The 140,151-nt window shown below is 47.7% G+C and overlaps 6 protein-coding genes and 1 pseudogene across 18 annotated transcripts in view; 4 read left to right on the forward strand and 3 right to left on the reverse strand.

Moving 5' to 3' along the window:
- Positions 1-2,478: 2,478 nt before the first annotated feature.
- CASQ1 (calsequestrin 1) lies at positions 2,479-10,309 on the forward strand. Its single transcript, XM_021681912.1, has 11 exons — positions 2,479-2,742; positions 4,380-4,464; positions 5,291-5,391; positions 5,589-5,700; positions 6,036-6,109; positions 6,450-6,580; positions 7,445-7,490; positions 7,906-7,960; positions 8,182-8,282; positions 9,074-9,148; positions 10,169-10,309. The coding sequence occupies exons 1-11, from the start codon at positions 2,482-2,484 to the stop codon at positions 10,307-10,309; spliced, it is 1,182 nt and encodes a 393-aa protein (XP_021537587.1). The 5' UTR covers positions 2,479-2,481.
- A 3,265-nt stretch (positions 10,310-13,574) lies between these two features.
- Positions 13,575-22,812, forward strand: PEA15 (proliferation and apoptosis adaptor protein 15). The gene is made up of 4 exons (XM_021681911.2): positions 13,575-13,700; positions 19,269-19,442; positions 20,496-20,651; positions 20,797-22,812. Exons 2-4 carry the CDS (start codon positions 19,271-19,273, stop codon positions 20,859-20,861), a joined length of 393 nt encoding a protein of 130 aa, XP_021537586.1. The 5' UTR covers positions 13,575-13,700; positions 19,269-19,270; the 3' UTR covers positions 20,862-22,812.
- A 336-nt stretch (positions 22,813-23,148) lies between these two features.
- On the reverse strand, positions 23,149-63,455 carry DCAF8 (DDB1 and CUL4 associated factor 8). 7 transcript variants are annotated; one of them, XM_021682063.1, is made up of 14 exons: positions 63,144-63,455; positions 62,195-62,267; positions 49,641-49,715; positions 46,366-47,036; positions 45,287-45,427; positions 44,162-44,256; positions 39,747-39,857; positions 32,724-32,796; positions 32,192-32,249; positions 31,569-31,676; positions 30,052-30,182; positions 26,339-26,458; positions 25,778-25,894; positions 23,149-25,069 (listed from the first exon to the last, which is right to left on the reverse strand). In XM_021682063.1, the coding sequence occupies exons 3-14, from the start codon at positions 49,687-49,689 to the stop codon at positions 24,953-24,955; spliced, it is 1,791 nt and encodes a 596-aa protein (XP_021537738.1). In that variant the 5' UTR covers positions 49,690-49,715; positions 62,195-62,267; positions 63,144-63,455; the 3' UTR covers positions 23,149-24,952. The 7 variants fall into 7 exon arrangements, with proteins under 7 accessions (XP_021537738.1, XP_021537739.1, XP_021537737.1 ...); XM_021682064.1 differs by having other exon boundaries at positions 63,314-63,433; XM_021682062.2 differs by having other exon boundaries at positions 62,990-63,305.
- Positions 36,349-36,720, forward strand: LOC110573531 (annotated as a pseudogene).
- A 12,023-nt stretch (positions 63,456-75,478) lies between the features above and the next one.
- PEX19 (peroxisomal biogenesis factor 19) lies at positions 75,479-81,789 on the reverse strand. Of its 2 annotated transcripts, none has more exons than XM_021681910.1 (8): positions 81,697-81,789; positions 80,176-80,285; positions 79,598-79,763; positions 79,082-79,167; positions 78,244-78,405; positions 77,283-77,459; positions 77,007-77,051; positions 75,479-76,843 (listed from the first exon to the last, which is right to left on the reverse strand). In XM_021681910.1, the coding sequence occupies exons 1-8, from the start codon at positions 81,764-81,766 to the stop codon at positions 76,760-76,762; spliced, it is 900 nt and encodes a 299-aa protein (XP_021537585.1). In that variant the 5' UTR covers positions 81,767-81,789; the 3' UTR covers positions 75,479-76,759. The 2 variants fall into 2 exon arrangements, with proteins under 2 accessions (XP_021537585.1, XP_044772216.1); XM_044916281.1 differs by having other exon boundaries at positions 77,007-77,045; positions 81,697-81,772.
- Positions 81,790-85,002: 3,213 nt separating this feature from the next.
- COPA (COPI coat complex subunit alpha) lies at positions 85,003-128,564 on the reverse strand. Of its 4 annotated transcripts, none has more exons than XM_021682060.1 (33): positions 128,424-128,564; positions 125,194-125,307; positions 124,942-125,015; positions 120,826-120,906; positions 116,750-116,826; positions 115,917-116,026; positions 109,967-110,076; positions 108,523-108,622; positions 107,376-107,511; positions 106,820-106,902; positions 104,198-104,348; positions 103,178-103,244; positions 102,189-102,264; positions 100,243-100,325; positions 99,443-99,582; positions 98,810-98,895; positions 98,556-98,694; positions 94,048-94,210; positions 93,800-93,946; positions 92,672-92,861; positions 92,454-92,549; positions 91,011-91,099; positions 90,692-90,815; positions 89,556-89,645; positions 89,268-89,377; positions 88,796-88,873; positions 88,557-88,625; positions 87,861-87,997; positions 87,432-87,618; positions 87,235-87,345; positions 86,750-86,911; positions 85,920-86,114; positions 85,003-85,655 (listed from the first exon to the last, which is right to left on the reverse strand). In XM_021682060.1, the coding sequence occupies exons 1-33, from the start codon at positions 128,461-128,463 to the stop codon at positions 85,596-85,598; spliced, it is 3,675 nt and encodes a 1,224-aa protein (XP_021537735.1). In that variant the 5' UTR covers positions 128,464-128,564; the 3' UTR covers positions 85,003-85,595. The 4 variants fall into 4 exon arrangements, with proteins under 4 accessions (XP_021537735.1, XP_044771819.1, XP_044771820.1 ...); XM_044915884.1 differs by having other exon boundaries at positions 98,556-98,721; XM_044915885.1 differs by lacking the exon at positions 128,424-128,564 and having other exon boundaries at positions 86,750-86,878; positions 125,194-125,859.
- A 57-nt stretch (positions 128,565-128,621) lies between these two features.
- Positions 128,622-140,151, forward strand: part of NCSTN (nicastrin) — a 15,188-nt gene continuing 3,658 nt past the window's right edge. For 2 of the 3 annotated variants that reach the window (XM_021681909.1, XM_044916282.1), the window contains exons 1-11: positions 128,622-128,771; positions 129,992-130,096; positions 134,509-134,632; positions 135,145-135,266; positions 135,685-135,830; positions 136,565-136,715; positions 136,993-137,102; positions 137,360-137,512; positions 138,190-138,294; positions 138,471-138,548; positions 139,484-139,656. In XM_021681909.1, coding sequence (XP_021537584.1) covers positions 128,687-128,771; positions 129,992-130,096; positions 134,509-134,632; positions 135,145-135,266; positions 135,685-135,830; positions 136,565-136,715; positions 136,993-137,102; positions 137,360-137,512; positions 138,190-138,294; positions 138,471-138,548; positions 139,484-139,656 — 1,352 coding nt within the window. In that variant the 5' untranslated portion in view covers positions 128,622-128,686. The remainder of the gene's footprint in view (positions 128,772-129,991; positions 130,097-134,508; positions 134,633-135,144; positions 135,267-135,684; positions 135,831-136,564; positions 136,716-136,992; positions 137,103-137,359; positions 137,513-138,189; positions 138,295-138,470; positions 138,549-139,483; positions 139,657-140,151) is intronic. The other variant, XM_044916283.1, reaches the window with a different exon arrangement.

Here is a 140,151-nt window from a genome sequence, read left to right on the forward strand (position 1 = left end):
TTACGCCCTTAACCACTTACGGCCCAGTCCCGCAATGAGGGCTGCGCCGAAAACACCCAACTACAAAACTACAAAACCGAAACCGGAACAATAGGGTCGTGAGCAGGGGGAGGTCCGTGGATGGCTCTGGAGGATGAGAGGCAGTGGGTTCTGTAAGGTGTAGCCAGCCACTCGGCCCTGCATCAGGCTCCTCCTAAGGTCCCTTCCACCCGTTGCCTTCCCTCCTCCAACAGCAGGTCCCCTAGGGACAGGGCTATATCAGTCTGGGGTCCTTCCCCTGCTGCTGACACAGCTGAACCAGGCCTGGAAGATGGAGGGGCCAGGGCGTGGGGACTGAGTGGGGACGGGAAGCGCCGAGGGGCCAGCTCCTCGGGTTTCAGTAGCAGGAGCTTCGGGTGTCTGGTGGGTTAAAAATACAGAGGCCCCAACTCAGAGTCATTTGATACCGGCTGCTGAGGCCTATTAAGTCCAAGGGCCCGAAGGCAGGGGTCCAGAGGGAAGGGACAGAATAGAAATTAGGGAGCAAAGCAGCAGGGAGAGTGGGGTGGGGAGCAGGAGGGTGCAGCTGCTGGGATGGACTGGGTGGGACTGGGGGGCCCAGGTCACCATTTAGCCCCATCTCACACCCTTTGGGGTGTGGAGGGGCAGGTCCAATGTTCCAGAGTTTCCCCCTCCCCCGGAGTTCAGCAGAAGTTGGAAATCCACGCCCTCCCTCCTGCAGGCCTTCCGTCTGGCCGTGGGGCTGTGGGCCGCTCAGTCACTCTCCTGGGAGCCCGGGAGATGTGTTCCGAGGCCCCTTTAGCTCCAGCCGGCCCTGCTCAGGTTAGCTCTGGCCTCTCTTGCTCCATGGACAGCTGTCTCTCTTGGACCCCCTCCTGCCACGTTCTTGAGATTTTCCGTGGCCTTCCTTGCTTGGCGGTGCAAGGCCCACCCCACAGGAGGGGGAAAATTTATCCCTCTAACACAATTTCATGCCCCTGCCTGGGTGCAAAATAAACCCCGTCTCTCCAAAATCAGAGACAGCTCAGAGTGAGGATGGAGCGCTTTGATCTAACCTCTCCCATGGGCTCCCCTGTGCCTCAGTTTACCTGTGCCTGGTAAGAACGCTGGAGGGCCATGAGGAGGGTCCTCCCTTCCTAGGTACCCAGAGCTGAACTCATCCACAGCCCTCACCCCAGGATGGGGCCCAGGAAGTTAGAGCCCCTCCCCCCCACTCCACCTGGGCTCTCAAGTGCACAGAACCAATCAACATCCTCAGCTCTGGTGCAGGGCCCACCTCTTCAGGTTTTCCCTGAGTTAACTTCTCCCCTGGCCTTTATACCTGATCCTCTTGGTCAGAATGCACTGCGGCAACTCTCCTTCCTTACAGTCATCCAGCCTGGGGGACCCTCCCTCCCCACTGTGCCCTAGAGAACCGAGTCCCCTCTGATCCGAGTACCGAGCACAAGCAGGAAGCAGAAGCTGCAGGACTTTCCCCTTCCCGTGGAGAGAAACCCCAAATCACATTTCTGCAGAGTGGATGTGGGCCAGCGCTTCTTGCCCCACGCCCCGTCCTTCCCCTGCTCCCGACTTAGGGTGTTGAGTGAAGCACAGGAAAGTGGCTGGGGCTGAGCCAGGTCACCCGTCCTGGCTGAGGCTCCATCTTTTATTCTGAGAATGACATCATCCTTGGTCCTTGTTCTTGAAAGGGAAGTGCAGGGGGTCTCTTCCTGCAGCCCGGGTGCTTTTTACCACCTTCTCCTCCGCTGGATGGAGGAAACAGGCCACATCCAGAGGACAGTCCCAGGTTTTAGGCATTTGTGCCCCCTCTGTCCTGTCGTAGGAATTGAATCTCTGACCCAGAATGCCTCCTCTCCACCACCATTTCCCTGGGTCTGAGTACCCTTGCCCTCCCTGGACTCTCCCTAACGACCCCATGCCTCCCCTCCCCCAGCCCAGCTCATTTACCTCCGACTCATCTGGTCTTATTTTTAGCTCAGGCTTTTTCCTTTCTTAATATGGCGATGAGCTTTCCGGGCCAGCGTGGGGACTGTGCTGAGGAACCCTGGCCGTCCGTAGGGGAAGGCAGCGGGGGAGGGGCTCCCGGAGCCAGGGGGCGAGGGGGAGGAGGAGGGAGGGTCTCGGCCCTCTGGAGCTGTCCTGGCCTCAGAAGGTTATCCTCTCTCCTGCCAACCCCAGACACATATTTAGGTGGAGCCAGGTGGGGGCCCCGCGGTGCCAATTTCAGGGACAGCTCCGGTTCCCTCCCCACCCCCTGCTCCTATCCCTCCTCCTGACCCTTTCACTCTTGGCTCTGTCGGCAGTTTGTCCGGGACCCAGCAGTATCCTCTGTCCACTGCTCCGGGCCATTCCCCACCCCACCCCCCTGTGAGCCCCTCACTCAGGGTTCAGGACCCAGGGCCCCGCCCGACCCCAGCTACCCTCAGGGACCTGAGAGCCGAGCCTGACCCCGTTCCCTGCACCGCACGCACCGCCGACAGGATGGGGGCCAGCGCGGGGCCTGGGCTGCGGCCGGCACTGTTCTTCCTGCTGGTGCTAGGGACACCCAGGTTGGGGGTGCAGGGGGAGGACGGGCTGGAATTCCCTCAGTATGACGGTGTGGACCGTGTGGTCAATGTCAACGCCAAGAACTACAAGCATGTGTTCAAGAAGTATGAGGTGCTGGCACTGCTCTACCACGAGCCCCCCGAGGATGACAAGGCCTCACAAAGACAGTTTGAGATGGAAGAGCTGATCCTGGAGGTGAGTCTGGGGTCCACCGGCCCACAGAGCACAGTGGCCTCTCCCGGCCACCCCTAGCCCACAGCCGCATGCAGACTTGGGGGGACTCGGGGCCTCGCGGTGTGCGGCCTCAGGCCCATGGGAAGGTGACTTGGGACCCCAAAGTCCCACCACAGGTAGGCACGTTTAGGAGGGAGGGGCTGCAGGGAGACCCCTCCTCCATGGCCGGGACTGAGGTGTCCTTGGAAGAGGAGCACAAAAAGGAGAAGGGCTGTACTTCGGTCAGAGGAGGGGGCTGGACCTGCACGACGCCCCCCATCTACTCTCCTGGCCAGAACATGCCCCCTCTCTCCACACACAGCAGGCCTGCACCCCAAGTTGAACTAAAGGGTATGCATTTTAAAGGCTACCGACATCTTATTCGCATGGTATGTTTCTCCCACCGAAAGTTTAACAGAGACCACCGTGGCGCCCTCCAGCCTCAGTCCCTCTCTCCCTAATTCTCCATCTGCCCCTATTGGGTCAGGCCAGATGCCCTGATTGGAAAATTCTTGCAATTGGAGGAGGCCTCAGAATGCCTTCCCCAGCTTCTCTCTGTGGGAAGGTTCTCCTCGCCTCCAAGCCGACTTACAACAAGAGAAAGGCCCTGTGTTTGGGGGTGACTGGGAGATGCGGTCCCACACGCTCTCTAGCCGGACGCGTTCGTGTTCCGGCCCAAGCTTGTGCAGCCCGTTCTCCAGCCCGGCAGGACAGCGAGGCCCCAGCCTGCCTATAGGAAGGACCAGAGGCTCCCGTTTCTGTGGGCCCCTGTGGTTGCCGGAACCTGCCATCTATTAATGCACTGAGTATTTTTATCCTGAGTGCTCAGCATCTCGGCCCATCCACCTGCCAGCAGCCTCCCCGTTCTCCTGAGAATCCGGGCGCCTGTGTGTGTTAGGCAGGGTGAGGCTGCAAGCCCGCGGCAGAGGGCACCAGGGCGGAGTCCAGCCGGGAGGCTGAAGGGGGCAGGGACCTGCAGAAGTGACTGTCCACAGCCTGAGAAAGGAAGGGCTGGGGGACACAGGGGAAGTCTGGTCTCGGTGAGGAGAGCCCCGCCTGGGTCTCCTCTCGTGCCTGCTGGAGTCTCTGTCTCTGAAGGTGACAAGTGGTGGCCCCAGTGACCTCTACCCTCAGCTCTCTGGCTTCTGCTACTCCTTGGTGACATAACCAGGCCCCCCACACACACACCCTCCTGCCCTCCAAAATGCTCCCCAGTGGGGGTCACTCAGAAGAACCCCAGGGACTTCTAATGCCACCCCACACTGAGCATGGCCTTTAATGACGATGGCAAGCAGGGCTCAGCCCCGAAGCAGAAAGGGCCTCAGTCACTCTGAAGCCAGACTCCCCAGCACCCCTCGGGAACCGGGAAGTATCCCGCGCCGGCCTTCGGAGCAACATCAGAAGCACGCTGTGCACGAGTAATACGTGTCGGGGGGCTGAAACCAAACTACAGCCCAAAAGGGTGGGCTTGCAGGGAAATGGAGCTACCTGGAGCCTTGCGCGGTGCCCAGGGCAACTCTTATCTTCCCCACATCCCAAATGACCCCCCTGGGAATCGTGAGATGGGCACGGGGTGACTAAAAATCCCAGAGCTGATTTTAACCTTATACTCCCTCCAGTTAGCGGCCCAAGTCCTCGAAGACAAGGGTGTTGGCTTCGGGCTGGTGGACTCTGAGAAGGACGCAGCTGTAGCCAAGAAACTAGGTAAGGGGAGGGGTGGGGAAGGGGCGCGTAGTAGTGTGGGCCCGGGGAGGCCCAGGTGTGGGGGCTTCTGGGATGGGGGAGGCCCAGGCCAGGATTTGGAGGGTAGCCCTTGTACAGGGCAGGGGCCCCACCAGGCCTAATGTGGCAGCGGGGAGAAAAGACTGACCTGGGGACGGGTATGGCAGGGGTTCCGGCATCTCCTTCACTCCTCAGAGAGACCCAGGCTCCAATCCTAGAAAGAGGTGGGGGTGGCCCTCTTCATACTTACGTACAAACCAGGGCCAGGCGCTGGAGGAACGGGGCAGTCAGGGAACACCGGCAGGGCAGGAGAGGCCTCTCCGGCCAGAGCCTGGGGGAGCTGGGGGGGCCAGGGTTACGGCACCAGCCACCAGGGAGCACCACAGGCCTGAACCGGACTCCGGATGTGGCTAGGGAGGGCGGTCACTAATGAAGTCATCTGGTCAGTAATAGCAGCAGGTTATAGGGCTGGACCGGGAGTGAGCGGCTGGAGTCCTCGGAGCAGGGAAAGGAGGCTCTGTCTCTCGTTATGGCGAGCAGAGAAAGGGAGACATCTTGCTAGAGTCTCTGTCTCCCTATGTCCCCCCGACACCCCCGCTTAGCCCGCCTTCTCCTGGAGAGCCCCGGGGCCCGGCGGGCTGCCTGGGCTAGACCCACAGGCGCGGCGCCCAGGGCTGCAGGGGCCTGAAGGGAGGTGGGCGGGGTAGGGGCGAAGGAGAGGTGAGGGCGTGGGGTCCAGGGGCATTGGGATGGGCCCTGGACCTGTGGGCGGCCTGGCCTCCGGGCTCACCTCCGGCTCGCTCCCTAGGCCTCACGGAAGAGGACAGCATCTACGTGTTCAAGGGAGATGAAGTCATTGAGTATGACGGCGAGCTTTCTGCGGACACCCTGGTGGAGTTTCTACTGGATGTGAGGATCCTCCTGGACCTAATGGCCTTGCTTTAAGACTTCACACCCATCCCCAGCCAAGTCCAGCCTTGCACGCGCGCGCGCACACACACGTGCACACAGGCAACAGACAGCCCCTCCCGCCCCTCCTCCCAGCCCTGCCGCCCTCATCCCTCCCCCTGCTCCTTCGAGTGAGGTGAGAACACACTCTCCTCCAGGTCCTAGAGGACCCTGTGGAATTGATTGAAGGCGAACGCGAACTGCAGGCATTTGAGAACATCGAGGATGAGATCAAACTCATTGGCTACTTCAAGAGCAAAGATTCAGAGCGTGGGTAACCCCCAGATGCCCCTGTCCCTCCTTGGACCCCCGTTTTACCCGTCTCCCTAACCCCCACTCCACCCACTGTCTCCACATCTCTACAACCGACCCCCTGGCATGGTCAACTCTCTCGCTGCTCTGACTTCCCTGCACTTGGGGCTCCCAGACGGGGACCCCCAGCACCCTAACTTCCTCCACTAAAGTTTTGCTGCTCTCAGAGGACTAGGGGGTGGGTCTCAGAAGGAACCCCTCTGGCCAAAGGAGACTCAGGGAGAGACAGAGAGGCCATGGCTCCCCGGCAGACCCTGGCTCTCCCAGAGACTGACTCCGCATTACTCCCTCAGATTACAAGGCCTTCGAGGATGCGGCAGAGGAGTTTCACCCCTACATCCCCTTCTTCGCCACCTTCGACAGCAAGGTTCTCCTCCCTGTGGCCATATGGGGTCCCCCTAGCTCCCTGCAGCTGCCCTCCAGACCTCTCTCCCAGAATTGATGGGGGACCTGGTCCCTTGCCTCACACGACACCCCCCACCCCACCTCAGGCCTCTTTCTCTTGCCCCAAAGATTTTAGATCCTTTAACCCACCCCTCTCAGGTTCAACCAAAGCCCAGAGACGTCAAGGCACTTGTCCACTGTCACAGGGGCAGTGACAAGGGCCCAGGCTGTCTGGCTTCCTTCCTAAGACCTGCTAGTGGTGATACGGCCTCTCCCCATGACCCGCATCCCCTGCTCCCCTCCCCCTGCCCCCTCCCCCAAAGGTGGCAAAGAAGCTGACCCTGAAGCTGAATGAGATCGATTTCTATGAGGCCTTCATGGAAGAGCCTGTGACCATCCCAGACAAGCCCAACAGTGAAGAGGAGATTGTCAGCTTCGTGGAGGAGCACAGGAGGTGGGCAGCGGGGGCAAGCCTGAGCCGGGGAGTGCCTCCTCGGGCCAGAACACCCATGCGCCCCATGCTCGAGAGGGGCTGGGGGATCCCAGCCCGCCAGGAAGCTGGTCTGGCTGGCAGGTGAAGGCCCTTCTGGGTATGACTGCTCACTCGCACACAGACCAGGTTCTGCCAGGTGCTTCCATCTCTATTACTGTTTTTAATTCTCTCAACAAGCTCAAGTACTGAGGTCCCACCAGTAGGAAGTGTCAGAACGGGATCCTGACCGGCATTTTTGGTTGAGGAGAGAGCTACCAGTGTTTGGCGGGAGGGGGGGTGTGGGCGGAGAAGCAGGGATGCTGCTAACCTCCTACAGGGCACACAGGATGGCCCCCCACAACCGAGAATTCTCCAGCCAGAGGTGGAGAGACCCTGCCCGCACTCACACACGATTCTCCTCCTCCGTGGCACTCCACAGCTGGGAGCGTCCCCTGGTGTCCGTGGAGACACCACCAACCTTGCCCTCTCCCGCTAGATCATGGCCCCCTTTGTCAGGGAGGGCCAGTCGGCTTCGCTCAACAATGCCCCCACACAGCGCCTCGCCCAGTGCCTAGAACTTCTCAGACTCAGTTGTACTGAATGAATGAGGGGATGCCCAGATATCGCGTTCTTACCTTTCTCCCAAAGACTCTCTTCCAGGCCACGGGCCCACCCGCTGCCCTCCCACCTGCTTTAACCAGGCGGTGACCTGGGCCTGGAGCCCAGAGCTTAGACTTTGCCAGATGGCTTTTCTCTAGCCTACAAGCTGTCTGTGCCCTAGGCTTGACCCAGAGCTCTCTGGGGGTGCATCCTTCTCGCCCGCTGAGTCCTGACTGTCTCTTCTAGGTCCACCCTGAGGAAGCTGAAGCCTGAGAGTATGTATGAGACGTGGGTGAGTGTCCCCCCACCCCCGGACAGGGCCGGGTCCCCGGGGCGGGGCGTGGGTGGCTGAAGACGCAAGTCCTGGAAACTTCCCGCCCTGCTGAGCTCCGTGCCTGGCCTGTAGGAAAGACCATGCACCAGCAAAGTTTGGAGGCTGTAGCTCTGAAGAACATGCCAGGAATTAGGAGACACACAGACACTGACAAAGATGACAGGGAGGGAGATCTGGGGCTAAAGAGTTTGCTAGAGGAGGTGCGGGGTCCCTGGAGGGGAAACCGAGCCATCCGTGTCACCTGGGAAAGGGCTGCCGCCACAAGAACGTACCTGATCCGGAAGCTGGAGTTCCACGAAATTCCGGGAAGATGTAGGGTGTGTGTGGCTCCCTAACTTCAGGAAGCATAGCTAAGCCCCGCTGCCCCCAATAGGAGGACGACATGGATGGAATTCACATCGTGGCCTTCGCGGAGGAAGCTGATCCTGGTGAGGGAGGGATGCAGGTTTGGGTGGGGGGTGCCCGTGACGGGGAGACAGAGGTGCTTGTGAGAATGCAGGCTTCAGTGGGAGGCGTTCCTGGGAGTGCAGTGACCCAGGGGTGAGACACCAGCGACGATGGGAGGTGGGGAGCGCCCAGGACTCCTGCTGTGGCTGCGTCCCTTTCTTCCCTGTCCCACCTAACACTTCTTACTCGTGTTCCCTCCAAGATGGCTATGAGTTCTTGGAGACACTCAAGGCCGTGGCCCAAGATAACACAGAAAACCCTGATCTCAGCATCATCTGGATCGACCCTGACGACTTCCCCCTGGTGAGAGGCAGGGCTCTCCAAAGGCAGGGCCTGATGCGGTGGCCCTTTCTGAGAGGAGCTTCTTTCAGAGTTCCTGCCCCAACTCCCGGCCCGAGGACCTTGGGAGGTTACGTCTGGTGTTCAAGGGCCCCGTGGGCACGGAGGGCACCCTGAGAAGGGGGCACAGGATGGGAAGTAAATCGCACGGAACACAACACACACAATGCCCAAAGCAGAGACGCAGCAGGGAGTTCATGTTCCCAGGGCTGACTCCGTCTACAAAAAAACAGAGTGGGGGGGGGGCAGGTGGGCACATGAGCCCTGCAGGTGGGTCTACGCAATCATAGACTGAGAGCACGGAGAGTCCATGCCTCAGGGGACAGTTTCGTTCCCAGCTGGATCCCCAACACCTCACGCTCGTTGTTGAAAGAGCAACAGAATGAGGAGATACGTGAGGAACACTGACAATGACCAGGGACGACGACCTTAGTTTACAGGTGCAGAAGCTGAGGGTCACTGAGAAGTGACCTGCCCAAAGTCACAGGTCACGCAGTAGCAGAGCTAGGATCAGAACACGGGTTCCTACCCGTGTTTTCCTGGGGAAAGAAGGGCCAGTGTCTTCAGCTGACCATCCCAATACTTTCATTTTGGGATTTTTACCTGCAACTGCTTACCTCTACCCCTTCCCTTCAGGCCCCCATCGTGGGTTCACAGTGACCTTCCTCTGCCCCTGGGCTGACCCTCTACACTCCCCCTCCTGGACGCACGCGTTCCTAGACGCTGTTACGTTACCGTGTGTGGTCTCTCTGCAGCTGGTGCCATACTGGGAGAAGACATTTGACATCGACCTGACAGCCCCGCAAATAGGAGTGGTCAATGTTACCGATGTGAGTTTCCTTCCCGCACGCCCCGCTGGCCCCAGCTCTGCTTCCCAGCCCCACCAGCTCTCCCTGCTCGGCTGCCCGCCCCCCCGCCCCCACCCCAGGGTCAGACGCGCCCAGTCTCAGGGCTGGGCAGAGGGAGAGGCTCGGCCCACAGCACACACACCGCAGCTGGCTCCTCATCCCTCAAGGCCCGGTCCGCATCCTCTCCAGATCTCCCATGTGGAGTCAGGCCCCCTCCTTGGCGCCCCCAGAGCCCATTTGGCGTTGCGAACGGGACTTCAGCTCGGCTAGCCCTGCGTCCTGCTTGCCTCTCTGGCAGACTCAGCTCTTTGAGGGCAGAAATCGCACTCACACACGCAGGTGCTTCGGCCACGTCTGTGCCGGTGAAGGGAATAAGCCACAGTCTTTGCGTTCATACTGTTCTCAGTGCGGCTGGGGACGCAGGTATTCTGTTAACGACACTGCCAGATCTTATAAACTCGATCATAAAGAGACACATAAAATGCTAGGAAGCCACAGAAATCAAAGCAAATTCTGCTGAAGAGAATCAGAGAGAAGGGTTTCAAGGGAGTGGAACTGAAAGTGGGGACCGCACGGCCTGGAGCAGTCCGGACGCGCGCAGTTGATGACCAGTCGTTTCCAGACCGCTGGAAAAGTTAGTGCGGAAGGTCAAAAGTAGGAAAATGAGTATCAGGTTCTGGAAAAGGCAAGTCGTTTTTTATGCTTGCGAGACTAGAGACTTCTGCGGTCGGTGCTGGAAAAGCAGGTTATGAGAAGCTGAAGGGTGGCTGGCGTGACTCTCTGGCCACCGGCGGTTTCCCATCAAAGGCCAACCCAGCCATCCCTGTTCCCCCGTCACGGCTCCCACCTAGACCCTCCCCTGGACAGCGTCCCTGGCCCATGACAGGTGAAGGGAAGGGAAGGAGGACAGAGGGAAGGACAGAGGGAGCCCCGCGAGCGGGAGGACAGGTCTGAAGACCTGAGTCGGGCTAAGCTCCGGTCCCTGTGTGTGCTTCACCCCAGGCGGACAGCGTGTGGATGGAGATGGACGACGAGGAGGACCTGCCTTCCACAGAGGAGCTGGAGGACTGGCTGGAGGATGTGCTGGAGGGCGAGATCAACACAGAGGACGATGATGAGGAAGAGGACGAGGACGATGACTAGTCACTATGGCCGCCGCCTCCCAGCCCGCCCGCTCTCCACGTGCTCCCTCCCGTCCCCCATCCCTCCCTGGGCTCCTCCGGGAACACTGGGTCATCCTCCACCATAGGGAGGCCATATGCTGAGTGCTGAGACCCACTCGTCCCCACATGCCAGCCCAGCCGCCTCAGCCGGCTGTGTCCTGTCCCTCGGCGGCCCTGTTCCTACGATTTGTTTCCTCCACTGCCCGTGGTTCTTTTCTCCTCTGTTCCCTCCACCTGCACACACAGTTCCCCACACTCTCAAATCCTACATCCTTCTGGCGGCCCCGATCCCTGGCCAGGAGGAAGGGTGGGCCCTGCGTCTGGGGCGCGCTCTCTCTCTCTCTCTCTCTGCAATCTCTTGTTAATGTATTTGGGTCAAATATCGAGAGGCCTCAATAAAGGATCTGGGGCAGCATGAGCAAGTGTCTGCTGCTGAGGTCTCACCCCCCACGGCAGCGGGGGAGGCAGCCTGAGGATGGGGGCTGGGGGGGCCTTGTTAGGGCACTGTGATGGGGGGGCTCCCTCCAGGCAGTTACCCCAGAGAAGAGTGAACTATTTATCTGCTGCCAGTCCATAAGCTCTCCCCGCACACGTGGTGTTTGTCCGGCCCCACTGGTAGGTTCTGGGAGAACCGGGGAGTGCTGATTAGCCTCACTGGGAAGTCAAGACAAGCAACTAAACAATTGAAGACGAACACAAAGCAATACGTAATTAAGTGATTATGTGCTGCTTGATAGCACCCTCCCTGCAGCTGTTCTTTGAACCATCAGGACTGAACCCAAATATCACTTTCTTGGTGAGGCCTTCCCAGAGGTGGCCCACGGCGGTTCCCTCCTCTGGGGTCACGCTGCACCCTCTCCACCTCCAATCCAGTACTTCTCGGCTACCCTCCACCTGTAGCTACACGTCCATCTTCCCCAAGGGACTGCAGGCCCCTTGAAGGCAGGAGCCCAGGCTTCTCCTCTGTGCCCCCAGGGCCTGGTGCACAAAACGTGGCCCCTAACAAATGCCTGTTAACAGGAGGAACAAACGAACAGAAAGGGTCAGGAGAGAGAGGCCACATGTGCTCTGGTGGCTTCAAGAAGTGAGCACTTTCTAGGCCTTCAGTGAAGAACGGGGTTTGACGGGCCGAAGGGGACAGGGAAGGGATGTTTCAGTCAGTGGAGAGCATCAAAAGCACAGGTGGAATGTGGGTGTCATATTGGGGGTGCTGAAGAGAGGAGAGGGACAAGAAGAGACCCTCAAGTGGCGGCCATGAGGATGGAGGGGCATCACAGGGTGTAGAGGGGTTTGAATTTAATCCTGGGGCTGGGAGGAAGGGCAGTGATGAGCGGGATGGGCAGAGGGCGGGGAGGATGGAGATAGCAGGTGTATGTGGTGGGGGAGGGGCGACTCTCACTGTCAGAGCCCATCAGAAGTTGGGACAGCCTGAGCGGTGGCCTTGGGATGGAGAGAAGACACAGAGTTTTATATACCAGCGCCCCCCACCCTGAGCCCGGACCTGGGCTGCCCAGGTTCCTGGCAGGAAGGGCCTGCACTCTCCCCAGCACAGCCCAGGCCGGTGTTCGGGCCAGGGTGTCGGACGTCGTCGTGTGGGGAAGCCAAGGAACTGACCGCACCCGGAACTCAGAGGGGACGGTTGTCATGGGTCAGGTATGAAGGTGCTGCCGAGAGAGAAGGGGACTCCTAGGTGCAGGAGGCCTGAGGTGACATACGTCACCCTCCAGAGACAAACCAAGGAAGTGCTCCTGGAGGAGGCAGAAGAGCGTAGAGCAGAAACCAACGTGTGACCATTCGGTACTTGGTCTGATACGGGGGTGGGCCCTGGGCTCACACAGTACTAACGGGGGGTGGGGGTGGGGGTGGGGGTGGGGCGGGCGGGGCTGACAGTCTAGCATGGGTCAGCGGAAGGCCCCAGACTAAACAGTCGCCCCTACGTTTCCAGCGCCCACCCAAGCCAGTCCTTAGACACTTAGGATTTCCAAGTCTCCGGAGAGCCCTGTCGGGTGGGCAGCAGCATCCCCATCTCAGCGCAGGGCCCCTGACAGTCAGAGGCTTTGACCTGCCCGGGGAAAGGGGCGGAGCCAGCGTGAAGCCCCTGCACCCTGGGCGGGAAGACGGGCGCCTGTCACCGTACAGAAGTCATTCCGTTTCTCTGAGTCTTGCAGATGGGCCTGTGACCTGGCTTTTGGTCCCACGACACAGAGCAAACGAGACAGACACACGGCAGAGGATGAGGTGGTTTTGCTCCCAGAGGGGGTCACAGGAGAGGTTGCTGAAGAGAAGGGGAAGCGGCAGGAGTCTGAGCCTCTTTGGGCGCAGTGTAGACCAAGAAAGGAGGGGCTCACCTGAGGCTTCGTGACGGGGTGTCTGCCCGGCCAGCACTGAGGGGAGGCCAGGGCCTTCCTGGCGTGCCACCGGATGCAGCTCGGACCTCTTCCCAGGGCCCGACTCTGCCACAGGGGAGGCAAGGGCCCTCAGGCGGGAGCCGGGGTGCAGACAGACGCTTCCCCACTTCTTCCTTCCCTCTTTCAGTCTGGCTGAGAATCTGGGGGAGGAAAGTCCCTGGGGTGGAGAGGAAGTGAGAGCTGCCATGCCAGGCCTGGGCAGAGAGGCAGAGCGAGGAGACAGCTAAGTGTGGCTTTGCAAGACGTCTATATTTGCATGCTGAGCTCACTTCTGCTCTCTTCCTCCCCAGAAAATAAAATTACATCATGGTGGGGGGAAGGCAGGAGGGCGGTATATTTGGGAAAGGTGAGAGGAACCCAACAGGCCATCACCCCGAGGCCGAGGAGAGAGAGGAGAGCGGATCTGGGCTCCAGGTCAAGGCAAGGAGGCCCCACGTGGCTTCCCGCCGGCATCCCTACGTCCACCCCGCCCTCCAGTGTGGATGAGTCCGAGCGGTCCTCCGGCCCTTCGCTACCGGTCCCCTGACCCAGAAGGGGAGGAAAGAGGTTTTTCCCAACACAAGTCAGCCAGCTAAGAGGATCAGAGGCCCAAGGCCCTCCAAAGGCCTAAACCCTCACTCCCCTGTGCTCCCCAGGGTCCCAGCTTTGGTGGTCACCGAAAGGTGGCCAGGACAGGAGCGGGGTCCCGCAGCCCGGGGGTGGCGGGGGGAGACTCCGGCAGCGGCCCTCGGCAGCCCACCCGCGAGCCTTCCAGAACCCCCGCCCCCCACCCCGCCCCGCCCCCGGCGCTGACGTCACCGGCCGGCCGGGCGGGGCGCGCGCGGGGTTCGGGCTCGGGCTCGGCGGGCGGAAGCGGCGGCGGCGGCGGCGGCAGGAGCGGCGGGAGCCGAGGAGGAGGCTCCGGACGCTGCCCCAGGAACCGGGACGCCGGAGAGCCGCACCCTGAGCGCTCAGCCCGAGGAGGTGAGAGGCGGGCCGGGGGGTGGGGGGCGGGCAGGCTCGGGGCCGGGCCGCGTCGGGGCGGCGAGCCGGGGCCGGAGGGGGCGTCCGCTGACCGGGGTGCGTGTGGCCCGGCCCGGGGTCTCGGCGGGAGCCCGCTTCCCGCGCGGCCGGCTCGGCCAGGCTCCCCTCCCCTCCCCCGCCCCGCCGCGGCCCGCGGGCCAGGGCGGGGATCGGCGGGCGCGGGCCGGGGGCCGGGGCGGGGGGTGGCCAGGAGCTGGGCGTGGAGAGAGGGAGCCGACGTAAAAGCCCCGATTAATTGCATACACTCCATGTCGGAACTGACAGGGACACACACACCTACAAGAGACACGCCAGCACACACGGTGACACACACCCATGTGACTCTTACACACATCGCTTCGCATACAGCAAATCACAACCGTCCCCGCACTACACATCCCCCTCCCCCCACTGCCTCCATGTGCCTCCTGGAGGCACATCTGTCCGCAGGACAGCTGAGTGGCGGCCCTGTCCCCGCCGCCACCCTGACTGTCTGGGCAGATTCTCCCAGCCCCGGACTTCTGGCTGCCCGTCTCTCCAACAGGAGAGCTGGGAGGAAATCCTGCTCTCACTCCAGGACGGGGACACAGGACCCGGAGTGACGGAGCCTGCCCGCTGCTCTGAAGCTGGCGGAGTGGGGAGGTCAGGGCTGCTGGGGGCCTCTCTCGCTGGGTCCACTGAGAGCCTCGGGTGCTGGGAGTGGCTGGTTTCTGCGGCCCAGAGTGGCCAAGGGACGGAGGAGGGGGTGGTAGAAAAGGAGAGGGAGAAAAAGAATGAGTATGAGTCAGCCAAGGATGGAGCCCAAGTCGGAGAGAGAGAGAATGAGGGGAATGTGTGCGAGGGACAGCGACAGAGTCGGGAACGGGAGGAAGCGACACGGAGATGGTCAGAGGAGTGGGAAGAGGTCTGGGGGCTGGGCTGCACTGGCTCAGAGAGCGGCCGGCGGGGGTGAAAGCACGATGGGGTGAGACCGTGGGGAGTTCGGGAAACATGCTGAATCCGTGGGTTTTGTTTCTCGATGAGTCTGGCCCCCGGGCTGTCAGAGCGATTAGCTTTAATTGCTCTTCCCTTTGTGGCTAAGCACTCCATTGGGGAAATTGCCAGAGATGCCCCGGTTGCCTACTTCCTCACTTTCCTGACACCTGTGCCCGTCCTGTGTGCACGTAGCGTCATGCATGAAGAGGGCCACGGAGTCCCGTCCTGCCAGGCCATACCTTCACACAGACCCTCACGCCCACCAACCAACTCAGGCCCCTCCCCACCAAAGTGATGATCCCTTTACAGCAGGGAAGCTCACTCCTTCCTAATCGCTCAGTGGCCCTCGGTGTTCACATGGGGACACTGAATCACAGGCCCCAGAAGCCGTTGGCATTCAGGGCTGCCACCAAGTGAGATAGGATGAAAGCCCACCGACGGAAAAGGAGGAAGAGAGAGACTGGAGGGAGGGGGTGGATGAGGGGGAGAGATGGGAAGGAAACAAACAGGAGGAGGAGAGGCCCCACCAGCTGAGTGGTGAGCCCACTCGCCAGCAGGCAGCCCTCCCTCTCTGCCCTGCCTGACCCAGTGCCAGGATCTCCCGACGCCCCCACCTTGGGTCCATCTTTCTCCTCTTAGACTAAGCGCTGAAGGCTCAGCACCGTCTCTGTGCCCAGGGCCAACCCATCCTTCTTCTTGGACTGAGCTGAACATTTTGAGGCCCAGGTATCCTGCCTCCCCTCATTACCAGGCTGGCTGAGTCTTAGAGCCTCCTTCCTTTGTTAGAGAATAAAGACACTCCCTGCCCCCCACCCAAAGCTGAATGGAAGCTAAGAGAAGAAGTCAGCTGAGTGTGATATTAAGGGAATAATTAGGGACAAACTAGAGGACTGCTTGAACTTGGGGCCCAGGTAGAATTTAAAATGGGCACCCTGTGTTCTCCCCACCCACTCCTCTGCCTCTCCTTGATCACCGTCCCACCCCAGAACCCAGGCAGCATGACCCCTCCTGCCCGTGCTGGGGCTTCCAGGTGCGCGCACCTGCCGTGGGCTGGGCCTCCCCTCAGCCGCAAGCAGAGGGGAGGGGTGCGTGGAGGGGCAGTGGCTCCTAATCCTCAGGGGAGAGGGGATGGTCAGGATGCACAGCAGGTCTGTGGTGCTCCCTCCTCCTGCACAGGTGGTTGTCCCGTTCGGGCTAGGCCTCTCGGAGGGCCCTGGGGTCTGCTCCTTCCTCCCCCAGTGCCCATGGACCACCCGTCTTGCTCCCAGCTCCTACCCCCAAAGACCAGCCTGTGAGATCCTGACCTGCCCCTCTTCCCCAGCATCCTCAGCTGGTTCCACCTTTGTCAGGGCCCCACCTGGGGCCAGCTAGGAAGGAAGGAAGGAAGGAAGGTGTGAGGAAGCAGTGAGCAGAGCACAGAATGATCCGGGAGGGAAGGGGACTGACTTCCTGGCAGCCTCAGCTCCGGTCCCGGTTCCTGCCCTGGTATCCTGTCCCAAGAATGGCCTCCGCCCAGGCTGCCTGGTGTGTTCCCTGGGCAGCCTCGCACCGCTCCAGAGATCAGGAAGACTTTTCTGGGCTATGAGGGGAGGAGACTTCTTCATGGGCCAGAAGGAATTCTGAATCTCCGGGAGGAAAGGGACAGGGAGGGTGAAGGAGCCAAGCTCCACCACAACCACACCACCCCAGGGACGATGATTGATCGGTGAGACTCAAGAGCCGCCGCATAAGGAGATTCCACTTCCTTGTACCCCAAAATGCCCCAAGGAACTGGCCTTGCCCTGCAGCCACACCCAGGCCTGGGGAGCAGGATCCCTCCAGGGAGGGAGCAGCCAGGCTGCCTTGCCCCCGCTTCCTCAGGGGGCCCTACTCCACCGCTTCTGTCCCTTCTTACTCGCTCCCCATACCCCTCCCATCCAGTGGTGTCATTGTCCTGACCGGTGGGGGGGTGGCACCCAGAACTGAGGTTGCCATGGTAACCGCAGAGTCCCGGGCCCTCCCCCCAGGATCTCCTTTGCAGCCTCCTTCCCTTTCCCAGCCCCAGCCCTCCCTCGTTCTGCAGGGTCTCCTCACCCTTCCCCTTTTCTCTGGATGTGAGCCTGTGATTACAGACCTTCCACATGCTTTCACTGCTTCACACACACACACACACACACACACACACACACACACACGGAGCACGTACTCGCACCACCACACGTCCAGTGCTGGCACGTACACATCCATGCCCAGAACATGCACACGCCCGCACAGATGCTCACCACTGCCTCTTCCCCATACCTGTGCCCACACCCAGGACGCAGCATCCACGCGCACAGCGCTGGCGACATTCCCACCCCCCGGTCCTCTTGGGGGCCTCCTTGCGTGGGCCTCATGCTCTCAGAAAGCTCCTACGCACCGCCCCCCAGCCTTTGTGGGTGGCTCACTCACACAGATTAATCCCCCCCACCCCCCCAAGTCTGTGTTTTAGATTCAGAGCCCTAAACCTTAACTCCTTCCAGGAGATACACACACACATACTTTCCTTCCCCAGGATCTAGTTACAATCTCTTCTTCCACGTGAAAACAGGACAGGATGACTCCTAATGCTGTCCCATTTTCCAGCTGAGGGCTTGGTCCCAGGTCTCCTCCCAGGGGCAGGGTCTTCTTGGGGGCAGCCTGCTACCCCTTCCTTTTAAGCTCTCCCCACCCCCCCATTAATTCCTCCTGCCTGGACCCCCTCCCCATCACACCCCTTTCCTGTCCCGGGATTATCAGTGGGGTGGGGGCTGGGCTCTAGAGCCTGCTGCCGTGACCTAGATTTCAAGGCATTGACGGTTCCTGGTGCTGACAGTCCGAGAGCATTGTTCCTGGCCGAGGCTGGCAGGGCCACCGCTGGGCCCTTCTGTCTGCTTGCACCTGGGTGTGCAAGTGAGCGTGCCTGGGAGTGCCTGCTTCTTGTGGGGGTCCTGCTGGCCCTGCTGCCTGGCCCATTGTGTGTGTCACGGTGCCTGCCACCAAGGGAGGCTTGTTTGTTCTGGCCCAAATAGGGGGCTGGAATGGGGACTTCTGGGTCCATGCCTCCCTTACGATGCCATGCCTCTCTGCCTCAGTTTCTCTGCATCTAGACCAGATGCCCCCTGCTCTCTGCTGCATTCCCAGCCCACTGTTGGGGTGATTTGTGGGCAGTCTCAGCCAAGTACAAGGTCATCTAGCCCCTTGCCCCGGCCCTTGGTCTAGCCACACAGCTTACGATATAATGTACTTTTTAAAATGCTTTACTTTTCTAATTATAAAAAAATATTTCTTCATTGTGCGGGGGGGAGCCCCTTTTAAACTTACTACTAGAGCTTTACATTTTATCTCATCCAGAAAGTTCATCCTAAGGTTTGACCTTCCTTCTTCCTTAGACACACTTTCTACCTGGTGAGTGCAAGGAGGGCCTTGAATGTTCTCTCCCTTCCCACCCGAAGACCTCCACGAGAGAGGGACGGGCTGGAGGCCCGTGAGGCCCAGCCTCACCCAGCCCCCTGTGGAGGCCGTCCCGAAGGTAGTGCCAGCCAGACGGTGACGGTGACGCAAGCAGGAGCGGCAGCCCCTCTCCTGCCCCCCTCCCAGAGCTGCATCTAAACCCCTTCCCCTGCCACCCAGCCAGCCTGGGAACTGGGCAGGGGGCCAGAGCCGGCCGCTTGGTATTCTTGGGCGCGGGGGCTGTGGGCGCAGCACAAAGGCTAGGAGAGGGGGCTGCGTGGAGGCCCAGCGTCAATCAAGGGAGAAACCAGGCTCCGCAGAGGTGGGGGGGGGGGGGGCTCACTGCTTCCCCTCCCCGCCCACCGGAGCCCTAAGGACTGAATACAGGGGGGCACGGAGGGGCCAGGGGACCATTAGACCAAGCACCCAGGCATTTTTCCAAAATGAGTCATTAGTGAGGTGGTGGGGAGTTGGGAGTGAGGGTCCCCTTTGCTTCTGGGTTCGAATGGAAGCTAGAACACACGAGCTCCAACCTTCCAACCCCCTCCGGCCCCTTCTGAGCCGCTCACTGTCATAGCCAGGCAGCCTCTGCCTGATGCTTGTTTTGGAGTCTTTTTCTTTCTTTCTTTCTTTCTTTCTTTCTTTTCTTTCTTTCTCTTTCTTTCTTTCTTTCTTTCTTTTCTGACAGGGGGAGGGGCTGCAGGTGGGTGGGGCGATTCTGGGGGGCCTTGGAGGCAGCGGGTGAGAGAGTCTGGAGCAGGTTGCTATGGTAACCGCCTCCTCAGTCAGGGGAGCTGTTGCCAGGGTTACTGTTGGGGAGGGGGGTGAGGAGAAAAAGATGGGGGTAAGGAGGTGTGACTTGTCACTCTAGGCTGTAGCCTGGCCCCTAGCTTCTGCGTTTCTTCCTTTCTCCTCCCACCGCCCTGAGGCCTTCCTTTCCCCCCCTCCAGCCCGGCCCTCGCCAGCCTCCCTGCTGGCCTCCGCCCTGCCTCACCGCCCCCCCCACTCCCGCCCGGCAGAGTGGAGGTGCTGGTGGGAGGTGCCAGTGAGTAAACCCTACCGGCACCTCCAGCTCAGCAGCCTCTTTGTTCCTCCCAACCCCAGTCATGGCCGAGTACGGGACCCTCCTCCAGGACCTGACCAACAACATCACCCTTGAAGATCTGGAGCAGCTCAAGTCGGCCTGCAAGGAGGACATCCCCAGTGAGAAGAGCGAGGAGATCACTACTGGCAGTGCCTGGTTCAGCTTCCTGGAGAGCCACAACAAGCTGGACAAAGGTGGGGGGCGGGCGGGTCCCCAGCCTCTCGGGCCCAGTCCGTTCAGCAAAGGGAAGCACACTGAGAGCAGCGGTCCTCACAGCCAACACGGTGCCCGGGCACCACTGTGTTACTGTGAGACGCGAGAGCATCGGTCTGTCACAGGACACTAAAATACGAGTTAAAAGTGATCGAAGTAAAACCACACGTTCTAACATTCTCCCATCCACGGCCAGAGACCGCTGCGCTGGGACAGGCTTGGGGCGGGGAGTTGGTCTATTAAGATGGCCCTGAAAGGCAAGTGGATTTCAAAGGCAGGGTCCAAAGGAGGGCACACTTGGCAAAGGACCAGAGTCACACAGGCAGGAGCGTCCAGTGTGTCCGGCAGAGCAAGGGAGCCCGCTTAGCTTGCCTGGGGGCCGAGTAAGTTTAGAAGTGGCTGGAAAGGTACGTTAAGGCTGTGCCATGGAGGGTCTTGAGGGCTGGGGTGTGAGCAGACGGGGTGAGCCGCCAGAGGGCCCTGGGGGTGAGCAGGGAGGGAGGCTGAGGTGGACACGGTCCCATTAGGAGGCACCTGCAGTAGTCCGAGGGGAGGAGCCGCGGAGGAAGGACTGAGGGCGTCCACGGTCTCCTAGAACTGGCCCAGCTGCGGAGCGCGTCCTTCTGGCCACACGCGTGCTTTGTCTAGAGACTGCACCCCTCCAGTCCCGCACGTGCTAGCAGGAAATTCTGACGCTGACTTGGAGAAAGAGTGGAAGGGACACAGGGTGGGTGTAGGGTATCAGGAAGGCCAATTCATTTTTCTGTTCTCCCCTGCCCACAACATGGGACCTTCTATTTAGCCTGAATCCCTCCTCCTCACTCCCGAAGTTGGGAACTTCACTGACCAACCACCTGCTCTTCCTGGGAACAGCCCTCTGTATTGTTGGTGTCTTAGCTTTCCGGTCCTGCTCAGGAGCTCCTTCTCTTCCTGTGCTGCCCCTTCCGATAACCAGGTTCCAGAAGCCCGGTCTGGTAGGGCAGGGGAAGCCGGCCTCTACAGCCTGGCTGACCCTGTTTCCTGCCTTCCTCCAGACAACCTCTCCTACATTGAGCACATCTTTGAGATCTCCCGCCGCCCTGACCTACTCACCATGGTGGTGGACTACAGAACCCGTGTTCTGAAGATCTCGGAGGAGGATGAGCTGGACACCAAGCTAACCCGTATCCCCAGTGCCAAGAAGTACAAAGGTAGGAGCCCGTGTCTCTAACACGCACCTCTGCCCCCTCCCGTGGGTGATCCTTGGAGTGCGTGGGTTTGGGGCAAATGGAAGCGGACGTGGTGGGCCTGTCTCCCATGCCTTCCGTCCCTGGCACCTCCCTTTTTGCCCCCCAGACATTATCCGGCAGCCCTCTGAGGAAGAGATCATCAAATTGGCTCCGCCACCGAAGAAAGCCTGAGCGAGGGGGAGGAGAGGAGGAAGGTTGGACCTTCAGTGGACCACTCCCTTCCCCCAGCCTCCAGGGGAGGGGCAAGGGCAACCCCCCCAGTCTACCCACTTACTAACCTGGTCCTAACCCCCTTACTGTGCGCGTGTGTGTGCGTGTGCGCACGCTCTGGCTGTCTGTCTATATGTCTAGCTCATCTAGTTCCTCCTCCTTGTGAGGGGATGGGGGTCAGGCTGGGGGGGGGGGGCTTCGTTTCCCCACTTTAGGGGGAGGTGGGGGCTATTTCTATGCAAATAGAAATGGGCACATTCCTCCTACTGCCCTTTCCTCTATGGCTAAAGTGTGGGAGCAGAAAGGACCTGTATTTTCCTACACTGAGGAGCCAAGCTAGAGGGAAAGCATGGGGCGAGGTGGGTGCATCTAGTGAAAAGCAGTGGGAGGGAAGGTGGTCACCCAACCCCCACCTGGAAGGGGCAAAGAAAAGCCAGAGTTCCACGTCTGTACCCCGTGCTGGATCGGCGGAGGGATCCTTTCTAGATGTTCCTCGGGTTGGAGGGCCTGGGCCCCAGCAGGTCCCTTTTTGCTCCCCTCCCATGGGCCTAGGATGGGTATGAGCCAGGGATCTAATGAGAGAGGACCACAGGATCCTTCCCTGGTCCCAAAGTACAAACTTCATGAGCACCCAGCTAGATACTAGAGTCCCCTCACCCCCAAGAGCCCATGCTGGGAGCAGGCCCCACTGCACCAGACATGGGGATGTAGACAGAGTGGGGTCCTCTTTGCCACTCCCTTTATTCCTATTCAGACTGTTGCACACACGGACTCCAAACCTAGGGAGGCTGAGGAGTGAGCTCCTTAGGTCTTAGCTCCAACCCTGCCCCACCCACAGGGTCCCAGCGTGGTTACTACAGGTGACCTTCCCTCTCTGGGGTCTAGAGCACCCCGAGCAGGAAAGAAAGGAAGAAGCTAATTAGAGCCTTTTCCTTTGCACTGACTGCCCCCCCCCACCCAGTTCAGTCCAGGAGGGGACTTTGCTAGCCCGTCTCCCTTGATATCCTGGCGTGTTGGGCTCGTGAATGCCTCCTAGCCACATCGCTAGACCCCAGCCTCCTTCCTGTGCCCAGATGCTCTCCCCACCCTGACCGTGCTAACTGTGTGTACATATAGATCTACATATATGTATATTAAACCCGCACTGCCATGTCTGCCCTTTCCTGTGGTGTCTAGCATTAACTTATTGTCTAGGCCAGGGTGGGGGTGGGAGGGGAACGCCACGGCCAAGGGAGTGCCAGTCAAGTTGCTACACAGTCAAAATGAAAATTAAACTTTAAATTCACACGCCATCTCAAGAGACTAGAGAAAGTTGAAGTTCAGAGCTTGTACGATGTGGGAGCAAAACGTAAGTGGGAGGAGAGGACTGGCTGTTGGAAGAGGGAAGAAGCCAGACTGGCCGGAGAGCAGCTTGTCCTCCCCGCCCGGCCCGGCCCCGCCGGCCCCTCTGGCCACTGCTGCGGACACCTGCCTTAACACGTCCACCTGGAGTACTCCACAGTTCTGCCTTAAAGGACCTCCCCCCGTTCACCCAGCCCTGTCTGGCTTCTCCCTCAAGGACAGAGAGATACTTGTCGAATTGGGAGAGGGGGAACTGAGCATGAACTGTCCTTCCAGTCAGGATTTATGTGATGTGAGAGAGTGTGTGAGAGAGAAAGGGAAGAAATAGGAGCCTTCTCTGAAGAGAGAGGGTGAGTTGGGAGGAGGGAGACAGGGTCATTCTCAGCAGAGTCTAGTAGTATCTCTGTAAGGCAAAATCATCTAAAAAGACTAACCGCCCTCCCACCCCCGTACGGCTGTGAGATTGTCCCTATCGTAATGCTCCTCTGTCTGCAGTGTGCACGGCCTTGTTCTAACCCTGGAATAAAGGTGACTGACTGTAATGTATCTGATTCTAGAATTTCTGTGAAGGATTTGGGAGCCTTTGACTGGGAAGGGAGGGTGAATACCCCCACATCCCTCACTGCAGCCCGGAACGGAGGCCAGGGAAACGTTTAGCCCTCGTGGTGCCCTTCCCTCCCCGGTCCCCTAAGTGGCCCTGAGCTATGGGGCTGCCCTACGCACACGAGTCTCCAGCTGGAGCCTGCGCCTGCACACACAGCTATCCCAGACCAGACCGCCCCAAACTGCAGTTAAGGACAGGGCCAGGCACCTACGCTGGCACGAACAGAACTGGCCCATGAGGAACAAACGGGCCACACACAACAGCAGTCAGAAAGAAAAAAAAAAAAAAAAAGCTTTACTGAGAGAAAATGCACAACAAATTCCAGAGTGCACGGGTTTCAGGCCACTCCGTCACCCCACCAGCCGTGGGAACGCAGACCACTCAGTCACCACACGTCCCCTACCTCAGGCGGGACGTGCAGCAGCTCACATCTGGTCTGACAGTTGCTAAGAAAAAGGCCAGCAGGAAGGAGTGTCTGGGAATTCCATCCTTTCTCTGTTCCCTTCCTTCCTGGCCTGTTCTAGTAGAATCAGACTGCCCCAGGGTGCAGAATTCCTGGTTGGGGGCGCAAAGAAATAGCAGCACAAGCAATAGGGCAAGAATTCAACTAGGCCTTTCATATCCGTGACCAGTGATGGTAGATGGGTGTCCAAGCCCCAGCCATCTTTATCCTTAAACGATGTGTCCCTCAATCACAAGGTATCAAGAGGCGGACAAGCTGTAATGGCCAAGCCAGGAGGGCTTTCTCTACTACACTCTTGCACTAAGAATGGAGCGGCTGGGGTGAGGTGGGTGGCTTAAAGAATCAAGCAGCTAATGCTAAGAGTGAACGTGTCCTCTGTCACATACAGTATGAGGAGAGAGAGTCTGCAGTGGCAGAACCCTTCCTGAAGTCCGAGTTCAGTCAAGTTTTAAAGATGGGCCAGCCTCTGGTTAGGAGAGCCATCCTGGGAACCCCCACAAGACAGAAGGAGAGGTAGGAGATCTGAGGCAAAGAACTGAAAGGAATCTTCCTGTTTTCCCAACCCCGAAACCGCGGCAGGAGGCAGGGAAGGGCAGAACTGAGGATCCTTCTGTTCTTGAGCCTCCAAAAACTGAAGGAGTTTGCCCCGATCTCCAATGGCCACACACACAGGGTGGGCTGAACCCAGTGTGACCACAACATTATTACTTCCGCGCTCTCCTTTCAGTCCCTTTATTGTAGTCATAGAGAATATATAGGTATTTAAAACTGACAATAATTTTATCGTGATACATCCAAGTTTGACTTGCTTTTTAATATATTTATAGATATAAAATTAGGCCTCTAACAGTGACAGGGCAAGGAGATTGCTGCCACCAAACAACTTTTTTTAAAAGTAACAGAAGAGGTAACACATCCTTCCTATTCTTCCTCCACTTCTGCCCCTCCTCCCACCCCCCCAGCCTCCCTCACCAGACCTAGTTAGGGGTGATGGGATTAAGAGAAGAACGTGAAGGACACATCATCAAGTGTGAAACACTGTGGGAAGTACAAAGGATGAATGGGTGGGAAAGAAAGTCAAGAGTGTGGCATGGTTAGGGGCTCTAAGGACTTCCCAGAAAAAAACAAGATCCTGGGTTGGGGTTGTTCAGGGGGAAAAAAAAAACCAATGCAACTGTCACAGACTTTTAAAAAATAAAGAAGAAAAAGGCCAAAAACCTAAACCAAAGAGAGAGTGGCACTTCTACCACCCCCACTCTGGCCCATTGGTACTGAACAGCCAGTTATCCCCACCCCCCCACCCAAGAAACAAGGGAGATTAAAGAAAAGGAAACCCCATTCCCTACCCCAAACCAGTTAACAAAATAGGCTCCCCCCTCCCAAAAAACAAGGCTTTGGGGAGAGGCCATTTCTGCTGAGCCCTGTGCACCTCTCCATGGAGCTCATCCCGGGGCTTGGCTCCCATTCTTAGCTACTCCGCAGGTTCACTCCCCCTCTGGTCTGTCTCCTGGGATGTCTTTCTTTTTTATCTAAAGCAAAAGTCCAAAGTGCGTGTCTGCTGAATGTAAGGGCCTGGGACAGGAAAGGGCTGTCCAGGCAGGATCGGGTTGGCAGCCCCAGCCCGCCCCTCCTGGGTATGAGGCCTCAGGACGGCATGCACTGCACCCGGTCGGGGCCCTCCTCCTCGTCCGATGTGTCTGAGGAGCTGGGAGACTCATCGGAGTCTGCGTCTGTGGCCCCAACCCCAGGTTCTCGCCAGCGCTGTAGAATGGGAAAGGCTTGTTAGTAATTTCCCTGGAACGAGGACAAGCCTGTTAGGTCTTAACTCTAATTCAGATGCTCTAGGCCAGGGTCAGCAGAATTTTTCTTAAAGGGCCAGATAATAACTATTTCAGAGTCATGGGCCATAACCCTGTTGCGACTATTCAACTCTGCTGCTGCAGAATGAAAGCAGCCACAGAAAACATAAATGAATGGGTATGGTTGTATTCCAATAAAACTTTATTTGCAAAAAGCAGGCAGCATGCCAACTGCCAGAGTTTGCTAACCCCTGCCCTAGGCCTCTTCTGGCACAAGGAAAAAAAGGTCACCCTATTCTCATCCAAGTCCTGACCGGGCCCGACCCTGCTTAGCTTCCGAGACCAGACGAGATGCGCTGCCATCACGCTGCTAGGGCCATAGGCAGGTCACCCTATTCTCAACTCCTTCCCCACCCTCATGCTCTGCCTTCACTTATGAAGACAGCACTCTTGTGCGTGGCGATGGGGAACAGAAAGCAGACACCGCCCATTTTGCCCGATGGTTCTTCTAAGGCTACATCAGGGCTCTGAAGGGGATGGAAGAGAATGGATCGGACACCCCACCAAAACCACCTGATCTCTTTCTAAAGTAGCGAGGAAGCGTGCACTGGAATGTTTCACCCTCGAGAGCGTCACTGCCCTTGGGAGCTCACCTCCTACGTCAGCTTACCCGGTGGTGGCGTCTCTGTCTCAGGTGATGCATGAGGAACCAGAGCATGTGACTATCGAACAGGTCGGTGTGGTGCAAGCTATCTTCATCCCGCTCCCGTTTGTTCTTCTTTATCACCTGGAACCAAACAGGGTTGTAGGGTTGGGGGTTGGGGGTGGGTAATGAACAGGAACCCTGGACCTGATCAGAAAAGACTGGCTTTCTATCCCAGTGAAAACTTCTTTTAGGAACTGTTAACCTGAAGGGGAGCTAGATTACATCAAGAAAGTATGAGCCAGGTTTATCCACTGAGAAGCCTGGGAAGCTCTAAAATAGAATGATTCTTCCTCAAGACACCGCACCCCCACTCCACAGTGAACTAGAGGCACTCCGCAGCTGCCCCTGAACCCCTGCGTTGGGACTACTCCCCGAGCAGCAGTCCCAGCAATGGCGTGGGGGGGGGGGGGGGGAGGCGGGGGCGGTGTTAGAGCAGTGCCTTTAAAGAACTGGGCAGGCGGCTATTCCTTCCCGTGACAACGAAGACTCAAAATGTAACGTGGACATCTGCAGTCAGCTACTCACGTCCTTCAGCCCTGTCAGCTCGGTGGAAGTTTCAGCTGTGGGTGCCCAGATCTTGACATCATGGTCGAGGCCACTGGTTGCCAGTACAGGCAGGTGAGGGTGGGGCTCGAGACAGTTTACCTGGTCAGGAAGAAAGGAAAGCACAAGCTCAGGGGTGTATGGGAATAGGGCTTAAAAAACCACTACTCACCTTGAGCCAAACACAGTCCTCAATCAGAGCTGAGGCAGCTGCTGGAAGGCAGGCCCAACCATCATGAGCGTAGGCCAAGGGCCCTGGGGGTGGAAGAAACACTGGACACAGACTGGGTATAAGACCAGGCCCATCTCTCATTTCCTAAGTATAGGTAGGGGTGGCCTCACCCTAGACACAGCCCTAGGGGTGGGCGGGTGACTGGCCAAGCTTACTGCTGGCTTCACAAAAAGGCAGTGAGGTCCGGATGACCTCATCCACTCCGGATTCCACAGCTCCAACTTGCCCAAGGCTGGGGGAAAACAAAACAAAACAAAACAAAACAAAACAAAACAAAAACCTCTCCGTGGCTTTCACCAAATGGCAAATAAATTTTTAAAAATGAAGAAAGCAACAGCTGCCGCAGAACCCCCAGAAAAGAGTCCAGGGACAATTACATTCCCTTGGCGCTGTGGACTCAAACTGGAGGGAGGCACAGGCTGGGAAGAGGCGGAGCTGGGGAGTGAGCAGGTAGTGGAGGCTCAGGTATGCTTGTGAACCCTGCGCGCCCCAGGGTACAGCACCCTGCTGTCTGCCCCGAAAGCCCAACAGGCTCAGCTAAAGGGTGGCACAGTGTAGGGCGATAGCTTCCGCAGGCACCCACGGTGTCCGTATCAGCCACCTCTGGGTATAGTCACTGAGCAGGAGAAAGGTTCTCCCGCAGACAGGCAGGCCTTCTGGCTTAGGCAGCTTCCTTCTGTCTGGAGGCACCCATGCCCCCTGCTGTCTGACTTGGAAACATCAGCCTTCCAAATGGTAGGGCAGGGCAGGGGCAGGGCAGGGGCAGGGCAGGCAGCTCCCATGCTAATAAAGCATTTTCGGGCTTTCAGTCAGATGAGGAATAGATAGGAAAAGCACCCGGAAGGAAGAGGGTGTGGTCCTAGCCGCTCCTCACCCGCCCCCCCATCCCATCCCATCCCGCCTTGCAGCTGCCCTGTAGGCCAAAAAAACAACCGCTGGCAAAAAGCCTCTTTTATCTTTTACTTCTCTCTGGACCAGGCTCTTCTGCCTGGCCTGCACGCGCAGAGGGAGCAGCTGAGGGGAAACTGGGGGCAGCATGGAAAATAAAACTGACCCACAGACTTCCAATCTTCTTTGTTCTTCCATTTTATAAGTAAATAAAAATGCTCCAGAAAAGACTGAAGCTAAAGCCTGAGCCTAAGAATAAAGCAGAAACCCCATTTCTCTTCTCCTTTTCTCACTCCCCATGTCAGCTCATCGCAAAGTTTACACTGGGGCTCTCTTAGGCAGTGTGGAAGTTTCCGGCATCTGCAGCAGGAGTAGGCACTAGACAGGGACTCCACTGCCTGAGAATATGATCAAAAGATACGTGACAACTTACACATACAAACCTGAACTCATTCATCCACCTCCTGGTAAGCCTTCGCTAACCCCTCTATTCTGACCTAGCTCTCCTTGAGCATGTCAGTAAAATCAGAAAGCACAGAGAAGAAATTCCTTGGGACTTAAGACTAAGGGCAAAGCCAAGGGAAAGAGGAGTTAAGAGTCAGTAGCACACAGTACCTGGGTTGGAGCCCGCCGGGGGAGCCGACAGAGAGCTTCTGGGCCAGGTCTGAACGCCAGGACTTACCCTGTCAGTAACAAGCGTGAGCAGAGCCAAGAGCTCCAGCCTTAAGAGGACTGGCCTGGGGGACACAGGGATAGGAAGGGGCAGCGAAGTGCTCTGGGAGACTAAGGACTGTCCTCTGATGTCATCCCCCACCCCTGTCCCTGAATGGGAACAAAGAAAGGACTAGAGTCTGAGCCAAAACCAGAGTCGAGAGACCTAGGCAAGGCAGATGAGAATTTCTAAGATGCCTTCTGGTTCTAATATATTCTACTTTATGATGAGCTGCTCTGAATCTGCTCTTGCGGCTGGTGCCTGGATGACCCACTGCAGGGAAGTTAGGACCAAACAACAGAGGGGTCAAGTGGGGACACACAGATCATCAAGCTCACACAGGGGCAAGCACAAGCCGGGAACCTTGTTTCAGGGTACAGTCTCTCTATCTCTTGTTCTAGTTTCTCACTCTTGTGACCACTCAATCCAGGCTTGGAGCCCACCCATCGCAAGCAGGTGCCCTCCCCACCTGAGCACCTAGATGCATCACCAGACTCTGATTCTGGCTGAGGTGAAAGCAAACTGGCCTGCAGAGTGGTCTGGGAGAATGGACAAGTGCTGGCCTGGGGGAGGGCATTCAGCCCTGCGTCTCTCTGGAACAGAACGCAAGACAGTTTATGATCTAGAAAGGATTCACTGGCCCCTTCTGACTTCCTTTTGACTATACGCCTACTGCAGAATTCTCATGGAGACTCCAGTGTTTTAGTTTGTTCCCTGCAGATGACAGAAGAGGACCTACGGGAGAGTAGGACACGAAGCAGGCTACAGGGAGATACACCTTCAGGCTCGGGACCCCTCTCGTTCAGGCCGCAGAAGCCTCGGATCTGTACTGGCCCCAAGTCCCAAAAATTTAGACAAAACCAGAAAACAGTCTGAAGTAACTTCACACTAGGACAAGAAACACACAAGGAAAGGGAGCCTGATTGCAGGGAACCATTTTAAATTCCACCAGCACTCTCAGGATGAGCCTCATGAAGAGATGGCTGGACTCTCTGCACCCCCCAAAGCTTAGAAGGAATGGAACTGAAGAGAAACCAAGCTGTCTCAGCCACTCCCTAGGGGCCCTTCACCAGACTGCCTAAGGAAATCGGTACAAGGCAGTCTCCCACACTGCCTCTTTCAGATCTTCTGCAGTCCAAAAAACTTACAGTAGGAAGCCACTCAACTCCCTTCCTAACTCTGGGTCTCAAAAAAGAAAAAAATACATGGTTAGCTAGATGCACTGTAGAAGCTGACCACGCTTCACTCCCCAACTCAGGATCCTCAGGCTTCTTTTTGGCCCTGCCTCTGTGCAGGCGGTCTAGAATTCAAAGGACAGGTGGTCTGTGATAGGATCACAGCCTGCATAGCAGGCTGCTCAGTCATTATTTTAAAAAAATAAATAAAAATTTTAAAAAATTAAAATATTTTGCCACGTTTGCTCTGTCCCTATTAGCTCCTTCTAGCTTGTATCCGCTGACCCAGGATCTCTACAAGATCACTACTTGGCTACCCTACGGGATGAGGCACAAGGCACGGAGCGGAGGCCCCTCTGGCACACTGCAGGATGGAGCGCCCTCAACTCCAATGCTTTTCTTTTAGAAAAGGTGCCTGCCTAGAGATCCCTCATTCAGGCCAGAGGTTTTTCCCAAGATCCCTTTCTCTCCTCACTAAACCATGCCTTAGAGAGGGAGAAGACAGAAAAAGGAAGCCAGGATTCCACCCAAACCTCAGCAGCCCCAGACTCTACCGCCGTTACTGTCCTGGCTAGACCCCAGAGATGCGGCACCATGCTGCCCTGGTGCGAGAACTGTGTGGCCCTGCTCGCACCTACCTTACCGGCGAGAGAGCAGCGAGCCAGCCAGCTGAACGCAGCGTACTCACCACGCCTCCCTTGTCCCCCTCCATGAACTGAACGATCTGGCAGGATGCCTTCTCCCAGAGGAAGATGTGCCCGCAGTCACTGCCGCTCACCACAAACTCACTCTTGGGGCCATAGAAATTGACGCCTTTTACTGAAATGATAAATGAGGGAAGAGACCACATGAGAGTTGGCATCAGGCCTGTATATATTTACCTCATAGGGACTTTAGTTATTCACAAACTCTAAGTCAGCTAAGAGCCAAAGAATGCCTTTCATTTCCACAAAACAAATCAAGGGACTGTGTGTATATAACAGACAGACCAAGAATCATGTCAGTCCCAGAGACTGTTTCTAGGCCCCCAAAGAGCTCCACGGGGCCGAGGGGCTGTAGTCCCTCAGCAGCAGCCTCAGTCTCACTGGTCTCCGCCCTATAGAGCACCGAGAACTGTGGAGCACTTCTGGCCTCAGGGATGCCTTACTAGTCCCAGCCTGAACCACCCCAGCCCTGCCCACTCCTAGGCAGCCCTCTCCTACGCCCGAGGATCACCCTAGGTGTACTCCCTTAGTACCACCTTGTCTGCTTCCTGGGCCATCCGTCAGCTGGCCTGAGAATGAGGGAGGTCTAGGCCACAACTGCCTGTCAGAAGCATCTGAACCGTGCTTGCTACCAAGACTGAATGACACGGCTCCGCTCCCTGGAATTACTAAGAGAAGCTGGGTGTCCCAGAGACTCTGTGCAGTTCCATGGCCGTCATGGGACTGCACTCAGTTTCTGTCCGCCTGTGGACTAAGTTCCAAGCACCGGTTCTCCTGCTCACCTCACCAGCTCAGAAGAGAAAGGACAAGTCACTGCTCTCTCCAAGTCAAAATTATGACAGATACCTGTTAGGAGCGGTGTCGACAACAAAGAGCAGTGGCCACCCCAACTTTTCTGTACATTAGAGTCACACAGGGAGCTTTTAAAAGACCTCTATCAAGCTGTACCCCATCCCAATTAAATCAGAATGTCTGGGGGTAGAAGCCAGGCTTTAAAGATCGGCAGGTGACTCCGCGGTGCAGCCAAGCGCAGGAACCACACCCAGAACACACACGGCCAGTCTTCGCCGCAGACTGGGCAGGAGGCGCTCACACCACGCCTCCTCCTCTGCCTCATTCAAAACCTCCTCTGCCCTAGAGCTAGCAGCTCACTTCCCGCCCCCCCGCCCCGATTTCAGGCAATTCAGTACCCCAGACTGAGGAGGGCTTTCCCAGATTCCCTAACAAGCCCGCTAAGCCTGAAGTTACCCGAAATCTTAAGAAAAACACAGTCACTCAAGTCTCCTTATGCCCAAATGAGGTCACATCGCTGCGGTGAGAGAGGCTCCAGGTGCCCTGCGCTCGAGCACAGCAGGCCTGTGAAAGCTCCAGCCCAAGGAGGAACATACTCTCACTGCTCCGACAGGCTGCCCTGTCCTTTAGGTCGTTCTGATCTGTACAGCCTGAATGAAATGCTGCCGTTCCCCAGGCCAACAGACAGCAACGAGAAAGACTGGCTCACCTGTGGCATTATTCCTGTGGCCCTTATATCGCTTCACATACTGGGCCCCATCGCTGTGAGAGGAGTTGAAGAGGTAAATGTCTTCGTCATTGTAGCTGGCCAGGAGCTCTGCCAAGAACAAGCACACAGCAGTGAAGGCAAAGGCTGAAAAAGAGCCGGGACCAGGAGCTGGGGGCTGGGGTGCAGCTTCTTGCCAGTGGTGCCCCCTCCGAATACCCAGGTAGAGCACCCATCTCACTCAGCTGGAGCTGCAGGCAGATCGGGCGTCCAGGGTAGACTAAGAACACACTGCCAACCCAGGGGTAGCAGAATGCTCAGGAAGATCACACCCATTAACTCAAGAGCGAGCCAGACGCATAAGCACCTGCTCAGGCACGGAGCCTGGGCTTCAGGGCAGGCCCTGCCAAATCTCATCGGCAGCATTCTGCAAGTGGCGCCTGGCATCTCCAAGGGTCCTCTGCTGCGTCCTCCCGCTCTGTGCTCACCGTCAGCAGCTACTCCCCAGCCGCTCCGCTTGGAGCTGGAGCACAGCGGTGAGCACTGGAGGCGCGTGCCTCGCGGGCTCAGCAGCTCCCCAGACGGAGGGGGCGTGCCAGCCTAGCAGCTGGGCCCTGCGCACGTACCTGTGCCGTCGTGGCTGTACACGAGACAGGTGATGTTTGCTTTGGACTCACTGTTCACCTGCAATAAGGAGCAGATACCGACTGATGCCCCACCCCCCCACCTGTTACACCACCTTCAGGAAACAGGTTCTCCTTCACACTCCCCACTATCTTCTCCCAGAGGGTGAGAGAGAGACAGAGACAGAGACAGGAATACAACCAGTGCGATGTGGCCAGCTCAGGGGAGAGGGCTTTCTGCTGGTGCTTTTCCGCGTACTAGCCACGTGACACACACTCTCATCTCCTTGGGCCTCACCATCACGGGGCAAGGCAATGATCTTTACCTCTCTACACTCTGTCAATAAGAAAACCTAGGCTAACGGAGGTGAAGTGACTGCCCAAGAGCACAAAGCTGGTAAGTGGTGGAGCCGGGATTCAAATCCAGGGAACTGACTCGAAAGTCCAAGCTCCTCCCACCAGGCCAACACTTTTGGGGGCAGCCTTGGAGTTGAGTCAGGAAAGCTGGGAACCACTGGCCCCTCATGAATCTTACCAGGTGATGAGGACAGAATTTCTTGAGCACTCCATTGTTCTCGTTCTCATCAATTTTCCTCTGGTCGTAAATCCTATAATGGAAGAAACAATAGAATGTTAAAACTTACAAACGGGGCGTCTGGGTGGCTCAGTGGTTAAACATCTGCCTCCAGCTCAGGTCATGATCCCGGGGTCCTGGGACTGGGTCCCACATCAGGCTCCCTGTTCAGCGGGGAGCCTGCTTGTCCCTCTCCCACTCTTCCTACTTGTGTTCTCTCTCTGTCAAATAAATAAATAAAATCTTAAAACAAACCAAAACAACAACTTACAAAGTGACCCCTTGAACTGCAAAGTAGTGGCAAGAACAGCAGTCAGCTGGATGTCAGGACAGATAAAGGACATCATCACCCCACTAAGATTCTGGCTCCCGCTCTTCCCTGAAGGCCCTCCTTCTCCCAGCCCTTTCTGAATCCTGACTCTTATCCAGACACTCCCCAGTTCAAGCAGTAATCCTAAATCACATTAACCTGAAAGGCCTTCTCTCTCCTCTCAGTTTTGAATCGCTTACTACTTATTTCTACTGAAAACTCCCCAGCAGCCTTTATTGCTACAGAGGCCCCGCTCCTAGAAGTCCGTGGGTCTTCAAGCCTCTCTTGGCCTCTGACTTGGCCTGGTCTCCCTCTCGCTCCTCACAGTGACGATTACAAACCCCCCCAGGATCTCCTCAAGACTTCTCTCCTGCCTTTATTCCCATCCAACCAGTGTCCCCTTTCCTCATCTCTGCGATCCAAACTCTGACCATTCCTTCCGACACCTAGGACAGATGTCATCAGCCGGGTATCCTGCCAGGTGCTGGACACACAGGAGCAACAAGCCACCGCCTGTGTGCTTCCTCCCCATAGCTGCTCTTTCCACTCCTCCGAGGACCTCTTTCCGTGAGTCCTCAACCTCTTCCTCGTGCCTATCTGCCCATTTCCTAAACCCTCCTCTGCCGACTTCCCACTACTGCTCTTTCTGTCCTTCCCTCTCGTAGTCAAATTACTGAAAAGAGCAATCTGCATTTAGTGTTTTCACTTCATATCCTGTTCCCTTCTCAATCCATTCCAATCTAGCTTTGGCCCTCAACCCACCAGTGAGACTTCCCTGGCTCAAGTCACCAGTGGCCTGACAGCCTCCACCCACAGTCTACTCTTCAGGCCTCTCTCTCTCCTCTTGACATCGTTCACTACGCCTTCCCTAAAACCGCTGCCTTCCTTGATGGTCAACCACCCCTTCATGGTGTTCATGAGCTTGTCTGTCTTTAGCTCTTAAATGCTGATATTCCCCGGAGGTTTGGTCTGAAGTTCTCCTCTGACTGTACGTAGGCAAACTATGGCCTACAGGGAGGTTTTGCCTAGATTATTTGTAGTATCCTTCTAACTGACTTCCTTGCTCATGCTGTCCCCAGAATTATTCTAAAATGCAACATTTTATGTAAATTCCCTGCTTAAAATCTCTTCAGTGATTCTGTATTTTCTACTAAATAAAGTCCAAACTCCTTAGTAGGACTCTCCATCTCTTCTCAAAGATCCTATATGTGATACAAGAACAAACAAAACAAAAAAGCAAGGCTTCCTTGAACACACCGTGTCACAGCTGGGGTTTCTACCTCTACACACACCGGCCCCTCTACCTGAAATGAAATACTCATTTCCCATTTTGAGTATTTCCTCTGTGAGAAAGAACAGAATGGGAGAAATGGTTTCTCCCATGTTTAAGGAGTCTGATTGGAGTTCAAATACTAACTCTGCTACTTAGTAGTCTGCTACTGAGTAGCTGAGTAATCCTGGGTGTTTTCTTAATATTTTCAATCCTTAATATACGCCTTTCTCCAAAACACTCCTTAAAGGCAAAGTCTGTCTAGTCAAGTGTGTGTCTAGCACATAGGAGATGCTCAGTAAACGCTGGATGAATAGATGAATGAATCAATACATGTTTGTATTCTCCACAACTTCTTGCTTAATATCCTGCATTAAGAGAATTATCTGGAAATCTTTACTAAATGAACCCCCAAAAACGAAAAGACAAACAGGAGACTGCTGTACTGCCAATTACTCCTCCTCAGCAAACACAGCATCTGATAATCTGATGTTTTTCCTCTAAACAAAATCTAAATCAACAGCTCTTAAATGTCACTAAGCCATCATAAACTTTGTAAGTCAGCAAGTTAGTAAAACATATTTAAGTATTCGATATTTTTGGTGTATGGACCATTCAGTGTTCGTCAGTATCTAAGGCTCTCTGCCCTTCCTCTTTATGAGCAAATCCTTAACTTCTTTCCCCTTTCTTCCATAATTATTTAAGAAGAACCTACTATATTCTAGATAGGACGCTAGACCAGGGGTTGGCAAGTTTGATCTTAAATGGCAAGATAGTAAATATCTTAAGCTGGCAGGCCATGTTGTCCCTGTCACAACTACCGAACTCTGCCATAGTAGCATGAAAGCAGCCTTGGATAATATGTAAATGAAAGACAATGGCTGTGTTTCAATAAAACTTTATTTATAAAAAAACGGGCAGTGCAGGAGCATCCGCGTGGCTCAGTTAAGCATCTGACTTTGGCTTAGATCATGATCTCAGGGTTCTGGGATGGAGCCCAGCATCAGGCTTCCTGCTCAGCTGGGAGTCTGCGAGTCCTCTCCCCTTACCCCTGCCCCAGCTCCTGCTCTTTCTCTCTCAAATAAATAAAATCTTAAAAACAAAACAAACAAAACAGGCAGTACAGTTGGCCAGCTCCTGGGCTGGACAGTGCTGATACAAAGATGAATACAATTTTTTCCCCTATTTTCTTTTTTTTTTTTTTTTTTTAAAGATTTTATTTATTTATTTATTGGAGAGCGAGCGAGAGAGAAACAGCACGAGAGAGGAGAGAGTCAGAGGGAGAAGCAGGCTCCCCGCCGAGCAGGGAGCCCGATGCGGGACTCGATCCAGGGACTCCAGGATCATGACCTGAGCCGAAGGCAGCCGCTTAACCGACCGAGCCACCCAGGCGCCCTTCCCCTATTTTCTGAGCATAGGACAGGACCTTGACATTTAAAAAAAATTTTTTTTGGGGGGGGTGCGTCTGGGTGGCTCAGTCGTTAAGCGTCTGCCTTCAGCTCAGGTCATGATCTCAGGGTCCTGGGACTGAGCCCCGCATCTGGCTCCCTGCTCGGCGGAAAGCCTGCTTTTCTCCCTCTCCCACTCCCCCTGCTTGTGTTCCCTTTCTGTCTCCACTGTCTCACTGTCTCCACTGGCGTGGAACATCTTTTTATATATTTATTTGCGATCTATATACGCTCTTCAGTGAGGTGTCTGTTAAGTCTCTGACCCATTTTTTATCGGGCTGTTTTCTTGTTGAGTTTTAAGAGTTCTTCATATATTTTAGATAACAGTCTTGTATCAGATATGTCTTTTGCAAATATTTAATCCCAACCTGTGGTTTGTCTTCTAATTCTCTCGGACAGTGTCTTTCAGAGAGCACAAGTTTTTCATTTTAACGAAGTGTACCTTATCAACTATTTCACAAATCATGTCTTTGTTACTGTATCTAAGAAGGCATCACCACTTTTTATTCAACATCTGAGCAAGGCTGCAGGTGCGGCCGCTGCTCTCCAAGCTTCACAATGCCTCCCAAGGATGACAAGAAGAAAGATGCCGGAAAGTCGGCCAAAAAAGACAAAGACCCAGTGAACAAATCTGGGGGCAAGGCCAAAAAGAAGTGGTCCAAAGGCAAAGTTTGGGACAAGCTCAGTAACCTGGTCTTGTTTGACAAAGCGACATAAGACTAACTCTATAAGGAAGTTCCCAACTATAAGCTTTTAACTCTAGCTGTTGTCTCTGAGAGACTGAAGATTTGAGGTCCTCTGGCCAGGGCAGCCCTTCAGGAGCTCCTTAGTGAAGTACTTATTAAACCGGTTTCAAAGCACAGAGCTCAAGTAACTTACACCAGAAACACCAAGGGTAGAGATGCCCTAGCTGCTAGTGAAGCTGCATGAACACAGCCCACCAACTGTACATTTTGGAAAATAAAAATTTATTAAATCAAAAATAAAAAGGCATCACCATACCCAAGGTCATCCAGGTTTTCTCCTATGTGATCTTCTAGAGGTTTTATTGTTTGGGGTTTTACTTTTAGGTCTGTGACCATCTGAGTTAGTTTTAGTAAAGGGTATAAGGTCTGTCTAGATTCCTTTCACATGTGGATGCCCAGCTGTTCCAGCACCATTTGTTGAAGATATTATCTCTGCTCCACTGTATTGCCTTTATACCTCTGTCAAAGATAAGTTGACTATATTTACGTGTGTCTGTTTAGGGCTCTCTATTCTATTCCACTCATCTATTTGTCTATTCTTCTGCCAATACTACACCATCTCCATGACTGTAGCTTTACGGGACGTCTTGAAGTTGGGTAGCATCAGTCCGCCAACTTTGTTATTCCCCTTTAATACTGTGTTGGCTTTTATGGATCTCTTGCCTCTCTATATAAACTTTAAAATCAGTTTATCAATATCCATAAAATAACTTGCTGGGATTTTTACTGGAATTGCACTGAATCAACAGATCAAGTTGGGAAGAAGTTGACATCTTCACAATATTGATTCTTCCTATGCCCTTCACACACTTTAAATCAAATAAAGAGTGGTTTTAGCACTGTCTCAACACCCTTATGGCATCTCCACAGGCCTCCAGGTACCGTACTACCTTGTTACCTTAAGCCTCTCTCTTCCTTCCTCACCTCCTCTCCCCCCACCACCCCACCTGCCCTTCATCTAGTGTTCTCTCAGTGTTGCTGATATCAGCCTAAGACAGAAAAGCAAAGGGACTATTTATTATTTATGAGCCAGGGCCTATACCAAATCCTTTACCGATAAATTTACATGTCAACCAACCACCACAGGATTCATTCATCTGATACAGTCTCCTTTTCTTCACTCTTGTCAATTCGTAAACCAACCCAAATAGGATTTAGTAGTAGGCACCCCACACCTCCATCACCTCTACTTGTCTACTTTCTCCTTTCTTCCCCCACCCTTTTTTTCGGTTATAGGCCAAAAAGCAAGTCTCTCTAGGCTTCCTTTAAATGCTTCTTCACAATACTAAACCAAAATTCAGTATTCATGATGCAAAGGCCTTCAGGATGAGTAAGCGATTTCTCTATATTCCCTTGAAGGAATTCCTTCAGGCTAGAAATGAAAGCTAATGGTACTAGGGTATAAAATATTCACCAAAAATATTTTCAAATTTGTACCGGAAGGCGAGCTCTTTAGGTTCTTTCAAAGAAATAATCGGAAAGGGGAAATCCCAAGACACTCAACTGGCTGAATTGAAGAGATGCCAGAGAAACTGAATGAGCCTAATGTCAGAGAAGATCTAGGGTGCTCAAAGGGCCATCTGCTTGCACAGGGTCAGTGTGCCTCAAAATCTACACATGCCAAGTGAATAGCTTACATCTGCTGAAAATCTGCAATGTACAAAGGGACAGAGGATATTGAGCTGATAAGAGACAGAATATCTAAGTATTCTTCCATGTGCTAAAATGTTAAAACTGACTTCCAGCCTTAGTCTAACCCTGGCCAACGTATCAGCTTTGGATTAAGGCATTATCAACTGCAGTTCATGATAAAGCCAACTGTTGCAGTCTCCTCCAAACATCAAGGACCTAGTGGCTGAATTATCTACAGATACAGACTTTTCAAGCCATCCAGAGCTCTAAGGAGGAAATCCAAACTAGGAATTTCAGTAAATGCTCCATTTGGAGGAGGCAGCACCTGACAGCTACAACCCTTTTTGATCAACAGCTTCTTATTAAAACAAAAAAACAAAAAAACTACTACACATTTGCCATTGGGTGAATAAAGGACAGGAATTTGGAAAGCAAGGGAAACAGGAAAATAGACAGGCACAAAGTTGTCTAATTCTCTTGTGGCAGGATTCTTGAACAAGGGAAGGTCATCTCTCATGTATTTCTAAAAACTTACTCTATCCCCATGATACTTACCAGTGAAATTAATTTCAGAATACAATTATAAAAAAATACTCTTATTTTAAAAGGAAGATAATGCTTTTCACCCCTCAATCAGGAAAGCAAAAAGTCATTCATTTTTCTAGTGATGCTCTCCCTCCTCCTTTTCAAACTGATGATCCCTCAGCAAAGGGGGATGGTATAATCACAGAAACAGAGCTCAAATAAGCCACCTGGGTAGGGAGGGGATACAGTTTGTGACTAAGAGCCAGAAGGAAACTAAGTGATACACATGGGGATTGAACCTCTGAACTCTTGTTTTCCTTAGGATATGCCTCAATAGCCAGTGTTACAATAAACGTTCCCAGTAACAAAGATATCACTACAGAGAAAGAAAACTGGTTCATGACAGTGGGAGTCAAAAACTCAGAGTTCACACTGAGTACTCCCACTCAAATCATTTCTGTATCTGAAACCAGCATTCAAAATTTCTAGTACACTTTAATTTATATACAAAAAACAGTGGAAAATATTTACTAATACATCAATTGCTAGCAAACCTGGATTTATGTCTTAGCTGCTATGTGGGGACCTTGGTCACAATTCATCAAACTTCTTTAAAACGTGACAATCTCAGGTGCCTGGGTGGCTCAGTCAGTTAAGCATCTGCCTTTGGCTCAGGTCATGATCCCAGGGTCCTGGGATCGAGCCCGGCGTTAGGCTCCTTGCTCAGTAGGAAGTCTGCTTCTCCCTCTGCCCCCTCCCCTACCCCATGCTCTCTCTCGTTCTCTCTCTCAAAAAAAAAAAATCTTAAAAAAAAAAAAAAAAAAAACCAACTTGACACTCTCTATAATAAGTTAAGCTATCCCTCAGGGATTGTTACTGTTACATCAGGGAACAGAATGCTCAGAAGAAGCTTAAACTCTTTGGAAGATGGTAAAAAATTCAAGATGGTGGTTAATGGATTCCGAGGCCATTCACACTGTTCCACAAAGGATAGCTGCTGGTACCCAATGCATCAGTCTCAAACTCTCAAAGACACAAAAGAGCCAGACTCACCTTACAAACTGATCTCGTCCACCCACTGCAAACTGGTGGGTATTGGCAGGATTCACATAGATCGTATACAGTCCCACTTTCTTCTCCTTCTCTTTTGTCACCACCAGTTTCCTTTAAGAGTAGAAAAGTGTAAAAGTTATATTCTCTAAAAGACCCAGATGGTCATGGCAAGAGAGAGCACAGAGAGTAATGCAGACACAGCTAGTAAGACCAGATTCTCAATGAGAAAGAAAGAAAAAAGTGGTTTTGTTTGTTTTGAACACTGGAACAAGAAAAAGACAAAAATCACCTCCACGTATATTTAATAAATGCTACCTTGGGGAGGGAAAAACAAACGTGTAGTGAAGTCATTTTATGGTATTCCTCAAGACGTGTAAATTAAAGTATGTAAAAATATTGCTCCTCAGGTAGTGTCAGTTTAGTTGGAGTCCAACATGATGATAACCTATCATTAAACAGACGATACCACCCACATCTTCCCATATTATATAAATACATTCTCCCAATCATCTGGGAGCAGGGAAAAAGAGGAGGATGAATCATAAAAACAGTGGCCAGAAAAGCCCTTAAGGTTAGAATCTACCTCCCAGGGGTGCCTGGGTGGCTCGTTAAGCCTGCCTCTCCCTGTCCCACTCCCCCTGCTTATGTTCCCTCTCTCGCTGTGTCTGTCTCTGTCAAATAAATAAATAAAATCTTAAAAAAAAAAAAAAAGATCTTTATTTGAGAGCGAGAGAGAGAAGGCAAAAGCAGGGGAGAGGGGCACGGGGAGATGGGAGAAGCAGTCTCCCCACTGAGCAGGGAGCCCAACTCAGAGCTCGATCCCAGGTCCCTGGGATCATGACCCGTGCCGAAGGCAGACACTTAACTGACTGAGCCACCCAGGCACCCCTCAAATAAATAAAATCTTAAAAAAAAAAAAAAAAAAAGAATCTACCTCTCAGATTCCACAAAGTGTCACAACCCAGCTCTAAAAATGCACACTTAAGAATGACAAGCCACATCTCTAGCACAGGGACAGTTCAAAGGAAAGCAGCATTCTTCCTTTATCTGAAGCAAGTTAGGAGAGGAGATTCTTATGAAGACAGCTGTCTCTAAAGCTGGAAAGTCACCTCTAAATTACTCTTCTGGTTGTACCACAAAAAAGGGCGATCCTTAAGAGGGCATTGGGGTCCTGAGGAAAACCCTATAAAATTTTAGAGTTTTAGCCAGAAGATTCTGGCTAAATATCTGTCCCATCTTAAGGGTGGCACTATGAATACTCTTCCCAAATCTAAGTGTCCAGCCAGTCAAATATGATATCATAGAGATTAGTAAATTTACAGGAAAGGAAAGACAGGGAAGGAAAGGGCTGGGTTCTAGCTTTTGTTTTTAATTCTAAGGTTTTGCTCATTCTGTTGTTATGGAAACTGAAAGAAATATAACCATGACAACGAGTTTCTTTGTAAAGAAATGTAAAATCATTTCATCCTCTCTGCATGGTCAAAGTCCCTCCAGCCTAGAACTGCTCTAAGCAAATGGAGAGATTTTACTTGATTTTAAAATCTCTGTAGCTTTCCATTGAAACAGTATATGGGGGTGCCTGCATGGCTCAGTCAGTTAAGCATCTGCCTTTAGCTCAGGTCATGATCCCAGGGTCCTGGGACCGAGCCTGCATAGGGCTCCCTGCTCAGCGGGGAGCCTGCCTCTCCCTCTCCCTCTGCCCCTCCTGCCCCACTTGTGTGCTTGAGCGCTCTCTCTCTCTTAAATAAATAATAAAATCTTTAAAAAAGAAACAGTGCATGAAGATCATTAAAAATGAATGTCATTAGGGAAAACACACACATACACAACCCTCAAAAACACAAGGTAGAAAATACATCCAAAATGAGTTTTAGGAACAAAACTAGCAGTGGAGAAGAGGCAGCTCTAATCAGGTTTTAGATGGGGAAAAGCAGATGCTTCTGCTTTTCACAAGATCATCTCATTTTCTCAGCAATGTGGATTTTCAGAAGGAGAGAGTCAGACAAACAAAAGCTGACCACCATGTGGAAGCAAAAGGAAAAAACTGAAGGGATAGATTATGAAATAGGGCTCCACCATCCTATAATCCTGACAATCAGCTCAATCTTTCTAATGCCTCAATTTATTCCTCTGAAATGAAAAATTCTCTCTCCCAATGGATAAATGCAGAGTACCTTGGGCTCTCTGGGGAACTTGCAGAGGTGCTATAAAAATAATCAATCATGGCAGTAAGGGAAAAAAATTTTTTCACATCAGAAGGAGGGAGCACATGAAAACATAAGAAACAAACTTACCAAATTTTGCCTTTAAATTTGCAGGGTTTTTTAGTAGCAGGTATGTTCCAACAAAAAGGGAAAAAGAACTACAGATCAGACCAAAGAAGTCCTCTGAAGAATATTTCAAATTGGCTTCCACTGGCTAAAGGAATATCCCACCCACAGCTCCAAATCCAACTCTTTTCCTAAAATGTCAGCCAATCTTACCAGCTTCCAGAGACTTAGCTATCATAAATACACAAAAGAAAAGTTCCCATTATGCCAGCTTCACACAAAAATGCCTCTGATGTAAGTGGATGTTCACACACCAGCTTAACACGTAAGGATAGCTTGTATTTTCCAGCCAGGACCTAATTCAGTCCCCCACCTCAGCTTTCTACTACTTCTTCAACCCCTAAAGCAAAAACTTTTTGAAAATTCAGTCTCTTATTCCCCAAATCCAGGATCTGGGCCTCCTCCTACTTCAAGTTCCTCCTATGTTCCCTCTTTGAATTTCTATCCCATCTATCAGTGCTTGCATCCAGAGCCATTGCTTATGTCATTTCATTCCAAATTCAATAATCTGCCAAAGTCATCTGTTTTGCCCATCATATGGTCCCCAACTCCTTGTGGTCTAACGGTGGTTTTCCTATGACCTGGCAGACAGAATAAGCTCCCACTCTGCTTCCCAACTCTCTACCAGAGCAGACCAAACAAACAGCCCATTTGTTGCATCTTTGTACTTCCCCTCCCCTATGGAACTTTAGAATGAAAATAACAAGGGGCACCTGGGTGGCTCAGTTGGTTAGGTTAAGCATCCCCTTCCCCTCAGGTCATGATCCATCGGGCTCCCCGCTGAGCAGGGAGTCTGCTTCTCCTTCTCCCTCTGCCTGCTGCTCCCCCTGCTTGTGCGCTCTCTCTCTCTCTGATAAATAAATAAAATCTTAAAAAATAAAGAAAAATAAAAGTCTAGTAATAACCAGCTTTGAGATTATATGCCCTAAATTAGTTTATATTCTACTTGTACGCTACGTGAATCAAGACATCCCTTACTTAATATTTTAAGCTAACGACATAGAAGATTTATTAACATCTTTAAGACTTAACAAGAACCGTAAATAATCCAGATAATTCTAGATAAACAAGTCTAGTTATCTAGATAAATCTAGATAAACAAGATAGCAATTCTTTTTTAAAGATTTCATTTATTTGACAGAGGCACAGCGAGAGAGGGAACACAAGCAGGGGGAGTGGGAGAGGGAGAGGCAGACCTCCTACTGAGCAGGGAGCCCGATGCGAGGCTCGATCCCAGGATCCCGGGATCATGACCTGAGCCGAAGGCAGATGCTTAACGACTGAGCCACCCAGGCGCCCCGTCCATATACTTTATTATTTGAATTTTTAAAACAAGATGTATTTGCTTATTATAACAATTGAAATTTTTAAAAATAAATTAATTAGTAGCTACAATATAATCAATTCCAAACATGGTGCCAGACACTATGCTGGGGCATCAAGGACATTTATCTTAACACTCACAGAGATGAGAGAGACAAATATTGACTGGTTAGGCCCAAAGGAAGGCTGAGAAACGGACGTTCAGAAAGGTTAGATGGTGGTGCCTGAGTCGCAATCTGACCCACGTCTGTCCAGATCCAAATAAGATGCTCTGATCTTTCTATGACATCACACAGCTAATGAGGAAATGTGATTTAACCATGAGCCTCAAATTCACGTAAAAAGGAACTGTGATATGACAGAACTCTATTAGAGCTACTAATATTTTTGTGCAAGATTTATCCTTTGTTTACATGTTTCTATACATAATTGAACTGAAAACTAGCTGCTCTGTAATGTGCTTCCTGTGGGTGAGCTGAGTGGCACCCAAGTGGATGGAGAGATAAACAAGTGATTACAGCCCACATGGAAGATAACCGAGCCTTGTTTTAGAAATGAAGGCAGACTGAACAGCACTGTACTGCTGAGAAGCAGACAGACAACAACAAAGAAGGGAGGAAGCGCCCTAAACCTCAATCCGCTTCTTAGCACAGGCACAGAGAGACTCTGGATTGACCAGAGAGGTGGGTATTACCTAGGACAGGTGAGGTATTTTCAAGGCCAAGAAGTCCAGTTCTGTAAAAACATTACTGCTACACTTACGAAGCTGGCCGGTCTTGTCTGAGGTCAATGGTGAAGACAACTGCATCTTCACCTGCAGATAGGAACGTACAGGGAGAGTCCGGTTCCAGGGCCAACTGAGGGACAAAAAAACAAAGGTTTCTATAGATAAGAATTAGAAGCCATCTAGTTCACTCCTTTATCTTTAGGAAGGACTGCATTTTTAAATATCTCAGCAAGAGACATGTCCAGCTTTTTTGTTGTAAAACCCCAGGAAAGGAACTAATAAACCCATTCGCTCTTGTTGTATGTGAATTTGTTACAGCTTGTCTATTCCATTCAAATAAAAAGGACAGGAGTTTTGCTATTTCAACTAAGTCCCCAAGGGATCTATCTGAATAAGGATACCAAAGAAAAACATCAACCATTTTGGTTCATTCTCAAACAAAATCAATTAAACTCTCAGATGGGTAGAGAAATGGTGCCCAAGTTTCACTCCTTACACTTCAGTTGTAAAAATTAGTTAACTAATGGGTTGAAGGTAGGCTTAAAAATCAAAGAAATAGGTAACTTTCGTATTTTCTGCACCATCTGGGCTAGAAAAGGACATTCCAGGTCCACCTACCTATCAGCTTAGGGTTTATAAAAGAGGTCCACCCTCCTACAGCATGACCACTCTGACATAAGGCAGCTCTCAGCTCCTCACTGGCTGCCCCACAACTGTCTGTTCTATATTCCCAGTCCTAAATAGGGCTTCCATAAATAGTACTGTCTGTGCCCTGAGACCTGAGAGAAAAGTTGGAGCTCTCATGCATGAGGAGCAACCACTAGGATCTTGGAGCTGTTAAGGTGTTCTAGATACAACCAAAATAAATTTAAGAGGTTTGGAAGACACAGGAGACCTCAAGGATTTCCAAACCAACCACTGGTCAGCTTAGGGGTTAGGTATAATCAACTGAATGCTGAATGTACAAGATCTAGAAAGCTTTCAAATACTGCACTTGCAAGACGTTTAAGGTGGCTGCTTTTTCTCCTTTTTTATCTACAAATTTTAGGACAAAAGAAATGAGGCAGGTGACACAATGGGCAGAGATCTGGGAAGGCCCTGGCTGAGATCCTTGGTTGAGGAGCTAGACCACACAACCATGAGGGCAAGAGCTTACTTACCTTGTGGGATGCTCCCTTGTGCTGGGCCACACGCTTCGTATTCTTGCAACACTGTGTGGCAGACAGCTCTGCTACCCGCACCTGCCCATCACGGGCACACATGGCCAGAGTGGAATCACCACTGTTAGGAAGGAACTTGGCCTGGGATATTAATGAGAAAAGGGACATACAAAAGAAACTGAGGAGGTGAATTTGAGAGGGGAAAACTGTAATAACAACCCTAACCCACCCCTTTGGTCGCACAACAGCTGGAAACTTAGCTCTCCTAGCCTTATACCGTTGGCTCAACTCCAATTTCTTCCAAGAGTTAAAGAAGAGGGAGGAAAACCTGATGTAAGAGAGCATTTCTGTTGACTCTGCAAGGCTGAACTGGTACAGGGTAAGTGCTCAGGTGAACTAGGACTACGCCTACTAGGGGAGAAACGTAAGGAAAACAGGAGGAAAACCTATCTTGATTCAGGAAGCAAACAGAAATTTGCTACAAAGGAAACCAGAGGGGCTGTTGGGGAAGTGATCATGCCCAGGAATCAGTGCCAGTACCAAAATGATGGATGGGGCTGGTGAGTAAACAGAGAACGACAAGGCTAACAAATACTCCTCAAATGTTTATTAAGCACCACGAATGGTTCTAAACTGCTTAACTTCTATTGTTGTATAACTCTCGTGGTCCTCTGTGTTATTACTTTTACACTACAGATTAAAGACAGAGATTAAAGAATTTGCCCAAGATCACAAAGCTAATAAGGGGTAGTGCCAGGAACTGAACCCAGTATGGCTCAAGAGCCTCCGCTCTGACACTGTACGCCTCCCCCCGGGCACACTGAGTACCTTCCTGAGGACTTCCAAGCACCCCACCTATCATAAGGCTTCCAAATGCCTCTGTGCTTAGGAAAAACAAAAGGCTGTCAACGGGTCTTTCAGGGCATTTAACTCCTCTAAGTCATCATGGGAGCCATGGCAGGACTGAGTCCTGATGCCTAATTCTACCACAACTCACTGTCAGCTCCCACTCCAGGCATCTCAGGCTTGTCTAACTGCTGCCTGCCTTTCTCAATTGCTGTTCCGCTCCCTTGTCTCACCTGGAAGACATTGCTTTTGTGGCCGCTCTCAAAGTCCAGTACTGGCTGCCGCCGCACCCAGTCCCAAACCACCACTTTCAGGTCATCGCTGCCACTGGCCAGCCAGGTGCCATGCTGGTTAAAGTGCAGGGTGTTGACACAACCAGTATGGCCCTCAAGCCCATGCTGCAGGCGGAAACGCTGCACAAAGACTCTTGCTCCACAAGCCTCATATACAAAGCGGGCACTGGAACCCAGCTCCCGCTCCCGAAGAGCAGGAAGGGCCTGCCAGCGAGGGCGGGGCAGGGCGGACGTCTCAGAAGACACCCAGTCCTCCAGGGCTCGCTCATCATCTGACGAGTCCTGGTCACGGCTGGCCCGCTTCCGCTGGACACGGCGCCGAGGATGCTCTTCCTCCTCCTCTTCTTCTTCCTCTTCCTCCTCCGAGCGGTCATGGACCTGGTTTTCATCGTTGATGGAGTAATGGCCAGTGTCCTCCATGCTGTCAGAGTCCTTGTCTTCACCTGAGCTCTCAGTATCTGTACCCCGACTTCCTGGGCTGGTGCGGTTGGGGCCACCATCATCCCCAGTCAAACTCAAGCTCAGGTCTGAGGCCTCCACTTCAATGCCTGAGGATGTCTCCCTCCCCTCCTCAGCGCCAGACATCTCCTCTGGACTGCTGGACAGGCTTCCTGCATGTTAGTGAGGAACAGGTGGGTGAGGGGGAAATAAGGAAATGGGAGAGTGATCAGAAGGATGTCCCCGCCTTAGTCCAAGAAATCATCACATCAAAAGATCCAGACACCAACTTTGGTTACAGTGTTTTTGTTCAAATGCTTACAAAGACTACCTTCTGAAGGGGAATCTTGAAAAGGACAAGAAACTGAAAAGATTAAGACCAAAGCCACATGCAAATAAAGGTACTTCAACACAAGTGAAGAACTGCAGGACAGCCTAAGAGTCTCCTGCAAAGCATGGACCAGCTGTGTCCAAATACATCCAATACAACCACCTTAAGCTCTGTTCTGCTGGGACGCACATCCATTAGCCACAGCACATAATTAAACCGAATATAAGAAAAAAGAATAGCCATCCCAGCAAGAGTTGGTACAGACATCTTCTCAGAGAAAGACAGAAAATAACAGATTAAAATCATTCAGACAATGGGTGTGGAGTTGAACTATTTCTTACGTCAAGAAAGCACCACTCCCCCACCCTTCCTAAATCCTAATTTCTTCCCTTGAGGTCCTATAATCCACTAACAATCCAAAGGAAGTAGAAGGGACAAGTGGGGATTGTGATCATTAGAATGGGTTCTTGCTCACTTGTCACTAATAAATGTATTCTGACTTCCATTAATGTGATGATGTTAATGCTACTATTAGTTAAAGGACTCTTTATTGAGGTAGAGTTTTATCAGGAAGCATACACAAATATCTGAGAAGGAAAGTTCACCATATCCTAGGTCTGCCATGCTGGTGGTTATAAAAGAACTGAGGGTCACTTTGAGCAATCTAATCCCCGACAATTAGGTCCTGCATTCTCCTATCTAAGAGCAGCCAGATCATATTTCAGTGAGCACTCCTACAATGTGCTAGAGCCATATGACCACAGCTTCCACACTGAAGCCAAGGTATGAAGGAAGGAAGGCGGGAATGAGGACTTTAAACACTATTCACGGCCTCCTTTCCTGATGATTACAAACTTGACCTCGCCAGAAGTAAAGGCTGTTAGGAACAGCAGACCAGGCATGTGCAACGCTGGTAGGATCTATCCAACCCCACAAGGACGTCGAAAGGATTCCAAGTAGCGCCTGACAGCCTAGTCACCTGGACTAGAGCAGTAATTTCCAAAGATCTTTGCAGCAACGGAACCCCTGCATGACAAACTCTCAGGCAAAACCCACCACGGAAAACAGATGAACAATACAAGCACGTTGGTTCAAATGGCCACGGAAGGTTGGGAGACTTGTAAACAGCTCTTTTCAGAAAGTACCTCAACTAAGATCCCAGCATGAAAACAATGGGTGTAGGAACTGGAAGAAAAAGGGGGTAAGTGCAGCAATTTGTTCCTAGGAACTACACTTGCTGAGACCGCTGTGTATGCTGAGAAAGATTAGTAGTTTTGGTTTCTCAAATATAATTGGCTTTGAAACTGGGAGTAGTGAGAAAGGATAAAACACCACACATTTTACTTCTGTGGAGAAGGAAAACTAAAACACCAAATCTCCTAGCATTTTTTGTTAAAATTATGATTAACCAATCAAGATGACTTGGGAGCTCTCCCATATTAACATAAGGGCCAGAGTCAATCACAAGCTCAGCAGGGGGACCCTAACGGTCAATGACCAAGATCCAGAGGTCAACAAATTTTTTCTATCAAGGGCCTTCACAGGCCACATGCAGGCTGGATCTGGCCCACAGGCCATAGTCTGCCAATCCCTGATCTAGCTGATGGCCAAATTCCAAATCAATTATATACCTCAAACCACCTAGAACCCTGAGTCTCTCAACGAAGCCCAGTGAAAAATCTGAACCACTTTCTTTTACAGATGAATGAACAGCACTGGTAAGAGAACACAGGGTCAATAAACAGCATGTTGAAAAATCTCACTTTCCCTTACTTAACTTCACTGCTCTACCAATCTCATCAACTGGAATTGAGCCTATAATCCTGCTCTGCAACGTGCTAAAGAATGCTGAACACTGTGCTGCCCAATCATATCCATTTGAAGGACATTTCTCTAGTTTAGAAGTTGGCTCAGGGTTCAAGCATTAATCGAATAATCTGTTATCAAAATCTTGATATTCTACCTTCAAACGTGCCTTAGACCCAGTGAATTCACACCTAGCTAGACCCTACAAAGAACGCAGGCCAGCCCTACTCCAGTCAGTTTAGGCTGTAACTTCATCTCTCGTCTGCTATCTCTACCGAACTAGGACCTGCCGTAGAAAGAGACCTCTCATCACAACTGGGGAACCTTACCTTCCCACAGCTCCTTTGTTTCCACCACCAACTGATCTTTTCCTTCTAGGTTTCAGCCACTCTTACAACCTTTCAGAATTCCAAACTACTTGAACTCCTCCTAATGGCACACCTCTATTATTGATTTTCTGGAAACAGATAGAAGTTGAAGGAACAAAAGTACCAGATAGTTCAGGGTGTCTCCTGTGTAGCTTTCTACACACAAAACAACACAGAAAGGGTCCACTCTTAGGAAAGATTTTCTTCCCTCCACTAAAATCCAGGTCTCCACTTTCTTTGGGGGAGAAGAAGAACCTCAGGTGGCCCCTTACCATTGGCTAAGTCTGTTTTGCCATCTGCGCTGCTCCCTTTGCTGGACATCTTGAATGATGTTTATTGTGGCCAGCCTGCATTTAGGAAAGGAAGAAAATGAAACAATTAGGAAATAATCTGGGAGAGAAGATAAAAGGGACCGGACATTTAACCATGCACAGCCTTTGTCATTTTCATAAAAATGATTTTTTGAGGGGTGCTTGGCTGGCTCAGTCAGTGGAGCACGCGACTCTTGTTCTAGTGCCTAATGCACTAAGTTCGAGCCCCACACTGGGTGTAGAGACTACTTAAAAAAAAAGTTCTGAGTGTGTGCTCAACAGGGCTTGTCAGCTGCTGAAAATGAGACTGGATCCCCCTCCCCTATGTCTAAATTCCATAAAGGGACATATCTTTGGGAGGTCAACTGCCATCTCTTCACCTGAGTAGCTGGCAGTGATTTCTGAAATGGGAAAGAAGGAACCGAGATCAAACCTGCACCAGCAGGCATATACCCAGTGACAGGTACTACAAGCAGAGAGCTCTAACACAAAGAGCTGGCTTCAGCCTTGCCCTCTAGGCAAGAATCTTCTGTTGTAAATTTAGTCATATGTATCATCCATAAGTTCTATGAAAGACATGTCTTCGTAACATGAAGAGGCGGGTCAGACTCTGAATATCACCTTACGCACAAATCAAGAGAGACAGAAGAGACCGAGCTATTGGGGTGAGAGCTTGGGCCGTATATTCACTCAGGAGCCAAGCTTCAAACTTAACAGGCACAGATATTAACTACGGATTATAAGAAGTAGAGCCAAATTAGAATTCAGGAGGACCCTCCCCCCAAGAAAGAACCTAAAAGGTTTCTTTCTTCCTCTTACAAGTAAGCCGCCAAGTCCACAGCTGGGGAAGAAAAGGGCCACATTTCCATTAAACCACCTCAGTCCATTTCAAAAGTGGCAAACATCATTTCACCTAATTCCACCAACTTTCACCAGATTTGTCTGTTCGGCAAAGCCCTATCTGGGAATCGGGGTACCTAGCTTTTTTCCTTTAATACCACTGTAACACATTCATTATTTTGACAGGGCCTCACTCCCACCTCGAGCGAATTCCAAAGAGCAAAGAATAATATTATTCAGACCAGAATTTTGTTAAGCCCTTTCAGTGCCTGGACAAAAGGCACTGGTCAAAGACAAAGTATGATTATGACTCCAGTCCTCGTACCCAGGCACACTGGCTTCTAATCTTTCAACAGCCCTTTCATTCCCATAACAATTATCCCAGAAGCAGCCCCATCCTTATCCTGACCCCCTACTCTCCTCTACAGAAATCCAAGTTGCTTCAAAAAGTGTCCCCTGCCAAGAGACAGCTGCCCAAAGCTTGCTCCGCAGGCCAGGGCGGGGGAGTAGCAAAAACACACGGGCAGGACGGAGGCCGAGTCTGAGGAAGGACCTGGAAGGGTGCTGGGATGCAACGCCAACAAAGCACAGATTTGTGCAGCCACGTCAAAAACACCAGCGAAGAGTGGTTTGCAGAGCAGGCTGTTTTCCTCCTCCTACTCCAAGGAGGTATTTTTGCACAGCATTCTTCACACAGCACTGGTTTTTTCCTGTTGGTAGTCCCTATTTATATTCTTGAGCATCTCGGCAATATCTTCTTCCCCACCGAGGGTTTAAGTTAATTACATTAACTGCAAAAGTCCTGTGAGGTGGGGAAAACAAGCGCACTACTTTGTTAAGAGTAAAGACTCAGGTCATAAGCACACGTTCCGGTCAACTGAGAGAGATCTGATGTTTCCTCACCTCCAGAAGCAAAACTCTCAACCATACCATACTGTCCATCCCACCATTATCACTTTCCAAAGAAAAAAGTGGCTCCAGAGACCCTTGCTCAAAACTGAACTGCATCAATTCCTACAGAAGCCCAGACTGCCTGAGCCACAGACACATAAGGCGCTAGAGAATCCATTTGCTCTCCCAGCCTCCATGACCAGGAGGAGCCAGAGCTCCCAGCCCTGAGAGGTGGGAAAAGCAGAGCCATACGGTTCAACCCATACTGAGAGGTTGCAGAGCTTCTCTTCTGGGGAAAGTGGTTTAAGGTTCTTACAAAAAGAGATCTTCTTTTTGAGGAAGAAAAATTGACAGAATGTATTGCTAAATTCAGAAACAGGGACAACCCTGTGAATGCTCATGCCAACCCTGTTTAATCACAGAGTTGGTAGGCAGAGAGCTTCTAAAGGTCACATTTTAGGGGCCAGAGAGTTTAGCAAAATTAGTTCTAGACTGAAAATTAGTCCAGGGTTGTAATATCAGCTAAGCCATTAGTATCCTTTCTGACCATGAATGAGCTACTTAACCTTCTCTAGACTTCCTTTTCTTTTTTTTGTAAGCTAGTATTAGTAATTCCAAGATGGTACAGGTAAGTAGAATTATATGTTAGAAGTTCTGCAGCAGGATGCTCTGGAGCAGTGGTCTCAAAACGGATTATAAACCCGGATCAGTGAAAAGTTTTACCATGAATCTTCAATATGTATATCTAATCAAGTCACATTAAATACTAAGTTTAATTTTTCTAGAAAAAAAACAAATTCCAACGTTCTTTTTCTATACATTACTGGACCATCTTCAATGCCCCTTGGGGTGCACACCCTCCCCCTTTGGAGGACCACTTTTTCAAAAAGCCAAGAAATGATGGCAATAAAATACAATCACTTTGGAAATGACCTGTTATTCTTATCGTATACATTTCTATCAGAATGAAGAAATTTAAAACCATCTCAACTCTGGGGCAGGAATTAAAGTATCCAAATTAAAATAGGCAAGATGCTATGACGGTGCCCTTGGTCTCAAGTATAGGAACCATTTGAGAATCTCTTTCATCACCAAAGAATATAACCTTATTTTACAATCAGAAGTTAGGGACCATACTTGACCCAAACATAAATTAGCTTCTTCATTCTTTAATGCACTACATTCCCAACAAATCCACTGCTTTTACCTTGATCAATTTCCATGTAAAATCCAGTCCAGAGCAAACCAATCTGAGCCTGGAAGAGCTGATGAGCTCACTGTCCCAGGTAGCTGGGGGAGTTTAATTAGATTAGCTCTACTGCCTACACTCTAAAAATAACCATAACCCCTGCCAAACTGAAGGTTAAAGAGTAAACTATTGGGGGATGGGGGAAAAAAGATTCAAGTGCCATTTTAATTTCTACCCTAGAAATTCCAGTGACCTAGATTTCTCTTGTGTCAATAAAAAGGCTTTAAATTTTTAACCAAATATATGACAAATTATTAACTAAAAACCAAGCAAAGGGGCAGGTAACACAAAGTATAAAAGTACTTTGTGGAAGAGGTACCAAACATGTCTTGTTTAAAACTACTGGGGCTGCTTTCTTTTCCTAATATTGATTAAAGATTTGTGTAAGAGACCACATACACCAGAGCAACAGGACATCCAAATGCAAAAAAAAAAAAAAAAAAAAGACAAGAAAAGAAAAAGGGAAAAACGGCAAGGAAAAAAGAACACAAGAAACCTTGACTTGTAACTTGTACAATATACAAAAACTAACTCAAAATGAATCATAGATCTAAATGTAAAAGCTCAAACAATATAACTTCCAGAAGAAAACAAAGAAGATAATGCTTGTGATACAGGTTAGGCAAATATTTAAGGACTCAAAATAAATAAATAAATAAATAAATAAACCACACAAACCGTGAAAGAAAAAATTAAATAACGGGACATATCAAAATAAAAATTTATTCTTCAAGAGACACTACTAAGAAAATGAAAAGACAAGCTATGGACTGGAAGAAAATATCTGCAAAAGACGGATTTCATAGAGGGCAGCAGCCCAAATCTACTTCTCATAGCTAAATAACAATCACCTGAAAAGATGCTCAACGTTATCAGCCATTAGGGAAATGCAAATTAAAACTACAATAAACCTCTATACGCCTATTAGAATGGCTAAAACTTATTAAAATAATAACAATGAAAGTTTCCTTTATCAAGTGCTAACAAGGAAGGGAGCAACTAAAGTCCCACATGCTGCTGGTAGAAATGCAAAATGGCAGTCACCGTGGAAAACAGTCTGGCAGTTTTTTATAAGGTCAAACACAAACTTACCATATAACCCAGGAATCCCACTCAGGTATGTACTCAAGAAAAATGAAAATAGGGCGCCTGGGTTGCTCAGTTGGTTAAGCGACTGCCTTCGGCTCAGGTCATGATCCTGGAGTCCCGGGATCGAGTCCCGCATCGGGCTCCCTGCTCGGCAGGGAGCCTGCTTCTCCCTCTGACCCTCCCCCCTCTCATGTGCTCTCTGTCTCTCTCATTCTCTCTGTCTCAAATAAATAAATAAAAATCTTTAAAAAAAAAAAAGAAAAGAAAAGAAAAATGAAAATATATGTTCACCCAGAAACCTATAGGTGAATGTTTTCTTTAGTGGCTTTATTTAGATTCACCAAAAACTGGGAACAATCACATGTTCTTCTGCCAGGTCATGGATAATACGTAAGTTGTGGTCTAGCCACACAGTGGAATACTACTGAGCAATAAAAAGGAACAAATTATTGATACACAAAGCAATGCGGATGAGTGGCAAATATGTCATGCTGAGTCAAAGAAGCAAGACTCTAACAGCTACGTAATGATTCCATTCATGGGACATGCTAAAAAAAAATAAACTATAGGGACAGACAGCAGAACATGGTTGGTCGGGGAAGAGAACTGACTGCAAACAGGCGTAAGAAAACTTCTGGAAGTGATGGAAATGTTCTATGACTATGATCTTGGTGGTGTCATGTGACTACATGTTTGTAAGAATCCACAGAATGAGTCACTGAGAAAACGTGTAAATTTTACATGTATATAAATGATACCTCAAGAAGTCAGGCAAAGCGTTAAATGATGGCCAAAGCCCAACAATTAAAATTAAAAATACTAAATTCTCGGGGTGCCTGGGTGGCTCAGTCATTAGGGGTCTGCCTTTGGCTCAGGTCATGATCCCAGGGTCCTGGGATTGAGCCCTGCATCAGGCTCCCTGCTCGGTGGGAAGCCTGCTTCTCCCTCTCCCACTCCCCCTGCTTGTGCTCCCTCTCTCGCTGTGTCTCTCTCTGTCCAATAAATAAATAAATAAAATCTTAAAAAAAAAAAAAAAACTAAATTCTCAGGGCTGGGGCACCCAGGTGGCTCAGCTGGTTAAGCATCCGACTCTTGATCTCCACTCAGGTCTTGATTTCAGAGTCGCAAGTTCAAGCCCTGTGCTGGGCTCAAATGCCAGGCATGGCGTGGAGCCTACTTAAAAAAATAATAATAATTAGAATAAAATTAAAAATACTAAATTCTCAACACTGTGACTATTAACAGAAGTTAGCTCAAGTGGTCAATATGCCACAGTAAATGAGAGCAAAACATCAGTGCTTGTTTGAAAAATAAAGTACAGGAGGAGTTTGGCTGCAACCAAAGCCACCTGTGATTTACCAGCAACGCCATGAAAGACAGGATGAATCCTAAACTTATAAAAAGACTCCAATCCCACCGTCTTGGTGACAACTAAAAGTACTGGGAGCTTAAAGTAGTTCAAAACAGTTCTGTGGTTGTACTGCTAATTTGTATACTTAATGCTTCTTAATTTTATTTTTTAAATTTCTCTCAAATTTTCATTTTAACTCCCTTGGGGTCTAGGAAAATGGGTGTGATAATTCTTCCTCAGTTCAGGTCTGATGGGAGCATCAACAACTACAAACATTACAGTCCCTGATCCCTTTTACTAAGACCCGAGCTCACCCACCCCGTGAGTCCCCATGACTTACATAAGCCCAGCAGTCTGGCTTGGCACACCTCTGCAACTCAAGTGCCCAGCTCTCCTACATCAACCCCCAAAGTTAAAGTGGACAAAGTTTTAGAATCTCCTCTGAAACTGAAAAATGGTGGTAGAAAATACTTCTATTATTAGAACAGATATCTGAGAGTCACGCAGTGTCTGGCTCCTCTTGGGAGGACAGACGTCCCAACACACCCATAACAGGACAGCTGTTCAGGGCCCATCTCCATCCACAGGACAAACTTGCCTTTCTGCCCTGGGCTCTGTGGTCCATCTGGAATCGACCAGTCCTACTTTCCCCATCCCCAATTGTGGTTTTCAAGCTGAAATGGCTCATTTTAAATTCATTCTCCTCACCTTATTTCTCTACTTCACAATAAACAGCTCCTCTAGCCAACTTTCCTGACTCCCGCCACAAGCCACACTCCCACTGTATGGTGTTTATTAATCAGAGAACCGCGGGCACTGAAATTCAAAGGATAACCCCAAGGAAACTGAAACTCATACTATATACAACATGTTTACAGGGGGATAGGCCTTTAGTTCTAGGCCACTCTCTATTGAGTATTAAGAGAAGGTGAATATCCTACACTGTCTCCTCTGGTACACTGACTGGAGAGAGGAGCAGAAAGAAACTATAAATGTTTCTGGATCAGGAAAATTAATCTCTATTCGTGTTGTGCAGAAGATCTGACAGCACGGGGCAACCTAACTGTACAGCCCTCCAGCTGCCCTTGTTCATCCAACTCTAGGCCTCTGGCACCCCCCAGTGGCCCATCTATACACAGACAAGCTGGTCCTGCAACAACCTACGAGGCAACCCAGGAGGTACAAACACATCCAAGGCAGTCCTAATCCCCTCTGAAGCCAGTCATCAATTAGGGAAAATGAGTATATACAACGATGACAGAAGTGACACAAGCATTAGTGTCATAAAAAAAGATAAACTCAGCTTTGAAGGGGGGATAGGATTTCAGTGGGTAAAGCTGATAAAGACCAGGACAAGGATGAGAAAATACAGGGAAGATGAAAACCCTGGTATGTCCAAGTCTGTTTGGGCTGGGTCGTGGGGTGCACACGCTGATCAGTTAAGAAGGTGCATGGGGGGTGCTCAGGAAAATGATTCTGTCAAGGATAGGACTGAAATGGACAGAAAAGGAAGAAGAAACAAGTTTAAAACCTTCCAGTTGTTAAGGTAAAAAGCACTGAGCGCCTGTCTGAGGCTGCTGGCTGAGGAAATGAGAAGAAGGGAACGGATATGGAGGATGCTGCCGAAGCAGAGCGGACCGTACCTGGTTCAACGGTAGTTACGAAGCGCCCCCCCCCAAATCAAGAAGACAAGTCTGAGTCGGGGTGCCCGGGGGAAATCAATGTCATAAATGAGAAGCTGGCATGTGTGGGAGAAGAGATTAATCTGATTTTGATTATGTTTAAAATCCAAGTTGACATGTCAGGAAGGTAGTGGAAAACAAAGGTAGATCTGAAATTTGAGAAATTAGGGTCAGAGATACGGACTTGGGAATTACTGTACAGAGAGGCTTCAAAATCAACCACCTTGTAAGTTATACCTCACTAAAAGACCAAAAATTTAAGTACCCAAGAAAGGTGAAAGAGTCCAAGGAAAGAATCCTTCGGAACACCTACCCTTAGGAAAAGAAATAAAAGGGAGACCGAAAAACACGCGGGAGAGTGGAAGGAATAATGAGTGTCAAACATCTTGGAAGTCAAGAGATAAAAAGGTTTCAAGAAGGTGGGGACCATCCACGTTTCAAATGCTTCAGATAAGTACAGAAAGAGGCAGATTGAGGAAAGGCTCTGAGAATCAGAACAGTGTTCTGTGGAGTTACCTCCGGTGTGGAGGGAGAACGCCATTTTCTCCCTCTTCAAGGATCAAAAAAGGATCCAGTTATCTCCTTCAGTGTAGTTACATCCATTAAAGTTCTTTCCTTAAAAAACTCATTAGCCTACCAATTAATCACAACCTGAGACCCATGCTTAAACAATTCAGAAATGTTTTTATTCATACTGTCACGTGGACAGACCTTTTATATTTTACATATGCTTTTATAAGACATACTGAACTCTTCCTTTCAACTCATTTGTTTTATCAGTTGGCACTGAAGCGCCCAGGTTTCTAAAGACAGCGCAAGGTATAATAAAAAAGGGTTTCTGGTGTCAGTCAGACCTGGGTTTGAATTCTGATTCTACCACTTAAGTCTGTTTCTCCTTCCATAAAATGAGACAATACCATTACCCTGCAGGAGCTGGTTTAGAGAATTAGAGACAACATTTTTGCAAACATGTACAAAATCTAGCTTCTCATTTCTGCTTCCAGACTGCATTTCCTAGAGAAGCCTGGGCTTCACCACTCAGCAACAATCCTTCAAACACTGTACACAACCGAGGACACAGTTCCAAGTCTGTAAAATCTGCTTCCCTGCTCTCACTGGCCTCTTAAAGAATCAGAGAGCTCTGTCAGTATCTCTTGAGCACATTCATGCTCTATGAACTACGGTAAAGCAATATACCCAGGTGCCCAAAATATAAGCCTCCCACTCTTTCAGTTCTTCTCCCTCTTGAAGGTTCACTGGATAGCCGAGAACTTCAAAGCAATCCTCACAGATGATGAAGAAGAAAACAAGGAATTCCTGCAGCAACTATACTACGAACAAGGAACTTCATTCCTCCTTTGGATGAATGCCTTCTCTCCCTGTTGGTAATACCAAATGCCCTCTGTTTATAGTTTATTGGCTTTAATCCTAATAACGGTATTTCAGAATATGTTAGGAATGCATGCTAACTCTTAAGTGCTGTCAGCAGCAATACAGCTAAGGAACTTTTTATGGCCATATTTAAGCCCATTTACCTCAATTTAAATGATTCTAAGGAAAAGTCATTTCTAAGGAAACTCCACTCTGTTTCCACAATGAAATGATTCACGTTTACATCAGAATCCAGACCCCATTACCAGTTTTTACCACTCACATTTCACATTTTTCTTTAATCACTGGAAAGGACACAGAAGTGTGGCACTCCAAAGATACAACTGACAATAAAACAATAAAAACAGAAAGGCTAAAGACATCAAGAAGTGCCCTCCTACCTGCACCAGGTGAGAGGACAGAGTCTAACGCTGGGTCCTAAATAAGGTTAGAAACATGTCTGATAATGTGGCAAGGCTTAAAGTACACTAGAGGAATATAGCCTCCTGGCTACCACCAGAGGTGAAGCCTACAGATCTCCAGATGGCTAAGAAAAACCAAGAACAACAACAAAAGGACATGAGAGGCAAGCATGGATGCTTCGCATTAGAACTTCAACAGACCTCCTTAAATAGTATCATCAGAGGGCAAGAGCAAATACCTAACCTCTCAGATGCGATACTAAAAATGTTTGCAACAACACAATCCATTAGACATACATTTCAGTAATAAGATGCCATCTTTGTCATATTAATCACTCCCCATGCCCTATCTGCAAACTCAGAGCAGGCTCAGTTCATTAATTTATCTTTAGCATACACATTCCAGAGGTTAAGGCAAGTACTTGAGAAAGTGGGCTTCTGGCCCAGAAACTATGTCCTATGGAGACAGAGATAAAAGCCTGCTGTAAAGAAGTGTGACCAATTCACAAAATTCATTACACACTAACTTTCAAAGACCTTTCAAGGACTTTCTTCTCCAAGAAAATAACTGAATCAAGGAAACAAGAACTTCTGACCAATCTTAACAGTGACAAAGTTTCTCTATTTTATTCACAAAAACATTAAGACGAAAAGTTTTCAATATTACTGCAAAGCTAAGCTAAAATCACTGGCATCTGTCTCTGATATTAACATACACATGTCACCACCTCCACGTCTGTTGCTGATTCAATTCTTTCAGTTAGCTGCCTGGGTTCCAGATTGGGTGACAGTAAGTAGATTACCTTGGCTTACTGATAATTTGCTTTTTTAAAAAAGAAAAAGCTAATTCAATCTTAAAAACTAACTTAAACACCAATGTCATGCAATAAAAAGCTCTGTTTGGATAACTCTGTCTTTTATAATCTGCACCATTCCCAGACAGGTTTAGAATAACTTTTCTACAGTAGAAACAATCCAGAAACAAATCTATCTCCTGAAAACAAAGTTTAATTAGTCGCTTCATGATGTTAAAAGCCTGTAACTCACCTGCTAGAACACAGGACCAAGAGCATGAAAATCTGAAGGTCTGTCTCCCACAACAGAGCGCACTTCTGCAGAACGTCTTCTCCTAGAGTCCTTTTGCTCTTGAAATGTCAGTATTGTTTTAAACTGGCAACAAAAAGGCTGCTTTCTTTTAGCTCTCTCTGAAGACAAGCTTCTGTCTTAGGTTGATCCTAGTCAACACTAAGGATCACAGCACTGGTACTGGTTTCTATACATTCCACAGACCGCTGTATAAAATGCCCTGTCAGGTTGGCGGTGGGAATTAAGGTCACAAGCAAACCTAGCCTCCCACTTCAGCCATACTAGGAAATACTTCCTAATAAGATGTGACAATTCTTATTCAACGCCCTGAAACATAAAATATCTTCAGAAAGGTTAAGAATTTTACAGTTGTGGTCCAGAGACTAAGAATACTGGTTCACTGTATACAAAGATGTCACCTGGAGCTCAGAATGTGAAACCCCTGGGGGAGGAGGGATTCTTACCCAGCACACAGAGAGGAACAAAGTTATGCCTCTTTCAACATATGTGCTTTTCTCCTCCCAACCCCACCCCTCACCCAACACAGATCTCCAGATCTCATAAAAACACAAATAATAAAAATGCACTCTCAGCCCACCTCAAAACCCTCAATCCAAAAGTCTACTTTTCAATAGGAGAATTTAGACCCTGGATGGTGGTAATGAAAGCTGATAAACTCTAATTTGATCAGTGGCCTAAATGAATACAGTTGATTTCACTGCAATATTATCAACACTTTTAATTTTCATGTGCCCTTACCTCCCCCAAAAAGATGGAGAAGAAAAGCCAATAAGAGAAGGTTAAAAACCTGCATCTTTGCCATCATATTGTTAAGATGGTCCAGCTAGGGAGATGAATTAAAATGTTCTGCACTCCCTGCTCCCTAGCCCAGACTCACTTCCAAGAACAAGGAGACCTTTTCATGGTCTAGTTCTCTGATGATCTATTGATGAGGATCACTGCAGAGCCCAATAGCTTGGAAGAAATGTATTCTCTTCAAGGCAAAAAGGAAAAAGCATAACGGGTAGCTGGAGCAGAGGTGGTGAACAACACTGAAGCAGCAAGGGAAGGAATTACAATCCTTGTGTCAACGCTGATCAGATGTGCTAACAGAGACCAGGAGGAAGGAAGCAACGAACTATGGAGAGGTACTGATGTTTAGTCTAAGAATGCATTTAGAGATATACACAGACTGACAACTAATATTTCCACTGTCCTCTGACCTTGAACCCCCAAAACACGTACCTCAGTCATGTTCAGAAAATAACTCTAGGTGTGTACCCACAAAGCATACATCTAAGCTGACCAATTAAAAATGATTTAAAGAGAAAAAAAGAAGTGTAGACTAATGCATACCTTACTCAAGGCCATAGCAACGATGTGTAAAGAAAACATTTTTTTTTAAATGTCTATGTCAGGCATTTAACAGCTTTATGTAGGTTCCCTCATACAATACTAACAATGACCCCAAGAGGTAAGTGGCGTTATCCCACTTTTAGAGATGTGGAAATTAAGAGTCAGAGAAGTTTAAGTAGCTCGCCCAAGGTCACATGGCCAATAAATCTTAGTATTTAAACCCAGGTCTGTCCAGCTCTCAAAGCTGTATTATATCTTTACATCTTACTGATACACATACATGCCACCAATAATAATCTTATTCCAGTTCATTTTCTAATCAGGACACCATGAGGAACAAAACTTACCAGTGTCACACTCAACCTTTACCTACTACATATTATAAAGGTATTAAGAATCAGCCAGGCCTACCTTCCAGAGCCACTCAGCTCTTCTGTCACATCCCACGGACGTCAACCACAGCACTATTCTCTGCTACCAGAAACCTAAGAGTCTTACAAAGATTACATTTACAAGTATGTTCAGTACTTGTAGGGAGTTAGTACTCCCTCTTTGGCCCTGGCCCATGCTGCTAAATGCACAGGATGATTCCTCTGCTCACCAAAAACTCTTCAGAGCAGCTATAAAAGAGCAGCCAATTTTTTTTTTAACCCCGAATTTACTACTATGTCCTGAAAAGTTGGAATTCTGAGGTAGACTGAACTCAGACACCAACTGACAGCAGCATCACTTACCAGCTTTTAGTGACAAGCAGCTGGATTCTCCTCTAAACAGAAACAACAGTCCAAAGCCCTGAGAAGGGAAGAGACTTGATTTGACAAGAGGCTGAACAGAACTCAGGCAAACGAATTCCCAGCTTTTAACAATGTAAGAAACATGATCCACACAAAGGCAACACACAAGGCAAAGGAATAAAGGAAGAGGGAGACACACTCACTTCTAGGCTTAAATGGAGTTATTTGAAGATACACAGCAATAGTTTAGGACAGAAAGTCAAGACGCCCACAGACAATAAAACTTGTCAAAGTAATTTAACCAGAGTGGAACACAGCCAAGAACAATACCCCAACTCTGGGATACTGGGGTAGGAATTTTATGACTTTAGTGGTCAGCACTTGAGCATCAGGGTAGGGTCTGTCTTGGCCTCAGGAATTTAAATGCCTTCAACTCCTACTCACCTTTCCTTCTTTATCACTGAAGTAGGGCCAGGCTGAGCTCCTGAGAAAATAGGTCTGTTGATTCACTGAAGGGCTGAGAAAAGTTAAAGTTTAAATGGCACAAGTACCTCTACCAAACATAATAAAAATATTTACGAATACATTTCAGAATCTCTTCAGACCTCCTCAGTATGATTTAAAACCAGAGTAACTCTTAACTACTGAACAAAGAACCCACAGTCACAGAAATAAAATGAACCAGGCAAGTAATCTCCCGGCTCCACTAAAACGTAAAAGTCATTTAAAAGGAAAACCGGAATCTTTCCAACGCTAACCCATAACCAAACCTCTCAACAAGAAGCCACACGGCAGGGGGAAATCCCGGAGAGAATGTGATAGCGCTAGTGCCGGTTTGTTTACAGAGACTTCAGCAACAATCATATGAGTCAGAAATTCAAGCCACCAGATGCTTTCCAACTAACAGGGAGCAAATGGTACGGTTCTGCGGTGCCCTGGAAGATCTGGGGGTGAGGGGAAGGAAGCTGCGAGAATTGTATTACAAGGGGAACAAGAGCAGACGGCAACAACTGACTTGGACCTCGGCCTTCCGTACAAGGTGCTGGGCCCGAGGACTCGGGATGGGGGAGGGGGCACACTGCGCGGTGGCCCCGAGTGACGGGGAGACGCGGGGAGACGCAGGGCGACCGCTTCCCCCAGTCTAAGGGGTAAAAACGCGCACACAAACGGGTCACCCCAGGGGCAAAGACGTCCCTGTGGACTGCGGGGCAGGCTCTTAGGGGCAACCCCAGGGCTGACCTGAGGCAAGGGCAGTCAGTCTTCCCGGCGGAGACTCGGCTCAGGGCCAGGAAAAGACCTGAGCCCCGGGAGCTTGGGCAAGGAATCCAACCTATCCTGACGGGGAGCGGGCCAGGGGCGAGGGGGTCAGGCCAAGCCGGAACGAGACACGGACCGGGTAGGTCAAGGGGGGGGTGTCCGGCTGGGGCAGTTACAAGCACGGGAGCCGGCGAGGCTCAGCAGCCCGCTTCCCGTCTTGGGTCATCCTTCTGCCAGCGGCTGCTCCGACTGTTCCAGGCCCAGCCGCCCCGTCCACTGCCGCCACCAACGCCGCCGCCATCTTACACTGGCCAGCGGCCGCCACCACCACCGCCTCCGCTCTCGGCGCTTGCGCCTGCGCCGCCACGCTTTTCGGCCCCGTTTGCGACGAGGTGCTGGAGGAGACTGAGGGAAGAGTGGTCGCGCGAGCTCTCCGCTCCCAACCCTCCTCGGAGGACGCAGAAGGGGCGGGGCTTAGGGCCAACGGAAAGAGCAAGGGGCGCGTGCGCACTCCCGGGAGGCGAGGTTGTTTTCGCCGCGTGTTTCGAGGGGCTCGTTTTCCTCGCGCAATGAAAACAGATGCGAGTTAGGGACCTCCCGGACTTGTGGTGGTGTGATCTAAATAAACTTCATTGCTGGCGGGCTGGCGGGCAGCTTCCTGGGCGGCCTCCATTTTTGCCCTGCTTTTGAATACTGGAAACAAGCAGTCGTCGCCGGGTTTCCTCTGAAAACCCCATTTCCTTTGAGGACCTGGTTTTCTTCAGTGGTTTTTACACCTTCGAGACCCGCTTCCTCCCGAGAGCTTCCATTCCCCCATTTTCCAATTAAAAGAAGGGATTCGGAAGCTTAAGGTGCAGCCGAGCTATTCCAGAGGCTGTTTCTCCGAAGGGGGTGGTGTGCTGTGGGTTCCCCAGAATGGGCTTGGTGCTGTGCGCTCTGCTCCGTTCTGACACCTAAAGGAAGCTTGCAGAAGTCTGGAAAGGTGGCTGCCAGGCGCGGGGATTTTTGACCAGGCCAGGGTGCAATCATCTGACCCCTTTCACCTCCTCTATCGCTATCATCTACTATTAGGTCATTATGTATTACTTAGACTGTTGGATTGGACACCTAGCTGGTTTGTCTACTTTCACTATTGACCTGCCAGTTAAACAGAAGGCAGCCACTGTGACCTTTTAAAATTTAAGTCAGGTCATATTATTACCCCACAACCCATATTATTACCCCAAATCTTCCCCTTCACACACACATGCGCGCACACACACACACACGCACACAAAGAGATCACAGTGGCTTCCAACGAGGGCCTTAGGTGTTGTGGCACGTTTCTCTGATTTCATCTCCTCCCTTACTACCTAACTCTGCTCTATCCTTATTGGCGTTCTCCACTCTTAACTCCAGCCAAAGCATGATCCACCCTTAAGGCTTCTGCATTTGTTCCCTATTCTTGGGATACTCATGTACCAGCTCTTTACTAGACTTGCTCTCTCCACTCAGTCAGATCTCTACTGAAATCCTACTTATTCTGAGAGGCAGCTCTAGACTATTCCAACTAAAATGATATTCTACACCACCATCCTCCTCTGTCCTCTTACTCTGCATTGTTTTTTTCCTAACATTTTTTACCTGTGAACATTTAACCTATAATTATGTATCTGTAATCTAAGTATACTACTAGAATATGAACTCTATAATGGCAGGGACTGTATCTTTCTCACCTTTGTAACCCCAAACCTCTAGAAGAGGACCAGAGCACAAAGTAGCTGTCTGATGCCGTACCGTTCTATCCGTTCTTTCATTCACTCTGTCAACATCTGTTGAATTCCCATAGCGTGTAAGGCCCTGTTCTAGGTACTGGGGCTGAAGCAATAAAAAAAAAACAAACCAAGATTCCTGCATTCACAGAACTTATTTCCCAGGGCAGAGGTTGGGGTGAAAGGGGAAGACAGGATCACACAGACAATAATATTAAAGTTATGAAGACCAGTGGAGAATAAAGCAGGGTTTACCTGAGTAGGTGTGCTCTTTTACTGAGGGGGTTCAGGAAAGGCCCTCTGCTGAGGTGACATTTGAATAAAGATTTGAAGTGAGAGAGTGAACCATATACACAGGGGAAAGAACCTTCCAGGCAGAGGGAACAATAATGTAAAAAAGACCTGAAGCTTGAGTGTGCTTGCTGTATCCAAAGATTAGCAGGGAAGCCAGTGTGGCAAAAGAGCAGATAGGAAATTAGTTTGGAGATACACGATGGGAGCCGGATCACTCCCAGATTTACTGACCAAGGAGAGGACTTTGGATTTTATCTCCAAAGAGTGCTAGAAAGCCATGGAGGGTTCTGAGTAAAAAAGTGACAGGATCTGATTTATAAGTGAAGAGATTTACTCTGGCTGCTCCTTTGAAAACTGCCTGCAGGGAGGCAAAATAGAAGCTGAAAGACAGGAAGCTATTGCAAAAGATGTGCAAGACTAGTGTTGCAGTGAACATGATAGGAAGTGGTTGGATTCAGGACATACTTTGAAGGTGGCAGAGGTGATTTGCTCATAGATTTGAGTATGGAGTGCAAGATAGTCAAGCTATCTCAGGTTTTTTTATTTGAGCGACAGGATAAATAGTAATGCCATTTACTGAGATAGAACTCCAGGCAGGAGGGGGGAGCAGGAGGAGAGGTTTTTTTTGGAAAAATGTCCAGTTCTATTTTAGACATGTTAAATTGGAGGTGCCTATTAGATTTCCAAATGGAGCTACTGAGTAAACAATTGAAATATGAATCTGAGGCTCATAGAAGACAATTGGTATAAACTGGGGAGTCATTAAGGTATAAACGATGTATATCATCACGGAGTGGGGAGCACTTCATGTGGAAGAAAAGATAAACAGTTTATATATATAGGCTGGACCCTCTAATCCCACGGTGCTCCAACTAGTAAAGGTCAGGACGTAAAAAGAATCCAGCAAAATTTATTTAGAAGGAGCAACCGGGAAATAGAATTTATTTTATTTTTATTTATTTGACAGAGAGAGAGACAGCAAGAGAGGGAACACAAGCAGGGGGAGTGCGAGAAGGAGAAGCAGGCTTCCCGCAGAGCAAGGAGCCTGATGCAGGGCTCGAACCCAGGACCCTGGGATCATGACCTGAGCCGAAGGCAGACGCTTAACGACTGAACCACCCAGGCGCCCCCAGGAAATAATTTAAAACCCGAGAGTAAGGGGTCTTATAAAACAAATGTTTTAAATGTTTCAAGAAGGGCACTATCAACTGTCATTCTTAAGAGTTTGAGGTTAAGATGACTGAAACTTGACCACTGGGTTTGGAAACATGGAGGTTAAGACCTCAACAAGAGTGATTTTAGTGGAGCTATGGAAATAAAAACCTCCCACTGTGTGATCCGGTTTCTATGCTTACTCTGGTTACTATGCTTCGATGGACACCATTGCTCTTACCACCAAATCTTCTTTCTTATTTTGGGCTTTCCTATTGCGTTTGAGGTTGTGATGATCATTACCCCTTCTAAATATTCATTCTCACAGCTTTCTGTGACATGTCCTTCATAGTTCTATTTATATCTCTTGACAATTTATTTCACGAACTGCTCTTCCTCTTCATTCTACATGTTCTTCCAAAGTGATCTTATTCATTCTCACAGTTTAAACTACCATCCCTATCCCAAAGCCTTTATTGCCAATCCAGGCTTCTCCTTCAAGCTTTAGACTCACATACCTGATAGCCAATGGCATTTTTTTAAAAACTGCTTTATTGAAATGAAATTCACATACAATTCACCCAAAGTGTGCAATTGAATGGCTTTTAGTACATTCACAGATACGTGCAACCATCACCACAGTCAATTTCCAACCATTTTCATCATCTCAAAAAGAAACCCGGTACCCAGTGCTATTACCCCCTATCTCCCCATACCCTTCCAGCCCCAAGAAACCATTAACTACTTTGTATCTATGGATTTCCCTATTCTGGACTTCCATATGAATGAAATTGTATTTTTGTGTGTGACTGGTTTCTGTCACTTAGCATGTCTTCAAAGTTCATCCACGTATCAGTATTCCATTCCTTTTTATAACCAAATATTGTTCCATTGTATGAATATACCCCACATCTCGTGTATCCCTTCATCTGCTGATGGGACAAGTTTGGTTGTTTCTTAAGACTATTATGAATAATGCTGCTATAAAAATTCATGTACAAGTTTCTGTGTGGACACATGCTCCATTTCTCTTGGATATATACCTAGGAGTGGAATTTCTGGGTCAAGTGGTTAACTCTGCTTCATCATTTCAGAAACTGACAGTTTTTCAAAGCAGTTGCACCATTTCACATTCACACCAGCAGTGTATGAGGGTCCCGATTTCTCCCCATCCTGGCCAATATTTGATTATCTAACTTTTTATTTCCAGCCATCCTAGTGGATGGGAAGTTGTATCTATGATTTTGGTTTGCACTTCCCTGATGACTAACAATGTCAAGCACTTTTCACATGTTTATTGGACATTTTTGTCTTCTTTGGAGAAATGTCTATTCAGATCCTTTGCCCATTTTTAAATTGCCTATTACCGAGTTTTAAGAATATATATTCTAGATACAAGTCCCTTATCAGGTATATGATTTACAAATATTTTCTCCCATCCTGTGGGTTTTCATTTTTGATGGTGTCCTTTGAAACGCGCTTTCTAGTTTTGATTAAGTCCAATTTATCTTTTTTTCCTTTTGTTGTTCATGCTTTTTGGTGCCATACCTAAGAATCCCTAGCTAAGCCCAAAGCTATGACAGTTTTACCCCTGTTTTCTTCTAAGAGCTTTACGGTTTTAGTTACTACTTTTAGGTCTTTTTTTTTTTTTAAATATTTTATTTATTTATTTGACAGGGAGAGAGATAGCGAGAGCAGGAACACAAGCAGGGGGAGTGGGAGAGGGAGAAGCAGGCTTCCCGCCGAGCAGGGAGCCTGATGCGGGGCTCGATCCCAGGACCCCGGGATCATGACCTGAGCCGAAGGCAGACGCCCAACGACTGAGCCACCCAGGCGCCCCTCACTGTATATATATTTTATTTTTATTTATTTATTTTTTTTAAAGATTTTTTATTTATTCATTTGAGACACAGAGAGAGAGAGCGCATGAGCAGGGAGAGAGGCAGAGGGAGAGGGAGAAGCAGGCTTCCCGCCGAGCAGGGAGCTCGATGCGGGGCTTGATCCCAGGACCCCAGGATCGTGACCTGAGCCGAAGGCAGACGCCCAACAACTGAGCCACCCAGGCGCCTACTTTTAGGCTTTGACCTATTTTGATTTTTTAATATAATGTGAAGTAAAGACTGAGCTCATTCTTTTGGCTATCCAGTTGTCCCAGTACCACCGTTGAAAAGACTATTCTTTCCCCGCTGGTTTTGGCACCCTTGTCAAAAATCAGTTGCCCACAGATGGGTGAGTTCATTTCCGGACTCTCCGTTCTATTCCACTTGGTATGTGTCTGTCCTTGTGCCAACAGCACACTATGTCGATTACCACTGCTTTGTAGTAAGTTTTGAAATCGGGAAGTTTGAGGCCTCCTTTCCTTTTCAGGACTGTTTTCTTATTATGAGTCCACCGCAATTTCATGCGATTTTTAGAATTACCTAGTCAATTTCCACAAAGAAGTCGGCTGGGATTCTGATAGGGACAGCACTGAGTCTTGAGATCACTTGGGAGTACTGCCATCTTAATGATGTTAAGTATTCTGCTCCATGAACATGAGATGCTTTTCCATTTATTTAGATCTTCCTTCTTTCAACAGTGTTTTGTAGTTTTCACAGTATAGTTTTGCACTTCTTTTGTTAAATTTGCTCCTAAGTACTCTTTTTCCCCCAAGTATTTTTTTTATGTTATTGTGAACAGGATTGTTTTCTTAACTTCATTTTTGGATCATTCATTCCAAATGTATAGAAATACAATGGATTTTTGTAAATTCATCTTATGTCCTTAGAATTTCCTATACAAGATCATGCCATCTGCAAATACGGCTTTATTTCTTCCTTTCCAATCTCAGTGCCTTTTCTTTCTTTTTCTTGCCTAACTTTCCTGGCCAGAACCTCCAACACAATATTGACTAGAAGTAGTGAGAGCTGATATCCTTGTGTTGTTCCTGATCTTCAGGGAAAAGTACCCAGACTTTCACCATTAAGTATATTGTTAGCTGTAGGTTTTTCATAGATGCACTTTATCAGGTTGAGGATGTTCCCTTCTCTTCCAGCCATTGGTACTTTAACATTCCCAAAGTGAACTCACCTTTGCTTTACCTTTGTCAAACTCAAACTTCTCCTATTTCTTATCTCTTAGTTGACACCACTGTTCTGTCTTAGGCTGGATTCCCTAGAAACAGAGATCAAAAAAGGGATTCTGTGCAAATGGTTTGTTGAGGGAGTGCTCCTAAGTAAAACCTGTAACAGAGTGAGGGAAGCAAGATAGGATAGGGGGAAAAGTTAGGTAAAGATATGGGTTCCTAAGTTTACCCTCCACCAGGAACTCTTGGCAAATACATGGCACGTTTGCCCCACCTTGAGGAAAGGGGGAAGGATCACTTGCTGATAACACAATTACCAATTACATGTCATCACTGATAATGCAATCTCTATCGGAATCCCAGCTGCCTTCTTTGCAGAAATTGGCATCATACCATTGTCTGTGATGCTGTCCCTGGGAGGGAATAACCTTCCAGGAATTTCCAGCAGTGGCTCCATCGGCACAGAGGGCAATTCTCAAAAGGATGCAGCTGTGAGCTATTAGCAGCCAAGACTTTACGCTTCCTAGTAAAGAGATTCTAGACAGGGTACCAGTAATGCTTACTACAGTCCACTTCTAGCACTGCTCAGATCCACATGCTTTGTATACAAGTTCATTCTATCAAGGCAGTTTCTCCAGCATTCTGGTTAATCACAATTTCTGGGGACACTTAAAAGAGGGGTCCCTAAGCTGTAAATGATGTTATCTCCCTTCTCTAGCACCCATTCTGGATTCATCTCCCCATTGGCTAACACTTCTGTTAGTCTATATGGCTTACCCAGTAGTAATCCAGACCCTCATCCCTGAGGGTTCTGAGCCCCTAGAGATCATGCCCTTATCAGGATGTAATTGTTGATTTCCTCATTTATAGTTAAACTGAGTACAGGAGGACCAAGAGGTATCTCAAGGATCCTATGTGCATCACACACTTTCCTCTCCGTGTCCCTGTTAGCAGCAGTCCTACCTCCCAGTCAGTGTGGTAACTTCTTTGCTTGATAGTCCGCAGGCATTAGGAGCTCAAAGTGACCAGAAGACAGCACATATTTAAGTTTGAGATTCTTATGTTGTGCCTCGTAGAAGGATCTCCCACCCCACCCCACCCCACCGCCAAAACCAGGACCTCCAGAGCCACAGAATTTAAAGTTGCAGGGATGGTACATAAAACTCCTCAAATAGATCACTGGGAGTGATGCTGAACAGGGTGACTTCTATTTCCACCCCTTGGTCCCAGAGCCCTTGGACTGAGGATAAAGCACCCTATTATGGTCGTATAGGTCTATACTGTACTGTAAAGGACAGCACCCCATTCTTGCTGGCACCACCAATACACCTTCCAAAGGCCATCCCAATGCTCTAGTAAGTCAGAAGCTTCTGGATGGAAAGGTATTTGGTAGGAAGAGTATACCCTACTGTCATGCCCCCATTGCCGCACCTGCTTTGTCATTAAATGGGTCCCTTGTTCCAAGGCATTATTATGTAGGATCCCATACCAGTAGATCAAACGTCTCTGAGTCTTTGGATGGTAGTACTAGTAGCTAAGGCACTTTGGGTAGGATAAGCAAAGTTAAAAAATACGTGATCAGAATAAGCTGTCAGCGTGACTTTTCCAGCATGGAACTGTTGCCACCAGGTGGCGGGTTGTTCTTGAGCAGTGGTACTGAACTAGGGCATCAGCATTGCTCTTTGTAGCTGACAGTTAAGACATTTAAAAGAGCTAAGTCAGCCTTGGGTAAGAGTAGAGTTCAGTGCTAACAGGTGGATAAATAGCTCCATCTCTGCCAACAAGGTGATTCTCCTCATGAGCACACTGTGAAGAACGGGGCTAGGTGAGGCTCCTGACCAAATTGTCCTGTCCATTTGGTTATTAGTTAACACTTTTCTGGTGAATACTTTAACAAGTCCCACTCTCACAGACCCACTGAAATGCTCTTCACCAGACCTTCTCCCGCATTTTCCTATCTTGCACTTTCTGGGCCCCTGACCAACCAGCCCACCGACTGTGAGTTAATGTATACTCTTGCCTCAGGCCACTTCTCTCCTTCCAGACCAAGTGGATGATCAGCTCCATTGCCTAAAGACCTACTGGTTGAGAATTTCTCCTCATCATCGACTTTCAGAGCTACTCTAGATGGGGCTGTTGAGAAGCAGTAGTCCATTATTCGTCTTGCCCTATCAAACCAACTCATCCACAAACCAGGCCTGGATTTTTTCCTCCTCTGTCAAATGGTTGCAGGAATTCTTACATTGCCACAGGCATGAGCTACGACAAGGCTATCAGTGCAACAGATATAGGTAATACAGAGGTCTGGGGACCCTTGTTTGCTCTAACTTACTTGTACCCACTAAGTGTGTTTGGGCTTCTTCCCAAATGTACCACTTCCACTGTAAGATGGATTGCTATTGTATCCACCCAACCTTATGACTTGGCAGGTCCCACAATAACCAGCTGGCTATATGGGCAACTGGTCACATAGTCACTTGACATTTTGTGGTCAGGCACTGAGTCCTTATCAGGGCCTAATCATATGCTAGGAGATGCTTTTCAAATGATGAAACTTTCTTTCCTGCAGATGGCATAACGTTACTCCAGAACCAGAGAGATCTATGCTGGAACTCTCTACTGTGGATTGCCATAGAATCCACACATCATCTTTCCCTACCGCAGATACCTCTAGTACCATAGAATTTTCCAGGCCATATGACTCATGCAGCAGCACTGCTTGTATCATAGCCTGGATCTGCTGCAAAGGCCTATCCTGCATTCCCAAGTACAGAATATAGTGCCTCCAAAACTGGAAGAGGGCTACCAAGGCACTGTGCTTCTTTCTTGCAGTAAAGGATACAAGATGCAATAAGTTATCCTTTACTTTACAGAGAATGTCCCAGAATACTCCAGATCACTGGACTCCTAAAAACTTAACCAATGTGGTAGGACCCTGTAGCTTTGCAGGATTTATCTTCCACCCTCACCAAGGAATCCAAAATACTTGACACTGCTTGTTCATCAGGTCTGATTAGCATATTCCTACTTCCTGAGTAGCATAAGCTTAATAAAGCATATGAATACGATATTCTGTAGAATGGTCCAGCTCCCTTTGGACTACACTGTGACAATGGGGGAGAATTAACAGAGCTCTAGATCAAGATTGTGAATATACACTGGTGTATCACTTGTGAATGCAAACTGCTTCTGATACTCCTTTTTGATGGGTATTGAAAAACATATTCACTAGATCATGGGGTCAGCAAACTTTCTGTAAAAGATCAGACAGTACATATTAATAACCATACACCTATGACAGAAGCTGTGGTACTTTCTCTAGTAGAGAAAACAAAGCCATCTCTATAGCATATCGTAAGCATCTCTCTAGTAGAGAAAACTTTCTCTAGTACCCAACACAGTACCGCAACAACCTACTTCAGTTTACTGTAGTCCACAGCAATCCAGTTTTTGCAAGAACCAGACAGGTGAAACTAAAGGAGGAAATGATGGAAACCCACACCCCTGCATCCTTCTACCTTTTTAAGCATTTAACTAATCACTGCCATTTTCCCCAGAATGCGATGTTATTTTTTATGTTCTATCTTGGCAGAAGTGGAGGTACAGTTTCAGGGGCTTCTATTGGGGCTTTCTGCCAACTGCCAAATATGTCCATTCAGATTATACATTTGGAAACCTGAAAAAATGACCATAAAGTGGATTTTTGGACCCACTGTGAGACAGACTTGGGCAAGCACTCCATTCTGAGCCCATATTTCCTTATTGCAATGTGGATGGGATGTAGGGAGGGAAGCGCTGCAGTGGTGCTTTAGGTCCCTGGGTATCAGAGTCAATTCAGACCCAGTATCCCTGTTTTCCAACTTAAAAAATTTAGGTCATCCTCCCCCAATACACAGTTAACTAAGTAAATGGATCTTTTAATTGATAGGTTGAGTCTGAGAACTGTCTCAGGCCTAGGAAACTGGCAAGGAATTTTGACTTTTTGTTGAAGTTACTGACCGCTTTCTTCTGTTCAATCATTCTTGATCTCTCTTAATTAAATATAAATCAACACCTTTCTTGGCTGTCCATTTATCTGGTCCCTAGGCCCACCCACATTCCATTAGCCATCTCCACTTTGAACATGCTGCCCTTCTGGAAGTCCACCCACCCCGCTTCTGAGAGTGAAGTGTTGCCGCTTGGCCTCTGCTGTGCCAGGATCCTATCATCCTCACTGCTACAGGGGAAACCAGTTCTTAAACATCCCCTTCCATCAGCCTCCACCCACAGAGACAGCCACTTCTGAACTTCTCAAAGACACCGGTGACCCATTCGTTAGTGCCTTTCCTTTATTAAAAAAAGCTGTCCCCAGGCCTTCCTGAGAACATGGTCAGCCGGTGGGTTTTCCAGTGTAATAAACATTCATTCTTGCATGCCCACTTCCTCTAAGTCTGTTCATCATTTCTCATATGGCCTATCATCTCAACTTCATTTACTGTGGGCCATCAGTTTTTTCCAAGTTCCCCAAAGCCATCTCTATAGCATATCGTAAGCATCTCTTCGTGCCCTTGCCAGGATGGTCCAGAGTTACAGGAAAATGTCCTCATTATCACAAATTCTGTATGAATTTGAGTCTTAATTCATGAAACCATCCAAACAACTACAAATTTATTATCTAACATACAGAATTTTGGAACAAAGGGGCACCTCCTTTTGAGAGCAGCATAAAAACTCCACGTACAGCTTACACCTAAATTCTGTGAAGGTTATTTTTAAGCAAGACAAAAGGCTAGAAAAATACTATAAATATCCTTACAGTGACATATCTTGCTAAAGAAAAAAGTTCACTGGACGCAATCCTCATGTGAGAGAGAACAGGTATAGAAATGTAACAGTGTGGCCGATGGAGCTATGGAGCCCGGGGAGGGCCCCAGCAGTGCTACTCCAGGAGGTTCAAAGACTTGTACTGGTCCGTGAACAGTTTTTTTTACTAGTCTACAACATGATGAGTTAGAAACTGAAAGTTTCTAACTTTCTAACACCTTTTAGCATTTTGACATTGCTGTGATATCCAAGTGCATGATCCATGGACTTATCCTGCTGAAAGGGGTCTGGTCAGTTCAGGTGTGGTGAAACTTGCGTAGCAGGCAGCATACTGTGTGAACTGCACACTTGTCATGGGCAACAGGAACACTTCTTAGTGTGCAAAGGACTGGATATTTGTAAAGCAAAAAGCCTGGTCCTTTACCACAGACAGTTTGAGAAGGACTGCTCTATCCTTCCAAAAGTCACAGAATCACTCAAATAGTGCTTCTGGAACACAGAGTAACTGGAGGTCAATTTGTTTATGTTCAATCAAAATGAAAACAAATGACTTCGGAGCAAAACTAAATTGGACTAGGACATCTGTTTAGATTCCTGGAGTAAGCCCTGACTAGGCCAGCGGGAATGAGAATTTGTAAAAGAAAGCCGCCAGTAGAGTAGGCACTTGGGCAGGGCCTTTTTGTTCTTCCCTTCTCCTCTCTATCCTCGTCCAGCTTTTGGCCGGAGCTAGATGAGAGAATTTTGGCCCTTCAGGCCCTGTGACCATCATCACAAGTCCGCCTGCACTGTTCCCACCTCCTGCAGCTCTACAGTAGAGGAGTCTCGGATTCAGACTGGGGCTCTGCCCATACTCTGATAAGGTACAGTAGCTGGATGTTCCCAAACAGCCTGAGGCCCTCAGAGCACTTCCTTCCTTGTCAACACCACAGAACATGTAGGATCATTTTAAGGGGTGAAAAGCTTAACCCAAGGGAAGTGGCATGTCAGGAACGCAAAGTGACTCAGATGCTGAATGTACCCTTGCTCTGTGCCCCATCTTCTGAGTGCGGAAATGGGACAGCCAGCTGGCCTGACCAGAGTACCCACCAACACATGGCAGCCAAGGTCCATGGATGCATTGGTTCCCAAAGAGAGGTGCAAGGTCAACTCGAAAAAAAACAGTAATTAAAAAAAAAATGTTGGGGCGCCTGGGTGGCTCAGTCGTTAGCGGCTGCCTTCGGCTCAGGTCATGATCCCAGGGTCCTGGGATCGAGCCCCGCATCGGGCTCCCTGCTCGGCGGGAAGCCTGCTTCTCCCTCTCCCACTCCCCCTGCTTGTGTTCCCTCTCTCGCTCTCTCTCTGTCAAATACATAAATAAAATCTTAAAAAAAAAAAAAACACATTAACATTACTAACAATAATAAGAATGTCAAATGTTAGGGTACAGTACCAATTGAAGGGTTTCCCAGATTGAAACACCCAGAGAGAATGAGGCAAGATGGCCAGTCTCCTTTGCCAAGTGAGGTGCAGACCGAGCTGGGGAAAGGGGGTGGTGGTAGAATCCAACACTGCAATGTTATGCAGAACTAGTATGCAAACATTCCTCACACTGCAGCTTACAGAAGGTGAGGAAGATCAAAGACCTGAATGAAAAACAGGCCACACTCCTCAATCAGAATATTTATTAGTCAAGAAAAAGGACCCAGGCTGCACCCCACTCCCATTCCCAAGACACCTGCTTAATCAAGGGACAGGATTCAAAGAAATCGGAGGTCTCAAATAAGCCAGAACGTATCTGGGGAAGAACAGTCATTCATTTCCTAGGCCTGACACTGTAATTATATGTGTTTTCCAGGGAGAGGGGCCAATCAGAGTGGTGGATGGCCCAGATGAGGGGAAATAGGATGGCCCTTCTTTGTCACAGCTTGGGTTCAGAGAAGGGTTGGAATTAACAGGTATTTAAAAAGAGAGATGAAGAGGGACAGGGGGTGCAGGAAGGTCAAGGGCTGGTTTCACCCACATCACACAGCATTGTATAAAGAACCAAGGTAACAACTTTAGTTCTCAGGCTGGAACAGAGAGTTGAAAGCTCAGCACCTCGAGAGAGGAGAATCCCAGGGCTTCTCTTTCAACCCTACTGTCATTAGATGCAAAAGGCCCCACTTCCTTTTCCTTCACAGAATTCACAACTGTCTGTCTAAAGGCAGGAGGACGTGGTGACAGACCTAGAGAACCAGCCCGGGCTGTTTCTCCCCATTCATTCCCAAAGGCCCTGCCCAAAAGAACTAGAGAAATACAGAGTCCCAGGACTCTGTCTCTGCTCCCCAGGTCCAAGAGGGAGTAGAGACAAGGCACAAAGACCCTGGATGCAAAAGTGAACATCTGTGTGGCCATATATAACATTATTTGGCAGGGAAGAAAGTGCATGCCCCACAAGGGATGCCTTCCTTCACCTGGAAGGTAGCTGGGCCTTTGCTAGTAGCAGAAACCACGTGGATAGGGCTCACAGAACCAGCCTGCACAATAGGCCATGTTTCTAGAAAGATAAGAGTAAAAGCCTCAGCTGGTATGGCACAATCTCAGCTGGGACGACAGAGGGCAGTGGGCAGACTGCTCGTGCAGACGACACTCCTGCCTCAGTTCCCAGTGGTTCTGCTGACTCCAGATGCTCCCCATGGCTGGGAATCAGGGACAGACACGTGTTGTGTTTCACATGATCAGACACTGTTCGCCATTGGCACCTGGTGGGCCCGACAGATTGAGGGCATCCAGGTCAAAGTTGAGGCCAGGAGGCTGGAGAAGAGATGGAGGAACTGAGATTACTGCTCTTACCTCACGTGAGAGCTTTTGAAGGGGCTTCCCCTGTAGCCACAGTGATCGCTTCATGTGCAATCATTAAAGATTACAGAATTCCAGAAACCTGGGACTCACATTCAAATCTAGAAGATATACTCACCATCTCCCCAGCCAGTTCTTTTGGAGGATGGCCCAAATCCTGTAGCTGGAAAATAAGAGGAACTTGAGAAAGAGAAAATCCTAGAAAACAATATAGCAGCCCAAGAAGAATCTGAGCCATGGTCTCTCTCCTGTCTTCTGGGGACCAGGCTATGGGACCTCTCTTGTGCTTCCTCCTCCGCCTGGGTTTGGCAGTGTGGCATTCTTCCCAGATACCTCCTCCACCGAACACCCAAAGAGACAGCACCAGGGGGCAGACAGCAAGAGGAGGCCTTACCTGCTGCATAAGATCCAGCACTAACTCAAAACGAGCCTTCTGAGTGGCCTCACTGTCTGTGGGGCTCTCTGCCTCAAACTGCTCACATATCTTGCCCATGACACTATGTTGTTCCTGATATTTTTCAAACTGCTCTGGAGGAAGAGACTCCCGGTGACTCTGCAACCATTCTGGATACTAAGAAAAGACAGAATGGGTGGGGAAGAATTAATGAACAATGGATAGGAAAGGCAATTAAATATGAAAAACAATAGAATATGAAGGGAAAGGGGAGGACACAGAGGAAAGAAAAACTGAAGAAGTGAGTTCAGCGTAGGAAGTGGCACTGACTCCAACCCCATCACCTGGCTATGCTAGCACGGATGGTCACCAGAGGATGGCGCACTTCTTCTGTGAAGGGCTACATGGTAATATTTTAGCCCTTATGGGCCGTATGTGATCTGTCACATAGCCTTTCTTTCTTCTGTTTTGACTTTACAACCTTCAACAATTCTTAGCTTGAGAGTTGGCTCTGGTCCACCCAGACCTTGGCCTGCTGACTCCTGGTCTAACTACTCACTTCACACTTGACCACATGTTGGACTGTGTCACTGAAACGCTTCTATTCCTGTATTCTGTAGGCTCTCTGACAGCAGGAACCATCTTTTACACTACTCTTAAACTATTCATAGCATAAAACAAGCAAAAGAAAGGGCTGGTCAGATAGCAGCCCCAAAACAGTTTACAGAAACCAGAGCTGAAGGACTTCCCCTTCTACCTTCAACATCTTCAGTGTGGTACCTTTATTCCCAGAGACATAGCTCCTCCCCAGCCCTCCTGCTCCAAATACACAAAGGAGAAAAGACTGGATGGCTTGTGCACTCAAGTTACTCTCTAGCTCTGTAGGCTCTAAGCAAAGTAGCCCACAGGGGTTGACACAACAGAAAACAAGGAGGAAAAGCAGAAATGTAAGTTCACAAACCTTTTCAGTAATCTCTTTCAGTGATGGGTACAGCACATCCTTGGACAGGAGGTTCTGCATGATGCTCTGCATAATGGGGAGAATGTTCCCTTCCCCATCCCCTTCATCCATGCCCAGCCCTTCCATGGCCTTGGTCAGTTCCTCCTCTGACATGCCTGAGTTCTAGAAAGGACAGAAAGGAGGTAAGCAAATACAGATGGTCCCTGACTTAGGACCACTTTTCAACTTTATGATGGTGTGAAAGGGATGCACATTCAGTAGAAACCGTACTTCAAATCTTGAATTTGGATCTTTTCCCAGGCTAGTGATATGCAGATGATACTCTCTTGTAATGCTAGGCAGTGGCCATGGCTCCCAGGCAGCCACGTGATCACCAGGGTCAACAACTGATGCACTGACAACCATTCCATCCCCTTATAACCACTGTTTTTCACTTTCAGCACAGCATTCAATAAATTACATGAGATACTCAACACCTTATTAGAAAATAAGCTTTGTGGTGGATGAATTTGCCCAACTGTAGGCTCACGTAAGTGTCCTAAATGTGTTTAAGGTAGGCGAGGCTAAGCTGTGATGGTAAGTAGGGTAGGTATATTAAATGCATTTTCAACTTATGATAGTTCCAACTTATGATGGGTTTATCAAGGTGTAACCCCATCGTAAGTTGAGGAAGATCTGTATATTGCCTTCTTGGAATGCTTATCACCCTTTCAGGTGGGAAAGAACTATTTAAACTTGCCTGCAGCAAAATAGTGTGGCTACCAAATAGTGTGTTTTTTGAGACTCTGCTGCTGATGTGCCTGAGAGGTCCCTCATGGCCCCTACCCCTTTCCCTCACCTGAAGATCAGTGGCATTTTTGGCGAGTCCACTTAGTGTCTCCTTCAGGCAAGACGTAAATTCTTGTTGGGAGGTTGCGTCACTGCCTAAGGAAGATCAAGAAAGCCAAGGTCTTTAGGTTTCATCTGTCTGCTTACCCAGACTGACCTGGTTATCAGCTTGGATATGGAACATTTACTAGCGGATCACTAGCACTCCAAATCTCTGAATCCTCTGTGGTTATCTTCATAGCCATTTTCACGAATCTACAGGAACTGTGTATCAGTTTGTTCTCCGTGATGACACCCACAACACTGTGACCTTTAAAAGGTCAGTTTTTAATAATCTTTTCAATGATTTTTCAGCCTCATCCCTTTCATTAAGCCATGTTCCTATCCTCTTCCCATCTCCTGGCCCCGACCCATGGCAGTGATATAAGGAGCGCTATCAGCTTTACCAAGAGTTCTAGTGTTCTCAGGCAACAAAGATGACAGAAGTTTGTTCAGATAGTTCCAGCCCTCGGGGCCTCCTCCTCACCCACTCTCCCAGCAGCTTCTGAGAGCTTCTGGAACTGCTCCACCAGGTGGGGCTCTTCCTCAGCCAACTCCTTCATCGCCTTCTCGAACTCCGCAGTGGCTTGGGAAGCCAGCTCGCTGTCGAACAGTTCCTGGAAAAACTTCTCTTGGGAGGCAAAGAGGGCATCCTGCAGGGAATAGGTGACCAAAATGCATCTCTTACTTGGCAACTCTGACAAAAGCCACAGGCAGTGGCTCTGGGAAATGCAGTGCTTCCCTCCTGCCCATCTCCACTGGCCATTCTAACTCCTCTCTTAAGAACAGTAAGAAAGGCATCTGACCACTGCGGAAAGGGTATGGCGTGGCATTCCCAAACCAACCATTTAAACCTGCTCTTTTTTCAAAGAACTTCCTCGAGATCCCACCACTCCATCATCAAAAGTCCCTGTTTACCAGGACTGAGGCCTGAAAGAGCACTCAGCAGTGTAAGGCCAAGGCCTCCTCCCCCCAGTCCACTCCAACCCGCAGGGGCTTGCCCCACCTCTGCTCAGAGATGCATGCCCATCCCCTCCCCCTCCCCTAAGAGGGCGGAATTTATACTTTGGCAGTGTCTCCTGGCGATCTCTTCTGGGGCCCCGAAGCATCAGGGGCCGTGGTGGTAGGAGGGGGTGCTGGGGAGGGTTTGGCCTTATCGAAATCATCAAGAGCACCTTCAGAGACAAGAGACATAGTGTGTGTGTTGGGGGATGGATGAGGATGCAAGGCTGGGGTCAGGGGAGGGTAGTTCTGGGCAAAGCATTAAGAGAACAATCTTTCAAAGTGCCAACTTTTCTAAATTTTTTTTTGAGTCTCCCTCTCCTGGCCCACCCCTCAATAAGCTTCCCACTTCTCTCCTCATCACCCAATTTATGTGATCAAAGGAGAAGAAATCCCTTAAGATGGAAGAGGCATCTCTCTCAGAGCTGGGAGGAGAGAGTTAAAAGTTCTGCAAAGACCTCTCCGTCTACACAGTGCCTTCCTTGCCACATCTAATGGGTCCCCAGAAATCCCACACAAATATCCAACAGGAGCAGAGAGCACAGATGTCCTTAAACCCCTGAACTCACTCTGGAGCCCTCAAGGGAATAATTTTTGGCAAGAAAGCAGAAGCCACGTGATGTTCCACCCAGCTTCCCATGGGTCCTAGCACTAGCACAAACTGAGGGAGAGCACGCTGCACTCCCTGGAGAGCACTGAACTCTCTTCTCTTTCCTCAGATTCAGCCCTCCCGTGGCAAAGCTCCTAGAGCTCCCTCTGGCCTCCTCCTCTCTGTAGCTAATGATGTGCCAATCCACACAGAGTCACTTGGCATTCCTCACCGTTTCTGCTCATCTTTCCGTCAGCCCACATCTCTGTGACTGGGCAAGAGACAAAACATATTCACCGCTGCCCTGAAAAACCTGAGTCCTCACCACCATTCTGCCTGCCAGGCCTGGGGGAGGGCATGGCCCACTGCGGGCAAGCAACCAACAGAGGAGCGGAGGACAGGGCTAAGGAAGAAAGAACATTCAGCCTCTTTCAGGAGGGTGAACCGTCTCCGCCCAGAACCGTAGAAGGGAGCTGGCTTGAGCTCTGACATGGTGAAAGAACTGGAACAGGGCCTGCTGAGGAAAAGGTGAAAGGCCTGGCGAAAGACGAGTGAGGAGAGGACAGCGCACAGACGGCCGCGCCACGGGCTTGTCGACACTTAAAGCAAGCAGTCCGTGAGCGTCGGGGTCTCTGGCCACGAAGGACCGAATGCAGCTGCTGGCGGGAAGGAAGTCAGGTCCGAGAACTTGCTCACGTAGAGCAACGGGAGGTCGGGGTCGGATCGGGAATCGCCGTCCGGTGGGTTACCGTTTCCCCTCCGGCCCGGAAATCAACGGTCTGACACGCTCAGGGGCCCCAGATGGGCTCCTTAGCTCCCGCCGCGGAGGAGAGGGTGACCCAGAGATTTTCTTCGGAGTCGCAGGCAGATCCTCCGCCCCCGGCCAACCTTTGGAAAGCCTCTCCCGCTCCGCCCCCAATATCTCAGGTTCAGTTTACCGTCGAATGAGCCCTTACAACCGCCCCCGTCGGGTCTCTCCCTTTACCAGCTCTTACTTTCCAGGAGCTCTTCCAATTCCCGGTCAGCGTCGGCCCCAGCACCACAGTCCTCCTCAGCGGCGGCCATCTTGCTCTCTCCGGCTTGCCGTAGGAGGCGGGTCTCCGCGGCGCCTGCGCCCCGCCCCGCCCCTTCCCCTCGTGCAACCAATAGCAGTACTGGTCGGTGCGGAGCCGCCATTTTTAAAGGGACAGGAAACGGAGTTTTTTTGGTCTTGTTTTGGGTTTTGGCGGGGGGGGGGGGGGTTGCTTTTTTTCCCCCTCTCTCTCTTTTCTCCCTTCTGGCCAGGAACCGGTGAACTAACGGAGTGGAACTTACTGTCTTACTGTTAACTTCTGCCAGGTTACTTAGTAGCCTAGCTTCCTTTATTTCACCTTCTCGCATTATCCAGAGAAGTAACCGTTTCCTCGTTTTCCTCAACACTTCACACTCTCTGGCATGCGATATATTTTACTTCCCTGGTTTCCTGTCTCCCCGCCGCCGCCGCCGCCGCCTAGAATTTAAACACCACGCCGGCAAAGATTTCCGAGTGTTGCCTTCACTGCTGGGTTCTCAGCTCCTGGGCTGGGCCTGCGGTGGGTAGGCGCTCGCTGGCGGCTCTTTGCCCGCCCAGACCCCGACAAGGCACACTTCTCGGTGGGGTCTAGCGGCTCTCTCACCCCCTGTTCCCCATCAGGACTGCCAGGACTGAAGGACACAGGCCTAGGAACTTAGAACCCAGTGTCAGCTGAAGCAATTCAGGCAGAAAAAGCCAGTCTGGGGCCGTGGACCGAGCCAGGGGACAATTCACATGTAGTAGTGACAGACCTGCCTTCCCTGAACGACCTCCTTTTCTCCAGACGGAACCCAACCTCCAATCCAGAGAAGCTGGGGGAGGAGGCACGGATAGAGACAACTCTACACATCCCTTCCCTCCTCTTCACATGGGCCAGAACTGCCTCAGACGCAAGCCGACTTTAGCACTTAGAGGGCATCCACTGTTTAGGATCCTGTGCTGGGCACAAGAGAGGAAGAGGGCCAAGTCAGGACCAGCCCCTGCTGCCTGGGGATTAGGCTGGAGGTAGGATCAGACAGACACGCAGCAAGTATGGTACAAGGTAAAGCTCCTAAAAGAAGGATAGAGTGCGATGGAGCTTAAAGGGAGAAATCACATCTAAATGAAGTCACTTCACAGCTTTCATCCTCGGCTTCCTGAACACACACGAGTTCTGTGTCAAGCACCAGCTTAGGTACCTTACTCTTTCCTTCAGATTCTTAAAATCATCACCTGTGCAAAACCTACTGTATTGTTCCAGGCACAAGTGGTGTGACTCAGGAGAAAACATTCTGAACTGAAAGTCAGCTGACTGAAGTCCCAGTCCCAGTTCTGTAACTACTTTTGTTCAAAACCCTTCACCACTCAAGGCCTCAGACTGCAACTATGTAACATTATAGTTCCTTCAATTCTAAACTTCTATAATGGAAACCCCCTCTGATTAACCCCTTTCTCCCCAACACCTGTAACAGAATCTATTCCAGGCTTCCTCATTCAACTCCAAACCACTTACATGCCTATCTCTATTCTGACTATCGTTCTATCAAGCACATTACAGGTATTTCTATTGGCTTTATATTAATGTGGTAACAAGCATGTTAATAAGGAAAATAAGGAGGTAACTGAGAGAACATGGAGTTGAAAACAAGCATGATTCTTCCTTTGCATCATTTCTTAAACTTGCTTCTGCTTTTTTCTTCTTACTAGTGATATTCCTGAAACTTCATCTTCACATTTATTCACCTCCTGCCTTTCTAATGTATAGTTCACACTGTTGCAAAATAATATTTTACAGCATTTTTTTAAAGTGGGCTCCACGCTTAGAGCCCAACACTGCACTTGAACTCATGATCCTGAGATCGAGACCTGAGCTGAGATGGAGTTGACGTTTAACTGACTGAGCCACCCAGGTGCCCCTACAGCGTTTTCTGTATATCTCTCTTGCTTAAGGACTTAATGGCTCTCCACTGTTTATTGACCAACTTCAAATTCTTGCCTGATATTCACAATTATTTTATATATATCCATTTTGTTTCCCTAATAACATGAGCTTCAGGAAGCACGGATTGTCCTTTTTTTTTTTATATCCCCCAGTTCAGAATAAAGTTTATGTTTAAATGCAAAGTTAGTAAACTTAGAAAAATAATTTTTTTTGCCAAAATTTATCACCAACTTGCCTATGTTTACAGAAAGAATGTTGACAACTTGAGAGAGTATCATCAAAGTAGTATGCAAGTTTTTGAGAAGGCAGGCTTTGTCTGTGGATATTAAGTTTAAGCGAGCAGCTCTTAAAGCTAAAAAAAATATCAAGGCCTGTGCTCTCTGATGCAGGAATTCCATCTCGAGGAGTTTGTCCTACAGATACACTTCCCCAAACTGTACAATGTGTGTTCAAGTTATTCATTGCAGCATTTTTTATAACAAAGATTGAGAACAATCTAAATACCCATCAGGAAAGAAGGTAACTTACATAAACTAAATCATTCAATGGTACACTATGCAGAGAAGTAAAAGAAGGGAAGCTAACATACGATGTAGAAAAATATCTTAAATGCGGTATACATGATAAAACAAGGTGCAAACTCATTTAGCAGCATGCTTCATGTATGTGTAGCAGGGGAATCTGCTTGTGTACACACAAACCGCTGACGCACACAAGGACGCCAAGAGTGGCTACTTATTTGAGGGAAGGTGACAGGAACTGGGTAGCTGAGGAAAAGAGTGGAAGAAAGATGTCACAGAATAGCTTTTTACTTTTACTGAGTTTTGAACTACATGAATGTATTGTTTATTGAAAACATGAGTTTAAAATGAAAAAAAGTACAAACTGTAATCACAGGCAAAGGATGTCACTCTATCCAATGTAGTCTTAGCACATGACAAGCAAACTGTGTTGCCAATAGAACCACTGTAACATATATAACGTACTACTAATTAATTTTATACATGTGGCTTACCTGTAAAATATCTAGAACAGAGACAGGTACATGGTAGGTGCTCAGTAAGTACTGGCTATAACTAGGAAAAGGGGGTAAGGTTGCCGTCGTCAGTAATGGAACAGGGGAGCTAAACTTGCTTTCTACATTCTCACAGTTTAATAGATGAACAGTATATGCTTTTTTTTTTTAAAGACAATGGGCATTTCTTACTTACAAAAGTAAGTAATTCTAAGTAAGTAATTTTAATTACAAAATTAAAAAAAAAAGCTATCTGCTTTGGTGAGGCAGCTACATGGAGTACGAACAGGAGGGTGTCCAGGAAACAAATGGGGTCACAAAACTCATAGAAATTTACTTTATTAAGGGTGAGAAACAAAACACAAGAACAATGGCTATAAAGAACAAATCAATAAAAGGTGATGTGTATTTTTGGAAAACCAGTTTCTTCTCAGACTTTAAGTTTCTGGGCACACACAGAAGGTACCTGCCTGGGAGTTTAAATGTCCAAGGAAAATGGGGGATGGCTAAGAGTTTGCTGTGGCTGAGTAAAAGATGGGCTCTTATTTATTACACCCTGCTTCTGTCCAAAAGAAGATACAAAGAGGGTGGGGAGGGAAAGGATGAATATTAAAGGAATTCAGTAAGCACATGCGCATCCTGAGTTTTCATTTGTTCCTTGAACGATCTAAGCTGGGACGACAAGGCCAACTGCGACCACAAGTGTAGTCACCCTTGAGATGAGAAATAGTCAAATGTAGATGTTCTGATTCGCCATAGAAGAAGAGAAAGTGACACGACGTCTTAGGGCAGGAAAGCTAAATGTCAATAATTTGAAGGGTAGTTGAGGAAAAAGGAGCTAGAAGGACAAAGAGACTGATTCTCCGGAGGAATTATGGTGATTGACCTGCACACACCAGAGGGGGCCTTAGCGGAACTGCAGAGGACTGATCCTTAAACCAATGACGTCTTTGCCAATCTCTGTCACCTGTGGAAAAGGAAACAGAGGAAAAAATTAGGGATTTGTGAGGGTGAAAAGCCCAGAGAGGTTACTCCCTCCACTCTTCAGGGAGGACAGAAGTGTACGTTGTTCATGTTGTTAATGTCTGTCACTGATCTGTTTATTGATTGTTTACAGTATCACTGCCTCAAGGAGCTACAGGCAAATACAGGAGAAAAAAGGACCAACATGCTTCCTTCTCTTTCCTCTTCCCTCAATATCCTGGATGCATTTCTAGAGAATAGTACTTACTGTAGTGACCTTGCAGATTTGACCCTTGAACTCAGGGGAATAGCAGGCCCCACTGAGCGGACATTTCTCTACAGGCTTTCCCCGGTAGATGGGCCGATAGGAGGCAGCACAGATGTCAAAAGGGTTGTGCATGTCGTAATTGAGCTGGTAGGCATCTGTGGGGTTCTTCTCACAAGCAGACAGAATTTTGCGGGTCTGAGGGAGGGAAGGAATATTTTATTTAAGAGGACCAAAAACTGCAAACCAGAACTCAAATGATCTCAGCACCACTGTTTATAGTTTCTTTGATTCAAGATGCAATTGTACTGAGTGAAATCAGAATACGTCCTCCGTACAGGACATATGTGAAGGGGTCACAGTTACCGTTCCTGCTGTATCAGGATCTCCCCTTCTCAATAGCAAAGTGGTTCCATGGATCTAGACCCATATTCCTCCGCCAAGTCTGGGAATTATCAGGGTCAGGACTCAAAGGGTTAAGACTGGCTTCGACTGCCCGAGAGGAATGCTTCTAGAGAATACAAGTAGCAGCTCGTGTGTGTGCAGGTTAGCAGTGGTGGTAATGGGTAGCAGAGCTTAGGCACAGGAAGACTAGAGCTATTCTAGGGAGTAGGTCCCTCTTACACCTGCACCACGGCCAAATGAGTTAGAAGTTCCCTTTCCCGGAACAAAAGGAGGCACCCACGCCACTAAGTAAAGAGGATGGCGTTCTGTTGGGTCCTTTTGTTGAATGTTGTTTTTCAGTGCTTTGTTTCAGAGGCAAGGGCCTTGGTCGTCTACTCCCTCCATGTAAGCGATCTGATTCCTTTACGCTTACAGGAGTTCCCATCTACCTGTTGAGCCACCTCCGGCTTGGGCCCAAGTTCCAACAGGCGCCGAGCAAAGGTGGCAGCTGTCTTAAAGTTCTTGAGCTTGAAGAAGAGGTTGAGGGCCGTCCGCAGCACCAGGATCATGTGCACAGGCTGCAGGTTTGAGTGGGTGAAATAGGCTGCCATCTGGTGGACAGAAGGAGGGACACATGCCCCGCTGATGCTACAGCCAACACAGATCATTTATAGGCGGCTGCAGGGGCATTAATCACCACACAAAGCAAACAAAAACAGGACTGATTATACAGCAGAGGGATCTTCTGCCCCCTGGGGATGGAGGACTGACGGAATGAAGAAGGGCAGAAAAATACACCCTCTCCTCACAGAAGTGGGCCCAAATATCTCTTACTCCCCAGACTGCAATCTGGGTTGAGAAGTCCAGAATTCAGATCTGCTGGTGGGGGAGGGGGAGGACACCTCTGTGCTGCGCAGAGGCCCAGAGACAGTACCTCGCAGATGCGCTTCTGCTGATCCAGAGTCTCTTTGGGCAGCTTCTTCCTTTCTATCTCCATGGACAAACCCACAATGTACTCACGGCAGATGGTGATGAGCTGCTGGGCCTGCAGAGAGGGGCGAAGCAAGGTCACGGTGCAGAGGCAAGGATGTGGGGGTGCCCAGGACTACAACAAGCAGCTGCCCCTCCTACCTCTGCAATCTCCTGTTTATTGTCCACAACGAGAAGAGGCACACTGAGCAAGATGGAGCGGAATTTTTCCACAGCCTCCTCAAACTTGCCAACAGTGGTGAGCTGGTAGCAGAGCTGCAGCCGCTGAATGAGGTCATTAAGCTTCAGGCCCACCGCTGGTACACCGTTCTTCAGCCCTGCATCCTTCCTGGACGTTTGGAAAAGTAGGAAGAAGAAAGGAGAATCGGGACTCCACCAGACTCAACGGGGGAAACAGGAAGGGGAACTGGGTGCAGATGTATAAACCAAGCCTCATGCAGTGTCAAGCCGAAGTTCTCTTCCTACTAGGAAACCTCAGCTCTGGGACAAGGGTTAACTGTCCCCCAGGCTACCATCTGAAATACCTACCCCAAGCTGGAAGAGACACAAGTCAGGAGCAAGGGGCCTTACCAATTGCGATTAGGATAGCCGTACATGGAGGGCAGGCAGGGCAGGGCCTGATAGGTGGTACGGCCGCGGGCATAGGTCTGTAGGAACAGTTGCTTATAGGGGCCAAACTGGGTCACCCCCACTTGGTCGTGAAGGAGCTGGAATACAGGAGGAAAGAAACACAAAAACTGTGACCCTGCCACTGAAAAACCAGCTGACCCTGGGCAAGGTACTTCTCTGTACTTGTTTCCTCATCAGTAAATCACACTTAATTATAGGACCTACCGCATTTAATAATACCTATAAAGCATTTAGGATAGTGCCGGATACACAGTCAACACTGAGGAAATGTTCGTGGTTGTTGCATTTGTAGTTACTGTTACTGCCATCATAATATATGGTTTAGCGTTCAAAACACACACCTGTTCGTGAAGGGGCGCTGACTTCACTGATGTGAGCCACAAAGCAGACTATACATGGGGGGGGGAGGTGGCTGGTAGGATCCACCTGAAGAGATTACTAAGCCAAATGGAAAGCACTAAGAGGAAGGCCTTATGAGGCAAGTTTCCTTAGGCAAGACCAGGGTTTCCACGATAAAGACACACCTCTGCCCTTGTGGATGGGTTAATTTCCATTTGGTTAAGATGAGTCAACCTTCTCCCTGGGGACCCTGAACGAGGAACACTCAACAAGAGCCAACGTTACTCTAAGACTTACCCGCATGGCTGTTTCAAAAGAGCCTGCCAGGATGTGATCAACTGGAAGCTGAGAGTTATTGCACCAGATCTAACAAGAAACAGAAAACCCAAGCCAAGTAAAACTTTGCCCTTTCTCCTCCCAAACTATCCTACTCTGTATCTAGAGCAGAAAAGTATTAGCCACTCATTATACATTAAGCCAGTGTAGCCAGCTCAGAACCAAAAGTCATGCCCATAGGGCTGTGTTTCTCTACTTACCTGAGTTGGGCTGGTTCCCTTGGTGGGGGGCACAAAGAACCCATCCTCAGCACCCCCAGCTGCCCCAGGGGGTATATCCTAGAAGAAAAACAGGTCAGTCATTTTGTAAGCCATTCAAGCACTTTGTGCTGATCAATCTAAACACAGCCCTTTACCTTGTTCCCAGACACGACTGGGGAGGAAGGGGGATGGTTGTGGGAGAAAATCTTCAAAATACGAGCAGCTTCACAAGTAACAAAATGATACACCAAAAGCTCCAATTCAGACAACAAAGCCTGCTGCCTTTTCATAAGCTGCTGTTGGCACAACCTGATTATCTCCTTTCTTTCTTTCAAATGGAGACAAGCATCAGACCAGGACGATCTAGACCCCCTCCCTTTCGGGAGCCTCAGGACAGGTCGGGAGCGGTAAGGACAATGGCTTGCATAGGGAGAAGCAGAGGGAGCCTTCTAAGGGTAAGAACCCCATGCACCAGCTCAGGAGGGAGCTCCAGGTCCTCTTCGACATCCCAGCCGCCTCCTTCTTCCTGTCCCTTGCCAAGAGCGTCGTCCCCCAGACCTTCTGTAGCCTCCACAAAGCCGTCTGTAAGGAAAATCCAGGCTCAAAGTGGATTTGCAGAGTGATATAATCTTTAGCCCAAAGAAAGCACAATGCTAGGATCTTTATGGGTCCCATGGTTTGGAACCCTGCAGGAGTGCCCCACAACCCAGCCCCCACCCAGGCCACCATCCTTCCAGGAGTCCAAGAAGTACACTCTTACCTTCGTCCAGCTGCAGCTCCGCATCCTCTCCCCAGCCCTCGGTGCCAACAGTGTCAATGTCAATGTCAGCAGCCAGTGCTCCTCCCTTGCCTAGAGAGAGAAGGAACAGAAAGGAACTGGTTATGCCAGGCAAGTCTGAGATCTGGCCTCTTCTGCAGGCAAGCTGCATCCTTACAAAAGCAGGTGCCAAGGCCCTGTCCACTCAATGTTCTTGTTTATTATTTATTTTTGTAGTATATATGCTACGCTAACTTGCAGTAGTTTTCAAAGGGAGAGGGAATAGAAGAGAGATGGAAAGGCCTTCCTGCTACTAAAACCTGCCTCTTAAACCATTTTTTTTTAAAGGTTTTGTTTATTTGAAAGAGAGAGAGAGCGTGCGCACCCTCAAACAAGTGAGGGGAAGAAGCAGGGGGAGCGGGAGAAGCAGACTCCCTGCTGAGCAGGGAGCCCGATATGGGGCTCGATCCCAGGACTCCAGCATCATGACCTGAGCCAAAGGCAGACACTCAACCAACTGAGCTACTCAGGTGCCCCTCTTAAACCATTTTTTACTTAGCAACTCTTAGAGTTTCCTGCTGAGAGCTCTGCTGAGCTACCACCTCTACAGTGTGTACACGGCATGGGGACACAGGGTAGGTGAGAGGTGGAGGGATGAGCAGGCCTGGGCACAAGATGCCCAGGGGTCTATCTAAGCTTTCAGCCAAGAAAACCAGAGCGGGCAAGGGTGGGAGTAGCGGTGGGAGGTAGCTCAGGTCTGCATACGCCCGCATGCCAGAGTCTGAGGTCGCTGCCCTGGTGCCTTAAGACCGTACATCGTGAACGATAAAATACTAAACGGGACTGAGTGACCAACCACACATATGGAAAAGCCTAAGGAAATGCACCCACATGTGCAGAGTGGTTGTCGGAGGCCTGGACTAAGACACAACTTTCTTTTCTCCCCCTATTTTCCAAATTCTAATAATCTCATAATGCTTTTATTTAATTTTTAAAAGCATGTACCATAGCTCAGATTGGCGTCTCTGTGCTCCATGATCTCACACAGAAGGAAGGACAAAGGAGCTGAAGGTACTCTGTAGGACAGCTCTTCACAAAACAAACAATAACAAAAACACTACAGAGGGGTGGGCACTTACCCTTGCTGGCAATGGAGCCTTCAAAGAAGCCTTTAGACACAGTCAGTAAGGGCCAGTTGGTATCCAATGGCATGACAGGTGCAGGTGGCTGGAGCAGCTTGGCAGTAGGATCAATGTCTGGGATCTAAAAGGTGGAAGAAGGTTAAAAGCAAACAGCTCTCAGGAATCATGCAGGGAAGGCTACAGAGCCGCCTCTGATCTCCTTTGCTTCTCTGCCTCTCCTGGTAACCAGGTGGGAGACTAACGTCTGTAGATTTAAACTGTCCCCAGATCTCAGAGTTCATCCTGTAATCAGACACCCATGTAAACAAAGACTCACAGTCTCCTTCTCTGGGTCAAATGTCTCCTTCAGGCTCTCAGCTTCTTCATCTAAGCCATGAGTAGCAGCCGTGAGATAGGCCAGTGACTCTGCAGAGAAAACAGATGTTGTGGTAGACAGCATTCCAGATGTCCCCCAGCAATCCCTGCCTCCTGGTCTTCAAGTCTGTGCAAAATCCCCCCCACACCCACACCTTCAGTGTGGAAGGGACTTGCTGATTCACTTCTAATGAACAAGACATGGCAGAAGTGATGGGATGTCACTTCTGAGATTAGGATACGACTGTGGCCTCCACCTGGATGCCATCGCCTGCTCTGAGGGAAACCAGCTGCCATGCTGTAAAGTGCCCTAAGGAGACGCCTACATGGCAGAAAATTGACATTTCCCAGTCAGCAGCCCACAAGGACCTGAGGACTGCCTGCAGCCCTGTAGAGAGTGTGGGAGGAGATCCTTCCCCACTCAAGCCTTGAGATATCTGCAGTCTTGGCCAACGCCCTGATCACAGACTCCTGAGAGACACTGAGCCAGAGGCATCCAGCTAAGCCATGCTGAGGTAATCAGCATTTGTTGTTTTAAACTACTCAGTTTGGGGTAATTTGCTCCACAGCAGTAAGTAACTAATACAGTCACTTATCCTTAAACTCTCTCATCAGTGCTGACAAGAATCTTGGAGTCATCCCTGGCTCCTCTCCTCACGTCACACATCCAGCCCTTCAATAAATCACGTTGTTTCCACCTTTACAACATATGGCAAGTCTGACCCCTTTACTGCTTAGCACCTTTGCTCAAACCACATCTCTCACCTTTCTTGTTTCCTAGCGTATCTCAAATGCTAGTATTGTGCTTGGTACATACTGGGCTCTCAGAAAATATCCTTTGAGGAGCGTCTGGGTGACTCAGTTGTTAAGCATCTGCCTTCAGCTCAGGTCATGATCCCAGGGTCCTGGGATCAAGCCCCGCATCGGGCTCCCTGCTCAGTGAGGAGCCTGCTTCTCCCTCTCCCACTCCCCCTGCTTGTGTTCCCTCTCTCGCTGTGTCTTTCTCTGTCAAATAAATAAAATCTTTAAAAAAAAAAGGAAAAGAAAATATCCCTTGAATACATAAACAAATAAATAAGTAAAAGAGTAAAACCTCCAGGCTTGAATAATGGCAACCAGTCAAGTGTATTTACTAGGGTCTCTGCTTCAGGACATTTTAAAACCCCCTAGCTCCTCCATGACTATTAACTGTTTTCCTAAGAGTGCTTGACCAGACTGAATATTCTGGCTGTACCTCCACCTGGCTCTGAAGAATGTCTCCTGAGCTTGACAGGAGCATGCTGTCTCTTCTGGAAAAATGCACAACAAAGGGAAACATCTCACCACTATACGTGGGTAATTCACCACGAAGAGAAAATACTATTTAAGCCCCAAGAGAGCTGGTGAGTCCCGCGTGCTTACTTACTCTGCCCACAGTTCTTCAGGATCCGCACCCGCTCGGACACGTCACCCAGGTAGAGGGCATTCTGATAATGGCCACTCATGTCCTTTCGGATCTCAGCTGCAGCAAGTCAGTAAGAGATACCAAGTTAGGGCTTTTCTCTTAAGTTCTCATTCTCCTCTATTTGCCTTCCTCCTTCCCCCAAGGACCGCTCTTCCCATCCTTAGTTTCTGGGGACTCACCAATCTTCATCATCTTGCGAAGTTTCTCTAGGTTGCCAGTGATAAGGTACAAGAAAGAAAGTTTGTCAAAGTTTTTGGTGCGTTGATAACACATTTCCACAATCTGGTGGTTCCCTTGTAGCAAGGCCACTTCTCCCAGCTTTTCCCAGCAGTTCTTGTCATCCAGTGCTTTGGCTGCTTCCAGAGCAATCTAAAGAGTCCCCAGGGTCAGAGTTAACAGGTTGGCAGATACTGTGACTCAAAACCAGGGACTACAGTCAAAGTATCTGCCTCTACATAAATCTCCCACAGGCTCTCTATACTTGCAATTACTCTTAGCGTTCAGTCTAATTCTACTGAAAATCCTATCACCAAACAGAGTCCCTTTGGCTCCATGGAAAGAATCACATTACATTATCCTTCTCCTCCGAAATTTACTTTTACAACAAAATCATCTCCTACCATTTGGTGATTCCGTAGGGCCAATTCCTACTTAGCTACCTTTTTTTCTACTTGCTAAGTTTGAAGAGCCACAGGGGCTTTAGGAAAGACAGAAGAAATAATAAAAGAAGGAAGTTCACAACTAGAAAGTCAATTCACCTAAGCCCTCTTCCCATTTAAAAAAACGCCTGTACACTCTAGGTCCCAACATTTTTTTTAAAGATTTTATTTGATTTGATTTTTAAGTAGGCTCCACACCCAGTGTGGAGCCCAACACAGGGCTTGAAATCACAACCCTGAGATCCAGACCTGAGCTGAGATCAAGAATCAGATGCCGACTGAGCTGCCAGGCACCCCTCTAGGTCCCAACATTTCACAAGTACTTCTTCATCTAAGCAGCCAATCAGCAAGTAAGAGGTGAAGGAAATAATGAGATTTTTCAGATTCCACACTATGTTGCTCCGATTCTAGAAGTTAATGAATTCAGAATGACCGATGATGACAACAGTAACAATGCTATGGCAGATGCAGAGACAGGAAGTGGCAGAGATGGGCCAACAGGAAGACAGCTCTACTAACAACTAGAAAAATCTCAAATTCCATCATACCTCCTGAAGAAGCAAGCCCAGAATAACATCCTTGCAATGCGACCCTAACCCTATCACCTCCTCTGCAATGAAATGGGGCTCATGACCACGTCTCCCTCACCTCAATATTTCCACACTCGAGTGCCAGACTAAATCGAGTTTTCTCATCCTTGACGAAATGCAGTGCCACTTCCGGGTAGCCCTTCTTCTGGAGGTAAGCAATGATGGACTGTCCTACTAGCTTGGCATTCCTCACCATGTGCAGTACCTAGACATTTGGGGTGGGGTGGGGAAGGAAGGAGAGATCACTCAGAGGGAAAAAGGAGTGCTGGCCCTCTCACACCCCTAGTGCACAGTCTCGTTTCATACCTCATCATATTTTCTGTTGATCAGGGCCAGCTTGAACTTGAACTCAGTGGGATCAATGGTGAGCACCCGCGGACGACACTCCCTGTCCAGGCAATACACATTGTTGCCCTTCACGCGCGTGACATAGATGGGTAAATCCAGAGTCCGGATGATCCCGTAGTCCCTGCAAATAGGAGTTAGAGGGCACAACTTTCAGCAAATGAGGGGCAAAACCCAGCCCGTGAGGACCTGGAACAAGCTTAGGACACAACTTTTTATCTTCTCACTGCTCTTTGGCCAAGTGCCATTTGCACAATGGGACAGATGGGAAGCAATTCAAAAGAGAGCAGAACTAAATGCCACATGTACTTTTTCTTTTGTATGAAGCAGGAAAACACGGGGCACATGGTATGATCTTTCTTCATAAGTTACAACTCTGAGAGCCAAGAGACATGGCTAAGGAATCAGTCCTGAAAGTTAAATTTAAAGTTCTGATATACAATCACTGGGCCAGTTAAATCCTTCCCTGCAGTTACAGGTAAAAGGAGAAGAGCGGGAGATGCGAAGTTCTGACATACAAATGATAAAAAGCAAAAAATATTTTAAACTGAACAAAAACTAAAAGTTTATAAAACTTATGGGCATCGCTAACACAAAATTTGATTGATAATCCGGGATGCTAAGTGCACACACTGTATTAGAAGAAACACCAAAAACTAATGAGTTCTATGTACATATATTAGAAAATTAATAAATATAATATAAAAAGTAAAAATGTAATAAAAATTAATAAGCACCCAACTCAAGAATTTTGTTCTTGTAAAAGTTAAACCAAAGAATATACTTAGGAAAAATAATGAAGCCAATCATAAAATTAAGAAATAGAAAACAAAAATACAACACAGAAGTTCAATCAATAAAGGCAAAAGCTAAATAAAACTGATAAACCTCTCATGAGGCTAATTAAAACAAAAAGATAGAACTGCAATATTAGGAATGGAAAAGGGGATATTGCTCTAGCTCCTGCAGGATGAGGACAGGCGTAAACTTTTTTTAAATGATCAAATTCCAAGAAAAGTAAAATTTACCAAAACTGCCTAAAAAGAGATAAAAAACCCCTACAGTCCCATAACTGTTACACAAGATAAACTGAATCATAAAAAAATCCAGGCCTGGATGACTTCACTGGCAAATTCTACCCAACATTTCAGGAAGAATTAAACCGAATCTTATTACAAACTCACTGAGAGAACAGAGGAGGGTGTATTACTTTCCTTATTTTATGAAATTAGCACAACCTCAACACCAAAACCTGACAAGGACAGAAAGAAAAAGGGAAGTCATGGGTCAATCTCATATATATACATACATGGATGTAAAAATCCTGAGCAAAATACTAGCAAACTAAAACTAGCAATATCAAGGCCCCTATCAGTGGGGAGCCTGCTTCTCCCTCTCCCACTCCCCCTGCTTGTGTTCCTGCTCTGCTGTGTCTCTGTCAAATAAATAAATAAAATCTTTAAAAATAAATAAAATTTATTTTATTTAGCAATATCAGAAACGGGTAAAACATCATGACCAAGTTAGATCTGTATCAGGAATACAATGTTGGTCTAACATTTTTTTTTTAAGATTTTATTTATTTATTTGACAGAAAGAGAGAGAGCGAGCACGTGCACAAGCAGGGGTGTGGGAGAGGGAGAAGCAGGCCCCCTACCGAGCAGGGAGCCCAATGCAGGGCTCGATCCCAGGACCCTGGGATCATGACCTGAGCCAAAGGCAGATGCTCAACCAACTGAGCCACTAGGTACCCCACTGGTCTAACATTTTTTAAAAATCAATTTAATTCACTACTAATCAATAAAAAGAGAAAAATCCTATGATTACCTCAGTATATGCAGAAAAAGTATCTAATAAAATTCAATATTTATCTGAGCTATAGCAAGGAAATTCCTTAATAAATAAAAGCTATCTCTAAAGAAGTCTACAACAAGCTTACATAATGCCAATACACTGAAAGCTCACTCTTTTTCTTTTCTTGAAGATTTTATTTAAGAGAGAGAGAGTGCAAGCAGGGGAAGGGGCAGAGGGAATCTTAGGCAGAATCTCAAGCAGACTCCACGCTGAGTGCAGAGCCCAACGTGGGGCTCAATCTCACAACCCCAAGATCACAACCCAAGCTGAAACCATGAGTCGGACGCTTAACCAACTGAGCCACCCTGGCTCCCCAAAGCTCACTCTTTAAATTGGAACAAGACGAAAAAGCTTGCCATCACCATGTTTATTCAACACTATGCTGGAGATTCTGGTCAGTGCAAGACAAACACATGAAAGTATAAGTACTGGAAAAGAAGAAACAAACCATCACTACCCAAAGATGCTATGATTATTTGTGAAAAAAAGATAAATTACTAGAAATAATAAAAGTCTAGCAAAGTCTCTGAAATAGAATCAATTTAAAAACGTAATTGTATTTCTAAGTATCATAAAAAGTCAGAAAATTAAATTTTTAAATGGATACTATCCACTTACAAATCACATTGAAAACTACCAAGGGCCTAAGAATAATCTAAAGAAATGCAAGATCTCTATGGAGAAAATTATAAACCTTACTGAAAGAGTAAACATTTATTTAGGAACACCTAAATAAATGAAGAGTTACTACATCATGTTCACAGATCAGGAAATTTAATATTGTAAAGATGTCAATTAGGCCCAAAATGACAAACAGATCCAATGCAATCCCACTAAAATCACAATAGTGTGTTTTCTTTGTTGGTTTTATTTTGCATGGAATTTCACAAGCTGATTCTAACATACTTTTTTAAGGCAAAAAAAAATTGAAAACTTGCCTTTTCAAGGCAAAAGTAATTAGAAAATAGCTTAATAACTTTAAAAAATAAAAGTGGGAAAGATCCGAGGATGTGCTTTAGCAGATGCGAAAAATCCTAAAGCTTGTAATACTTTAAGACAGAATGAGATCAGAGATCAACACACAGCCCACAGAAAATAGGTCCTTGCATTTTTGGAAACATGATTCATACGTGACAAAGAAGGCACTGTAGAACGAGGGGGTAAAGATTGGTCTGATTTCAGTAAATGACTCTGGGACAGCTGAGTGTCCATAAGGAAAACTGTGAAACTGAGCCCCCTGCACCTCACACCATACACAAAAATGAACTTCAGCAGATCACAGTCCTAGATATGAAAAACAAAACTATAAAGTTTCTACAAGAGAATATAAAAGAATGCCTTTATAATCTTGGAGTCGATAAAGATTTATTCAAGAAGATACAAAACCCAATACCCATAAAAGGTAAGATTCATAAATTCAACTATATTAAAGTAAGAACATCTGTTCGTCAAAGGGCATCATAAAGAGAATCAGAAGACAAGCTAGAGAATGGGAAGAAACATTAAGATTTGTAACACGTAGCCCTGACAAAGGATGCACACTCAAATATATGAAGAACTCCTAAAATTAAAAAGGATAACTCATTAAAAAAGAGAGATAAAAGGCCTGAAGAGAATTCACAAAAGAGGAAATCCTGATGGTCAACTGAAAAGTTGCTCAATCTCATTAGGAATCAGCGTAGAAAAGTAAAATGACAATGAGATGCCATTACACACCCACCAGATAGACAAAAATAAGTCTGGCAAAGCCAAGGGCTGGAAAGGATGGTGAGCAAGGAAGATTTTCTACCATGCTGGTGGACGTGAAAATCGGTACAGCCCCTCTGGAGAGCAGTTTCACGTTACCTAGTAAACGCGAAGATACGCGTACTCTATGATCCAGCAATTCGGCTCTGGGTGGACACTCTAGAGAAACATTATGTGCATTTGCACCAGAACACATGTAAAAGAATGTTTAAAAGAACATTGTTCATCACAGTAGCCAAATCCTAGAAATCACTCAAACATCCCTCTAGAGTAGAACTGATAAAACTGCGGTATATTCATATAATAGAATATTACACAATGAAAATAAATTACAGCTACAACATGGATGCATCTTACAAACAAAATATTGAGCAAAATAAGTAAAATATGAAACAATATATTCAGTATGATTTACATGAAGTTCAAAACCAGGCAAAATTAAAGTATACTATTTTAAGACACATATTGGGCAGTAAAATTACAAAGAATAGCTAGGACGAAATTTCCATAGAAGTCAGAATAATGTGATCTTTGGGTGGGAAGGAGAGGTGGTTGTGCTCAAGGCTGAGAGCTTCTGGCTGCCAGCTCTGCTGTAGCTCCTGACCTGGGTGGCAGGGACACGGACATCCACTATGTGACAATCTGCTATTCTCTTTGTATGGACTCCGTGCATTTGTCTGCGTTTGGGTCATATGTCACAATTTTTTAAAGAGTTGAAAAAGAATGTTCAGCTGTGCGTAGCACACATGTGCCCGACAAAGATTTTCCACGAAGAAGGTTCAAGGAGGACTCAGTTATATCCCTTGAGACAGGACAGTGATTTCAAGAGCTACATTCTCCCACTCTGTGTTATCAGATGATTCACTTACCCAGTGGTGACGGCATATTTGATGTGGTTGCTTGTGGTATAGATAAATACCCCACTCTCATCCCAGGCCCCACTCTTGACGCGAATGTTCTCATGAATGTTACACAGAGCCTCCAGTTTGCGGTTACAGATCACAATGGCTGTAAGAGGCAAAGGACATGAGTGCTCTGCTGGACAGGATGAGTGAAGCAGACTGGCAGGGATGGGGAGGGAAGGGCCGGTCTCTAAATCAGGGCGGATATAATGAAGACTCACCATGTTTGGCCAGTAGTGCTACGTGGGACATGTCTGCTGACCAGATAACATATTTCACCTTAGAAATCTTCACAGAGGCCAGAGTCCTGGGACAGAGAAAGGTGAACCTAAGTGGACCTGACTCCCTCGTCCCAGGTTAAGACCTACATGCTTTTCATCTCCAAATTAATGTAAGCCCCAGTTTCTTAAAATAATACCAAATAAACACTCTCTGTATGGTAGCTGAGTGACGGAAACATTTTGGCTCCCACTGTGCACTTTCCCTTCCCTCACTCCCTGCCCCTCATTCACATGTATTATTAGGGAATCTGTGTATGTCTGATCTCATCAGTGGACTGTAAGTTCCTCTAAGTACAAGAACCATGCTATTCATCCCTACGTGCCCATAGTTCTAAGTCCCAAAAGCATTCTTCGTTCAGGTGCTCCAAAAACTGATAAATAAGCCCCTCCTTGCGATGCTAGTATGGAGAGGATGGAAAGTGACCCCAGAGGGAAAAGTGGCGAGCAAGTCTTAGAGTTATAGCACAAAAGTGGCCAAGCCTGAGGCAAACTCACTGGGAGAAAAGCTCCCACTACAGAGGTCCACTCTCACCCACTATACGCCTGTCTGCTTGGGGGCACCTGACATGTTACCGCTTCTGCTGAACATCAAAGAGCGTGATGGATTCTGCATCTCGAAGCAGGAGGCTGCCTGTGCCAGCATAAAAGATCTCATCACAGTTGGGCACTTGCACCTTTTTGGTGATCTCATTCTTCAGATTCTTGATCAGGAGCTGAAATAATGACCAAAGCTGGGGTTATCAGAAATGTGTGTTCGTCAGATGATGACAGTTGACGTGCCTCAGCAAGGGTTCCTGAGCTTCAAGAAATCAAGTTTGGGTTGTTCCTGTCCAGGCCAGTCACCACTCCAGGCAGCCCACTCCAACCCAAACCCTCTCCAGGGGCCTTGAGAGCTTTTGCTTTTTCCCCCAACTGAAACATCCTGAGAAATCCAACTGAAGTCCGAATTCCTCCTTCAATCAGAGAGAGGACAAGACTTCTGGGCTTAAATTTTTGTTACATATTTTCTTGAGAGAGCTTTGTCTGTCTTGTTTAGGACTGCTTACATTTTTAAGTACCAGTGGCAGTAGTTAGCATAAGGAGGAGGATTTACTCCTCATCCAGCCCACCTATTTCAGATTTGATGTTTTCTGGCTTCTGTGTTGTCAAGAGTGACGTTAGCTTGGTTCTCAAGCTCAGACCCACAGTGATCATCAACCCAATCAAGTCAATTTTCAGGTTTCTTCGCTTGATGGGGCGACTGGGGTTATCTGCATGATGATCACAACTCCCCAGGCAGTGAGCAGAGAGAAAACCTGCTCTTTCTTTGTGCGATACTTAGACCACTGCCACCACGACGCCAAAATCAGTTTCCCCTTTTAGGCTTAACTCACCGAATGCATCCGATCTAGGACAGCAAACCGATTTCTAGCAACCCAAACGGCTGTCAGGCCCGAGGATCGTTTCCCTTCAGGAGCTGAGAACAAAAGCAAAGGGCGGGAGCGTGTGATGAGCCACTGGCAGGTGACAGAGTCAGGTGCCATGGAGCTGCCAGTCTTGCTGGCTGCCATGTTGGCTTTGCCAGTTCAGCTGCTTCCTAACTAATTCAGCTGTAACCTGAGGCTATTGTCAGTGACTTTTCCCCACCAGTCCCCTCCAAACTCCAACCTCCACCCCTGCCAAGCCTCTTTTCTCTAGGCCAAGTGGATGCATTTCAGCCAACACCATGTACTGGCAGAAGGACCGCCCATCTTGGGAGACAGCACACTCCATCAAGCTAACGAGCAGGGCCTGGCTGGCCAAGCTGCTGAGCGCTGCATGCAGCCTGTCAGCGTCTAGGACCTCCTAGCTCCACAAGCTGGAGTAGAGGGAGAGCCCCCTCCCCAGGACGCAGCTGCTCTGCTGCTTTTAACATGCAAATGCAGACCTCGGGGTAGAGCAGGGTGGGGCAGAGCGCTCCCAACTAAATCTTGACAGGCAGATGAGCTCTGTGCAGGGCAGTGTTTAGCACCAAGCTGTTGCTCCATAAATGTCAATCATTTTTATTACCCTGAAGAAAGTTATAAATGTTCCTTGGTTCCCCAGCATTTCACTGGCTGATTAGAATTCTTAATGGGCTCTCCACTCTCGGGGACACCTCAAGGGTCATACACAGAAGGCTGCCCCAAAGTACTTTTATCTATTAGCATCGGCAGCAAAGTGGACAGAACGTGCGGGCCAGCCTTGCTCTGCACTTCTCCAGCACCTGTGCCTGACAGGCAATTCTTATCACAGCCGACACCCCCACGCTGCGGGGGCTGGGGAGCCACACTCGTCAAGCTTTTGCTCTTCCTCTCTGTGGCCTGTCACCGGGCTGCACTGTACTCCTTTACTAATTATTCTCTCCCTCGAAAGATGGAGAAAACAAAAGTGGTACTAAAACAAAACTAAGGTATTTTAAATGCTATTAACTGAAAAACAGAGGGGGAAAAAGAGTAAGGGGGTGGGTAGGGAGGGACACAATCATAAAATTTGGTCAGAAACGGCTTCACTGTTTAATTTATGGATGCCAAAGACATACAGGTTTCCTCTCTTCTCACCAGGACCACGCTTTTTTTTTTTTTTTTAAAGAGTGAATCGTTTCGGCAACGCTAACGACACAGTAGCACCCACAACAGGGCCAGGGCCAGCAAAACGACTTCTCACAATCTGCTGATGGAGTCTAAAGTGTCCTGAAAGCGTGCTAGTAAGGTGGGGACCCAAGGAACACACTCTGTAAAGCAACGGGAGGAAGTGGACTGCAAGGAGCTTCTGAGAAGGCTGTCCACGAATTCTAACAGGAAGGACTCAACAAGGGGTGGTGGTGATGGAAGAGGTAGATGGGGGTCTCAGCTGGATCCTGGGATCCCTGGTGGGGTGTGGGGCTGCGAGCAGCCTCATCTCTTTGACATGCAAAAGGAAGCCTATTCGGATCTGGAGTGGATGGGAGAGCATAAATCCCTAGTCCCAGGATGAGACACTACAAGATTGGAACCACATTCTTAAATAAATGAAACTACCGGGGTGAAAGTCGTATCAGCTGACAATAAACTAGGATAACATGCTGTGCTGAAAGAGAAAATGGAGAGTTTCTAATAACCAAATTATAAAATATATATATCTAGCTGGAGTAATAAAATGAAGGAGGAACATGAATATTTCACACCATGGTCGCCTGTGATGCAACTGTCAGCGGCCCCTGCCAACAGACATGAGTGATGTGGCCGCAGCCTGGGGATGGAACGTGAAAACCCTGAAGAGGCGCGACTGCGCAGGAGAGAAGAGCTGTGCGCAAAGCCCGGCAGACACAGGGAGCACCTACCGTCAGGATTCTGGGAGTCTGCATCCTTGGGGATGGTGTACAGGTCATAGGTACTGTTCTCTAAATTGCTGGCTCTCTGTGGACGACAGAGAGAGGTCAAATCGTGAGAGGAACCTAAGGCGGCAGTTTATTCCGACAGAAAACTGTGCCATCATACAACAATTCGAAGGTATCCCTTCCTCACTCTTCACCCACAGGGCAAGCGAATGTTTCTACAGCTAAAAATTCTCAGGCTCATTGCCCAAGGGCTCAGAATTCACAGCACTTTATTTTTTGTATCCTCCAAAGATGCAGATCATATCTGAAAGGAAGCAAAGGATTGCTCTTGGCTCCAAAAATTAACAAACCAAATCCCCAATATTCTGGTTGCTCTACCTGCACACAACTCATCACCTTTAAAGTCTGTTCAAAGGGGAGAAAAAAAAAAAATCAAAGGAAAGATAGCAAAGACAACTGTCAGGAAAAAAATATTCTTAGATACTGAACAAGGACTGGATTAGACACTCAAAGTCATATGGGGAAAGACAGGTTTTCATTCTTTTTAACTGGCAAACAGGGCACTAAAACTAGAATGTCATTTCTTTTTCCCCCAAATTATATGGCAAGAAATGTGGGAGCTACTTGCTGACCCTGAAGGCAACTCCACTGACAGGAACCCTCCTCCAAGTCAGCTCTACAATTTTACCCACATGGAGGAATCAAGATAAACATTCTCTTTGCATAGGATATATATGTGTGTAGTGATTTGGGGCATTCATCTTGATGCTCCGTTAAGTTTAGAGATCGTCAGCCTTATGCAAGAGAAGGGCACAAACCCTAACATGTTTATCATCACTGGAGTGGACCTGATTTGAGCCTGTTTACTGGGTTAGCTCTCTCAAAATGACCATTAAATGGCTTCTAAGGAGCCGCTAGAGGTTCTCTAAGGGCATGAGAAAGAGACCTATGGGAAATGGGAAGATCCTAGGAGGATTCCATGGGTTACGTACCGTACACAGTAGGACTGCATTTTCTGCTGGATTGTATGACATATTGAACACCGGAAACTTGGAACCACTGGAGTAATACATGGAAAAAAAGAGAAAATACGGAAGAGGAATAAGGATGGAAGAATGGAATTACTCCCACACCTCCTACTTATCCAGTCTTTACACATATACTCATCACTTTTATAATCAGGAATAAAAATAAATATTGCATCTACTCTCTTCCTTCCTTTAAGGCTTGGGGACATCCCTAATTCAGCTTTGACAAACAGTTTTAAAAAGACAAACCCTAGTACAAGCCCAATTATTCAACGGAAGGTAGGGTTAGCCACTCACTGTAGTGAGTGGGATTGGTTCTTCTTGGGTACAAATTCCTACACATAATTGCAGGGGACACCAGAGTAACATGACATGCTCTGTCTCTGGCTAATTTCTCCTGTCCCTTGGAGTGTTCACATAAACCCATCTTTTTATTGTAGTAATGCTGGAGGGTGGTTATCAAACCCTCATGCCAGAGTTTGCCACCATGAATGTTTCAGCATGCTGATGCAGCTGGCTTTCCAAGAGGACAGTTCTTTTTGCCAGACATCCCAGAGGTTATCGTATCTTCAGAGTTAAGAGCTTCCAGAGACATATATTCTAGTTTAGAGATGTGTGCATTTTGCTGGAAAGCAAAGAAGAGTTACAGAAATGCCAAACAGAGGGAAAAAGGCCTGTCACCAAGTTGGGCTGCTCTCTACCAGGAGACTCTGGTTTGCAACAGACCCGGCGGACTGTGGCAGTTATGGTCTCCTCTGCACAGGGTCACTAGCATTCTCCTTAGGGAAACTCCCATTCTCCTCATGGCATCCTCCTTGCCCACCATGCTCTTGGGGTTTAAACTGAGCAGCCTCCCCGATAGGGATTCAATCTGTGAGAGGAGATGAGATCCAAAATGTCGTTGGAAGAACAGAGTCCGGTTTGTGGGTATCAGTTCTGGCGACAGACGAGAGGGTCTGGAGGGAGGGAACAGGTCTGACTTACCTCCGCAACTGCATCACAGCTACATCTTTGGAGCTGTTGAAATCCAACTGACGTAAGAATCTGTCCTTGACATAATGGAGCATATTGCCATGAACAGCATAGGCTGGCCGTTCCCGTTCCAGTTTAAACACAATCATGCCACCATCATGGCCTGGGGCAAAGGGAGAGGAGGAAAGAGTCAGCTGCAGGCAAGAAAGAAAGCTGGAAACAGGAGATACACAAGGACGAGCACTGCATATGCGTGCTAAAAACCAAGATACCGAAATGTATCCTTTATTTGTCTAAATTCTCACAGTTCTTAGAATCTTTATTCAAATAAATTTCTGTAAATCCTTTCCTAATCCTCTATATCACACCATCACGTTTAGACACACCCTCCTCTGTGTTCTCCTAACACTTCGTACAAAGTTCCATTATACCTAAAATAAACAAATGGAATTGCATCAAACTGAAAGGCTTCAGCACAGCAAAGGAAATCATCAACAAGATGAAAGGGATGAAAGGGCAACCTACTGAATGGGAGAAAATATTTGTAAATCACATATCCAATAAGGGGTCAATAGCCAAAATATATAAACACAACTCAATATAAAAAAAGAAAACCACACACAAACAACCCAATTAAAAAATGGGCAGAAGACGTGAATAGACATTTCTAGAAGACATTCAGATGGCCAACAGACACATGAAAAGATGCTCAACGTCACTGATCATCAGGGAAATGCAAAATCAAAACCACAACGAGGTATCAGCTCACACATGTCAGAGTGGCTAGTATCAAAAAGACAAGAAATAACAAGTGTAGATGAGGATGTGCAGAAAAGAGAACCCTCGTGCACTGACGGTGGGAATGTAAATTGGTTGTAGCCACTATATAAAACAGTATGGAGATTTCTCAAAAACTTAAAAATAGAAATACCATATGATCCAGCAATTCCACTACTGGATATCTTATCTGAAGAAAATGAAAACACCAATTTGAAGAGATATATGCACTTCCATGTTCACTGCAACATTATCTCTGGTAGCCAAGATACGGAAGCTACGTAAATGTCCACTGACAAATGGATAAAGATGTGTCACACACACACACACACACACACACACAGGCATAGTACTCAGCCATAAAAAAGAATGGACTCTTGCCATTTACAACATAAATGGACTTAGAAGAATTACGCTCAATGAAGTAAGTCAGACAGAATGACAAATACTGTAAGAGTTCACTTATATGTGGAATCTAAAAAACAAAACAAAAGAAACAAAAATGACCACCACCACAATGGAAACAGACCACAGATATAGAGAACAAATTGGTAGTTAGCAGAGGTTGGAGGTGGTGGAGAGTGATCAAAATAGGTAAAGGAGATTAAGAGGTATAAATACCCAGTTACAGAACAAATAAGTCATGGGGCTGTAATGTACAGCATAAGGAATATAGTCAATGATGTTATAATAACTTTATGTGGTGACAGATGGTAACTAGACTTAATCATGGGGATTATCTTGTAATATACAAAAAGATCGAATCACTATGATGTTCACCTGAAACTAACAGGATACAGTATGTCCACTCTGCTAAACCCTCCAGTACAGCACTTAACGGCCTGCACTGTAACTGTTTAAGGCCACCAGCTGCGCTATACCACGAGCTCCCTGAAGACAGAAATTACAATCATTTCTGTCCTTCCCCCGTCCCTAGCATATAGCAAGAACATAAGAGGTTTTGCTAAACAGGGATGCTAGTTTAAAAAGCCTTTCCAGTTGTTTTAAAAAATGTTTTGCTTCTTCCCTACTAGCATCAACCATCTCTCAGAGAAACCTCCAACCTTTGTCCTCCTGCTCTCCACACATAAACCCGATCATTCACTTGCCTACCCAGCACTTTCCAATGGCTCTCCACCCATTCAGAGTAAAATATGGACTCTAACCCTGGCCTGCAAGGTGGAGCACAGCCGGGCCTGCTCTTCCCTCCCACGACTCCACCCCTACTCGCTGTGCCCCTCCTGGCCTCCGATGCCACTCACACGTGCCCAGCACCTCTCAGAGCACTGCCAGCATTGTGTGTATCATCCCTCACTGTCCTCAAGACCCACCATGAAGCAGCAGTGCCCACGTGTCCCTCCCCACGCCCCTTTTCTTCAATGCATCTTCCACATGTTATTTTACATACTTATTGTTTTACGGTCTCCCCCACTCACTACACGTAAGAGTTCCACAGGGTCGGGGACACTGCTTGAGGCGCTGCTCTCAGAGCAGCACCCAGACTAGGGCCTGAGGCGCAGCATGTATCTGCTAAACGGATGACAGAAACTCAGCCTCGAGCTCCTCAGTTCCTCTGTCTGAGAACCCTGAGTGCCCACTATTAGCTTCCTAACGAATCAAAGGGAAGGGGTTTTCTTGTCAAATGGATCTGGGTGGAGAACAAACACTGAACGACTGGTTCTCCATGAAGGTGAGGGAGAGCAAAGGAGAGAAGCTTCAACCGCCCGGCTCTAAGAACCCTATTTCTCCCCACCACCCTGCTATGCATCAACTGGAGAGAAAGCTAATGGAGAATCACTCTCATACCTTACAAACTTTGAACTTAAACAAGAGAAAAAGAGAAGAAATGGCCCTTACCTGCTGCAAAGAGGTTCAGATTGGGGTGGGCAGCTAGGACCCAGAAACGATCGTGGTCCCTGCGGAAGGTCTGAACCCCAGTCCTAGGAAAACAAAAGGTACACAAAGGAAAACATTAATTTCAGAGTAATCCTCAGTCTATCACATACAACAGCACTGAACACTGAGTGTAAGCCAGCACACTGATGAAAGATTAAATCAGGGACAGCAAATTGCATATACTCTGACCCTAATATTTGGGTATTTCAATCTCCCCTTATTCATCATGATTTCCTGTTATACTACCTTCATTCCATATTTCTTATTTTCCTAACTACCGAAGAACATGCTTAAATTTGGGGGAGAAAAAAATGCACGTGGAAGTTGCATTGATGGGAGATCTGTAAATGCTGGGTGATCTCTAGGCCCCTTGAGGTTTTCATAACATCAGATCTGACTTCTCCATACGCTGAAGATGGAGAGACACACAGAAGCAGTCTAATCTAACTTTCAGGAGAGAATGAGAGAGGAGGGGCTTTCCCCTGGCTTGGGTCACACACCACCATAACCCTCTTACCGCTTGGACATATCCCAGACTCGGATACTCTTGTCCTCAGAATTGCTAAGGATCAGCTCTTGGCGAGGGTGGAAGACAGCACAAGACACGTTGTTGTAATGACCACGGCAGGTGTCAACCTCCCATGCCTTTGACTCTGAAGGACCAAAAAGAATTAGATCACAACTCTCTACTACTACTACAAGTTCAGGATTTAAAATTATGGCATCTCCAACCAAATGCTAGGTGCTACTCCAAAATGCTACAGAAGCAACTTTTTTTTTTTTTTAAAGATTTTATTTATTTTTTTTTAATTTTTTTTTTTAAAGATTTTATTTATTTATTTGAGACAGAGAGAATGAGAGAGAGAGAGAGCACATGAGAGGGGGGAGGGTCAGAGAGAGAAGCAGGCTCCTTGCTGAGCAGGGAGCCCGATGCGGGACTCGATCCAGGAACTCCAGGATCATGACCTGAGCCGAAGGCAGTCGCTTAACCAACTGAGCCACCCAGGCGCCCAAGATTTTATTTATTTGACAGAGAGAGAGACAGCTAGAGAGGGAACACAAGCAGGGGAAGCAGAAGAGGGAGAAGCAGGCTCCCGGCTGAGCAGGGAGCCCGATGCGGGGCTCGATCCCAGGACCCCAGGATCATGACCTGAGCCGAAGGCAGACACTCAACAACTGAGCCACCCAGGCGCCCCTACATAAGCAACTTCTAACAGGGCAATTTTTTCATTTAAGCCTCTGAATCTCTATATGTTTCTTTGTTCTTTCACTCAGACCCACCTATCAACGGCAGCACCTCTTCTCCATCATTCTTTATCCTCTTACCCTGTTTTGTCACTAGGTGTCATGATAGAATAAATGTAAGCTCCATATGTTTTAGTCACCATCATATCTCCAGAGCCTTGAACAATGATTAGTACAAAGCAGGTACCCAGTAAATGTTTTTGAATGAATGTTTATTCTTAACTGTGTTCAGAATTCTCAAAATCAGGATGCCTCAAAAACAGGAAAAAAGAGAACGGGGCAATTTTTATGCTCCTAGGATTAGCATAAGAACCTAAGGTAGGAAAATGGGTCACTAAGTCCAGAAGACCTGGCTGCTTCACCTGGCTGGCCAGCAGTCCGTTTTTTAGACACAGTGATACCGTCACTGGTCTACTCACCATTCATGCGCCAGATCTTCACTTGACGGTCATCTGCCCCAGATACAATAAGGGGCATAGTGGGGTGGAAGGCAGCCCAGTTTACTCCACGATCATGACCCTGTGGAAAAAAAGAAGTGGTTCTTCTAAAATGGCTTTATAACTATTACTGAAAGCAAACTAAAGAGCCACGCTGGTGGTTATTAAAAATGTCTCTGATTTTTACTCTTCCTGTGATAAGAGTCAAGGGATTATGCTATTCTAAGATATGAACATGAGAGTTACCATGTCAACCCACCCAATATTACACCCAAGTTCTCATGCCAATTCCCAAATCTTTCTACTCCCAAATTCAGCGTCATTTGCATTTGGGATACACTGCCTTGTTTTATTGTCTACTTATATATTATTTCCCCAACTAATTATTAACATCACAAGAATAAAAACCAATTTTACAACTTAATGAGGAAATGTTGGGAAACTCTCGGATGAGTCCCAATACTCCCTTAAGAAATCTGTGAGGTCAAAACTATTTTCCTAATAATGTTAAGGCATTATTTGCCTTTTTCACTTTCATTCTCTCCTGAGGATAAAGTTTTCCAGCAGCTACGTGACATGATGTCATTGCTCTGATGGCTAACGGAATGTGTGCTTATATATTTTATGTTTTAAAAAGTCTGTAGTTTTAATTTCAGACACGGTAAAAACTGAAAGATACAAACCACATAAACAAGAACTCTTTGGGGTCCTCAGTAAGTCTTAAGGGTATAAAGAGGTTCTCAGAACACAAAGTTTAAGAACTGCTAATTTTAAGATATTTTGTACTTTATTTATACAGTTGTACTCAGTACCACTATAGAGAAACTTCATGTGTGGCGAAAATCCCTTGGGTTTGGAGTCCGATCCAAGTTCAAATCCTAGTTCTTTCGATTACAAGATACATGTGGATTTTGGTAAACTGCTCAATTTCTCTAAGTCTCAATTTTTTTATCTGTAAAATCAGGTTACTAATATCTACCTCAGAGAATAGCTGTAAGGATTAAATTAGATATTCTTAAAAATCTAGTTTCTTTCTCTAATGCTTTTCTATTTTCTCACCACGCGCACAAATTACTCACACATGGCTGGTCCTTAATAACTCCGATTAAATCACAACCCCCCCCAACCCAACTCTCATAAGAGGTGTGCGAACGGGACTCTGCTTTGGGATCGTGAAAGAGCTTATACCAGCCTTCTCCCTCTCTCCCCACTGGGTTTAGGAGGTAATGTGACTCTCCCCTAGGTGGCACAGAAGCCTCATTTGTCCTGGCTCATGGACTATTCTGTTTCCAGTGTCTCCAAACAATGCCCGGCATTTAATAAGCACTGCACAAATCTTTGTTGCAGGAATGAACAAACGAGCGGCGTCCTGTCCCCGCCTCCCGGACAAGAGCCCAGATGAGCCGCTGGCTGTGAAGATAAGTACCTCCAGCACGTGCTTCACCACCGCATCTGTCGTTCCAAACAGATCAACCCCAGTTATTCCTCGCACATCGGACTCCACGGCACCAGGGGACAAGTTTTTTTTCCTTAGACCTTCGAAGGGATGAGGAGTGGAATGGAAGACACAAAATAATGTTACCAAAAAGAGCCCAGTAACAGAGGCACAGGAAGGTACAGGGAGAAACTAACGTTAAAGACAAAGAAGGGAAAAAGAAATCTAGAGAGACTGAAGAAAGAAGTCAAAAGCTCCTATCTATCTCTTTCTAAAAATGTTCAAGATATTGAGGCACTTTGACCAGCCTCTCTTTTCCTCCCTGAACACTTAACAGCCCCGCTACTGGGATCTCCTCCCCAAGGAGGAGATCCAAACTTCTGACACGGCTACCTTCCTCAGCGAGCCTCGCCTCAAGAGCTGTCTACCTGAGGTCATTTCTAGTCTTGACTGTTCTTGAAATGAGGCCTAAAATGGTAAACCTCCCATTTCCACTTTCAACTTTGTGACAACTATAGCAACTTTTCCTCCATCATCTCAAAAACTTTTCAAAGAAAAGGCATTTGGGGAAGCCACAGCTGTGTGCTTCTCAAACGGAAGCTGCTGGGCAACTCATGGGGCAGTTCCAGAGCAGCTAAGGAAATGAGGCCCATTAAATACCGAACAGTTATTTGGTGGAAGAGAGTAAAAAAAGTACAACTATGCGGAAAGTGTACTCCTCTATGTGACTCTTGGGCAGTAAACAAAATAATTTAAACTGTCATGTCCTTATGCACAACAGAACTTTATAAATGTATTCTCAACAAAAAGATTGCCAGATCAATGTAATTTCTTTCCTTTAGATCATGACGAATAAAATCTAGTTAGGGTCAAAATAAATAAATAAATAAAAATAAAACTGTCATGTCCTTTTAAGCTCTTACTTAAAAAAGGCTGGTTATAGACCTAAATACATGTATTTTGCCATTAAAACTTCTGGATGCTGGGGGGGGTAGGGGGAATGGGTTAGCCTGGTGATGGGTATTAAAGAGGGCATGCACTGAATGGAGCACTGGGTGTTATACACAAACAATGAATCATGGAACACTACATCAAAAACTAATGATGTAATGTATGGTGATTAACATAATAAAATAAAATAAAACTTCTGGAGGCTAGTTTCACTGGGAGGAATTGCCCACAATTTGAAAACAACAGAAAAAAGACACCAGGATAAGAAGAGTCTTCCGTGTATACGACCCAAACTCATGGCTCAACTACACCTATCTTTATAAACTGTGGTACAGTCACAACCAAAGCTATGCTAACAACTACTTTACATTTGAAAAGCACTTTGTGATTTTCAAAGCACTCTCTAACATATGTTCTGTAATTTGATCCTGATAACCTTTGAGACAGGCAAGCAGGTATAATTATATATAAATAAGAAAATAGAATTGGGACTAAAATTCTATCTTTTGAAGTGTTTGTGGGGGAAAGAGGAAATTCAAACTACTGGCACTTGTAAAATAAAAAACAAGCATCCATAATTAGGGGGAAAATAAAAGCCATTACTGAAAATAAAACCTAAGTCACTTTAAGCCTAAATGTTGGCCTGTCGGAAAATATAAACATTTAACTTTAATGACTGTATTTCTCTTTGTTGTTCTAAAATTACAATATTAATGTAATCTCTTCTCTTCCAGTGGCACGGAGACATCAGCACTGGGGAGGCAAGTGCTTAAGAGGGCCCGACGGTGTCACATCTCGTCCCCTGTCCAAGATGAGCATTTAGTCAACAGGTGAGAGAAATAAAGCCGATGCTTTAACAAAAATGCACTCTCCAAGGCTTCATAAATACATTATCAAAGGGATGTCTCTTCTCACTTACTTCGCTTGCTCTTTAATGGGATCTGTCAACTTCTAATGAGTCTGGTGTATGGAACAGATTCAGAGGAAGACACAGAGACAGACAGCTGTGAGGAACTTCACCTCCAATAAGCTTCAACAAACCCATTAAAAGGAAAGCCATATGACAGAATGCGAGCTTTTGCTGCACTTGCTCTCATGACCCAGGAAAGGGGGAAGAGCAAAGACAGATGAATAGGGACAGGCAGTGAAAAGATACTTAGAGAAGTATATGAGCGTTTGACAAGCCACTCACTACGACTGAACGACAGATGGAAAATTTCTACAGCAGCTACTCAAATCCAGAGGGAAGGGAGTTCACTCTCAGACTGGACCAGTTTGACGCACGCTTCCCAATGGGGGCCAGGGGAAGTAGTAAAAAGAGAGGAATAAGGACAGGAACTGGCAGCAAATTAATACTTTTTTAGTTGTCATTTCAAAGATTAAGCCTGAATTACATGGGCTTGACATGCAAAGGTGTAAGCACATTAAGATAATTTAACTGTCAGTTTACTTGGAAGATCAAGCTATAAAAATAACCTATCTTGTATATCTAGATTGTAAATATATTCTCTTTTAAACATATTTTACCAGGCTAACAGAAGAGATTCAGGTTAAGTAAGCCCCATGGGGCTCAATTCTCATGGGACAGATAACAAGAAGACAGGTTTTCCTTTAAAGATCTCCGTTTTCTTACTGTATATTGGGCTCAGAGAGGTAGACATTCCAAACAATTAGAATTTTCAGCAGTCCTTTAAATGTGACGGTATTCATTCTCTGACTCAGAACTAACTTTTCCTCTCTCAGAATTACTACCTCTGGTCCCTAACAGACCTGAAAGCTAATTACTCTTCCTGTGTTCAGACTTATTTGAACCCAGGCAAAAATAATTCTGCTAAAAAGAGTGTGCTGACTTCCAGAAAAGGAAAGACTAAATGTAAAAGTCTAACTCAAAGCTCCATTTGGTTAAAGACCAAAGCATCTCCTTTCACTCTGGTTAAGGGGTTACTGGAAGTCAAGAGAGTTGTAAGTAGAGAAAACACAGAAACAGTAAAGAGAGCATTCACATCAGTAGAGCAAGTCAGCACAAAATTCTCAGCATCACATATGCTAAATAAGTATAGCGACTGCAATATAATTAGATAGTGACCCATGCACTGCACACATTCAAGAGCAAGTAGAAACCCCAACTGGGGTCACACTCTCGCCCTCTCTTCTTGGATTTAAGGTCCTTAATTCTGATGCAAAAAATGATCTTCAACCTACAGAAGTGAAAAAAAAGGATTTCTTGCCTTCGGCATTTCAGGTTATCAGTGAGAATCCATCCACCTAATTGCCCCAATCACTATGGCTAGGCCACAGGCACCTGCTGCGCGAGCATCAGGGGGCGTGACCAGCACTCTCAGAGCAGGGCAGTAAGAGGCTCTTCTCAGAATTAAGCCCTAATGGCCAAAGCATCCCTTTATGCATGTAATAAATTAACTTCTTTATGATCTACAATGTCATTAGCTATATGCCATTCTCATAAGAAGTGAGAAAATAGTCACTCAAAGTATTTGAGTAGTGCTCAATCCTGTCACAGAGCTCTGGCTGAGAAACAGGATTCTAAATAATGGCTGCTGATCAGGAGGAACAGCATGAGCCGGACCCAAGCCCATCAGGCTCCTATATCCAGAGACAGAGAGGGGGCTTTGAATGTGTGCACAGTGAAAAACCATGGAAAGCCATAGCTAGGTTACTGAGAAAGTAAATAAGGAACTTCCTGGCACTAGCGGTGAGGAGGGAGCACAGGCTCATGGTGCTTGTGCTCAACTCCTGTCGGCAAAGCTGGTCACATCTGGGTGTACTTCAAAAAGCCTCATCAGTCTGACGAAAAACTGCAATGGCAGAAGCCCTAGTGAAAAGGAGTACAACTTGCCTATCTCCAACAGTCTTGTTGATGCCATTCCCTTCTAATCCCGACTCTCTGAAAACTGCAGAAGATTCTAGAAGTTCTAAGATGAGAGTCATCACAACGGTTCACCATGACACAGGACTCAGACTGTCATCCCTGAGTTAAAGACCATACATAACATACGCTGAGTTTCCATCAAAAACTCTTCTCCTGGTTGGGAAGGGAAAGGGGCTGGAGAGATAGGTAAGAGCATCTTGTCACCTAAATTAGTTTTTAGCTCTTCAGATCTCTGCCACACCAAAATACGTATACATTAGAAAGTCAAAAAGTTAAAAAAAAAAAGAACCCAAAGGTTCTGCTCTCCTACTGTCCTCATCCTCCCCTGGTTGCCTTCTATGCTGCATGAATCCTAACCAACTGCTACTACAATATTCCAAGTGCTGCACCCAGAAATCCAAATTCCTGGCTTGCTATTCATTAGTGGCTTGTACGAAGAGCAAGTACCACACTGCTCTAGCCCACCATGTCACAAGGGAGCTGAGAAAAGCTACCACCTCGGCCACACGATTCAGATGGATGACGCCTTTACCACCAAAAAGAACCAGGCCAAGGACCTCTGAGGGGCCTTCCTTTTATAGAACGCAACAAGTGTTTTGCAGTCTAGCCACTGACCTTCCACAGAACCCCAATCTCTAAGAATTCCGAAGGCAACAAAGAGAGACTATTCAGCAAGTGATAAGTAAATTTTTTTTTTTTTAAAGATTTTATTTATTGGGGCGCCTGGGTGGCTCAGTTGGTTGGGCGACTGCCTTCGGCTCAGGTCATGATCCTGGAGTCCCGGGATCGAGTCCCGCATCGGGCTCCCTGCTCGGCAGGGAGTCTGCTTCTCCCTCTGACCCTCCTCCCTCTCATGCTCTCTGTCTCTCATTCTCTCTGTCTCAAATAAATAAATAAAATCTTTAAAGATTTTATTTATTTATTCGAGAGAGGCAGAGGGAGAAGCAGGCTCCCAAGGAGCAGGGAGCCCGATGAGGGACTCGATCCCAGGACGCTGGGATCTTGACCTGAGCCGAAGGCAGACGCTCAACCATCTGAGCCACCCAGGCGTCCCGTGATAAGTAAATTTTACTGGGCAGGGCACCATAGCATTTGGAGTTCCTTTTCCATATTCTACCCGTCCACAAAGCACTTCCAGCCAGCCAGCCTGCTGGCCTACCGGCCTGCCCACCTCACAGGGGCTGTCCTTTCCCCACATTTACCCTCCCGGCTTAGGAACTTTTCATGATCCGCTACATAGCGCCAACAATTTAAATCCTTATCCCCAAATCAAGATACATAAACTGTGAAAGGAGGGATTATTCCAACTATCCAAAATCTACAAATCTGTTTTAATTTCTGGTCATTGTAATTTCTAGAAGTCTGCCCATTGAAAGGTGTTCTGGACATAAAAATCCCACCTCTCCTGTGCTCCCTACATTAGAAGAAATGGAGGGATTTTCCTATTTCTAAATGAGGCCACAGGATCCCAGAGTCCTGCTGCCCCGCATTAATCTATTCCCAAAATTCGTTTTGGTGGAAGATGTTATTTCTTGTTTTACTTTACTGGAAGGCATGATTTTTTTTTTTTTAATATTTTATTTATTTATTTGACAGAGAAAGACACAGCAAGAAAGGGAACACAAGCAGAGGAGCGGGGGACAGGGAGAAGCAGGCTTCCCGTGGAGCAGGCAGCCCGATGTGGGACTGAATCCCAGGACTCTGGGATCATGACCTGAGCCGAAGGCAGATGTTTAACGGCTGAGCCACCCAGGCGCCCCTGGAAGGCATCATTCTTAATCAAATACTCCCAAATATATAGATTCTATATACTATACTATATACCAGTATCTAGATTTTAACTAGATAGATACTCTCCTACCTACAAAGTGAAATTTCCTTCAAGTTAAATACACTTTCCAGAGCAGCCACTTCTCTCAAGAATACCACTAACTCAAATTACCCTCAAAAGCGGATTTAATACCCTCATAAGCAGAGATGCCATTACATGAGAACAGAATAGTCTAACTTTTCCTGGTCTAAGCCAACTACCCTCACTATTTTAAGCAATTGCAGTTTTGCACCAGACATGATGAGGCTGTCCCCTGAACTTGGGCAGCTCACCAGAAATATCCCAAACACGCACAGTCTGGTCCAGGCTGGCTGACACAACCAGGTCTTCTGAGGGGTGAAACTGAGCACACATTACATAATGGTTGTGTCCTGTTAACACGCTGCAAGAAGAAAAGAGAAAGACAATACCAAATTAGAGGCAGGACTCAACAGACTCCTACACACTAAATACTACTCTCCATTTTTAACAGATAACAGACCCAAGTATTCTTTTTGGAGGCAAAGGCAAGTCAACCTAACAATTCTGAACTAGTAACAATAAGCAAAGTCAGCTGCTTTAACAATAGTCCCCTTCTTTGCTCTGATGCTTCAGCATTTAAATATTACTAATTGCAGGAGACAGCTCTCCTCTCATATTAAAAATGTTCATATATCGAAATAAATGGAGTCCTAGTAATTTATACTGGAAACTACCAGTTAGATTTTGGTGGGATAATCCCTCTTAAATGGCCTCATTTTTCAATGGTCCTTACATCTTCATGAGAAGTTCAAGACCCAAACACAAAACAGGATGGAGGTCTAGACCTTGACTCATGTTTCACGAGGACAGAACTGAAAACCAGCTAAAAGTTTTGTTCTAAACCCTAGTGATAGGACCTCCCTTCCCTGGCAAGAAATGATCAGAAAATCCAGATCGATACATTACTGACAAGATTGCCTCTGTATTTATCATTTTGCATGTGAAAGCATCTTACAAATACAATCAGTAATGAATCAGCGGGCAGGGCCCACTAGGGAAGGGAAAGGATTGCTCCGAAGGGAAGCTCATAATGCAAACACTAGGCAGAACGAAGCCTCTCTCTCAGCCGCATCTCCTGCTTTACCAGACACAGGTTCTAGACTGCCAGTTCCACACCCGGATGGTCTGGTCATCTGAGGCACTCAGAATCCAGGGATATTCCTGAAAGACAATCCAAAGGGTTTCGACACTAAACAAATGTGTTCTTTCGGGCTCTGTAACCATTCCTCTCTTTGGAGGAAACCCCCCACTGCCAGACATCTCAGCTGTACTAGCAAAGGGACCACAGCTTCTGATCCGCAGCCTCGCTGTCTCCTCCCCACCGTTCTGCCAGCTTTTCCACACCGGCACTTCCACCTGGAGATTTCAGAACAGAAGCCAGAAAAAGGCATAAAGGATTCTTAGAGGCAAAGAATATATATCGTACTTACTTTTCTGTGTACATGTGTGCATATGTGTATTTCTATTTATACACAGCTAGTCCTGTAAATTAAGATCCTATGAAAGGGCCTTCTCTCTTTCACTCTAGGATTAGAACACTGTTTTATGGTCTGACTCGTCAGGCCATCCAGTCTCAAAAAATTCCCATCCCAGGAACCAAAGCAAAAAAATAACATGGAGAAAAAACATAGCTCTTTTTGAGTCCGTAAGCTCATTGAGAAAAGAAGGTATTTCTTATTCACAGTTGTATCTTCAGTGCTTAGCAAAGAACTTAGTAAGTACAAGGCACACATATACTTATTGAACCAAAAAAATAAAAGAAAGTTTTTCTAACTTTCCAACTGATGACAACTTGTTAGGCAGGTCTTCAGCACGTCCCTTATGCCAACGACAAAAAATTCCTGCTTCACGGGGCATCTTATTGAGCGGTTATCATTCTCAAATGGTTTTCTTTTTTTTAATTAATCACATATATTTCTACTAATTACTTAACATCACTGAAACCCAGTTTTTTCCATCCATAAAATGGGGTTATTATAGATATTTCTGAGTCGAATGATTCTTTGAATCATCCTGTACATGGAAGGAAGTTTAGCAGCATACCTGGATCCCATGCACCAGATGTCAGCAGCCTTCATTCCCTAAGCCGTACAACAAAAATGTGTCTGGACGCTACCACATCCTCTGGGGGGCAAAATCCCCCATGGTTGAGAACCATGGAAGAGGTACCTAAAACCATTCTGGCAATTCAGCAAGCATTCCATTCACACTGGCCACCTCCTCCTCCAATCATTCTAGACTTAAAATAAAAGCAAACACCACAGGGTCTTACACTGCACATGATTTCTTCAAAGTCCCAGTAGTGCTGGAGGTAAAAATTTAGGATGAAAGGACCTGGAGAACGGCCTTAATAAAATGGACTTCCTCCATTTTGTTTTGTGCATTAAGAGAAGTTTCAGGTATCAAACAGAGAGCACGCTTGGCTTCATTTCTCATAAAGTGAAACAGGTCCTCCAGGACTAAGTACCAGCAGGATGGCCTTGTCAACACCAGCCGCGAGCTCACAGCAAAGCATGCACCGTCTAAGAATTTTCTTTTTCATCATGGTAAGTGTACTCTTTGATCCCCATGCTCTATTTCACCTATCCCCCCACCCACCTCCCTTTTGGTAACCATCAGCTTGTTCTCTATAGTTAAGAGTCTGTTTCTTGATTTGTCTTTTCTTTCCTTCGCTCATTTATTGTATTTCTTAAATTCCACATGAGTGAGATCATATGGCATTTCTCTTTCTCTTATTCTGCTTAGCATTATACTCTCTAGCTCCATCCATGTCACTGTAAATGTCAAGATTTTATTCTTGTTTAACACTGAATATTCCACACACTTCTTCATCCATTCATCTATCAATGGACACTTAGGCTGCTTCCAAATTTGGCTATTGTAAATAATGTGGCAATAAACATAGAGGTGCATGTATCTGTCTGAAATAGTGTTTTTGTATTTTGGGGGTAAATATCCAGTAGTGTGATTACTGGATCATAGGGTAGCTCTATTTTTATTTTTTTGAGGAATTTCCATATTATTTTCCAGAGTGGCTGTACCATTTTGCATTCCCACCAACAGTGCACGAGAGTTCCCCTTTCTTCATCCTCACCAACACTTGTCATTTCTGGTGATGTTTTTAGCCATTCTGACAGGTGTGACATGATATCTCACTGTAGCTTTGATTTCTATCTCCTTGATGCTGAGTGATGTTGAGCTTCTTTTCAGGTGTCTGCTGGCCACCTGCATATCTTTGGAGAAATGTCTGTTCATGTCTTCTGCCCATTTTTTAATTGGATTATTTGGTTTTGGGTGTTCAGTTTGTTGTTGTTGTTGTTGTTTTCAAGCAGGCTCCAAACCCAGCATGGAGCCCAACACGGGGCTTGAACTCAGAACCCTGAGATCAAGACCTGAGTTGAGATCAAGTGTCAGATGCTTAACTGACTGAGCCACTAGGCACCCCTGGGTATTAAGTTTTTTAAGTTCTTTATATATATTTTTGATACTAAACCTTTATCAGATATGTCATTTACAACTATCTTCTCCCATTCCACAGGTTGCCTTTTAGTTTTGTTGACTGTTTCTTTTGCTATACAGAAGCCTTTCATTTTGGTGCAATCCCAACAGTTTATTTTTGCTTTAATTTCCCTTGCCTCAGGAGACATTATCTTGAAAAATCTTGCTACGGTCATGTCAAAGAAATTACTGCCTGTGCTCTCTTCAAGGATTTTTTTTTTTTTTTTTTTTTTTAAGTAAGCTCCATGCCCAGCGTGAGATCAAAACCTGAGCTGAGATCAAGAGTCAGCTGCTTAACCGACTGAGCCACCCAGACACTCCTCTAGGATTTTTATGCTTCCAGGTCTCATATTTAGGTCTTTAAACCATTTTGAGTTTATTTTTGTGTATGGTGAAAGAAAGTGGTCCAGTTTCATTCTTTTGCATGTATCTGTCCGGTTTTTCCAACACCATTTGTTGAAGAATCTGTCCCATTGTATATTCATTCCTCCTTTGTCCAAGATTAATTGACCATATAATTGTGGGTTTACTTCTGGGCTCTCTATTCTGTTCCAATGATCTATGTGTCTATTTTTATGCCAGTACCATACTGTTTTAATTACTACTGCTTTGTAATATAACTTAAAAGTCTGAAACTGTGATACCTCCAGTTTTGTTTTTCCTTTTCAAGACTGCTTGGGCTATTTGGGGGTCTTTTGTGGTTCCATAAATTTTAGGATTGTTCGTTCTAATTCTGTGAAAAATGATGTTGGTATTTTGATAGGGGTTGCATTAAATCTGTAGATTGCTTTGGGGAGTATAGACATTTTAACAATATTTGTTCTTCCAAACCACGAGCATGGAATGTCTTTCCATTTCTTTGTCTCATCTCCAATTTCTTTCATCAGTGTTTTATAGTGTTCAGAGTACACATCTTTCACTTCTTTGGTTAATCATTCTCAAATGTTTTTGCTATAATTTTTGCAATCACTCTAAATTTTTTTTAATTTTACAGAAAGAAATAAAACTATACTTAGCCAGGAAACTCTTATTTCATTATATTCTAACTTAATTCAAGAGACTTAATCAAGAAACAGTACAAATTAAATCTAATAGCACAGAATTATAGGAAGATCCAGCCAGGTTGAGACTGGTTAAGAGGCTGGGAGTCTCTAATCTACATTTAAGTCTGTCTTCTAGGATACCTGACAGATCAAAGGTAGAAAGCCTGGCTAAAGGAACAACCTCTACTGTACCCGAAAATCCTAGGATAGAAGTGCTTGATTATGTTAATGCTTCAAAACATTTACTAGCTCATCAAAATGGCATCTAACCTTGCCCTCCCTCCAGACACACTTTAAAAACACCCCACATGGGATTAGTCTGCACACTTTTGTTCACGAGCTCAGCCAACCTGAAATCAAATCTCTACTTTTCCCTATAGAGAATCAATGCCTTCCTTATACAGCCCACTGAATCCAATTAAATTAAATTCAATATAACCCTGAGTGCTTCCTTTTGCAGAAGGAAACAAAGCAGAAAGGTCAACACCACACAGACTCTAGAAGAGCCACTCCAAGAACTCCAATAATTCTGTTATCAAAGCATGGGTTCTCGAGAAGCAAGAAGATTCCCAGAGAACCTTAAGAATGCTCTACAATTAGAGCCACGATGGCTACTTACGTGATGGAAGAATGTGGTGCGAATGTAGTCTAAGTGCCCAAGCAACGTGAAGAGACAGCGCCGAAGCTTGTAATTCCACACCTGCAAAGAGAAATCCAACTAAGCAATAGGACATAAGGGTCCTGAGCCTCAAAGAGGTTCAGGCTTCTCAATAAATACATCTGGTTTATATTTTGGCATTTCTAAATAAGTAGGAACCTTGATAGGAAGTCTTGTTTAAGACCTGCTTAAGGTTGGAGGTAGAAAGATCAAAGATGAAAATGTAGGTCAACCAAAAATATGGAGAGGGGAAAAAAGGCAAGGCTAGGGACAATTACGGAAAAGTTTTTCCTTTCTTTGGGGAGAAACTATCTCAATTTAGTAACAGGAGACAAGAGGTTTATCCGGGGCTTAACTCTTCTTTCTACTGCATAATTGTGTTCTTAGCTTGAACACTGACCCCCAGTGTGTTACCTACTACCTTAACTCAAGATAAAAAAAAGCAGGACAGATACCATGACTCTAAAGGACACAGTAATATAACATATGGTATCATCTTCTCTTAGACTGCTAACTTGGTGGCAAACGATGCCCAAACATTCACAGTCTGTACTCAGGAGACAGACTTTAATTCATCACTGTGGAAAATACTACATTGCTCACCATTAGGGTGAGCTAAGCAGAAAAACATCATATTCAGATATAAAGTTGAGCTAACTACCAAAGTACCAGGTATCAATGAACATAACTAAGAAAGACACTAAACCAGGACCAGAAATGTAAGCATACACTCCCATCCAGAAAACCTCCCAGAAAGTGCAAAATTATGAGGTCACTTGGCTTTTTTAAAACACTTTAACATTTAAAAAATTTTTTTATAATCTACCCCCAAGCCAACTAGTTACTATTCCTTTTTTACTTAAAAAAATTTAATTTTCTTTTGTAAATTACAAAAGGTAACACCATCTCCTGTAACAAATTCAAACAACCGGGAAGTATGATTGTCCAAACAAGAATGCAAGCTCCCTCAAGGGGGGGTCCTTGTCCACCATGCTCAACACTATACCCTTAGCATCTAAAACAGCCGCTAACACTTAGGAGGTGCTCAACAGGTATGTGCAGAAATGAGAAAAGGTAAACGACATGAAACATGAAAGTGAAACATGAAAGTATCCCAATACTTTCACTGTCATCTGTTGAATTATCTATAAATAAAATACATGTACACAATGGAGTCTGAGTGTCACACAAAAATTAGATCATACCATAAATACCACTCTTAAAACTTTTTCCCCCTTACAGAGTTCAGTGTTTTAAACTTCCACATTTCCAGCTTTATAGTACTCCACCAAACTCCAGAACTGTGAATCCTTAAAGACAAAGACCTGCAGGGTTTCTAGACTCTGGCCATCTGTGGCTCCCTGTGGTAACATTGCACACCGAGCCAGCTAGCTAATTCCTTTATTTAATGGCTTTATTGAAATACAATTCAAATCCCCAAAAAATTTATCCACTAAAAAAGAGAGAATTCAATGTTTTTAGTACTTTCAGAGCTGTGCAACCATCACCACCACCAATTTTAGAACACTGTATCACCCCCCCCCAAAACTATACCCAATAGCTGTGACTCCCCATTTCCTTCCAACCCCTCCAACCTCAGACAACCACTCATCTACTGTCTGTCTTTACTGATTTGCCTATCTGAACATTTCATATAAATGGAAAATAGTCTTTTTAAAAAAGTATTAATGATTTGGGGAATAAATCTTTTTTCTCAAATGTCACCTAGTCTTTCCTTTCTTAAACAGATTATAAGGAACCCAAGTTAACCATTCTTGATAGTCGATGGTCATCAATATAAATGACAAATACTTTACTAAAAATATTATATAAAGTGATATCCCTAGGAGCTTTTGAGGTCTATCACGTGGTTTGAGCTTCCACAAGCCGCCCCTAGGATGCAGTACAAAAATCTAAAAAACAGAAAGAACTGTCCTTCCTATAATTTTTTTTTTTTTTAAGATTTTATTTATTTATTTGAGAGAGAATGAGATAGAGAAAGAGAGCATGAGAGGGGGGAGGGTCAGAGGGAGAAGCAGACTCCCCGCTGAGCAGGGAGCCCGATGCGGGACTCGATCCCGGAACTCCAGGATCATGACCTGAGCCGAAGGCAGTCGCTTAACCAACTGAGCCACCCAGGCGCCCTCCTTCCTATAATTCTAAGGCCTCTTTTCTCTGTGGGCAGCCATCACTTGTCACGCCTGTCACCTAAATTATGCTGTGTAATCTAAAACATAACTTTCTGAGCTAGCTTCTGAAAAAAGTATCTTTTTTATGAAGTAAATTTCACTGGTTTGATTGGATACACATGCTTAATGAAAACCTGTGGAAGTAAAGAGAAATTTTTGATTTTTTATTTTATAGGTTCAAAGCCTCTGGCTCCAGTTTTGCTTTTATCAGCCAAGCTTCTTCAAAGAGCTGCCTATATTCTACTGCCTCACTTTTACATTAAGGTGCTAGGATCACTAACATCTTCCTAATTAAGCAATCCAAAGGTTACTTGGTCCTTATGTATTCCAACCAGTTTCTCCTTCCCCAAATCCTCTCCTTCCTTGGCATCCAATAGGCTTCTGCTTCTTCCCCTTGGTTCATCTCCAAACTCTAAAATCATTCTTTCCTATACTAACTCTACTTACTCTAGCTCTTAAATGACAGCTTCTCTTCTCATTCAACATGATCCCAGAGGGACACCTTCTACCACCTCTGCTTTGGCTCCCTCCTTCATGAGGACAACTCCCAAATATGACTCTAGTGCAGACACATCTCCACAAACTGCCCCTTAGGTACCTCAAACTCATCAGTATCAAGACGGTATTCATTACCCATCTGCTGTGGACTGAATGTCTGTGTTCTCCCCCCAGTTTGTAAGTTGAAATCCTAATGCCCAATGTGAAGGCATCAGGAAGCGAGGCCTTTGAGGGGTGCTTAGGTCATGAGGGTAGAGCCCTCCTGAATGGGATTAGTGTCCTTATAAGAGATACTCTGCAGAAATCCCTCACCCCCTCCACCATTTGAAGACACAAAGAGAGAAGGCAGCCGTCTACAGCCTAGAAGAGGAACCTCACCAGAAGCGGACTGTGCTGGCACCCTAATCTTGGACTTGCAGCCTCCAAAACTGTGAGAAGTCAGCTTCTGTTGTTTATAAGCCACCCAGGCTGTGATATTTTGTTATAGTAACCCCAACAGACCAAGACACCATCCTCCCCCAGCACTCCGAAAAACTGCACCTCCTCGTTTTTCCTCTCCCCGTGAATGGTACCCAGTGACGTAGGCTAGAAGCCTGCAATAAATGTCATCTCATTTGTTTCCCCTTACCGTCCCTCCAGCAGACTCATTGATGCCCTTCCTTAAGCTCTCAATTCCATCTCTGTCTCCATTCTGAAATTCTACCGCCTGAGGTCAGGCTCTGCCCACTACCACCCGGGCTTATGCAACAGTCACCTAACTGGCATCTCTGCATCCAGGCTTGCCCGCTTTATCCAGTCCTTTCTCTAGACTACCACCCAAGTAATCTTTAAAAAAAAGTGAACCTGATGTCACTCCTCTACTTAAACCTCTGTAATGGTTCCTTGTTATCTGTATGATGACATCCACATTTCTGAGCACTGCAAATAAGTCCTCCAGGATCCGGCCCCTCTCATCTTCTGGCTCTTCTCTCACCTTCTCTCCAGAGTTTATTCACGCAAAACTAATTACATTTCTCAGATGTATCCAGCTGTGCCATGCCTTTCTGTTTTTGACTTGGACTGTCCTTGCTGCTTTCACTTTGGTTATCTATTGTATCACTCAGCAAACTGTACGTGCTATTATTTAGGGTGTATATGTATCTCCTCCATTAAAATAAAAGCTCCTTGAGAACAGAGATCATTTCTTATTTATTTTTGAATTCCCAAAAAAATAAAACAGTGTCTGATGTTATCACAGTAAGTATTCAATAAATGTTTGCTGGATAAGTGTCCCTGATAACATCAGAAGCCTGAGCTCTGTATGAATGCGATGTCCTGTTTTTAGTCCTTTCCACAACGGCCAAACCCCAAATCCTATCCTTTACTCCTAATCATAACAGACCCTTTATACCTTAATCTTATAGTCATCTCCTCCAGAGACAAACAATGGCTGCTGCTTATGGAAGTCAATGCCTCGTACTGGACCTGGGGAAAAAAGCAGGCAATGTATGTTAAAGAGAGCTGTACTTCCTAATCTCTAAGGTGATTCTTATTCAGGATCCAGCCCATCCATATTCTCTAAACCTAAAGAAAACTTAAACTACTCCAGAAGACAGTAAATATTTATATCTCTTTAATTTCCTCCTAGAAATTGTTATCTTACCATCATGTTCATCAAACTTGTCAATAAGGGTACACATCCGATAGTCCCATAACTGGATGACCCCATTGTGTAAACTGGTCAGGATCCAGGGTCTTTTGGGGTGAAAACTGAGCCCTAGGGAGAAAAAACAAACAAACAGGGAATGATCCAATGAGCTAAGCATGGCCCACGATGGCATCCTGTCAATTCAGACAGGAAAAGCGAAGAGCTAAGTTAACCCTAGGTTCATACACTCATTCACTGAATGCCAGACATCATGAATTTTATGCTGTTAGGTGCTGGATTTTGTTACATTGCTAGACTTCGTTTTAAGATGTTGTGAGGTTACTCGTTTTGAAGTTTGCTTTTACTTTTGTTAGTGTGGGTCCACAACAGCCTTTAGTCTAGATCTAATTTGGCACCACTATTAAGGCAATACCACCTGAGGTCTCTAGATGATGCCCTGCAGTATTAGGAGGCCTTCAATTCTGGCTAGTAGGAACACAAAACTATTCCCAGCTCTAAGTGAGCTCCAGGGATTATTCTGCCTTCTCTCTAGAGTTCTTTCCCAGGTTCTAGGTCATTTCCTCACATGCATATGCAGATTAGGACTCAGACAAAGGCCTGACAGCATCCCCTGGAGAACTCCAGCATTCCCTGTGCAGCTCTCTCATTGGTATTTTGTCCAGCAAACTCTGTCTTCAGTGAGACCACAGGGCTCTTTCCCCTTCCCTATACCGCAGCCTGGAAACTCTCCAGGTAGTAAGCTGAAACAATCACAGGACTCACCTTATTTATTTCCCTGAATCACTCTCCTGCACTGCCTGTCATCCAGTGTCTGAAAATTTTTGTTTCACACATTTTGTTCAGTTGTGCAGCTGTTTTAAGGTGGAAAGGTAACTCTGGTCTCTGTTACTCCATCACGACTGGAAATGGAAGTCCACAGAAGTAACAACTGCCAACAGTCTGGAGTGTATCCTTTCAGATTTGTCATGCAGACCATATCATTTTATGAAAATGGAAATACGTTATGCAAACTTCTTTTCTCACTTAGCTATATACCATGGATCTCATTAGGTACATATAAACACAACCTCATTCTTTTTAACAGCAAAATACAAATGTACCGTATTTTAAAATTATTTTAGTGATGGGCATTTAAGTTTTTTTCCCTGACTTTCATCTATCAGAAAATAGAGCTTAAAGAAAATACTTTTAGGGCGCCTGGGTGGCTCAGTCAGTTAAGCGTCCGCCTTCAGCTCAGGTCATGACCCCAGGGTCCTGGGATCGAGTCCCACATCGGGCTCCTTGCTCAGCAGGGAGCCTGCTTCTCCCCCCTGCCTCTGCCCCTGCTTGTGCTCTGTCTCTCTTTCTCTCTCTCTCAAATAAATAAATAAAATCTTTAAAAAAAGAAAATACTTCTACACATAATCTAGCCTATTTGCATTATTACTGCTTTAGGCTAAAGACCTGGAAGTAGAATTGCTCAGGAATAGGGTATGTGCATTTAACATTTTCATAGATACTATCTGATTGCAAAAAAACTAGGGATATACAGTTTCATCAGGTTTCTGAAGACAGCAATTTTGCACACAGTGCCCAACATGGATGTTATTGATTATTTGTTTTGTTTTACTAATCTAAAATTTTTTAAAAAGGATATATAAGTTTTTTTAAAAGATTTTTTTTTTTTAATTTATCTGTCAGAGAGAGAGAGAGAAAGTGTGCACAGAGGGAGAAGCAGGCTCCCTGCTGAGCAAGGAGCCCGAAGTAGGATTCCACCCCAGGACCCTGGGATCCTGGTCCAAGCTGAAGGCAGACGCTTAACCAACTGAGCCACCCAGGCGTCCCTTTTTTTTTTTTTTTTTTTACATTTCTTTCATTATTAGTGAGTTGGAGAATATTTTCATTTATTTACTGAACACTTACATTTCTTCTTCTAAGTTTTCTATTTTCCCATTAAAAGTTGTTTATTTTTTTCCTTCATGATATGTAGTAATACTCATTAACAGACAGTAACTCGCATATATTCTAACATCTTTTCACCCACTTTCCTTCTCTACTGCCCAGTGAGAAATCAGGAGAAGGGAAAGTTCAAGGATCATGAAGACCCATTTCAGCCATCCATAAATTCCATCAAGACTCCCACAAGACTTAGAAACTGCTCAGAATCTATTCCCACATGAACAACGGCCTCCAGTTTTTGAGCTACTGAGTCTACACCAGGCACTGTAATAAGCATTCTCATACACTATCTCACTCTAATTGTAAGGGAAAATGTTAATTATTTGCATTTTAGGGATGAGAAAGTAGAGATTTAGAAACCTTAAGTAAGTTGCTCAAGATCATACACCTTGTTAGGGGATGTTTCAGGATTCCAAAGCAAAGCCCTTTTGACTCCAAACACCAAGTTCCCAAACACCTTGTTCTAATGCATCTTACTAAATATTCAAGATATATGTACATATATTTTTCAGAGTCTCGCCAGATCGTAGTTCTCTGCCCTTCCCATTCTAACATTCTAAGAGACGACTATTGCTCTTTCAATCATTTGCCCTCCACCTCCATCCACTCATACTCAAGCTTTGGAGTTGCCATATTTAGGAAATAAGAATGAAGATGCCCCGTTAAATCTGAACTTCACATAAAAAGCGAACAATACTTGAAAATTATTTCGTTGTTTATCTGAAATTCAAATTTAACCAGGCGTCCTGTATTTTACCTGGCAAGCTCACCAAGTTCAGACTTCATGGGGCTACGGGCCTCAGTGCCCTGTTTGCAGGTAGGAAATACCGCCCAATGGAGGCACCGGACGTTGCTAAGGTGCAGCCAACGCCCCCTTAAGAGAGGTAGCCGGTGCTCATTTCCGAAAATGCTAGACTTCGATATGAATGGCACAGGTCGAGGCTCGATCCCCAGGGCCACTCCCTACAACACGGTCATCAAAAAGCCAACAGGTCACAGGGCCCCGGGACGGGAGCAAAGTCGGGGGCAGTGGCCCCAGGAGAAGAGGGAACGGAAGGCACTGGGAGCAGGCCTACCGGGCCTCCTGCGCTGCGGGAGCCGCCACAGGTCAACCACATCCCAAGGGCGCTCCGCAGAAGAGAGCGCTGCAGACCCGCCGCCAGGCCGACCCGCCCTCCCCTCTTCCTCCGGGCTCGCTCGGTGGGCCCCACTCGGCCTCTCTCGCCCCCCGCGACAGCTCCGCGCCGACACCCAGAGCCCGAGCTCCCCCTGGTTTTCTCCATTACCTTTGACCCGCGCACTCTTGGTCTCGAATTTGGTTAGCATCCTTCAGGCCTGGGGCTCCGAGGCACCGACCCGAGCCCCGCCACTCCCTGCGGCCCTTCGGCTCCCTCCACGTCAGCGCCGCTCCGCTGCACCTCCCGGAAGCTCCCCGGACACGAACTTCCGGTCCCAGGAGCCCCGGACCACAGAGACGGCACCAGTGTTGGCCTAGAGAAGCTACTGCCGGAGGAGGGGAGGGGTAGCTTCCGCTCAGCCGAGAGGCAAGATGGCCACGGCTGGGGGCAGCCCTGCGGCCGATCTGGGGAGTCGGAGACTTCTTCGCCTTGTGTCTTTCTGCGTCCTGCTGGCAGGTGAGGCTTTCCCCGCCCGTGAGCTCCGGCGTGTCAGGAGAACCGTCCGGATCGGCCGGGCCGCGGGCGCCCTCGTCCCTCTTCTGGTCCCCTCCGCCCCTGGGTCCCCGCACCCTGTAAATCCTTTCTCTTTCGTTCCCGCGACAGAAGTTCCCCCTTTTGCCTGGACTTGACTTGAGGGTCCCTTCTCCCCCGCGACACATCGTGTCCCCCATTTCCTCCTCCGGCCTCTTCCTGGACTTCCAGCCTGGCCCGCCCACTTTGTCCGGCTGCCTCGTTTTCCCCACGGCCCCAGCCACCCCACCCGCTCGTCAGAAAAGACAGGTGTCAGTTCCACTTGACGTGCGTGTAGACTGTTGAAGATGAAAGCGGCCTCGTTGTGTGGGTGCAGTGAGGCGCTTCAGAAAGTAGATTCCTCGTTCCTTCCTCTGTTGATTCCCCCACAGACCCGCGCGTCCCTGTGCTTTGCCTCAGTTTGTCTTACCAGTGAAGTGAGACAAAGCTGGGCTCTGGGTACTCTTAACTGTTTAGGCCGTGGAGTAATGATTCAAGGAACTCGAGGCATTGACAGTGCACAGAAATGTTTGCTTACACGCATTTATGTCCTGGTATAGGTCTTCCTAGGTGGTCAAGCCCTAAAATGCAAACGTGCCTGGGTATAACTATGACCAATCCTTTCCCCAGATTCATGTTATCTTTAAAGATTCCCAACAGAGAAACTAGAGTCGCCCCACACTGTGGTCACACACAAATGACCTACGGATGTTAGAGTAACTGACAGATCTGTGGCAAAAGGTTTCTCCCAGTTCTGTTCAGATTCCTGTACAAATGTCTCAAAGACTTTTTACTATAACCTCTATTCTTCGACTAGCACCCTTTTGTTAAGTAGAGAGGTATATACATAAAAGGTAGGAAGCAGAAGTGCACTCACCCATGCAACCAGGAACAGGTACATCCGAGGTTACGTGCTCTTCCTTTAGGAAGTGAAGTTTTCTTTCTTTCAGTGTTGATGTAAGTTCCTCTAAGTGAAATCTGTAGTAACTCTCTGCAGCACCTAGCTGGGTGCATTCGTCCAGTCCAGTAATGTGTCCAGGAAGTGAGAAGAATGGCCATTAGTCCCATTTTAGAAAGTATGATATACCCAAGCCATGCGGCGAGCAAATGACTTGAGAGTGCCAATGTCTCTCAATTTTTTCTAACACTTTTTATCTTCTGATCAGGTTTCTGCAGGGGAAATTCAGTGGAGAGGAAGATCTACATCTCCTTAAATAAAACAGCTCCTTGTGTCCGTCTGCTCAATGCCACTCATCAGATTGGCTGCCAGTGTGAGTTGAGATTGGGATTTGTGTTTGTGGCCATTGATATTTCAGTCTGTGCCCTCAATATAAAGATCCAGGTTCTGCTTGGGAGTCTCAGCACACAAATTAGGCTGTGTGGGTCGGAGGTGATAGAGAACCATTTGTCAAACCAAGCAAGATAATTATAAATGCTGCATTCTTTTTTTTTTTTTAAGATTTTATTTATTTATTTGACAGAGAGAGACACAGCGAGAGAGGGAACACAAGCAGGGGGAGTGGGAGAGGGAGAAGCAGACTCCTCGCCGAGCAGGGAGCCCGATGTGGGGCTTGATCCCAGGACCCTGGGATCATGACCTAAGCCGAAGGCAGATGCTTAACGACTGAGCCACTCAGGCGCCCCTAAATGCTGCATTCTTAAGCTTCTTCTAATGCATCTTCTTTAACCACCACAACAGCCCCACGGAGTAGATTCTTTTATTATCTCTGTTTTACAAATGACAAAACTGAGACTGAGAGAAGTTGAGTAACTTTTCCAAGATCATCATGCTATTAAGTGATGAAGCTAGGAATCGAGCCCCATGGTCCAAGTTCTACGCCTGGGACTTTTTTTTTTTTTTAGATTTTATTCATTTATTTGGCAGAGAAAGAGACACAGCAAGGGAGGGAACACAAGCAGGGGTAGTGGGAGAGGGAGAAGCAGGCTTCTTGTGGAGCAAGTAGCGTGATGCGGGCCTCAATCCCAGGACCCTGGGACCATGACCTGAGCCAAAGGCAGATGTTTAACGACTGAGCCACCCAAGCGCCCCCTAAGCCTGGACTCTTAACCATCCACTAGTTTAAGTAGGAAACAACTGTTTTCTAAGGAGAAGGAAGCCTCGTATTCTATGGAGCCCACCATCACTTGCACTCTGAACAATCTTTTTGGAACCGAAATGGGCTTCGTTAAGGCAGTGAACTGTTTGAAGAGAAGACATATGAGAAAGCCAAACAGCTGCAGGAGGAATTAGTAAAGCATTTGGATTTGTCTTTATGCTTTGTAAATGTGTTCCAGAACAGCGTACCAGGACAGTATGGTTATAAAACCATGCAAGGGGAGAAAGCAATGTGAAGACTGAACCCCTGTTCCTCTGCTGCTTCACCTGTTGTCTTCAGATTTCGTTCTTCTGTGAATAGTTTTTCTGTCAGAATGCAGTTGGGCAGTAAGCAGGAAACTTAGAGTCAGATCTTGGCTTCTTCTTCTTTTTCTTCTTTTTCTTTTTTTTAATTTTATTTAAAGAGAGAGAGAGAGTGTGCACATGAGTGGGGGGCAGGGAGGAGGGAGAGAGAGGGAGGGGCTGAGCAAGAGGGGTGGCAGACCCCCCACTGAGCAGGGAACCCGGTGCAGGGCTTGATCCCAGGACCCTGAGACCATGACCTCAGCCGAACACAGATGATTAACTGACTGAGCCACCCAGGTACTCCAAAACTTTGTTTCTTCACCATCAAATTGGTCACGTCTGAATTTCAGTTTACACCTCTAAAAATGGCTAGAATATAGGTGCACAAAGCTGAAAGTCAAGCTACCTTCTATAGACTCTTATTGATGATGCTGAGTGAGCAGCATGGTCTCAGGAGTACTGTGGGATTGCTTGAAACCTTCCAGATTGGCAGGAGGACACACACACCAGGAAGTGAAGGGCTTGCTTAAGGTGGTAGGTACTCCTTTTCCACCCATCCTTCCCTGAGCTATACTCTGTGTTAATTGTGCCATGTCCTTGCTGCAGGAAGTTCTGGAGGTAGGTTAACTGGCTCCAAACAGTTCCAAATAAAATATCCAGACTTAGTTCTTAAACTGGGTTTGTGGGTAGAAGAGAGCCAGGTCCAGTGTGGGCTGAGCTCAGACTGCTGGCGTTGCTGGGACTCCACTCTAGTGCCAAAAGGCCAAGGCCCCCATCCTCCTGGAAGTGTGTGCTCTCAGATATCCTCTTTCAGAATGAGTCATTCTGCTTCATGTTCTTAGAGCAGCTCTGTGGGAAGCAAAGCAATAGCCTGTAGAAATAAGCCAAGTGCCAGTGCAGAGAAACGAGAAGGGAGGGGTTGGACTCTGGCCACTTCCTCGTGAAGAGCTTGGCTCCTTTTCAACTTATCTCTGAGTCTTACTTCATATTTGTCCATCTTGAGCAAGCTACCCCCTCTTTAATTAGGATTGCCAGCATGATAAACTTAAGGAGAAAAAGATGTAGGTTTGAGTCTCTGCTTCTATTGGCCCCTTTTAGTTGTTTTTTTTTTAAGATTTTATTTTCAAGCAAGAGATCAAGAGTCACACACTCTAGCAACTGAGCCCTATTGGGCCCTTTTAAAGTGCTCCAAGGGGGCTATGTGTAGGTTTCTTTCCTTTCCTTCCTTCCTTTCCTTTTTTAATCTGTCTCCAAAGTATGAGATGAATAAGGGTGAAAATGTTTCTCCTCATTGAAGACCCAGAGAAAGTGAGCAAGCTACTCCAGACTACACAGTCACCAGTTGGAATCCAGATTAGAATCCGGGTGTTTTATTCCAGTGTCCTGGCTCATCTTCTCCCTGTGCTCCTTGGAGCTGCAGTGAAACATGCTCTGTTCCCCAGAAAAGCTTTTCCTTTTTCTGTGTTTTATGTGGCAAGGACTATTGCCTTTCATTGGACTGAGAACTGCCACTGGTAGCTAGATCTTTATTAAAGTTATTCCAGATTCTGATATTCCTCTAAAGTTTATTATTATCACCATCACCATGAACTTATTATTTAGTATAAGATATAGCTGAGGGTTGGGGACTTGCTTCCATGTCCAGATTTTACCAAATCCCATGGAAGAAACTTTCTACTTGGCTGGCAGTCAGAATGTGCTTAAGGTTTTGCACAAGTTAGAAATATTTCACTGGCTTGACCTAGAACCATAATTCTCATGACTGGCTATGTATAATAAAGAACCATATGAGGGGGGCACCTGGATGGCACAGTTGGTTAAGCATCCGACTCTTGATTTCGCCTCAGGTTGTGATCTCAGGGTCATGAGATCAAGCCCCATGTCAGAGTCCGAGCCCAGCATGGAGTCTGCTTGAGGGTCTCTCCCTCTGCCCCTCCCGCTCATGCAGGTGCACTCTCTCTCTTTCTGTCTCTCTAAATAAATAAATCTTTAAAAAAAAAAAAAAAGAACCATATATGGCAAGTTTGGAAAGTACACATACCTGGGCCTCACCTTTAGAGACTTTAATTTAGTAGATCTGAAATAAGGCCCAAGTATCTGTATTTTTTAAAACTCCAAAGTGATGCACAACCAGAGTCAAGAACTACTGCCCTAAAACAATATACGAATAACACATCCAATTTTCCCTGGGGAGAAGGCTCACGGGGAGACCATAGGATGTCTCTACGTGGATCACGGACTTGACAGGCATTCAGGACGATGAACTATCGATCCTCTACTGCAGTGCTTCCTAATCTTTGTCATGCATGAGACACATAGAAAATGTTACTTGTGTGGCATCCTGGCATATACTGAAATGGATGATATTTGCAGGGCATCCTGGGGTAATGGATGAGTTTGCTCGTAGCTGGGAGTGACCAGCCTAGGGTCTTTGGAAACCCTAGGTCCCCAGAAATGAGGGGGGGTCAATGTCAGCTCATCGTTAATCCAGCAACGCCCATCAGTTGGGAAGCTGTCTTCTAGAGACCCCAAGGTTCTTGATTAACCTTACCTAAAACTGGCTAAAAGCAAGTAAAGTCATTCCCAAATAGGGCATAGGAGTGGAGACCCAGGAATTCTCCTAAACCCAAGGGAGTCTGCACATGTGTTCTCACAAAGGAAGATTCGGTGCTAGAACTCTGAGCTAGAGATCTAGAACCTGCCATTTCCTGGAGAAAATACGGGTTTGAAAACTCCGGTGTCTGCTGTTCTGGAAATTTGTATGCATGGCTAAATGAGGTTGAGGGAAGAGGGCAAGAAAATGCCCGTAAGCCTTTCTGAGATTTAGTGACTAAAGCCTCTGGTGAGGAGACTTGTTGGGCACTCTTGTTCTTCCAGTCAGGCCCACCAGCTGGTGGCCTTCAGATGGAGCCGGGCGACTCAGCCTTCAGTTCAAGTCTAAGCCTGGAGCTGGCGGCATTCACCCAATGTCCTGTGCCGTGTTTGGGGGATAAATGATCTGCAGAATCAGTGAGGCAAAGTCAGAATTGTCAACTGTGGGAGCTTTTTTTTTTTTTTTAAAGATTTTATTTATTTGACAGAGAGATAGAGAGCACAAGTAGGCATACAGGCAGGCAGAGGGAGAGGGAGAAGCAGGCTCTCCGCTGAGCAGGGAGCCGGACGTGGGGCTCGATCCCAGGATCCCAGGATCATGACCTGAGCCGAAGGCACCTGCTTAACCGACTGAGCCACACAGGTGCCCCAACTGTGGGAGCTTTAATGTAACCCACTCTGTCCCGGCAGCTTCCGTCAGTGGGGACACAGGGGTCATCCACGTAGTGGAGAAGGAAGAGGACCTGCAGTGGGTGTTGACTGACGGCCCCAACCCCCCTTATGTGGTTCTGCTGGAGGGCACGCTCTTCACCAGGTGAGGGCTGTGTGTGTCTGCTGGGAAACCACAGCCAGAGAAGGGAAGGCTTGGGGGACCATCCTCACACCTGTGAATAAAAAATTCCCTTGGCTGTCCTGGTCTGATCAGGGTGGGGGGGTAGGAGGGAGTCTCAGAAGAAAACATGCACCATCAGTGGAATCATCATGGTGACCTCGTAACTAGAGCTCTAGGGAGGAAAGAGGGGCCTTGGGGTCCCTCAGGGACAGGGTAGATGAGATTAAGCCCTGAGCTCAGGCTGGGTCATCGTCCTCACTTAGGAGTTAGAGATGGAGAAGCAAGAAATGAGTCAACAGTCGGCGGTGGGGGCGGTTATGTTCTAATTTTTATAAGTGTATAGTTGACACACAACGTTACATTAGTTTCAGGGGCATAGCAAGGAGTCAACAGGTCGGGTTCCATGAGTTCCCCATTTGTTTCCATCCTTGGCAGGATATTGGGCCACTAATAACCTTCCTGTCTTCCTTCCTGGCCTGCCCTCCCTACTCCAGGAATCTGATGGAGAAGCTGAAGGGGAGAACCAGCCGCATTGCTGGCCTGGCCGTGTCCTTGGCCAAGCCCAGCCCCACATCAGGCTTCTCTCCTAGCGTGCAGTGTCCCAATGATGGGTTTGGTAAGAGCCCCAGAGGATCGGGGGACCTCCCGTCACCCAGAGCTCACTGTTGCTTCGGCCTCGTGTCTTTGGAGGGGTCAGGGGTATGCGTCAGTCTGTGTATCTGTCTGTGTGTAGGGGGAGCAGCCGACTCCCAAGTAGCAGATAGTGTTTTTTGTGTCTTTGTGCCGTTCATCCCTTCTGTCTGCTGCTTCCCCTTCTTCCGCTTCCCGTCACGTCGGATGCCTAATCAGCCAGCCTCAGGCTCCCTGCTACCCCTGTCTGTTACTGTAGGTGGTGACAGGTTGATGCTTGCTTCTCTGAGTCACCTTCCCTTTGGAACTCTTGGTCCCAACACTGTCCTATCCTAGCCTTCCCCCCTCGCTTGGTCCCTAAATGCCTAGTGTCCCAACAGTCTGTCCCACATCCACCCCTTCAGGCATCTACTCCAACTCCTACGGGCCAGAATTTGCTCACTGCCGAGAAATCCAGTGGAACCCCCTGGGTGATGGCTTGGCTTATGAAGACTTCAGTTTCCCCATCTTCCTTCTTGAAGATGAAAATGAAACCAAGGTCATCAAGCAGGTAATGACAGCCAGCTCCTAGCAATTCCAGTTGCAAAGAGAAGTTTTGTAGGCACTCCACCTGTTTGCAGGGACCTCATCTACCAGCGCGCCCCCTGAAAGACAGTTGCTCCAAGAAGAGCCAACGCCTTTATTTTTCTCACGTTTCCCTTATTTTTCTCATGTTTCCCTTCCCATTTCTGTCCTGCCAGCTCTTACAGCGTTGACAGCTTTCAGGCTGGAAGAAAATATAAACGTTCTTTGATGTGAAATAAGGTGTAGAGCCCTGGTTAGGAACGTCAGACTAGGAATTGAGAGATTCAGTGTTGAGACCTCTGACGTTCTTTTTTAGTTGCAGTAAATGCTAATTGTGGTCTAGCTTCTTTGTGTTGACATGCAGAGCGATTAAGAGATTTGTTCGTGGTTACGTGGTGAGTTGATGTCTAAGTGGTCTTGAATTTGATTTTTGATCCTTGGTTCACTGCTCTGTACATCAGACCCCATTAAAAACTTGGGCCAGGCCGTTTGCGATGGGATCGTGTTGTCCACCCCACAACTAAGTCATTGAGCCTGTGGCCCTTTGCACCCCTTGGTGAGGTTTTCTCTCGGACCTTGGACACCCTGGGTCTGTACCAGGATAACTCTAGCTCAGGGACAGACGCGAGAGCGGATTCCCGATGGGGCTGGGCCCTCCTCCTGGGAAGTCTGGGCGGGACTCCACACGGACGGTCTCAGTGCTTCCCTCTCCCTCCCTAGTGCTACCGTGATCACAACCTAAGTCCAAACGGCTCAGCGCCTGCCTTCCCGCTGTGCGCCATGCAGCTCTTCTCCCACATGCATGCCGTCATCAGCACGGTCACCTGCATGCGGCGCAGCTCCATCCAGAGCACCTTCAGCATCAACCCAGGTAGGACAGGTCCAAGGCTTGCCCGGTGTACGGGGCACCAGGGAGTGTTGGAGGGACAGCTACAGGCAGGGAGCGTGCGGTGGGAGCAGCGGAAAGGATTCTGAACAATTGAAGCTGCTTGTCCCTGAAATGGAAGGGGCAGAAAAACCAACGTAGAGCAGTGGAGGCAGGAAATGATTACAGGGTCCACGGGGCAGTGGGCAGAGGAGTCTTCCAGGCATTGTCTGGGGCTGCGCTCTCCCTTACTTCTGTTGCTCTCTCCCTGTGTCCTGCTCAGAAATCGTCTGTGACCCCCTGTCCGACTACAATGTATGGAGCATGCTTAAGCCTATAAATATATCTGGGACATTAGAGCCTGATGACAAGGTTGTGGTTGCTGCGACCCGGGTGAGTGTTGGCCCCTGATCAGGGTGGACGGGGCTGGCATAGAACAGGCTGGCAGGCCTCTCGCGGGTATATCAGGTTTCCAAGTTGCTATGGTGGGGAGCCTCTGTGGAGAGGGGTCTGGGCTCTGGGGCTCCCCGGCTTAGCCATTATGCCAGGATATGAACATTCTCTTGGCTGGAATGGATTTGGGGACCTGGGGCCTGGTCCTAATTGCTGTTTTCAAAGCCTACCTCCCCTGCTTTTTCTGCTGTGCCCAGCTGGACAGTCGTTCCTTTTTCTGGAATGTGGCCCCAGGGGCTGAAAGTGCCGTGGCCTCCTTCGTCACCCAGCTGGCTGCTGCTGAAGCTTTGCAGAAGGCCCCTGATGTGGCCACCCTTCCCCGCAATGTCATGTTCGTCTTCTTCCAAGGGGTACGGGCTCTTTGGCTGGGGTGGGCCGGCGGGCAGGATCAATGTGGGCGTGGCTATCATTTGGGGAAGATCTGGGCACTTAGGACCTAAGTTGTTATTCGGCAGAGAGCTTCTGGATGTGCCTCCATGTGTCTCCCCTGTGGAGTCCCACGTTTTCAGAAGCCTTTGCACCCTGACCTGGAATCGCTGTGCTGCCAATCCCCTTGCTCCCCACTGATGTGATCTTTTGGAGGCATCCTTTTACTTTATTCTCTGGAGCCTTTTACTGCCACTCCCACCCCAGGGCCCTGAGGCTCCTGCCTCCCCCCACTGGCACCACAGCCTGGCCCTGGAATCAGGGAATAGCAGCCGTGGCTGAGTCGGCAGTGGGGAGGGAGAGGCAAGGAGCGGGCACCTAGCAGCTGATGTTCGCCTCGGGCCTTTGCCGAGGCTGCTCTCCCCATTTCTGGGCTCGAGAAGTCCTGTGGTACACACGTGTGAGGGCTAGTCACAGCTGGGAGGTGGGGGGGAGCAGAGGGTGGAGTCACAGGACTTCCTGAGCCGGCGGCAAGGCGGCAGTTGCGACAACACAAGCCTATAGCCTTCGTGCCTTGAGCCGTGGCGATCTGGCTCCGGGACGGAGCCTGCCCTGACCCTTGGGAATCTCTGTTCCCTTGCCCACCCCCCTTCACCCTCAGGAAACTTTTGACTACATCGGCAGCTCAAGGATGGTCTACGACATGGAGACGGGCAGATTCCCCGTGCAGTTAGAGAACATTGAGTCATTCGTGGAACTGGGACAGGTGTGCAGCGCGTCCTCACCCCTCCCTCCTACTTCATGCCGCCTCCTCTGTCCTGTTGTCCTCACTGCTGGCGCCGCCACCTCTCCCCTCGACTTTTCTCTGACCTTACGCCTTTCTCCCGGCTATGGGCCACAGTGGACACCGTTGATACATGTTGCATCTTCATCCTCCCCCAGGTGGCCTTAAGAAATTCACTAGAGCTTTGGATGCACACAGACCCCATGTCTCAGAAAAATGCCTCCGTACAGCATCAGGTAATCTGAGCATCTTTCCTCCTCACTTCCTGTTTCAACGCTCAGAATATGGGCCCCCCTTGCCCAGGCCTTAACCCCGCACTGGCCCCCGGGGCCTGTGAGACAGGACCTCGGGTCAGGTGCCAGCTGAAGGACGAACAGCATGGCCGTTTCAGCTCCCCGGGAAGAACCGCGAGCAGAGCTCGGTTGTCTGGTTTACTTTTTTTTTTTTTTTTAAAGATTTTTTATTTATTTATTTGTGAGAGAGAATGAGAGACAGAGAGCCCGAGAGGGAGGAGGGTCAGAGGGAGAAGCAGACTCCCCGCTGAGCAGGGAGCCCGATGCGGGACTCAATCCTGGGACTCCAGGATCATGACCTGAGCCGAAGGCAGTCGCTTAACCAACTGAGCCACCCAGGCGCCCAGTTGTCTGGTTTCCTGGGATGGGTAGCTCGCTGACTCGGAGCCTAGCAGAAGACAGGGAAATGACTAGCTCCCTTTCTCTGTGCTGCCGCACTGAGCCGGTTGTCCGGACTGTCCTGCCCAATTGCTGGCTGCGTCAGACTCTCTACCCAAGCTCTCTTCCACGTTCCTCACCGCTTGTTCAAGACCATCCCTCCTCTCGGGGCCCAGCTTTAGGCCTGTTTTTCTTGTGAGGCGGTCTTCCTCCCATCCCATTTTAACCGCTCCCCCTGCTCTGGGCTCCTGTGAGGCGTCCAGTGCAGTTTTGTGGGGGCAACTTCCTCCTCTGATCCTGCGCAAGTAGGAAGTTGAGCATCCAGTGAGGATGAGACAGTGTGAGCTGCAGGACACTCAGCCTCAGTCCCCAAAGGCTTGAGGAATTGGGCTGCAGGAGGGCTGGGGGCAGCTCCCAAGCTGGGGACTTGAGGGAGAGGGCCTGGAAGAGACCTCTGGCCGCCCTGTGCCCAGCCGCCCTGAGCTGACCCAGTCCCGCAGGTGGAGGCCCTGCTGAGCACGCTGGAGAGGAGCGGCGCCGGCGTCCCTGCTGTGGCCCTCCGGAGGCTGAACCAGTCCCAGCCCCTCCCGCCGTCTTCCCTGCAGCGCTTTCTTCGGGCTCGGAACATCTCCGGCGTTGTTCTCGCGGACCACTCCACTGTCTTCCATAACCAGTAAGACTCACCTAGACTGCATCCTCGTTCTGGGAGAGAATCTGTTCTGCAGTCTGGGGTCCATGGAGGGGAGTGTCTTCTGTGTCAAGAAAGATCACCACTCTCCCCTGACCCCACAGTACCCTCTCCAGATCTCAGGTCAATCTGTGCTCTTTGCTCAGTAGCCTGCTCACATCCAAGCCGGTCGCCTCATCTGAGTTGGTGTCACCTTAGAGAACAGGCCCCGCTCAGCCTTCCCTGGCACAGAGCATCCTTACTTGGCCCGCCTCACCCAGCTCCCCCGAGGCCTGGGTCCCCAGAGCTGCCAGCAGAGGGCAGCATCTCCAACAGGAGCGCCCACGGCTGGAGGACGGCGAACTGGCCGGTGGGGGGCCGCCCAGGGGTGCTGTGCTGCATGCAGACGGTACTCGTGCTCTGAAATGTAACCTGTTCCTGCCGTTGGGGTAAAAGTGTCCCCTACAGATGAAGGGACTCCAGAGAGAAGGGGTGAGCCCC

Source organism: Neomonachus schauinslandi, chromosome 6 (assembly GCF_002201575.2).
Source record: "Neomonachus schauinslandi chromosome 6, ASM220157v2, whole genome shotgun sequence".
NCBI lineage: Eukaryota > Metazoa > Chordata > Mammalia > Carnivora > Phocidae > Neomonachus > Neomonachus schauinslandi.

Coding starts and splice junctions, on each gene's coding strand:
- PEA15 (XM_021681911.2), top strand. CDS start 19,271: ATGGCCGAGTACGGGACCCTCCTCCAGGACCTGACCAACAACATCACC. Junction 19,443..20,495: donor CCACAACAAGCTGGACAAAG/GTGGGGGGCGGG, acceptor GCCTTCCTCCAG/ACAACCTCTCCTACATTGAG. Junction 20,652..20,796: donor CAGTGCCAAGAAGTACAAAG/GTAGGAGCCCGT, acceptor TTTGCCCCCCAG/ACATTATCCGGCAGCCCTCT.
- DCAF8 (XM_021682063.1), bottom strand. CDS start 49,689: ATGTCCAGCAAAGGGAGCAGCGCAGATGGCAAAACAGACTTAGCCAAT. Junction 39,858..44,161: donor AGACAAGACCGGCCAGCTTC/GTAAGTGTAGCA, acceptor CTACTCTTAAAG/GAAACTGGTGGTGACAAAAG. Junction 30,183..31,568: donor CCACAGGAATAATGCCACAG/GTGAGCCAGTCT, acceptor TTATCATTTCAG/TAAAAGGCGTCAATTTCTAT.
- PEX19 (XM_021681910.1), bottom strand. CDS start 81,766: ATGGCCGCCGCTGAGGAGGACTGTGGTGCTGGGGCCGACGCTGACCGG. Junction 79,168..79,597: donor AGAAGCTGCTGGGAGAGTGG/GTGAGGAGGAGG, acceptor GATCTTCCTTAG/GCAGTGACGCAACCTCCCAA. Junction 76,844..77,006: donor AAGAACTGGCTGGGGAGATG/GTGAGTATATCT, acceptor TCTCTTCTCCAG/CCTCCTGGCCTCAACTTTGA.
- COPA (XM_044915884.1), bottom strand. CDS start 128,463: ATGCTAACCAAATTCGAGACCAAGAGTGCGCGGGTCAAAG. Junction 92,550..92,671: donor TCGCAAGATGATGAAGATTG/GTGAGTCCCCAG, acceptor GACTTGCTGCAG/CTGAGATCCGAAAGGACATG. Junction 85,656..85,919: donor AAATCTGCAAGGTCACTACA/GTAAGTACTATT, acceptor CCTTTTCCACAG/GTGACAGAGATTGGCAAAGA.
- CASQ1 (XM_021681912.1), top strand. CDS start 2,482: ATGGGGGCCAGCGCGGGGCCTGGGCTGCGGCCGGCACTGTTCTTCCTG. Junction 2,743..4,379: donor TGGAAGAGCTGATCCTGGAG/GTGAGTCTGGGG, acceptor TACTCCCTCCAG/TTAGCGGCCCAAGTCCTCGA. Junction 7,961..8,181: donor CGCGGAGGAAGCTGATCCTG/GTGAGGGAGGGA, acceptor GTTCCCTCCAAG/ATGGCTATGAGTTCTTGGAG.